The sequence below is a fragment of the Protopterus annectens genome, chromosome 11.part0 (genome assembly GCF_019279795.1).
Source record: "Protopterus annectens isolate FY-2018-M chromosome 11.part0, PAN1.0, whole genome shotgun sequence".
Taxonomy (NCBI): domain Eukaryota; kingdom Metazoa; phylum Chordata; order Ceratodontiformes; family Protopteridae; genus Protopterus; species Protopterus annectens.
This window is the reverse complement of record NC_056745.1, coordinates 375817537-375961715: the sequence shown is the minus strand read 5'-3', so window position 1 is coordinate 375961715 and position 144179 is coordinate 375817537.

Sequence of the window (144179 nt, the reverse complement as noted above, 5' to 3'; positions counted from 1 at the left end):
CCTGTGTCCCCATAACACCTTCAGTGTTCTGTGGGCTCCCATTGATGTGGTAATTAGTGAGAATTGAGTTTTTCCCAAAGGGGATGATGATGCATGTTTTGGCATTAAGCTTAAGGCCATGGTTTCAACACCAGTCATTGCTCTCAGTGAGGCCTTTGTGTAGGATGTCTACATCACTTGGGGAGTTAATAATGGCTCCCAGCTTGCAGTTGTCTGCGAACTTGGTCAGCCAGAGTCCCTCCATGTTGGCTTGGACTTCTGAGAAGTAGATGCTAAACAGAAGAGGACTCAGGACTGATCCCTGTGGGATTCCACTTGTGAATGGTCGGCAGGCTGACTTGGAGTCCGTTACTTTCACACTGTGGGTTCTATCTGTGAGCCAATTTGCAACCCACCTAGTGATATAGGGGTTGATGCCTAGTTTGGTGAGTTTATTAATAATTCCAGAGTGGGGAATGGTATCAAAGGCCTTGGCCAGATTGAGGTAGGCTGTATGAACTGCCTTGCCCTCTTCCACAGCTCTGGTGACTGACTCAAAGAAGTCAACCAGATTGAGCAGGCATGAGCTACCTTTCACAAAACCAAATTGCGTGGGATCTAAAGTTTGGAGATTCCCTATATCCTTGTTAATTAGGTCCCTGATGATGATGCGCTCCATAGCCTTACATATCAGACTCATCAGGCTAATGGGGTGATAATTCCCAGGGTCTGTAGTTGCTCTCCCTTTATGGAGAGGGATAACTGTAGCAGTGCACCATTCAGTAGGGACAAAGTCTGAGGTGAGCTTGTGATTGAATAGGGCACACAGATGTGGTGCCAGTTCACTTTGTAGTTCATGTAGAACACATCTAGGGATATTGTTGGGTCCCATGGAAGCTGTATTTTTGGCCTTGGACAATGCAGCTTTAACCTGTGCTGCAGTAATGTTGGGTACCTGGCTTTCCTCCGGTATTGTGATTGGTCCTTTATGGGGGAGAGAGGGGTAAAGTTGGCACTCAATCTGTCAGCCAGTATTTTGGCAATAACTGTTGGCTCAGTATAGGATGTACCATTGTGCAGTAACTCAGAGCAAACCTGGGTATTGCCATGGAGATTCTTGATATAACTATAGAAGGCTTTGTGGTTGTTTTTAGTGTCTGCTGCAATTCTGCCTTCATATCTGGCTTTAGAGGTTTTGATGAGGGATCTCAACTTTTTGTTGAGGGTAATAAGGGAGTTTTTCTAGTCTTGGGACTTCTCCTTTTTCAGCAACAGTTTCTACTTTCTGTTGTAGAGTTTATTCATGGCAAGGGACCACCAGATTGGCTTCCTTTTTTTGGAGGAGAGCATCTTGGTTCTGTTCGGTATGGCTAGTTCCATGCATTTATGTATGTGTTCATACAGTGCATTGGTGTATGATTCAGCAGTCATGCATCTATTTTCAATTGACATGGGTGCCATGAAGTTAGCCACCTCTGTTTTTAGGAGCCCAAAATCAACTTTGGAGAAGTTTTCAATTATGGTTACCTTTGCGGGGGATGTGGGTGAGATGTGGATTTCCATGGTGATTAGTTTGTGGTCAGCTCTAACCAGGGAGGAATTGACTATTGGTGTAGCACAACACTTGCCCATGTTAGTAATAACTATGTCAAGGATGTTGCTTCTTCTAGTGGGGGTAAGAATGAGCTGGTCCAGGGCATTGGAACTGATGAATTCCAGGAAGTGTTGGGCCAGTGTACGTAGTTTTCCCAGTTGATGGAGGGGTAGTTGAAGTCACCTAGTATGAGAGTGTTGGGTTGGACCCTAATAGTTTCCAGGGTACTTAGGAATGTGGAGTGAAAGCCTTGAGACATGGTTGGGGACCTACAGCAGGCTACAGCCTGAATCACTGTCTTACCCAATGTTAGTTGTACCTGAAGTATCTTAGATGCGTTATGCTGGGCTACTAGTCTGGAGGTGGGCATATCATTTATGAATATGGAGACACCACTGCCTTTGGAGCTTTGGTCCATGCTCTGGGACCGAAAGATGTGGAATGAGTTATAGCCTGGTAGTGTAGGGATGCTTTTTGCTGATTGAAACCAGGTCTCCATTACAGCACAAATGTCGATGTTCTCCATTTTGAGGAGTACTTTGAGCAAGTGCATCTTGAGATTTAGACTTCTAGTTTTGAGCAGCATAACCCTCAGATTGCATTTATTTATAGCTGTTACAGTGGTAATTTAGTCTTTGGAATATCACCTAAAAAGGGCACTATAGGGGTGGCTACAGCCTTAGCCATTACCCAAAAACACAGTGGTGACAGATACAGGCCATCTCTGGCAAAGCATCAAGGTCTGTCAATCATGTCATCCCAAGCAGACAGATACTGGATCCCCTTAGAATGACAACAGAAACTTAGCCAGTTGTTGAAGTCAATCATTTTCTGCTTGTACTGTGGTATTATTCTGGGTGATGGTAGGATGCTGCTCAGTTATATGTGAAGCATTAATTATTTATGCTTAATAGAAAAGGTTAGTTATGCAAGCATTACTGATACATTGCTTGCAAGAAACATGTTTATCATTTTCATTTGTCTTTAATTTTACATTCCTAATCAAAATGTGAGAAATTGGATTCTGACATCCTTTGTAAAAGAATCTGTTAGTTGGATTTGAACCATTAATCTCTGTGTTCTTTATCTAAATCTACTACACTTATACCATGTGCCATAGACATAGGTAACTGTCAGGTGGAATTTTTCCACTCATTACTATCCAGAATGCAAACAGAAGCACACCATTGCCAGCTTGTTTGCACTGCATGAGGCAGCCTAAACTAAAATTTTCACTTTTTTCCTTAGACAGTAAACCATGTTTGTGTGCTGCCAAATGGAGATTGAATGCAAAAGGCATTAGAAAAAATATATGACCAGAACAAGAAGTGCACTACAGTGACACATTTAACTTCCTCATGTCTCCTTGCAACATTAGAAATGTATTTATATGTAGTTCATAACAAATAATATGAAAGTGGACAGACAACAGCTAATATGCTATTAAAAATAATAATAGTTGAGTTTTACACAACAACACAGTGATAAAAATATATGTGTATAAATTTGTATTCATACCTTCCTCAGTAAAATTAATAATTAACTGTGTTCGAACCCTGCATCACCTGCCTTATTTCTCTCAGTTCACTTAATTACATATTGTGCCACAGGGATAATTATCTGGGATGTGGAATTCACTCACTAAGTACTATCTAGACTGCTCACATCTGTACACCATTGTCAGATGTATTTGAGCTACATAAGTCAGCCTAAACTAATTTTTTCACTTTTTTCCTTCATTAGTGAGCTCTGTTTGCATGCTGCTGAGTAACATGCAAATGAAGATTACAATATGTATTAAGAATAATTGAAATATGATCTTTAAATAGGATTCAAATACTCCATCGTCTGTCTTATTTCTCTCAATTTACTTCATTTACACCTTGAGCTACAGAGTTGGACATCTGTCATATGTATGCTCTGCAGCCATTACTGTCCAGTTTTCTGATGGCCAAGCACCAATGCCAGACTTTTTGTGCTCTACTGAATGCAAATCAAATGAAAATTGTCACTTTTTCCTTAAGCTGCGAAAGTTGATTGCACCTCTAAACATCATGCAAATGCAGAATACAGTATTAACTAAAATACTTAGAAAAAGTGTTTTGGATAACAGTTTAAAGGAACATGAAATGGATCAAAGTGTATATCTAGCTATGAGCAGAACATCTAATACCTTATACTGACACATTCAGCCTTCTCACATCTCCTTACCACATCACTAGTCTCACAGTATCAGGACTTTTGGTAAAACTATGGGAATGGAAAAGGGGACAGGCAACAGAAGAATTGCTTTCATTTTTCACACAGCACACACAATTAGTAGTGACATATTTTCAAATGACATATCTGGCCATCAGGTTTATTCAATACTGACATTACTTGAGTTTCCCACCTCAGCACAGTCATACACCAAAATGAGTGTCAGTATTTATTATGACCTCCCTCAGTGAAATCATCTGTAAACAGGTTTCAGATACTGCATTACCTGTATGGTTTCTCTGAGCTCACTACATTTACACCTTATGCCACAATAGATAGGTATGTGTTAGCTTGCATTTCTTCAGTTAGCACTGTCCAGTGCTGAGGAAAGTGCACCAATTCCAGTCTCATCTGTGCTATTGATGGCATTTCAAATTAAATGTGTCTGTTTTTACCATGTGAAGTGAAATGCTGTTCACTGCTACTGACCACAGCCAGTTAATGGAGTGCAATATCAAATGGGATGCAAATGATAAAAGAAAAAAAAAGACACATTTTGAAACAAGTACTTTAAATGTACTTTTCTGATTTTTCCTCAAATTTGTTATCCTGCAAAAGGAACCTGTAGAGATTTGAACAATCAAACCAGGGTATTATGAACAATTATTTAAGATTACTTCCCAAAAAGTAGATTAGCAAGGACAAACATTTAGGTGTACTCAAAATTTAGCATTGTCACACTGAAAGTGTACATTGAAAGTGCAGCAAAAACAAGTTATAAAAGTTGTCATTTCTCATTTGAAAGGAAATGTCTGGATGATTGGGATACTGGCAACAGCTGAGATGCCCATGTACTCACAGAATATTAAACAAAGAACGCAAACACTGCAGCTGTATTCCTGTCATTCTTTATGGTGCCTTGTTCCCTTATTTATGTTTTCCTAACAGCAATGCTATCTCATTTTATTGCATATATATCAGTGATTAATGTACTCTCCTGAATATGTACAATATTTATTAGTAAGAGAAAGTAACTGGGGTCGTTGCCATCACTGACTGACACACAGAAGTTTCTGCGCACTGTCAGAGATCCAGATAGCTGGGCAGAAGGTTCACACTGAATCAATCCTTGATGTCAGTGCTGATGTGGACAAGCAGAACTTTCATGTATGTAAAATAAAAATAATGTGTCATTATATATAGCTTTATATGCATATATCATATATATTTGATATATCTACAGCCAGCAATAATTGTAGTTAGACAACACAGTATTGGAGAGGAGGATGTTGGGGGGGGGGGGTGATTCAACTGGTCAGTGGATTTAAGTATAATATGAGTCTTAATCTGCATATGTAAAGGGGATTGTTCTGTCTTTCTTCTTTCATTTGCATTGTGGTACTTATCATCCTTTTTTCTCCCTTACTTATATATAGGGACATCTGGATTGGAATCTGCAAGACCAGCTGCACACGGTAAGCACACATTTTTTACTGTTTTTAGTGTACATAAAGTAGACTCAGGTCTAAATCACACTAATATTTACATTGCTTTAGCATCTACTATAGTTTAACATATCTTCCGTATAACAATGTTTTGATCATTTTTCACTCCCTGTTTCTCTCTTCATTGCATTTATTTCTTGTTATAATTGGTGATCCTGGCAGTGTCACTGTGAAATTCCTACCACCTGATGTCAGAGTATGGTGATGGTGGTGGTGATGAGGAGGCACAGTATGTGGGGTGCAGAGGGTCAGTCTGACACTAAGGTTGTGACTGTTACATCCCTTGCCCATCTTTCAGATGCCATCAGTATGCCTACGCATACCCATGATACAGAGCCGGTTAATATAGGACAGGCTGAGGATGGCACAGTTGATAAGGGCAATGCGGTTAGTCTAGTTGCAGAGCTGATTGATTCTCCCTATAGCCATCATAAGGGCGAGGTGCCACACAGGAGTGTTGGTAGAGGTGCTCGATCAAGGCCTGCTGTCCTCCCTCCTTCTGATGCTGGTGCTTCATTAGGTGCCACAAGATGTATTTGTAGGTCTGTAGTGAAGGCGCAGGCATGTTCCTCCAGGGCTTCAGAAGAGATAGTGTGAGTACTACATTTTGTGCATTTGGATGTGTGTGACTCCCTGAACCACATGGGTAACTCCTTCGACAGGATGAATGACACACTGGATTGGGTAGTGCCTGTGGTGAAATGTCTGCTGGGGGAGGGTGGGCATCCATGTGGCTAGAGAACCACTACATCTTCTGGTGTTATGGCTGTGTCAGATCATGCTCCCATAGTGACACTACTTCCACTGCTCCATCAATGATTGCAGTGCCACATCCTGATGTAGTAGGCCACTGAATCATGCTCCTGGATGTAGTTGTGAGGTGATCTCATCCAGCAGACACCACTCACTTTTAGGTAGCACCCTGACTTCCAGCCAGAGTTATGGTAGTAGCAGTGCAATTCCTGGCAGTGGTAGTTTTCATAGTTGAGGGTGACTATGCTGAACTGATTACTCTACCATGCACGGCTCACACCTGTCTGAGATGACAGAACATAGTGCTAATACAGCGTTTGATTGTGTTCATGTAGACACACAAACACAATGAAAAGAAAAACACTTGCCCATATGACATCACGCTCGTGCAAGCTATCTACACAATACCATTGAGTGTTATACATCTCGTTACTGGCCCTGACCACTGTATACTTTATTAAACACGTGTTTCTTACTCACACACTTACTTCTATGATGTCAGCCTTGCCCTGCTGCCCCTCCCCCAACCACCCTGTGCAAATGATGATGACTGTGAAATGCCCTTTACACGTGTATTTGTAGCTTAGAATTGCATGTATGCCTGATGCATACAGTTGATAGCTACTGCTTGCTTACTCACAAGCTTGCATTTATCAATATGTGTTGCAGAAGAAATGTTTTGATTTCTTATTCCGAATCAGATATGAATGATTTGTGATATAATTGTTGATCATCATTGTACTTCAGTTAGTACTGTAAGTAATGCAGTTGAAGCAGTAGGTACTTCAGTCTTGCTTCTTGGTATAGTTGTGCAAATGAGGGTATAATTGACCTGTTCCATGATTTATAGACAGTGGTCAAGTGAACTGCTTGCTGCACAGTATTGGGTATTATACATAGCTGCATATTGCAAACATCAGTCATATAAGCTGTTACTGACATAAATGCACACCTCAGACAAATGCTCTGCTTAGGGGCATCTACATATTTCCATATGACAGTACTCGGTTATGTAACATTTTTCTTTTCCTTACAGGTTCAACACTTACATTGTCATTACTGCAGGTACAAATTGTGTCCTTGGGGGTTGCCCTGCCAAATGCTATCAGGACACAGCCATTACAATGTTGTGGTTTGCCAAGCAGCAGTTTTCATATTTTATGTGAATGGGATCTTTGTATTTGACCTAGGCAGTGAGTGTGTGTGTTATCCTTTGGCTCTTGGCCATAGCCAGGGCATACTGTGCATGCCTCCATCTAAAAGCACCATCTGTAGCTGGTGGTTTTCCCTCAGAGTGCTCATCTGTATCTTATGCTGATGCTGCTGGCCCTGCCTGTGGTCCTTGAAACTGGGGTCCTGCCCCTTGCTGTCTTTGTTGAAGCTGTTTCCTGAGATTTATATTGTATAACATGGTACAGGCTGTGATTATTTGTACAGAGGTGCCTGGGTCATACTGCAGGGCACCTTCTGATGTATCTAGAGACCTGAACCTTGATTTCAGCAAACCAAACACATGTTCTATGACATTTCTAGTTTGAGCATGGGCCTCATTGTATTCTTGCTCAGTGGGGTTGTGTGAGTATCTCATGGGTGTCATGACCCATGTCTCTAGTGCATAACCTGCATCCCCTACTAGGTGCCCTTTTGGAAAGTCAGCCTGAGCAAATCTAGTGTAAAGTTTGCAGGTGTACCATATGTGTAAGTTATGAAAACTGCCTGGGTTACCTGCATATACATTGCAGATGATCCTTTGGGCATTACAGACAGCCTGGAATTTTATGGAGTGGTATCATTTTCTGTCGATGTACCTCCTTCCCTGTTCACTGGGTGGGACTTTTATTTCTATGCATGTGCAATCTATGGCCCCCAAAACTTCAGGGAAGTGTGTTATTGCATACAATGTCTGCATGGTTCTTGCTGTCTCCTGTGGAGTGCATGGGAGACAGATGTGATCCCTTGCATGTTGTAGCACTGCTTTAAAAATATTTTTTATTCTAGAGGCTGATGCCTGTGACACCCCTAATATATCCCATGTGGGTGTCTGAAAAGTACTAGTAGCTAGTATAGGTAATGCTACACAACCCTTTTTCTTTCTACTGGGATGGGTTCTCCACAATTTCCCTGGTGCTTGAGGTAGAGCGACAGAGGTTGTATAGTTCCTGTAGTGTTTCCCTGTCTACACATGTATATCTCTGCAATGTCTGTGTCATGCAGTCCATGATAAGTGAAATGGGGACTAAACCCCCCTTTTCTTGCCAGAGGTCTATCAGCAGCAGCAGCACCTTTATTTAAAGCCTGTTGCACATACAGCATAATGATAGCAGCAGCAACTCCTAACATTTCGTTTTCCTAAGTGTAATCATTCCTGTATTCGTTGCACATACAGCATAATGATAGCAGCAGCAACTCCTAACATTTCGTTTTCCTAAGTGTAATCATTCCTGTATTCGTTGCACATACAGCATAATGCTAGCAGCAGCAACTCCTAACATTTCGTTTTCCTAAGTGTAATCATTCCTGTATTCGTTGCACATACAGCATAATGTAAGTGTAATCATTCCTGTATACATACAGCATAATGCTAGCAGCAGCAACTCCTAACATTTCGTTTTCCTAAGTGTAATCATTCCTGTATTCGTTGCACATACAGCATAATGATAGCAGCAGCAACTCCTAACATTTCATTTTTCTAAGTGTAGTCATTCCTGTATTCCAAAGGGTTTTGGAGTTCAAGGCAAAAATGAGCTCTGGCTGTACAAGATTGCTTTATAGCTGCCTGAATAGCTCCACCATTTTGGATTGGTTAGTTATGTAATTTGGCTCTTTATGCTGTCATTAGCATATTCTGCCATTTCCCTTTGTTCTGAGGCTCCACGTGAATCATGATATAAAGAGCCATTTAATGTATACCAAATTGCATGCTATTGTGTTGAAGCATGGCACACCACCAACACAATAGCAGCAGTGTGTAGCTGTTAATGAATCTGGCCCAACATCTTCTCAAAGATGAGGACATTAAAAAATTCTGATCTGAAAAAGTAGCAAATCACTTGCTACAACTGTAACAAGTACCTTGTTTCGGTTAAAAAAAAACAAAACAACTCATTAAGCATTTTGATGCTCAGGGGCTTCAGCAGTAACTGCAAAAGCAGTATTCCCTTTCAGACTGCACTACTGTAACATCGGCGTCTGCTGATTGCACCCCATAATACCTTTAGCATCAGCCTGGGACATGCCTCTCAACTTCTTCACTCAATAATTCTGGACAATAAATAAACACAGTGAGGCAAAAGTCCAAAGTTTGGGAAAGCTTGTGAATAATACTACCAGTAAAGTTAGCCAAGCAACAAGTTTTGCATTAATGTGCATTTTCTGAACAATATGAAGAATGAAACTCTATCTGGCATAAGTTATTGATGCTAATATGCAGTAATTTATTACAACAAACAAACTTTTCTAAAGAAATGGGCAAACCTATGAGACAAAATCAGGGACAGCTGAGAGGTATATGTGCTATGGGTGTTTGAATATTAATGTAAACCAACAGCATGAATTTGCAAAATTTAGTGCTTGACACAGCAAATGACATAGCTTTCAAATATTTATTTCCAGACTCTGGCACAAAGACAAAAGTAATCAAGAGCAATTTAGTTAAATCAGTGACTCATTTAAAATATCTTTATCGTTAACTTAGACAGCTGAGAGACTGAGAAACTATGAATTAACATGTATTTTCTAAAGTAAAGAGCAAAACATACACCTGTCACTGCAGCAAAAACAGTTAAAAACAAGGGCTGGCTTTTACAGAACATCGAAGAAAAAGCTGAAATGCAAGTACCACAATAAAAAGAAACATATGTATTTTAATCTGAGAAATTAAGTACTTACACTTCTGCAGTCACTACAAAACTCTCCCCGTGATCCACATGAAGTTATGTCCTCCACATAAATAGAGATGTTTAGGAACTACACTCAGAAAAGTGGTTCCTAAACTGTTAAAGCTACTTATGCATGTTGAATGATTTAGGTCAGGGGTTGGGCCACATACTGCGTAGTAAATTAGAAGGAGTGTTCCATGGGAGAACAAGTGCAAAAAATAATGAGCATTATGATCAGCCGCAAAGAGCGCCTCAGTTGACTGAAAAGCGTTGCGAGGACATACGTACGTTAAAAATGGCTTGCAGTGCTACAACAGTCCAAAGGAGAAATGGTAAACGCAGTGAAAATAAAACTGGTTGCTTATTTTTATTGCTAATGGCAAAAAGGGAACATTAGGAATGAAATAACATACCAATAAACAGACATTAATGCTTATATCCTGTAGCTGTCCTTTAAGTTGACATAAAGATGTGACTACTGGAGCCCCCCTGAAGTGCCTAATAGTCCCATTTTGTTTTCAGTTGGGATGTTTTATATATGTATTGATTTTTAGAGCAATGGGATATTGCTGTGAAAATAAATAAATAAACAGGGAGAGAGTGCTCCTAGAAGAACAGCGCCCTAAGTGATTGCCTAGTTCACCTATGCATAAAGCCAGCCCTGACTCCATGTGAAAAAGGGGAGATGATGATGATGATGTCTGTGCATGTATGCAATGTTTTTAGCTACAAAGAAGTCATTGGTATAATGTACAACATTTTTGTGACATAAGTGCATCCACCAATGTCAATTAATTGTTTTGATTTTAATACCTTCTTCTTCCTTGCTAAAGAACTCTACAGTGCTAAGCAAAGTTTTCTTACTCTCTCAGATACTATACATAATTTCACAGTGCAGCATTTTATGGATTTGGCACATTATATGTCTTTTGCTTTGCAAGATTTAATAAATACAGTTTATTTTTGCATTCTAATTTTGCATAAAATGTTTATCATTGCATTACATGTGCTGCTAGCAGAAGGAGACAATAAGCTCATCTGATCTGCATTTTTAGTCTTTTTGTCCTCCCATGCCTGCAGTAATATTTACAACCATGAATTCTGCTCATTCAGTCCCCATCACTTAGACAAGAGCATTCTTAGTGCAGCCTTCATCCCTGTAGCCTTACGGAGTGTTCCTTTATCTGTCTGCATGCTCATGGATGCAAGGGTCTTTTATGGCTTCCTCTGTAGACTGCTTATTCCTGCACATACCCCATAAATGCTGCCACAAGGCCACGACTTGGCAGGACCAAGTGCACATCCCTACAACATATGCAGCATACTATGCATATCTCTGTATCTAGTAGGTGCCGACGTTCCAGTAGGAAGGACCACCTCCCTCCATCAGGATGGACAAGTACATATTAGAAATTCACTCTTTTCCTCCCTCACCAGGTCTTCCACCCTTCTGGATTGCTACTTGATTCTAAGTTGGCTAGGTCACAGTCAAAACTTTATACCTCTGCACTGTGGAGTCTAGTCTCCCCTTTGAGTGCATTTAACATGCTATTTACCCTCTTTTTCTGCCTTGATATGTCTAAGCCTGATGACTGATTTCTCCATTGTCTAGTCTAATGTCTCTGTTTACCTTGTGAAGACTGTTAATCCCATTGGTAAATGATCTTCCAATCATAAAAACCTATTCTTTATCTCTATACATTGGGTCTGCCTTCTTGACTTCCTGCTTCTTGCCCCTTTTTCTCTTGTTTGCAACCTCTCACATTCCAGTTTCACTACCCTCAATTTCCTTACTGTCTGTTTTGGTCACCTTTCTCTCAGTGATGTATGTATTTATTCCTTTCTGATTTCTTTTGCTCTCTTCATACAAGCTTCTTCCACTATTCTGCTCCACTTCACTCTCTTTTTTGTCTCTCCTATCTGGCTGAATGCCTTTCCCCACCTGCTTTCCTGCCAATGTCCCCATTGCATTTTTTGTTTATTTTATGTATTTATTTATTTTTTGTTGAACAGGTTAGTGCCACTAGGCCAGTGGCCTCTTTTCAGGGAAGGCCAAAGGTGGTTTACATATTGATTAGGGGAAATTTAATCAGGCAGCTAGACACTTCCTGTCTTCTTTTAAATAACTACAGGATGGAATCTGTTATGCCACTCAAGATACCATCAACTCAGTTAGGTGCAACCATGGTTTCGTGTCTCATCCGAAGGATGGATTGTTTCCTGCACGCACAGGCACCTCTGGTTGTGTCTACTCTATATCAGTGTTTTTTTATATGTTCTTTCATCTCGGATTTCTTGCCTATATCCTCCTCTTCATAGCTGCATCTCCCATTTTCTCCTTTCACCATACCCTGCGCCACAACACTTGCCTTTGAAGATATTTGCCTGTATTTTCTTGTCTTCTACCTTTCTGCACCCTACCTTTTCACACTATATCCTGTCTGCTGCTCCCTTTTTCCTGTAATCTATCTTGCTCTATTCAGTTTTGTCTTTCCAACCCATTAACTACCTTTCTCTGCCTCCTAGATTCTTTCATGAAGATCTCCAATGCTCCTGCAGAGTCTGCAACTTCTGTTACTGTATTTATTTATTTTATTTAGCATTTGTTTACCAGGAAAGTCTGACTGGTCAGGAACCCATTTTCAGTGGAGGCCCAGGGAGAAAAGCTCCATAAGATACATGAAGTTAAGACAGTTTACATGAACAAGCTAATAGCAAGTATTAAAGCACACATTAATAAGAAATGCATACTAATATAAGCACAGAGAGTTCGATACAGCAATGACTACAAAATATATACAGTGAGGTAGATGCAATAATACGAGTACTTGATAGGCGATACTGAATTGCAACAATTTTAAATGTTTATATATATAATTTGGCAATTTGGCAATTTTATTGTAGCAGGACTGGAGCTTGTTTTAAGAGTAGCTTGTAAATGGGTGAATACTGGGGCTGCATATAAGAGAGAGGGACACAAATATGTGTTGGTGAGGGTTTTTCTGGTGGAGCTATCCAAGAAAGTTTTTTACCTATATAGTGTTCCTAATTTGATGTGTGTTTTTTAATGCTATTGCAGATGTAGTGTTCAAAAGTTAGTTTGTTGTCAATGATTATGCCTAGTACTTTTGCTGTGGGTACTGTCTCAATTTCTGTGTTATCCTGCTAGAATATTTTAAAGTCAGGTGAGACTGTTTTTTTTTTTGAGAAGAGCAGGAGTTTTGTTTTTTTAGGATTTAGAAGTAGCTGGGCTTCTCTCAGCCATGTCTCTACTGAGGTGAAGGTGGCTTGGGTGAGTTGTTGGAGATGTTGTATGTTGTTAGAGGAGGAAATTATGGTAGTGTGATATGAGTATTGGATAACAGAGCTGAGGGGACATGAGGTGTGGAGGTTGTTGGTGAAAACACTGAAGAGCAAGGATCCAAGTATGGACCCTTGTGGTACCTCTGTTTAGTTGATTTGATAATGGGATAATTCATTTTGCCATTTGACATATTGCTGGTGATTGGATAGTTAGCTTGCAAACCATTGGAGGGATGGTGGGGTGCAGCCTATAATGGATAGCTGATGAAGTTTGTTGTGGGACACTGTGTCAAATGCTTTTGATAAGGTTAATAGTAAGGCAGCGGTGATATTACCAGAGTCAATGGATTTGGACACAGTGTCTATGAAGGAAATTAGGGCAGTGGTGGAGCTGTGTGATGGGTGAAAACCATGTTGGGTATGCATTATTAGCTTGTTTTGGATGAGATGGTACAACAGTTGCTTATGTATATATTTTTCCAGGAGTTTGGAAAGTGGAGAGAGTATGGTTATAGGTTGATAAATGGATAGTTCAATGGAGCCGCCTCCTTTATATAACAGGGATATCATAGATTTTTTCCAGAGGTTAGGGACAGTGGAATCTGCTATGGAGTAATTTCAACTCCCGGTGATTCCTGACCCAGATGGCAGTTTGCATTTACTCTCTGGTAGACCCCTACATAATTTTATGAAACAGAATCTTCTGCCAGAAGGAGTTATCCTGAAACATTCCCCACAAGCAACCCACCTGGAAGTCCATCTAGCAATTGGCTAAGGTAGACCCCTACATAATTTTATCAAACAGAATCTTCTGCCAGAAGGAGTTATCCTGAAACATTCCCCACAAGCAACCTACCTGGATGTCCATCTAGCAACTGGCTAAGGTAGACCCCTACATAATTTTATCGAACAGAATCTTCTGCCAGAAGGAGTTATCCTGAAACATTCCCCATAAGCAACCTACCTGGAAGTCCATCTAGCAATTGGCCAAGGGTAATACCTTACTACTGTACTGTAACCTATTTATTGCACAGTGCTGACCTGGGTCAAAAAAGCACATTAGTCTGCCCCCATAAACCATATTAGTGTAAAAAAAGGGGGGAAAAATACAGCAAAAAACTCTGTCTAAACAGTGTCCTATCAGTTGCACTAAACTCTCTCCCATAGCTACCAAAACCTAACTATATCCCTAAATACATACCTGTAGACGGTGTTAGCCCCTTAACTCCTCCCTATTTCATTACGTATGAGAGTTTACAAATACCACTACAGAAACCTCCATTTTTAAACTCCCGGTGATTCCTGACCCAGTCGGCAGCTTGCATTTACTCTCTGGTATGTTATCTTCTTGCAATTATGCATTAAAATAGTTCTTATCTCTGTATTAGGTCAAGGAAAGCATATTTTTCTCAACTAGTTTGAATACACACCATTGCATATACGTAAGAGCTTATGTATGTAGCATTTATAGCCATTTGTTTTTAGCAACTGAATTAGTTAATCAACTTCCCATGTGCTGTTCACATATAGCAACTTCTTAAAATGTATTGCATCCTGTAAATTAGACTGCAGTCAGGGACCGTTTTTTCATTCTGAGTGATTATTTAAGCATTATTGTTGTTTTAGAAGCTCGTCATACTTTATTACTTATAAAGAGCATTTTTGAATACAGACTAAGAATGCTTGCCTGTGCTGATTGTACTGCCGTATGAGGAACGGCAACTAGATTAAACACATAGTTGTTGTATTAATGCAAATCAGCCTACTAACTAGAGTAAAAGTCAAGGTCTAATGCTTGCATACTTTGTTTTTGACTTGTAATGTGAAAATGGAGCTTAAATTTAGCCTGTTGATAAACATAGTTACTGTTTACCGCTAATTCTGTGGTTGAAGTGCATGCTAAATTGCCTGCTTGTTTAGTGGCTGGTTTAATAGCCAGAAAGCTTCTCACTTCTGATTTGCTTTAATTTTAGGTAGACCCCTACATAATTTTATCAAACAGAATCTTCTGCCAGAAGGAGTTATCCTGAAACATTCCCCACAAGCAACCTACCTGGAAGTCCATCTAGCAATTGGCTAAGGTTAATACCTTAATACTGTACTGTAACCTATTTATTGCACAGCGCTGACCGAGGTCAAAAAAGCACCTTAGTCTGCCCCCATAAACCATATTAGTGTAAAAAAGGGGGGGGGAATACAGCAAAAAACTCTGTCGAAACAGTGTCCTATCAGTTACACTAAACTCTCTCCCATAGCTACCAAAACCTAACTATATCCCTAAGTACATACCTGTAGACGGTATTAGCCCCACTCCGCTCACCCTCGCTCTGCTCGGGCTTGCTCTGCTCCCCTCCCTGCCCTCAAATTCCACCCGCTCCTAGTACCTCTACTTTTATAGGTACACAACCACTCCTCTATTACTACATCCTATCCGCAGCACCAATTAGCTCCACCCACCCTGCTCCAATCCTCCCATTAGCTCCTCTCCTAATTATACTATCTATATCTTACTGTACTATCTCTATACTTGCCTTCTGATCTCTGATATTCTGTCTTGAAAATCTTGATCCTAAAAACCATACACCTTCTCTCACAATGTTATACTATTCCTTACTACATTTTCTGCTGATCACTTATGTACTTACCTTCTACGAAAATCAATCACATACTGATTATCAGTACCAAAAAGGTCATACTATAACTCCAACTATACAGCATTCCTCCTATAGTCATGCTAATAACATAAGGTTGAACTCAACAATGTGTTCTCTTTTCCAGCATACTAAACTGTGGCACATTAGCTCTAGATCTAAGCAATATCATAAACTTTTAAATAAACTCCTGAAGCTTATCATTAAGTACAGTCCCAGCCTTATTCTCAGTGGGGACATCTACCCCAACCCAGGCCCTTCCACATCTAATAGTAATACGCCTATTACCTGCAACCTCAACCATACAACTTTAAACAGTAGACTATCTAACTCTCTCCTGGCCTGTCATCTCAATATTAGGAGTATTAATAGCAAAATACATAAACTGCATGTACTATTGGAGGTCCACTCCCCTGAGAATCTCTGTTTATCTGAGACCTGGCTAAAAGCCAGCACTACTGATAATAAAGTGTTACCACCTGGGTATAACATACATAGGTTGGATCGAGCTTCCAGGAAGGGGGGGGGGTAGCAATACTATATAAATCTGAATTGAACATTGTCATAAATGCTAATCAACCACCTCAGATTAACAATTCAGAAATTCTTGCTACCAGACTGCAACTTAACAAAAGTAAATGCATAAACATCATCTGTATTTATATCCCCCTGGGTAATAATATAACCACACTTGAAGACACCCTACACTGGCTTTCATGTTACTACCCCCAAGAAACCTTGCTGTTCAGAGACTTTAACATAGACTGGGGCACCTACTCCTTAGTGTCACCTACTACCCACATTAACCTGTACGCATTCTCACAAATCATAACTACCCCTACCAGACTGAGTAAACCAAATAAAAAAGATAGTATACTCAATTGGGTACTCATAAATAGTAACCCCCAACTGTACACTGCTGGAACCCTCCCCGATGATCTAAGTGACCACCTTCTCACTTACATAGTTAAACAAAAAGCCATTAATCCACAAACACCATTACTCAGAAAAGTCAGAAACAAAAATGACTTTGACCCTGCCAAATTTCAGCAGGAACTTAACTCCTGTAATTGGTCGATGCTAATACATCTCCCTCTGGATGATGCAGTTGCATATTTTAACAACAAATTTCTTGAAAACCTTGACTGGCACGCACCTGCCCGCTTTAAGAAAACTAAAGCTAAAACTGTACCTTGGCTTTCTAAAATGTCTCTACTAAAAATCAACAACAGAAATAAACTTAGGGCCAGATGGCAGTCTACTAGACTCCCCAATGATCATGTTAAATACCGTCAAGCTAGGAATGAAACTAAAAGATCCATCTTAAATGACAAAAAAACAGTACTACTGTAATCTGCAGATAGCCAACCAGAACAACCCTCAGAAATTCTGGGTTGGTCTGAATAATCTGCTTCACCCCGGTAAACCATCTACCGCTACCCCAGCTGCTACTTGTAACAAATCCCCTGAGGATGTCTCAAACAGTTTTAACCACTTCTTTACTGAGACAATTCAAGCTCTAGCCAGCCATTTACCTCTTAGCTCTTCCAACCCTGATAGTGCCAACTATTCAAACTTACTCTCTTTCAGTTTCCAGCCAGTGCCCACTTCTTGTATTTGTAACCTAATCAAAAAACTAAAGCCCACCACACTCTCCGCTGACCAGCTCCCTGCCAAATACCTTCAAAAATCAGCTGATGCTATTGCCTATCCAGTTTGTATACTAATCAATCGTACCATAGCTGAGGCTAAAATTCCCATCATTTGGAAAACATCCCATGTAATCCCACTACATAAAGGAGGTTCCTCCACTGAATTCTCCAACTATAGACCAATAGCCATACTTTCTCCACTTGCAAAGATCATGGAAAAATGTATACAAAAACAACTCATGCACCACCTAATCCAGAATCACCTCCTAGCCGATACCCAACATGGCTTCCGTCCACATCACAGCACGACCTCCGCCCTACTAGCCTTTACCAATACTATAAACAACAACCGTAACAATAATCAAATATCCTCGGCCCTCTTTTTGGATCTTTCCAAGGCATTTAACATGGTGGATCATCAACTGTTGATATACACCCTGCAGACTTAAAATCATACCTCAGTGGGAGGCAGCAGGCTGTTATTTGGCAGAACAAGCTCTCCATCCTATTACCTTCCACTCTAGGAGTCCCACAAGGCTCCATACTTGGGCCCCTTCTCTTTTCCATCTTTATGAACAACCTACATACTGTCATTCCTAATGTTAATTGCATCCAATACGCTGATGACTCCACCCTGATTTGTTCGGCTACATCTCCTGCAGACCTGAGGTTTGCTACCCAGTCCACATTTAATATCATAGAAAATTGGCTCTCTGAATGTCGATTGCTACTAAATCCCAAAAAAGCTAAAATGCTGCTATTTTCACCCACACAAAGGTCTACAACCTTTACCTTCACAATAAAAGCAAAAGATGGAACAATTATCTCCCGTGACCCTTCGACAAAACTACTAGGTGTCATTATTGATAACAACCTAAAATTTGACCTACACGTTAATCAAGTGATTAAGACTATCAATAAAAAACTTCGGTCATTATACAGAATAAAAGCCTTCTTAACCCCTCCCGCTAAGAATGCCATTGCCCGCTCACACTTACTCTCAACCCTACTATATGCTTCCCCCCTTCTCTCTAATCTAAATAAATCTGTACTTAACAGACTATCTACATGTTGCAATCACATTGCCAGATTTGCCACTGGCCTGCCTTTTAGAACACACCACTGCATAAACCTTAAATAACTTGAGTGGCTAGAACTTCCAAGTCTTATCCAGTTCAACCTTCTGGATGTGGCCAAGAAAATCCTCCTAAATCCTGATAATACACCTGCCCTTAAAAATATTATTACCCCCTATAGCAATTCAAGACTACTTCAATCCTCAAACAAACTACAAATTCAAACTATCAAAACTAGCAATGTAGCTGGTGTCTTCCTCTTTGCAAACACTGTTGACAGAGTCTGGAACCTACTGCCAGCTGACATTACTTTGCTCTCCTTTCTAACTCAATTTAAAACCAAACAACATCTGGCTCTAAACTGGCTTTGCCACTGTAACAAGCCTGGCTAACTCAAACCTCATATATAACTATTTTCTTATTCAAGTTGCTGTTATCTTTCTTTCTCTCCTGACTATTTCCAGGGGTGAACCCTTACCGTTGAATTTGTTATTCTGTCTTTGTAAGTGTCAAATCTGTAAAGTGTCTTCATTAGTATTTAAATTTGTTGCTGTTTGTCTTGGAGCTTTTCTCCCCGGGCCTCCGCTGAAAATGGACATTGATTCCAGTCGGACTATACCCTTTGCCAAATTATTGTATTTTGTTTTGATTTCATTTACTGGATTTGTCTGACTGGGTTTAGTCAAAAACTCCTTTTCAGCGGATGCCAGGGGAATTAAGCTCCAGCATATTGCAAACATTTTAAACATACAATCAGTAATATGCACAAACAGACATTAAATAATGTTTATTAACAATTACAGATCCATTTGCTAATTAGATTACATTCATGTGAAAGCAGAGGCAGCTATTACACTATAAAAGATACTTATGCAGTAGTAGATGTTGAACACTGAGCATTTGAAGAGGTGTATTTGTGGGTTTGTCAGATAGATAATAGATCATGCAATTAGTGCTTAGAAATTCAGAGAAAATTAGGTGAGGTGAGAAAAGGAACTAGGTAGGACAGAAAATGTTTCTATTGCAGTTAAGAGGTTGGGTATAAAGCAGTTTAGAGATGATCACACACACATATATATATATATATATATATATATATATATATATCTGTAATAAGTTAATATTGGAAGTATAGAGGTGGATAAGCAGTGTCAGAAAATAATGTATGTAGCTGTCATATGCTATTAAAACAGTTCAGGCATAGGTGAAGACTGGTTATGGTTTGTAGGCTTCTGAAAGAAGAGACGTGGTTTGATGATATGACAAGCTGAAGATAACAGTGTCTTTTATACCAGAGAGGTACAGAAGATCCATTGATTTGATCGATTAAGTTTTAATTGTGTATAAATGAATTTGTATTCTGAATGGATTTTAGTGGTAGTGGGATGTGGTTTCATAGTTTAGTTACACCATTTGAATACAGTGAAACATCAGCATTATTGAATGATTTGATTATAGTGTTTTTTTTCAGAGAACAAAATTCTACTGTGGAGTAATGTTGTATTAAATGTTTAAGGGTAGGCAATTTTTTTTACTTTTGGAGAAGTCCCTGTATTATAGTTAGCAAAGAAAGAGCTAGGTGAAATGATAGTTCTAACTAGTTTAATTCTTTGAGGACTAGGCAGTGGTGTGTTCTCTTGTTATAGTTTACTGCAAATTTGTCTATTTTATTATAATATTGCTCATGTATGCACAGTTGTAAGTCTTGAAGTTTAACAAAGTTTGGGGCTTCATAGATGAGAGATGCCAATAAGAAATAGAGGTTACATGTCTTCTGACTATGTTAGTGAGACAGGTTTTTACTCTGTATAACGTATCTAGTTTTTGATGATTTTTTAACCATGTGTGATACATGGTGGTTAAATTTCAACTGGTCATCTATGATGATACCTAGTAATTTTGTGTGGTTTACTTGTTCTATAATCTTGTTGTTGTTGGCAGAGGTATTAGTGAATAATGATTTGTTAGAGATGTGTTTTGGGGTGAACAGCAGTAATTTAGTATTTCTAGGGTTTAGAAGTAGTTGTGAATCATTTAGCCATGTTTCAATCAGTAAGGATTGTTGTGTAAGATCTTGCAGTTTAGAAAAAGATTTAGCAGAGCAGATTAGTGTCAAGTCATCAGAGTACTGAATTATGGTAGCATTTTTATAGCAGTGTATAGGTTACTGATGAAGACGTTGAAAAGTATGGGGCCTAGTATAGATCCTCGTGGAACATCAATACTTACTGTCAAGAAGGTGAAGAAATCATTTTGTTTTTTCATTTTGTTGCTTGTAATCTGTTTGAGAGGTAGTTATGGAAGTATTGCAGTGAAGAGTTGGTGAGCTCTAAGGATGAGAAGTGATGTAGTAATTTCTGGTGGAAAACAGTATCTAAATATTTTGATAAGTGGAGGAAGATGGTGGAGACTAGGCTTTGGGCATTTTTCTGGATGTTGACAGAGTTAACAAAATTCAGTAAATCAGTAGTTGTGCTGTGATGAGGACAGAAACCGTGTAGGGTTGAAGACATAAGCTGGTTATCTATTAGATAGTCTAATATTTTTGATGGGGGAAATAAAATGGAAATTGACCTATAGTTTGAAAGATCTGTATTAATTCCAACTTTGTGATGCCCACACAGTTTCAGGAACTATTTTAAGGCTACACAGAAACCCTGTACAAGCATGTTAATAGCTGCAAAGAGGCTGCTGTACCCACCAGGAAGAAGTACAGAACTAACTCAAAAAACAAGCCACCCTGGTGGAATCACAAAATCAATCAGATGTATAACAGGAGGAAGAAAATCATGGCAAATATTAGGAGGTACAGCAGTCAGCAGGATAAAAGCACTCTCGTCAAACTAAACAAGCAACTCAGAGGACAAATAAAGTCCACCAAATCCAAATTTGAGGAAAGTTTGGCCTCCCAGGCCATGGACGACCGCAAAGTATTCTTTAGCAATATCCGCAACTTCAAAGGCAATACACAATTTTGTGCAGAGTTCAGTGTAAATGGAGCCACCTATACTGAGCCAGAAGATATAGCAAACCTCCTGGCTGATAAATTCAGCTCCAACTTTACTCCTGTCAGGGGCTCAACTTTCCCTCAAGAAATATAATCAGATATAACTCCTCCTACTTTCACTAGGGAACAGGTCCTTAATGCTCTCTCAAAGACCAAGAACACTGCATCAATGGGCCCAGACAATATCCCAGGATGCCTTCTAAGTAACATGAAACATGACCTATCAGGCCTCTGGAATTACTATCTAACTGAAGCCTCCAAACAGGCTTCGTGCTTCATGAATGGAGAAAAGCAACAGTCATCCCTCTGCACAAAGGTGGGCCATCTACAGACCCTGGAAACTACAGACCCATAACTCTTACTCATCTTATATGTAAAGCAAATGAAATAATTATCATGGAGATGATCAGTAGAGATATAGTAAACCTCCAGATGCTAGACCCAACCCAGTTTGGTTTTGTAAAGGGCAGATCATGCTTATTCAACCTGGTGGACCTCTTTGAGAAGGTCACAAAAGCAATGGATGAGGGCAAAACTGTTCACACTGCCTACCTTGCCCTGGCCAAGACATTTGAGATAATACCTCACTTGGGCATTGCTGACAAACTCAAGAGGTTAGGTACAAACCCATATGCCATCCAGTGGATAGCTAACTGACTCACAGACAGGACCCAGGAAGTTAGAACTGGGGAGTCCACCTCTACAAAGAGGCCAGTCACAAGTGGGGAATCAGTACTTGGACTACTTCTTTTTGGCATTTACTTCTCAGAAGTCAAGACCAATATCAGTGGTCTCTGGCTGACTAAATTTGCAGATGATTGCAAATTAGGAGCTGTCATTGAATCTCACACTGACACAAATGTTCTCCAGGAGGGGCTGACACAGACAAACAACTGGTGTCAGAGTCATGGACTACAACTAAATGCCAAGAAATGCATAATAGCATCCTTTGGGAAGTCATCCATCCTTGGTAACTATTATATTGACAACACACCGCTTAGAGCTGACCTAATAGTCAGGGACTTAGGGACACACACAGATGGTAATCTAGCCTTTGATCATCATGTGTCTACAGTGGTGAGGAAATCATTCTATCTTGCGCAACTTATAAACAAAGTTATGGCATCTAAGTCCAAGGAAGTCATTGTTCCACTGTATTTGACATTCATCAGACCTATCATTGAGTACAAAGCCCCCTTTGGTATGTACCTAACCAGGCATATCCAACAACTGGAATGTCCACAGAGGTTCCTCACTAAAAGAATACAGAGCATAAGTACTATGTCCTATGCAGACCGCCTCAAGATCCTATCCCTGTATTCTGTCACCTACAGGCTTTTGAGGGGAGATCTATGCCTGGCATACAGGGCATTGTCAGACTCCACTCTGATGGACCTCCTGCATATCCACAAAACAAACAGTACCATAATTACCCATTCTAAAGACTTAAACCTTGCCTGTGATATAAATAGGACCTGCTGGAGAGATAGGTATGTATCCCAGAGACTACCCCATCTATGGAACAGGATCCCCATCCATGTAAAGCAGAGTTCCTCCCTAATCCAATTCAAGTGCAACTTGGACAATTGTATAGGAAATCGGAAATTCATCCCTGGCTTGGCACCTATGTCTCTTATGCAGACAGGTAACCTGTGAATGGTTCATCTCCCAGGCCCATGCTTACACTTATCAAGGGTATCAGAACTTATCAGAGATTTGGGATGCATGGCTAGGCTTACAAAGGCCCTTGTGGTCATTAGCCTAGTAAACACCTATGAACCTATGAATCTGAGCTCATCACCATCTCTTTCCTACTTCTTGTCCAGCCTGGCAGCCTCTCAGCTTGTCCTGTTTCTTTCATGTGGTTCCATTATTTTCCTCACATTTTCTTTTTTTTTTCTTTTTCTTTAATTTTAAATACACCTGTAGCAGCAGATTGTATGTGGTTTTAAGCAAGGTGTCCATGTGTGTCCCAGCAAAGAAACCCTGACTATTAAATCGGTGGACCTGGAGATGGCATAAATGATGGTACATTACTTAAAAAAGTTTAGCACAGCTTCACTGACATATGTAGTAGATTTCTTGAGAGCTTGTGGGACTGGACTGGATACAACATAAATATGTGGTGCTTTCTTCAGTCATGTTGACAAATAATACCTACATGACATATTTAACAGAGATCTATTCACTGTACTGGATGAGCAATATTCCGACACTCATAGACATGTCTATTCAAAAATCCATGCAGGAATCTACTAATGCATCTTGAAATTTTTTTTCCTTTCCTTTTTAGGGGGTTATTGTAGGTGAGCTAAAGTGTTTTGGGGTGCCAGTGCCTCATTATTTCTTTAGTGGGCAAACTTCTATTTCAGGTTTTAAGGAGTACTGTAATATGGAAGGTTTGGGGGGATTTTAGTAGCTTTGATAATGTATCTTGATGGCACATCAAGAGTGTAAATTCTTGTTGACATGCCAAGAGTGCAGGTAAATAACCTTTATTTACGCTATGTACCAGATATATGTTTTTCTACATTCTTTATCTGGGGTCATCTGTTAGGATAAAATTGTACAAAATCTGTCAAGCCTTCAAAGAATCAACTTTTTGTACATTGCTTTCATGTGACCTGGAATTGGAAATATTGATAACATTTTGTCTTAGGTGACACATAAAGAAATGCAGTCATTTCAAGAATAACTTTTTTTTGCAACTTCCTGGAACCTTATGGATATAAGAAATTACATCCAGGTAACATCTCTGTGCAACTCTTAATTGCTGGCTCATTATTAAGATTAAAGTCATAGTCATCAACATTTCTTATCAACACTGGTGATATGTGACAGTTTCAGAAAAGAACAGTACCTGATAATATAGTTACAGTTTATCAATAATAATCATTGACTAATTCATTTTAGTTATTTGGTAGGACTCTGTGATAAATTAAGAGCAATGTTGGGATTGCTTTTCAGTTTTTTATCAATGCAGTTTGCCTTATGTAAAAATAATGTTCTTTACCTCAACTGTTATTGCATAGTTTCTCATTCTACCCTTCTCCCTCTGGTGTCGTATCCCATATTTCCATTAGTTCTGCCCATGGGCCTAGTTAACAAAGTCTATTATTCATGAAGTTGGACAATTCAAGGGGATATGTTCTTCCAGATGCTACCAGAATGTGAAAAGCTCTAATGCCATTTGCACTAAGTAATTATCACATCGAATGCTGTTTCAAGTCTTCTATAATTGCTACTGTACTATCAGTTCATATTTTGAAATATTCCACTATGTTCCTTACCTTATGAACAAGCATTACATACAATCTTCTATTATGTCTGTGTATCTTACATGCGTATGGATTTGACTGTATACTATATATTTACATGTACAGCTGCTCCATTGTACATTGTATACCAGTTGTTACTTTTTTGAAGCTTTTCTCCCTTGGAGTCTGCTGAAAAAATGGCTTCTAACCTAATCAGACTATTTATTATTTATTTTATTTATTTATTTGAAGTTTGTTTGCCAGGATGGTCCATTGGGCCAAGTGAACCCATTTTCAATGGAGTCCTGGGGAGAAAAGCTCCATAGGTACAATATCAAGTAACAATATATAAAAGTAATACAATAGCATAATGTCAGGAAAAGAATAAAATTAAAATAAAATAAAATAAAGTAAAAAGAAAATACAATACAATAATGCAATAAAATTAAAGTAAAATACAAAACAATATTGTAATAGTATGTAAGATTGAACATAAGAGTACATATAAGCATGTGAGAATGTTAATACAGCAGGAATGTGAAGCTTAGTGACAATTCATGTCAATTTATACATTTTTTTTTTTTTTTTTTTTTTAGGAATGTTAAGGAAGGAAATAGTTAGAAGTAAATGCAGAAGAATATAGACTTAAGAGATTATTTACAATGTGACTGGGGAGGTAAGGTAGTAGCTGGGGATGTTATGTAGGATGGTACATGAGCATTCCCAGTGAGATGATAAGTATGGGTGATAAGGAAGTAGCTGGGATGTTATGTAGGATGGGAACATGAGCATTCCCAGAGAGATGATAAATGTGTGTGTAGGAGAGTTTTGAAGATGGGGAGGTTGCTGGTGCTGCGGATATGAGGTGGGAGTGAGTTCCAGAGACGGGCAAGGGAAAATGAGAGTAAGAGTTTGCCTGCTGGACGGGCAGGTTTGTGGAGTTCAGTTAGGTTCTGAGTGTTGGTTCTAAGGGGTCTGTTAGGTTGGTGCATGGTGAAGGTTGAGGTGAGTGAGGGACAGAGTGAGGGCTTGAAAAGGAGCTTATAAGCATGAGTTAGTTGAGTGTAGGTAAGGTAGTTAGGGAGCTCTAGCCAGTTTAGTTTATGTAGGGCAGTACAGTGATGGGAGGAGGATCTGTGGCCAGTGGTGAATTTAGCGACTTTGTTGTAACAGGAGGAGAGTTTAGTTTTGGTAGAGGATTTTAGGTTGGTTAGAAGTGGGGCCCCATATAGGAGGGAAGGGATTAGATATGTGGTAGAGAGGAGGAGTCTAGTGGATGGAGAGAGGAAGCGAATATGGCGATAGAACATACCAAGTTTTTGGTGTGTTTTTTTAATGTTTGTTTGTATGTGGGAATCAAAACTAAACTGATTGTCAATGAGAGCTCCTAACAGTTTAGCAGAGGAAATGACTTCTATGGATGTGTTGTTGTGACTGGTTATAAGGAAAGAGTTTATGTCGATAGCTATGTTTTTGGATGGGGTGAATATCATGAGTTTGGTTTTTGATGGATTTAGAGCTAGGTGGTTTTCATGCATCCATTTTTCAGTAGTTGAGAAGGTATCTTGAGTTAGATTTAAAAGGGAGGAAATGGAGTTAGCAGCACAGATAATTGTAGAGTCGTCTGCATATTGGACTATTTTAGCATTTGGGATATTGTGGTGGAAGTCGTTAATGAAGATGTTGAACAGTAGGGTCCCTAATATGGAACCTTGGGGTACACCAGTGACTGCGTTGAGGAATGAGGAGGTGGTTTTCTTCCATTTAACTGATTGTTGCCTATTGGCAAGTTAACTTGTAAACCAGTTGATACAGAAGGATGAAAGATGTAGGTTGGAGAGTTTGGTCAGGAGTAGGGAGTGGGAGATGGTATCAAATGGCTTAGATAGGTCTAGGAGGAGGGTGGAGACAATTTGGTTAGAATCTCTAGCTTTATTTACAGTTTTGAGGAAGGAGAGTAGTGCAGTATCCCAGTCTATCCCAATAATGAAAAGCTTTCAAGTAAATACATATGAAGTTATACTTAAAGAGTAGGCTGACTGGAATGATTCCAACAATATGTTGAGTGTATGCTCTTCCCACTCTTAACATGCTGTTTAGACATTTCTACCTGGAATCTCTCATGGATGTTGAAATTTTAACAATTTCTTTGCACTCATGATCTTTCTCTGTCTAATTTGCTGATATTCTTGACCCTGTTTAAATGGACGATAATGGACCATTATGATTTCTCAACATCTCTGCTACTTCAAAACTGACCAAGAAGAAACTTCACAGTGTGGAGGGTATGAAAGTTCACTCCTTGAATTATGTTATACACCAAGTTCACTAATAAAAATCGAACTGTAAAATACGTACTACAAAATAATAAAATAGAAAATAGTAGGTAATCCACAGCTGAGTTGAAATGGAATATCCTTTATTGAAACAGGATTTTCAATAAAGGATATTCCATTTTTAACTCAACTGCGGACTACCTACTATTTTCTATTTTATTATTTCATAGTATGTATTTTACAGTTCAATTTTTATTAGCGAACTAGGTGTATAACATATTTTAAGGAGAGAACTTCACACCCTTCACACTGTAAAGTTAGTTATTGGTTTGTTTTTGACCGAGTATAGGTTGCATACTGGGTTTTCTGAGACTTTGAAGGATACCATGGATTTTGCTTTTTACTTTAAAACTGAAAAAATATTTCATCAAGACCTGGAACTACTGCATGTAAGAATTTACAAAGCACTGAGTCTGTCACTCGGAGCCTTAAGTAGTCTACAATAAATACTAATAGGTATCTTTGCTGTACAGTAGTCAGTAGAAATCAATGTACTGATCAGTCCATGCTTCTCCTGGATATTCCAGTATTTGTACATGAACTGCCTTGTTTTACTTTGCTTGGTGGTGGAATGAAGAAGTACAGGAGAGTATACAGAGGAAGAGGTTGGCGAAGAAGAAGTGGGATTGTCAAAGAGATGAAGAATGTAGACGAGTATAAGGAGATGAGGTGCATGGAAAAGAGAGAGGTGTTGAAGGCTAAGGATAAGGCGTATGAAGAGTTGTATAAAAGGTTGGACACTAAGGAGGGAGAAAAGGACCTGTACTGATTGGTTGGACAGAGGGACCGAGCTAGTAAAGATGTGCAGCAGGTAAGGGTGATAAAGGATAATGAGGGAAACGTGCTCACAAGAAAGGAGAGTATGTTGAGCAGATGGAAAGAGTACTTTGAGGGGTTCATGAATGAAGAGAATGAGAGGGAGAGAAGGTTTGATGATGTGCGGATAGTGAATCATAAAGTGCAGTGGATTAGCAAGGAGGAAGTAAGGATAGCAATGAAGAGGATGAAGAACGCAAAGGCTGTTGGTCCCAATGACATACCTCTGGAAGCATGGAGGTGTGTAAGTGAAATGGCAGTGGAGTTTTTAACTAGATTGTTTGATGAAATCTTGGAAAGTGAGAGGATGCCTGAGGAATGGAGAAAAAGTGTTTTGGTACCAATTTTTAAGAATAAGGGTGATGTGCAGAGCTGTAGTAACTACAGAGGGATTAAACTGATCAGTCACAGCATGAAGTTATGGGAAAGAGTAGTGGAAGCTAGGTTAAGAAGGGAGGTGATGATTAGTGATCAGCAGTATGGTTTCATGCCAGGAAAGAGCACTACAGATGCGATGTTTGCTCTGAGAGTGTTGATGGAGAAGTACAGAGAAGGTCAGAAGGAGTTGCATTGTGTCTTTGTGGATTTAGAGAAAGCATATGACAGGGTGCCTAGAGAGGAGTTGTGGTATTGTATGAGGAAGTCGGGAGTGTCAGAGAAGTATGCAATAGTGGTACAGGATATGTACGAGGGTAGTGTGACAGCAGTGAAGTCTGCGGTGGGAGTGACAGATGCATTTAAGGTGGAGGTGGGATTACATCAAGGATCAGCTCTGAGCCCTTTCTTATTTGCAATGGTGATGGACAGGTTGACAGACGAGATCAGACAGGAGTCCCAGTGGACTATGTTGTTTGCAGATGACATTGTGATCTGTAGTGAGAGTAGAGAACAGATGGAGGAGACCCTGGGGAGGTGGAGATATGCTCTAGAGAGAAGAGGAATGAAGGTCAGCAGGACTAAGACAGAATATATGTGTGTGAATGAGAGGGAGGATAGAGGAATGGTGAGGATGCAGGGAGTAGAGGTGGCGAAGGTGAATGAGTTTAAGTACTTGGGATCAACAGTTCAGTGTAATGGTGAATGTGGAAGAGAGGTGAAGAAGAGGGTACAGGCAGGATGGAGTGGGTGGAGAAGAGTGTCAGGAGTGATTTGTGACAGATGAGTACCAGTAAGAGTGAAAGGGAAGGTCTACAAGAGGGTAGTGAGACCAGCTATGTTATATGGGTTGGAGACAGTGCCATTGACAAAAAGGCAGGAGTCAGAGCTTGACGTGGCAGAGGTGAAGATGTTAAGATTTGCAGTGGGTGTGATGAGGATGGATAGGATTAGGAATAAGTATATTAGAGGGTCAGCCCAGGTTGGAAGGTCTGGAGACAAAGCCAGAGAGGCAAGATTACATTGGTTTGGACATGTGCTGAGGAGGGATGCTGAGTATATTGGGAAAAAGATGCTAAGGATGAAGCTGCCAGGTAACAGGAAAAGAGGAAGGCCTAAGATAAGGTTTATGGATGTGGTGAGAGAGGACATGCAGGTGGTTTGTGTGACAGAGTAAGATGCAGAGGACAGGAAGAAATGGAAACAGTTGATCTGCTGTGGCGACCCCTAACGGGAGCAGCCGAAAGAAGAAGAAGTTTTGACACAGCAGATACTCTATGTATATGTTAGATTCATGCACAGGCTCTCCATTTTGCATTTTGCATTCTTCTGTTATGCTTATGATCTCATTGCTACCTTATATCGTTACTCTTTTTGACTATATATACAAATATCTTTATCTGTCCAAAATTGTTTGCTACGTCAAAGTTCGACAGGTAGGATTCATTTTCTTCTAGTACATGAAAGATTGCTTTCACTGTTCTGCCCTTTACTTTGACTTCCTTTTCAAAATACACATCAATGGGTGGCGCTGCATTTGAATTTAGCATGTAAGCCTATTTTTGGCGCTCTGTAGTTTTAGTTTGGCCTTAGTATGCTGGTATCTTGTTTGTTAATATCTTTATTATAATCTTGCGTCTAGCACTACCTTTACCTCTACTTAATATGTACACTAATATTTTGGCCATTCTTCATTGCCATTTGCATTTATGCTGAATAAACTTTTTGAACTCTTCATCTTTATTTTCTCCCTTCCATCTCATCAATCTGTGTCATATATCACTTATATGCTTAATGCCTACCCATAGTTTTAAAATGTTATTTCAGCATGTATGCTTATATTCAATGTCTCACAGCTTATTTCAGATATTAGTAGATTAGAAAGCTTTACAACCATCATTGTCATTTTAGTGATATTGAAAATCTAAACTTTTGTTGTTTATGTTATTACATTATATGCATTTTTCCTGTGTGCCTCCTCTTCATGACAGTTTTTATATGAAATTTTATAAAATACAACTTGGCTTTACAATATTCTCTTCACTGGTCTTGTTTTCCAAACTTTCTTCTTTTGCACTGGCAAACATGCACTTTTGGTGATATCAGACAACACAATGGTGGTAATCCGGTTGTTGCACTTCATGCTAGTGAATTAAATAAATGACCTTGACACACTGTTTCTGTGCCACTGTGCCTGTACTCTGGGAGTGGCACAATCCATTGCAGTTCAATAAAAGTACTATCGCATAGCAGGTTCATAGACACAAAGCAGTAGATGCAATGGAAGTCTATGGTGCACAGACTAGATTTGCTGCTCTAATAGGCTGTAAATTTTAGAGCCATAAAAATAAATACACAGAGCAGGATAGATTCAACAGTGCAGCATCCACTATAGTGCATGACAAACACTCTGGTACTCACAAATACATCTGCTTTGAAATCCATACTGAAATCAGCTGACTAAAAGTTTCTGTAACACTTTTCCTTTCATACTGAAGTTTCCATCCCCACAGAAAATAATAGAATCCATTAAGAGCCAATGGGTGGCAGACATATAATTTGGTACATGCGTTATTCATGAATATTAACTTCTGAATTTTCTTTCACCAGTGGCCATCTTGAATTCATGCTCTGAACTAGTCATGAGCCACCATTTTATTCTTTGGAAAGAATATAGTTCTAGAAGTTCTGAAATTATTCTCTAGCTCTACAGGTGTGTGCATGACCACTTGGCTTTGTCTTAGGAAAGCTCCAATCATATATTAAAATTGCTAAATGACTATTTAATCTGTTTCTGTTACTTGAAACAAACTGTTGAAGTCAGATCTGTTTTGTAGAAATGACAGGAGAGTAATGAGGCACAAAACAGAGTACTTTATTATACTGTATGGTCTTCCTTCTGCTCAAATAGAAGAAAATCTAGGGAGCTTTCCTCAACTGTTCAAGATGAAAAAAAAACTCTTACAGGTTCACATGATCTTTATTATTACTATTTTATTAAAGTGAAACAGCCAATTCAAATTATAATGGATAGTTGCTGATGGACCTAATTAATAAATAATGATTTTAAATGTATTAACAGGGATCAAAAAATAAAATTATCATTCTTTGCAAATAGAGGGGGCAGAAGTAGAAACAGTCAGAGAGTTTATTTTCTTGAGCTCAAAGATCTCTCCAGATGCTGACTGCAGCTATAAAATTAAAATACATTTCTTATTGGAAGGAAAGCTATGGCAAATCTAAATAACATTTTAAAGAGCAATCATCACATTGCTAATAAAGGTCTGTAAAGTAAAATCTATAGTTTTACCAGTAATAATGTATGACTGTGAGATCTGGACTAAAATTGTGCACCTGAATATTAATGCTTTTGAACTGTGATGTAGTAAACTTTTGAGGATTCTGGCTTGATGGTCTGGTTGTAAAAATAAAACTGAAACACTTGGGCCCCGTATTTCAAGGATAGGATTCACTAGGGAAACCAATGATGATGGAAATTATTAAAGTTAAATGAAGAAGGGCAGAGGGTATGGTAGATAGATGGCGTTAATGAAGTAATGAGTATGTGTTTGCAAGAACTCTCTGTCTCACTTATCATGCCATTACAGACCAATTGTCCTGGAGTTTATATTTTTCTGCAGAGCTAATATTTCCTTCAATACTAGAACCAGGGACCTAACTCTTCACTGAAACATAAATAAACCACAAGGGAAGGATAGGTTTATAACCCAGTACTTCCCAAACCTCTGGAAGAAACTTCTGTGTGTTAAGTAGTTCAACTTGCTATCTTCCTTTAATCATAAACTAGATGACTGGATGGTTATTCACAGATTTACTCCTTGTCTGACCAGCATGGCCCTCCTTGAGAAAGGAGGTGCTACTTGAGAGAGGGTAGAGGCACGACAAGAATAGTTATGAGACTCGGTGGTCTTGGAATATCTATGGAAATGTTTGAACTGTTTGTATATGTGTTAATTTAGTCATGCTTGTATACAATATTAATCCAGGTTTAGGGCCATGAAGAATGTCTCCCTGTCTTTTGAATATCATGTCCCACTGTTGTTAAAAATTCATCTGTCCTTCTGTATTACCAAATTAATAATTAAAGGTATTTTTACAGAGTTAAGGGTGTATAAAGACTATAGACTCAAAATCCAAAAAATGCTGTAGTATTGACTACCTTTGTAAAACAAACATGTTCTCATCATGTCACATAGATGACATAACTGTGAAAACAAATGCTGTCATCAGAGATATAGGTACGCTTGTGGATAACTTCCTGACATTTGACCATCATGTTTCACTCTTGTCGAGTGATCCTTCTGTCTCTTCCATTGAATAAACAAAGACAGCTCTTCCAGAGCTAAGGCGGTCCTGTATCTATTTTATTTATCTGTCTTCCACCCCCATCATTAAATGCAATGTTTCCTTTTGTATGTACCTATTAAAACTTAACAAGCAAAATGAAAAACTGTAGAGATTCCTTACAAAAAAAAAAAATACTACTACTACTACTACTACTACTACTAATAATAATAATAATAATAATAATAATAATAATAATAATAATAATAATAATAGCTAACCAAAATGATGAGCTAACCTTTCCCTATTTTCCATCTTCTGTAGACTCCTCTATTGGGCACAACATTAAACTTTTTGCATAATGAAAACTCAGCTTCCATTTATCTTCTATTTCTTGGGTCCCAAGATACCCATACTAAAGATCTTAATCTTTGCTAGCAAATTATTAGAATTTATTTGTGTGATATGTTCTACTAGGACATCCTTCCCCCAGAATAAACTACTTTTATACATTAACTTGTCCTACATCTGTGGCATGACACTTGATTTTTATGTTAATATTTTATATTATGCCTGTGTATCTTGGAACTAACATGGCCTACTCAGCTGGTAGCAACTCTCCCTTAACCTATGCACCTAACTTGAGCTGTCTCCATATATTGTCAACAGAAACCTCACATTTTGTGGAAATGCAAAGCAAATGACACCATTACTACTCTAATACTTTTGGTTGTCTTCCTTGCACACTGTGATAATTTCTACTTTTAATATGTCTTTTTCCAGTCACCATTAGCATTAACAGCACCCTTCTCTGTTATATTCACCTTTTTCACTTATTGTTTATGGTTGCATACATATATCTGGGTTGGGAGGGATGAGAACCAATTAACTCATCCACACTATGCTCATGATAACTCGGCTCCCCTGACAAACCTACATTTCCCACCCACCCCCTCCTACTTAACATTTATAACTCTACCCTCCCCTATCTATCTCTGCTTATCACCACATATCATATACAAGAAATTAGCACCACATGCAGCCATGTCAAACTTCTCTTGAAACTCACACTCCACATTAAAGAACCTCACCTAGTCACTATTAATATTAATAGTATACACAATAAAATAACTGAACTCCATGCCTGGATCTGTCATAATGCCCCAGACACCCTAGCCATCAGTGACACACAACTTAAACCCAACATAAAGGACATAGAACTATTACCACCAGGCTGTAATATCTTCAGAGTACACAGAAAACATACAAAAGCAGGAGGCATAGCCACTTTATACACAAATTCATATGAACTCTCACATTAATCAAACCCTGCACCAAACTTCCAAAATGCTGACTTCTTATATCCGTCCTTAAACTTAGACACCATAAACGTTTGTGCATAATAGTTTTATACATACTCCCAGGAAAAATCTGACTTTCATAGAAGATATCCTCTCCTGGCTACCTAATACTATCTCAAATAAGAACATAATACTAGGAGACGTCAATACTGATTGGCCAAGTTTTAGCACAGATGTTCCCTCCACAAACATGAATCTCTGTGGTTTCACGCAACTCATAATTATTCCCATTAAACATAACAAAGCTAATGATAATGGCCCATTACTAGACTGAATAATGGTACCTGATTTTGGTAAATGTATTTCTTCAGCTATTCTTACTAATACGTTCAGTGACTACTTTCCAGCTTATACTAATAGACTTATTATTTCCCAACCTAGACAACATTTAAAAAAGGAATTCACAGACCTTCACAAATCCCTGGAACAGGTTATTAGATCTGTCAGAGTTTACTGAATTTTCTTTTTGCCTCTTCCTCCATAAAAGTACCTCACAAAAAGGATCCTATGCCTTAAACACATGTCCTACATGGACAGACTCAAGAAACTTCAGCTGTTCTTAGTCTCTTATCGTCTATTTAGAGGTGATCTCTGCTTGACTTACAAAGCCATGTCTGACCCAGCTCTACTTGAAATGCTACACCTAAAGCAATCCCAATCCTCCTGTGCCACACGCTCCAGGGATCGCAACCTCATTGCCACAATTAACAGAACATGCTGTAGGGACAGGTTCATGTCCCAAAGACTGCCCATACTCTGGAATAAGCTTCCCATTCATGTCAAGCAGAGCACCTCGCTGCCCTCTTCAAAAGAAATCTTGACGAGTGGATGGGTAACAGAAAGATCACTCCAGGGATCTCATCAGTTGCCCTACTGGGTAGGGGCACTGCGAACTGACACCTGGGCAATTTTTTTGGGCTAGGCTTGTAAAGGCTCCAGGGCCATTAGCCTAGTACACACCTATGAACCTAGGAACCTATTACTAAAATAAAAGCTCTGCTTATAGTGAATATTTAATGCTCATCAAGTAAAATATAACATAGCTGCTATTTTTATTTTTTAACAAAGGAGCACATGGTTATAAATGTGATAATAGCAATAGCTGGGAAAGGGGCAGAAAGTGTTATTTTAGCAGGTTGAGAAAGCCATTGCATTGTTGCATTACATGTACAGGGTAATGGCGTGAAATGAATGCTGCTTCCAACAATGCTATTTGTACTTGATGCCATTAATCAAGTATGAAGTTCATCATTCTCAATTCAGTAGTAGCAGATAGTATAACAGAAGTAAATATGTTCTCCCTAGACCAGGGTATACTGATTATGGAATTATGTAAGATGCCTGTCTGTATCAAGCAGCAGACTCCATTTATATCCTGTTGCAAATTATACAAATCACATGCAGTGCTATTTAAAATTAAGAACACAACCTGATATTGATGTTAAATCTGATGTGGTGGTGTGTGGCTTCCTCAGAAATATACAAATCATTTGTGTTCAACTCACAAAGGTGCAAATGCAAATGACCAAACCCTCCTAAATGTGAACAGCCTTAGAGTGAAAAAACCCAGAAAAAAGCAATGGGGGTAACCAAGCCCCCAATGTACCTCCATTACATATATATATATATATATATATATATATATATATATATATATATATATATAAAATCACCAGTGTACCGGCAATTCATCTTTATGGTGAAAGGTCAGACAGTTGCATACTAGTCATTGCAAAAATGAGGGATGATAGTGTTTTATGGGCAAGCCCAGCTCTCATCTGGAAGTTCTGAGTAGGAATTCCTGAAAATACAATGTCTGTAAATCCCCATATCATTTTGACTTTCACTAACTTTACACATTCTGACAATGACTGCCTTGAAACTATACTTGCTGTAGTTAATGCCTAGAATCATGCAGAAAACTGCAGAAGTGATTTCAAGAATTAAAACTACAGATGTGATCTCAAAAAAATCATTAAGAGAAATGCATAAGTGGTCTCAAAATCACTCTCTCTCTTTATATATATATACACACACATCAGCCGTAGGGGTGATGGCGGCTGAGTGTGGTGAATACTGAACTGCTTCAAGAGCATGCATTCATGTATAGCGAAAACACTGGAGGTGTAGTCTCCGAATTAACTCTGTATTTCTATTAACTCTGTATTGCATTCTCTGCCACATCATGCTGTTATTCATGTTATATTAGCAATTACCTGCACAGAAGTGACATAATCCAGGAGAAATAAACATAAGTGAGAATCCCAATCTGTAGGCAGACACTGGTGAAGACTTCAGTAGAGCAGAGTTTTTATTCTTTTGTAACACTGGATGACATTGACTTTTATGGCTTCTTTATATTCACCTGCTATATCACTCACAAACCTGTGCTGAACATATCATAAAGGGAAGGACTACCTTAATGGCCACTAATTCAGATTTTAAAAGAAATTCTAGTTTTATATCTATCCCAAATAATTAATTTGGGGTAGTACATTTGAATTTAATAATAAATGTGCTATGTCTGGAAGTTTAAACTAAATATTCACTAGTTTCTTGAAAAGCTGTAGAGGTCTGCATTACTGTGCAAGTGTCAATATGAAGATAAAATAAAAAGGAGCTTGGGAAATTCTAGTAAAACAAGAAACTGTTGCCTTTACTTTGATGTGGTCAGATCTATTTCATTGTGATGCTTAAATATCGTCAATGCATGTTTGCTCTTTCTTATCTTTTGTTGACAGTGTTTACTGTACCTTTTTATATTCTCACTTTGTACACCCACACTTCAGTATATTTTGCTTCTGAGGACATTGTGCTATTCCTATGTAGGCTTAGAAGTCTGTTGAAAGGACAGATGTAGTTTTCTTTTGAAATAAAAGGTTTGCATTTCATGTTGGTTGTTTTGGGTAAAGAGACTGTCAAACCTGAATTATTAGACTTTTTTTCTACCTTTTGTGTTCAGAAACTACTGATGAACTTGAAAACAAATTAATAAATAGTGCGACTGACTACAGCATTTTGGCTCTCACTAAACAAAAATAGGGTGAAATACAGGCCAGAATAAAATAAGTATGAAGAAGGTTTCATTTTCAGTAAATCAACTTTCTTGTATATACATTAGGAGAGAGAAGTTTTATGCAAAAATAGGATTTTACACATCTATTTGGAAAGCATTTCTGCTGCACAAGAAAATAAATTGTACAAACTGGATGTATGTCAGGTCATACTCTACATGGAGAAGAGACCAAAATAAAATCATGGAGTCTTGGCAGAGTAGAGAAAACCTTCTAATAGCAAGGTATCTTTGAATTCAGACACAGATGAGTCAATCATTGGTTAGTACAATGATTTTCTCAAAGGTTGGATTTAATACCCAGTGTTTAAACAGCAAGAGAAGTATGCACCTCTATTTTAAAATATAACATACAGTTATAAACAACCAGCCATGAAGCTTCATACTGCATGTTGGTATACCTTTTTCATTTTCTAAATAAATACATACATTTGACACGTGGAAAGGCTGAACTACTGGAGGTGTAAATATATCCAAAGATGTGCTGCTACAAGGAACATAAAAATAGTATTAGGGCTGGTCACTCATTGGAACTACATTAATTGTTTAAAGCTACAGATTTTCACAATAAGTACCACCACAAGGAGGTGGTGATGGGCAACAGAGGAAAATAATATTATAGCACAGTGTAAGAGAACGTACACTGTTCAGCATGCAAGTATAAATGATGCTGAAGTAATACAAAGTACTGCTTAATATGACATATTCAAATGCAAGAATTTACACACACATACGCACATGCATGTGCACACCACACACACATGCACACACACACACACACACACACACACACACACACACACACACACACACACACACACACACATCTACCTATATATATATATATATATATATATATATATATATATATATATATATATATATATATATATATATATATATATATATCTTTTCACCTTTGACCCAGCCATTGCTCTTTAGTGGAGCTTCAAATTGCTAGGGTGTTCGCATCTATCTTTAACATTTAAGAAAGGGGTTTAAGGGGGTGTTAGCAATGTTTATTATGATGGGTAACATATGTGTCTATTTTAACTTGCTAAATACTTTGTCATCATTTGAGCTGGAACCAAATTGTGGCTTAAAATTGCTCTGAGTTTTGTGGGCAGATAAAAAAACAAAAAAAAAAACAAAGTGGTTTAGATCTATAAGAGATGGCACATTTTTCCAAATAAGAATGCAGAGCTAAGTATAATATTTAGGAGTGACATATGGTTAGAATAACTGTTTGAATTACATTAGTAAAGGTCTTCATTTGGTTTAAAATAAATGAGGTGGTGACTTGCTTCCAGGCAGAGGGTGTGGGGTTGTATATTTATTACAACATTTGAGGGCAGGTACAGTAATATAATTTAAGAAGGATCACTTGTTTGCAAAGAATGCCATCAATTATATGGCTTTGTTTTGGTTTTACACAAGCTCTGTTATTGTTGGCAACTAACAAAGTAAATGGAGGTGTAATGTATTTTTGATTATTAAGAGCAAATAAAGGAAAGGTAAGAAGTAGTGGAAAGAAAGGAGACAGTTATAAATTTGTTCCTGAAAAGAAGGGTAGACTATAGATGATATTTACATACAAAAGTTGAATGCTATTAAAAAGACAATATATTGTTTACCTTGTCATGACATTATATACAATCCAAACCTGCCTGCAGTACAAGTAGTTATTTTTAATTTTCATTTGTTTTCTGACCTTGAATACATTTATAGGGGCCAACATCCAGACATATTCTTGTTTTCTTGAAAAGCTGCTTTTTGCCAGTAATGTACTGGAGGACATAGTTGATTAAATTACTTCATCCTAGTTTATCCAGTCAGATTGTAATTTCATTCACCTAGACTGGAAGAAGTTAAAAATACTCAATTTGAAAATGAGAATTCACTGTAAAAGTGACAATATCCATGGTGGTGGTGCTGTGGTAGCGTTGTCGCCTCACAGTAAGACACTGTCCGGTTTGATTCTCATCTAGAGCGTCTTCTGCATGGAGACATGCGTGAATGGGCATTCCTTCATTGAAGGTTGTGCGTCAGGGCTGGTAACTCGTCACGTAGTGGACCGGAGTTCCACTGTGGTGATCCCTAACTGGGAAAAGCCGAAAGACACAACAACTTTAAAAGTGACAATGATGGTCTTACCACTGTATTTGTATTATTATTATTATTATTATTATTATGTATTGCAACCTGTAAAAAGTGCTTAGAGGAATATAACAAATAATTGAGATAACGGTGTTTTAAAAGTAACATTCTGTAACTTTCAGGTCCTGACTTCTTCCCACATTCCTTTCCTAAGTCAGCTAGAGTAACATATTTTCTGCTTGCACAGCTCAGCTAATCAATAAAGTTGATCTCGGTTTTTAATGAGGTTTCTTTACCTTCAGTTTACAAAGGACTTAATAGGCTTATGGCTGAAAGGAAGGAAAAGAATGTAGTTACAAATAACAATACACAATAAACAAACCGTGAATAGCTGTATGACTCACATGGACATGACAGCTACAAAATAGTCTATGGGTAACTTAGTTTTCTTTGGCAAGAAACATGCAAATGTGATAGAGAACTTTATGTAAAACCAAGAAAAACAACTTTCTAAATGAAGTATCATGAGATTTCATTCAGTACCAACATGGCATGCAAATGGCACAGTAGAAAAAAACTGCTAATTCATTCTTTTCAATATGTAGAACTATGGAAATCATTATACAGTGAGGAAAATAAACTCAGGGGAAAGGCAATATTGTGTTTAGGGCATAGTTGTCCTTTAAACAGTTTGATTAAGGAGTATTCAACTGACTGTGCTTAAAGACTACATATAGCAATTGTAGTCTTACTAAAAGGAATTGTGTTGAGTCTTAGTAAAAGGAAATGTGTTGAGCCTTAGTGACTTATAAGTTTACTATCCAGCTTTTTATAGCCTGGGAAGTAGTTGAGGAGTACTGGTTTGTGCTGATACTTCATTTTTAACTTGTCGTAGGGCATTGGTATAATATGATCACTTATACAACAAATGGTCATTATTATTCAAAGGTAAGTATGCTGATTACATAACCCAGTCAGTGAGCCCATTGTACATTAACCACATCCTAACAGAAATAAGATTGTCTCTGAAGGCTTGTTGAGCAGACAGGCTTTTTTATTGAGATATTCTTATTTCCTCCAGTGATAACATATTTTATTACTGACAGGGAAAAATATGGAAAATGTCATGGACATTCTGCAAACTTCTGGACAATACAGAGGTAGGGTTATTAGCAGAATGACTGACCAATCTGTGAGAAGCTTCTTCTGCTTCTTCTGAGTATACTATAATTTTACTAGTGCTTAACCTAAACAATACTGTCCAATTTTACTAGAATTAGTGTTTCTTCATAATTACTTTGATAGTTCAATATTTTTGATTAACCTTTACCATTTTCAGGTTGGGAATCTTACTTTTATTCATCTCAGCTTTATAAAAATGCCAGCTTAAGATTGTTGCTTTTTTTTTTTTTGGAGGAGATCAAGATGGCTGCCATCCTATAGACAGTGTTAGGCCATAGCTCAGCATCATACAATCAAATATTAATCTTATTATATGTGAAAGAATTAACTTCTCTGATTAATCACCTTACCTTGAACTGGAGGAACTTACTTGAAACCAAATACTGAATCTCGAACCAGAAGCTGGAGTAACTACTTGGTGGATTGCTATAGATTTTTCCTTACCTTACTTGTGTCTGCTGCCCATGAGGTCTGGGGCTCTCCAGCCTACTTTCTCCTAAACAAGTGAAAAAAGGAAATTCAACTCTGTTATAGGAATCTGACTCTATGGAGGCACAAACTACAAAAGCGAAATACTCCTTAATCTCATCTCCGGAGAAAGAAATAATATCTAAAAGGGCAAGAACTGGCAAACAACAGGAATCTACAAAACCTCCTTCCAAAGTGAAGTCTGACCCAACCGACATGGAAGATTTAAAAATGGCATTGCAGCCTATCCAAACTGCAATACAAAGCTTTTCCACTCAACTAAAAAACCTTTGGAGACTCTATTGACAGAATACTTACAAGAATTGACAAAACTGAAGCAAAGGTTTTTGATAATGAGATCAAAATAGAGCAGTTACAAAAAAAACAAAAATCAAATGCCACAACTATTCTGGATATGTAACAGAAACCTTTGGACCTTGAGGCAAGATCCAGGTGCAACAATATTATTTTAAGAGGTATTCCAGAACATATAGACCATATCACTTTACCTGAAACCATATCTACAATATTTGCTCTATTCCTAGACAATGCACCCGTGACAGACCAAATAATTGAACAAGCCCATAGAGTCCTCAGACCATCCTCTGACCAAAAAAATCTGAGAATTGTCTATGCAAAAATAATAAATTTTCAACATGCAAACAAACTTTTACTTGCAGCTAGAAACAAAAAATATATTCTTTGGAACGGATCCAAAATATACCTATCATCTGATCTTCCTGCACAGATAAAACTGAAATTATCTGCAGAATATAACCATGTAGTTAAAGCTGAAGTAAATGACAATGTAAGTCTGGCATTTGCCTATTAAACAATGTCAGCCTCAGTTCACATCCACAGGACAGGGACAGGGACAAACTAGGACACATGCAATGCCTGTCTCTCTTTTTTTTATATTTAACTACATGAGTAGAGTTAGGCAGAATAAGTTGAACTGAATGCTGATTTAATGTCAGAGTAGCATGATTAAAAAGGTACAAGCACCCATTTCTGCTATTATTCCCTGTGGTCACTTTTATATACTATACAGGGGCTTCAAATTTAAAATAGATAGCATGTGTACAGATTTGGTGCTCAATAGACTACAGACTGTTTTTACCTTACACTGTTATGCATTGCATGAGGTGCGGAGGCATTTTCACTCAATAGGCTACAGGCTATTTGTACCTTACACTGTTATGCATTGCATGGAATTTTTATTAGTATTTTATTAGTATTATAAGCCTGATGCTTTGATGTTATCTGTTAGGATGTCACTCTCTAGGTCAGGAGTAATATATGACTATCTGTTGTTGTAGAATGGTTACCTACCTTCTCTATAAGAAATGAAAGCTAGAACTCCAGTATAGATATTCTATACTACAGGAAAGATCTCAATATAAACAGTTCTGATTTGTTATTTACTTCCTGAAGATGGCATTTTACATTATATCTGGAGTCCTCCGAGTATTACTCTAATTCTAGTTCCTCTGCTATGATTTTTTATCTTTGGGGCGAAAGAGCCTTACCACTACATGTTCTGGTTAATTAGATTCATTAAACCTACTCACAAGAATATACCTGAATACTACCCTTTATTACCAATAATACTAATTTTGTTTTTTTTTTTTTGGAAAGGGATTTGGTGTTAGCTGTAAAGGAAAATGTATATACACATTCTGTAACACTAACATGCTTACAAAATTTTGGTGTTAAATATCATGTATAGATACAGCTAACTCTTAGATACACAAATGACTAAGCTCTCAGTTTAAGTTTTAGTTAGCTGAGTTATGAGTCTGTTTATCTAACCTGTTTAGAATTGTTATACATTTTAGATTCTGTAGTTATAGTTGGGTCACTCTGGGATATGTTAGTCTCACTTTTTGGGTGGGGTCACAGGGTTTTTGTAAAATGTTTTCCTATGCCACATAAATTCCTAATATCCCAGCCCCTTCCAGGCTAGTTGGGTGGTGGTTAGACACGGGTTTAAAGCAGGAAGGGTTTTTTATCCTTGCCCAAACATCCTCGTTTAAATTGTTTTTATTCCTAATCAGTTTTACATTCTCCATATCTCACATTTTACTTACTTTTATAACTTAGTGCACAAACGCTGAATATAGAGTCTTGGAACATTAAAGGGTTACAAGCAACTAATTAAAAAAAAGTTCACCTATTTAATCACCAGTGGGAACAGGACAGAGGGAGACCTTGGGTTAAAACTATAATAGCATTTGGAGCTAAAACCAATAGCGCAGGGGTTGCTTTAATAATTAAAAATAAATTCTAACAAGATATAATTAGTTTTGACTCAGACAAAGAGGGAAGGTGGTGTTACTTTACTACAACATACATTCATCTAGATAAACCTGTCTTATTTATTAATCTTTATACCCCCTGCTCCAGGCAGCAAAATTTTATTATGACAATTTACAAATTACTTTCATCGTTTCCAAACCATTATTACATTGTGGGTGGGGACTGGAACTCTATCCAGGATCCAAAGATTGACAGGACTAATATTAATGCTAATTATAATAAATATGCAACCTTAACCATATCCAAATTGAAAGAAGATTATAACTTATTCCATCCGTATATCTTTCAAAACGGCCCCTCAAAAAATAACAAATTCACCTTTTTCTCCAACTGTTATAAAAGTTGGTCTAGGCTGGACATCTTCCTAATCTCCTCAATATTTAGTAACTTTGACATCTCATTTCTCACTGATCCTAGATGCCTATCCAACCACTCCAAGATCTCCTTTTCTATTCAATGGCCCTCATCAAGATCCTTAAATAACAAAGCCATTTGGTGGTGGCTAAACCCCAACCTTTTAAAGAAGGAAGAAATAATCTCACATGTGAAGTCCTATCTGGATCAATTTCTTCAATCTTGCAATTCCCACTCATCCTCTTTAGACTTTTCCTGGGAAGCCACCAAGGCAATGATTAGAGGATTTTTTATAAACAAAGCATCATACTACAAGAAACTTTACAATAAAAATGAATCAACTATAACAAATAAAATATATAAGCTTGAAGCCGAATTGCAGTTAAACTATTCACTTGAATCTGAGAATGAAATACCTCAACTACAAAAGAAACTTATATCTTTACAAGCTGGGAATCTTTCCTTTCATGAGATAAAAACCTTAGCTAACTATTCGGAATGGGCCCAATTCCCCTCTAAATTTTTAGCCAGAGTTATAAACCAAAATAGAACATCCCCTTTATGTCGGAAATATCATATCAGGGGAAAAGATATCAGACTACGCATAATATTCTTAAACTATTTGAATCCCTATACTTTCAACTTTACAGCCCTCCAGAAGGCCCAATCGACAAAGCAGAGCTACAACATTTCTTAAACAACTTATCAAAAAGATTCCCTTGAAGGGAAATTACACAACAAGAAATTATATTAGCAATTAATAACTTAAAATCTAAAAAATCCCCTGGACCACATGTCTTCACGGCCAAATTCTATAAAGATTTCACACCTAAAATTTCCAAAGTTCTGCTTCAGCTGTTTAATCATATTAGCCAAGTCGGAATTAAAGACATCCACCTTAATGCATCTAGAACTTTTCTTATCCCCAAACATAACGCTGATTCGAAAACCCCCTGGGAATATAGACCCATCTCTATTGTTAACATTGATATGAAGATCTTGGCCACAATTCTTGCCAATAGACTTAAAGCAGTCATTTCCAGTACTGTTTCACCTGAACAATCTGGCTTCATTATGCACAGACAAACAATAGACCACACCCTTACATTAGACGCTATGATTTCGCTCTCTTCCCTAGCCAAACGTCCTCTATACACTTTAGCTATTGATGCATCCAAAGCCTTCGACCGAATCAGTAGAGAATTTCTGTTTGATATTTTTCCACATTTTAACATACCAAATATACTCATTAACAAGATTAAAACTCTGTACTCTAATGGATACACTATATTACAAATAAATAACCAGATATCATCTAGAATTGAAATTGAAAATGGTGCTAGGCAAGGATGTTCTCTCGCTCAGTTATTATTCAACCTATTCATTAAACCCTTATTCTTATTAATCAAACAGAAAACCTACCATCACATTCCTGTCCTATATAGCACTAAACTTCCCCTATCAGCTTATGCTGATCATTTAAACATCTACTTTACTTTACCTAGTTCTGATCTTGAGAAAATTATGCCCTCCATTAACACCTTCTCCAAATTTGCAAACTACAAACTCAATAGAGATAAATCATTAATATTCCCGATAAATATATCTTCTCCATTCCCAAACATGTTCTCTCCCAAAGGTATAAACATTAAACAACACTTTCACTATCTAGGAATATCTTTTTTCCAAGAACATACAGCTCAATATCAGGGTAATATTTATAAATTATGGTTGAGTGTACAAAACAACTTAAACAGATGGGCCAAACTTAAACTTCCATTCCTAGCTAGAACAGCAATCATAAAAATGAACATACTTTCTAGTTTTTTTATATATTTTCAATGGAACAAATATTACCCTGCACAACAAATTCTTTAAAAATATTCTCTCATTCATTTCAAAATTTATATGGTCCCCTAAATCTGTTAGGATTAGTTACACTAAACGTACATTCCCTAAGGAGCAAGGAGGTCTTGGATTGCCAGATTTTAAACTATATTATGAAATTATCAATGGTAGTAGGATCATTAACATAGCTTCCTACAATAAGGATTACACTACATGGTGTCCAGCCTGGGTTATACTCTATAATAACTATGTCAAATCTCTAAACCTCAATCCTTCTGCTCTCTCTTTCTTAAATAAAGAAAACTTGGGTAAAATTAAGTTGTATAATGGCATTAAATCTAATATAAAGACACTGCAATATATTTTTCAGTCTCTAAACTTGAACCCTGCCTTTAACACTCTACAACCACTACATCTCAACCCTACTCTAAAGATGAATAGCCATATGTTAAACTTAGACCAATACCCCATTCTCAAGAATACAAGCATTTCCGACCTCTTCCCTTTCAAGCAACAGACCGTCTCTGATATAGGAGTTAACATGAACTTATCAAAAAAATATACAATCATATTAAGTCAAATCAGGGAGTTAGTTAATATGATCCTAGATCACCCAGGGTAACAGATAAAGATATTTCAACTTGCAAGGTACTGTGGAAACTACTTCTCCTTAAAAAGAAGATGATTTAAATACCTACAAAGTTATCATGTTCTCCAAAACACATAATGAGCCCATTTTCTCTAACTACTGGCTAAAGCAGGATCCCTCTATCACCCACAATCAGATCTCAAATGCCATAAAGATTAGTTCTAGCCTCATACCCCTAAAAAAACTTAAATATACCCAGCTCATGGTAATGAACAATGCATACCTTACCCCTGACATAATTAACAAAATATACCATAACTCTTCCCCTCATTGTCAAGTCTGTCAAAATCAAACATATATTTTGGAGCTGCAAATGCTCATATTGACTATGGTGTGCCCTAAGAGTCCAAATGGAAAAAATAGGCTATGAAAAATCAACCCTTTCATGGAAATTTACTCTCTTACACATTCCTCCCCCAGGTTTATCAAACGGGCAACACAGAATTCTGATTTCCATTTTTATGTTAGTAAAGTATTATATCTCACTTAATTTGAAAAATAGGCACTTACTATCCTGGGAGGGGTTCAAAACATTTGCTATTAAACACCTTAAGGCTCATAGATACTTGTTCCACAATATTAACCAGAAACCTTATCTAGAATATTGGAGAATGTTATTTGAATATATTGAACTGAATATTTGATTAGTTTCATCCTTTGTGTTATTTTGGGCATTGTATAAGTGTATATAGTTTTGTTTGTAGTTAGTTCTTGTATGTTTAGTCTGTTGTCATTAACTGTTAATGTCTGTATAAAACAATAAAGAGAATTAAAAAAAAAAGATTGTTGCTGTTTTTTCCTATTATAGATAATAATGGAAATTACAAAATGGACTCCCAGACTACAAAAATGTTCTGAGAAGGAATTAAGAACTAAAATGTGTAAACCTCTAGAGAAAGATGACAAAATATCCAAGTCCAAATCTGAAATAATAGTCCAACCTGAGTGAAATGAGGAATGTAATCAGCAATACATAAAATATCTATTGAGATTTCTAACAAACAAATTCTTCTGGTGGCATTAGTTAAACTGAAGAATGAAAGCAAATAATCGCAACCTGTGAAAGCAGAATTTAATTTAGCGTAACTAACATTTCCTCACACTCTCAAGTTAAAACATCTTACAACTCAAAGAAAAAAGTATTAGATCTGAAAGCCAGAAATTGCAGAAGCAATATTTTACTCTGCAATTAACTGAGAAATATGATTCCATTAATTTAATAGAAACTGTAAAATCTTGTTCTGTTTGATTGATGAACCAAAACTGAAAGGTTTTATACTAATAGAGAAAGCACAGTGTTCTTTGAGTAATTCATTTACAGATGCCCCATTACTAATTTCTGTTCAAACTTTAAAAAACCAGAACACTAAAAGAACATTACAGACTGCTAAAAACGAAACCAGACTTTGCTTGGAATGGATATAAAATAAAGTTTTTTGCCAGACATTAAACTAGAAATCAAATTATCCTCTCAAAAGTTTTATCATTTCTGTCATTTCTTGATTATAAATGCATTTGCTTTTAGATCATCTTTTCTGCAGGCCACAGCTGTATACCAAGCAATTGCATGTGCCAATTATCTACTATAAAGAGGCATCACTGCCTTTGGAAAACTGTTTTCATTTAAACCTTACTGACTTTATTACATAAACTGATTTGCTTGTAAACTTTCTAGCTAAGAAGCTACTTGTTTTGTTTCCTTGGATCTTCTGTTTATGCAACTTCTGCATCATACATATATTTTTGTCCAAGACAATTTGCTTTCTCTGTAACTAATAATTTCAGCTTCTTATTTCTATTTACTTTATCACTGAACTAATGTAGACTTTGGTTGCCATTTTAGTTATGTAGTTGTCAACACAATATTTCAGTTTATTAAATACACTGTTACTTATTGCTGCCTTAAGTAATTGCTATGTTAAATTGTTAATCTCTATGTAATCCAATGTAACTACTGTCTGTTTATTTTAACTGTGGAGCTTTTCTCCCCGGGCCTCTGCTGAAAATGGACCTACATCCAGTCGGGCACTCCCGGTCAACAAATGTAAATAATCATTATTTCACAGAATTACTCATAGTTCAGATACCATCAAGCACATAACTGAATTGTCAACTTGTGCATTGTTTTATGGCTTCCCACAAAAGAGAGTATAACAATTGATGGGTCATAACCTTCTCCATGTTTAAATGTTAGCACAACGTCAATTGCACACATAACATCTGTTGGCTAAGGTGGTCTTGCCTTTCATCATTTGTTTGTCTGTACCATACTACTTACAATGTGTAGGATGCGAGCACATGCCTACCCAAGTCTACAGTGTTCACACTAGTCAGTAACTGCTGACAACACAGAACAATTCCTATCACAGTGGTTAGAAAGAAAACATTACAATGGCTATCTTGAGCAAAATGTTTTACTACATATAGTTTGATTTCCAAGAAATAAAAGTAATGGGCAATTAAAACAATGATGTTCTCCCAAAGATAAAAGAGACATAATACATCTATTGAGAAACATAGATATGCAAGTCCATGTTTGATAGAACTGTATATTGCATTTCTGATGCAATGCTGGTGAACCGTAGGCTTTTACTGGTGTGCCTGGTCATTTAAAGTGCATCGAATATATAAAATAAATGCTACTATTACAACTTAACTTGCTTGTTGCCAATAATGCAGATAGGCATAGCTTCTTTTCAGATGCAATACTGGTAAATTATATGTTAATTGTGTTATATGGAATTTTTGTTTGTACTGGACTAAATATATAAAATAAGCATTATTTCTTCCTACTTAATTTGAAAGACTTCATTAATTTGTCCATATGGAAATTACACCCCTGGATAGCCACTGCATTAAGCTGAGAAGTTTTTAGTGTCTCCCCTAGCCCTCTTTATATACTAAAACCTAAAATTACTACTGTTGTCAACCTGCATACTGACTTTGCTTATTGGTTTTATACTGTCATAGAAATACTCTCTGTGAGTATTTCAGAAAACAGACTGTACAGTTCCATATGTCTAAATGTGAGACAGTAATTGCTGCCTATAATTGATGGTTGTGCCGTGGCAGAAGTGTTTAGTAGCCTACAAACTCTGGGTTAAATTACTTGACTAAACTGCTGTACATTCTAAAAGGTACTTACTCATTTAGCTACTAGCAAATTTGTTTACTGTCCTGGAATTTCCACACACCCCAAAGTCCTTAACAAAGGTGATTCTTAATAATTTGCCAAAAGACCTCAGGGAACAATGGTGATGGTAGGGGTACATTTGTGTACATTTTCTTAACATTTACACCTCTGTCAGATATTAAGTACAGTTTGCATTTAATTTTTCTCCCTTCCTCTGCTAACTTTGTCTTACAGTCCCTATACACTGCATATTTTGTTCTCTTTTAGCTGTAGACAGTAGAACTAAATATTTACATGCTGCATCAACATCTACCTGCCTGAAGACTTTGCCAATATACTAGGTGAAACCAGTCACCTACAACCAAGAATGTCCCCAAGCAGAAAAGAACATTTAAAGTATGATTAATGTTCAATAAGCTACTGATATACTCTCTATTTAATGTACCTAGCTATCTTACAGCATGCACACTACTAAAGGGCTCCAACCCCTCCACTAAAACTAAATCAATATAAATTTTCTTGCAGCCAATAGTTATTTAGATAACAATTGCATATCCTACAAAGAAACATTAGTAAAACATATTGCTTAAGCACCCTATTCTAACAGTAACAATTTATACTACATGGTAAGTCTTAAAAATACACTTGTGTTACTGTCCATATTACAGTCTCCCGAAAAGAGACTTTGTCTGTAAAAGTCAGTCTCATAATTAATAATCAAGCTTAGTAAGACAGTTTGTAGCAATATACTGGCTAACGTAACACAGTCTGTTGCTAATTTCTTTACCATCAGAAACATTGGCACAAAATACAGTTTGATTGTAGTAGCTTAATCTCTGTGAAATTTATTTAATAAGCCCAACTTATTTATAAATGCAGCTCCACTTATTGTTTCTGTTGAGAATACAATACTCTGTGTGTGTGTCACACTACATTGCATCCATGCTCTGCTCAGGGTCCACTACTCTCCCCTACTCTACCCACAATTCCCACCCACTCTCACTACAACAACATTTAAACAATACTAACTCTACCCACACTTCCTCCACATTCATTGTAAGGATACAACCCCCTAACAACTCCACCCATACTTTCCTTTATTTGCACTCTGTCTCCTATCTTGCTACCTTATAGACCTTTCTCTAAACAAAACAAAAATATAACTTCTAGTTACTTTCACCCATCAGTCATTCACATCTCACTGGTATTTCACAAAAACCCCAACAAACCTACACACAATATACCACACAACAATGATATACCGATACCTAATCTCTCTGCTACTGCTCACCACGCTTGTATACATGACTAACTATCATACTCGTATCTCCCTTAAGAGTAAATCACTCATCAAGCCACACCTCCATATTATACTCAGAATAGCATTCTCCCTTTTATATTTCATTGCAAATATACTTACCAAACCTCTCCAATGCCTCTAGCTATAAATATGAAAAAATTAACATGAAAACAATACCCCACCTCCCTATAAACAAATCTAAATCTAAATAGTATTTTCATCTCTATCACTCAGCTGCTCATCTGAAACAGAGCAGATACATCCATCCAAACCCAGGTTCTACTACTTCTATGTCACAAACTGCATCAATAGCTTCCCACAGTTCAACACCTCTAGCTACAAACAAATCTGACATGATACTATTTAATATTAATTTCAAAAGCATTTACAATAAATGCCAAGAATTACAAGCATGCCTATTATTTTATAACCCTGATATAACTGTATTCACAGAAACCTGGCTAAAAGTTAAATAAAAGAAAATGAAATACTATGCCCAGCTTATAACAATTTTCAGACTAGATAGAACAAATAAATGAGGTGGAGGTGAAGCAATTATATACAAACATTTGGAACTTACCCTTTATGCGCACCTTTTGCCTACATTTAAGAATGCAGAATACATCATAGTGCATCTCAAACTTAACAAAAAAGCCAGCTGCATCACCGGGCTTTACATCCTACCAGGACAAAACAGTAAGACAGAAGAATAAGTTCCGCACTTGTTATAGAACAATATACCCCATGAAACCATTATAATGCGTGACCTTAACATAACCTGGGGCCCTAAAGACACAAGCAACCCATCAATGAATCTATTTGGTTTCTCACAAATAGTAAAAGATACAACCAGGATACATAAACACACAAATAAGGAATTCATCTTAGACTGGATTCTTACAAACAAACCAAATATCATAAACTGCTCTTGTTGCTTTGCAGAAGGTATCAGTGACCATCTACCAACCTATGCAGTCAGAAACTATCCATCATATGCAAACAGGTAGCCTACTAACAGGTGTGCAATATAACATTCTTTAATTCAAGCAACTTCATCTTTACAATCAAACTCTACAACTGAAATATCACCAGACCATGCCACTAGATAATGCCGCAACCAGTTTCAATAATACTTTCCCAGACATCCTCAATGGTCACATACCACTCAGAACTAATAGAGTAAGGTCAAATCCTGCTGCTTGGTTAGCAAAAGACACTATGAAAATATTTTTTAAACAGACAAAGCACTGGAAATATGGTCTAAAAACAAAACCCAATCCAACTACCAACTCTAGATTCTTAACAAATTTTGCAAAAACAACAAAACAAATTAATAAACAATAACAAAACATCCTATTTCTCTAACCTTCAGTTAATATACCAAAACAATCCCAAGATATTTTGGTCCTCCATAAACAAACTACTATGCCCCAGCCAAACAACTACTCCTACACAAAGAGTAATAACCCAGAAAATATAGCCACCCAGTTTAACTCTCACTTTATAAACTCAGTACTCTCTCTCTTACCAAAGCTCTCCCACCACCCTCACTACTCCAACCTTATTTAATAACAATACTATATCCTTCTCTTTCCAACCAGAAAAACTAGTATCAAACAAATACCTAAAAAACTCAAAACAACAACCTTAGCAGCAGACAACCTACCAACAGAGCACCTAAAACTCACTTCTGAAGCTCTAACCTTCTCTGTTTCTATACAAGTTAACTGATTCATAACAAAAAACCATATCCCAGACATCTGGAAGTTGTCTTTCATAATTCCACTCCACAAGACCTATTTAGCTATAGACCGAGAGCTACTACCACTGTCAAAATATTAGAAAAATGTATCCATTCCCAGCTCCTCAAATATCTTACCTGAAATAATCTTCTCTCTGTGATCCAACATGGCTTCTGTCCCAATCATAGCACCATCACTACTCTTATTAATTTTACCAATGCTGTCAAACCCATTAGAAATGATGGCAACCTAGTATCAGCATTCTTCTTGGATCTGTCAAAGGCCTTTGACACACTTTCCCACCAAAAATGTCTCAGTGAACTGTCCTCCCCAGGTCTAAATAAATCATCTTACACCTGATTTCATAGCTAATTCACAAGTAGACAACAATCAGTAAAATGGAACTAAGAATTCTTCTCTTTCCTTCCAGTCACAGTTGGAGCCACAAAAGGATAAGCATTAGGTCCAGTCCTATTCAATACATTTGTAAACAAACTCCATATCACCAAAAGAAGGAAATATAGTTCAGTATGCAGATAATGAAACCCTCATCTGTTCTGTCCCAACACTACAAATCCTTGAGGAAATCAGTCAACAGTCTTTCTCATCTGTTGAATTTTGACTAGGCACTGCAGATCTACCCCTAAATGCAAAAAATGACAAAGGTAATGTTCTTTATACCAAAACAATTTAATACTCAAAAACACAGTTTCCATATTGTCTCGTCTGGTAATACAAACCTTGAAACCATGATAGAAGATGACAGAAGCCAAATTACTTGGAGTAATCATAAATTACAAACTCAGATATGGCCAACATATTCTCCAAACTATCAAAAGTATAACAAAAAGCTAGGCTCCCTATATAGAGCAAATCAATATCTTACAGTATCCACAAGTAAAATCCTCATCTGCAACCTTCCTACTCCTGTCTCTATTGCATGCATCCCCTATCTTTACTAATCTCAACAATACCTTCACATCTAAACTTGATTTATTTTATAATAAAATAGCAAGATCTCATAAAACCTATCACTGCACAGCCTTAAAGGACATAAATTGTCTAGAACTCCCAAATCAACTAACTTATGCTCACCTCACTACTGTCCACAAACAATCTACAAGCCAGATAGTTGCCCCTCTCTAAAAGGCATATTACCACAGTACAGCAACAACAGAGCACTACGCACTACGCTCCAATAATAAATCTCGTAACATGCACTACGCTCCAATAACAAATCTTGTAACTCAAAGCACTCTGCCAGAAACTCACTCTCCTCTCACTGTGTCTGCAAACTGTGGAACTCCGTCCCACTACAGTTAAAGTTTACAGAAGACAACAGGTGCTTTAAACGTCTGCTAAAACAGCATTTGCAAGGCACTTGGCTCTGCTCTTGCTCTACACTCAGATAATTTTCAATCCAGAAGAAAATACAAGCTGCAATACCTCTGACAAAATGATAGCTACTCTGCATTAGATTCCCATATGATAATTTTTTCACTTTACCTTCTATCTACTACTGTAAATATTTAAATTGTTCTATTTATTAATTACTGACTCCTAATTAATCCTCTTTCTTCCTCATCAAAATTTCAACCCAAAGGTCAGTCTTAGTCTTCTCTTGTTTTTCTTTGTATTTTTGTCTATTTACAACCTTCTGCAAATGCACAGGTTCTTTTTTTCTTCTTCTTCCTATAGTCAAAAAGTTTATGGTGCAAAGTTAGTATTAACAAACTGTTACAGCTAATGATGTATGCAAAATATATATATAGCCAAGAAGAAAGTATTATATACAATATGGAAAATGAAAATATACTGTATATTGTTTATGTATATGAATACTGGAGCTTTTCTCCATGGGCCTCTGCTGAAAAAGTGTATCTTACCCTGTCGGACTTTCCCAGCCAACAAAGATAAATAAATACATAGATAAATAAATAATTAGATAAACTGTTGATTCCATAGAAGAAGTCATATCAGAGTTGTCAGAAAGCACACACTTTAAGGGATGATTTTGACAGTCTTTTTGAATGGATATTTATTCCCCAAACGTGGGTTTGAGAGACCAAAATCCTGCAGCCATGCACATTCTTCAGAGGAGTGTATTAATGACTAACACCACAGGAGAAGTTTTGACACGTGTCAGGCAGCACACATTTGAAAGGTCTACCTGAAGAGTGTGCTGCAATGCATATGTTTTACCTAAAAGGGATAACAAAAATTGGGGGATCCCTCTCCCTGTGTAAATGCTAGAACTAAGTGGAACTGTACACAACAGATCTGTTGGACAAACCACTCCTTTTAGTCACTATTTTCAGATGCAGTCATACTAGGTACATATGGCTGGATTAGAGCACCTGCCTATCTATCTCCATATTCTATAGACGTGTGCATTAATTGCTGATACCACAGGAAAAGTCATATTACATGTGTCAGAGAGCACATAAGTGTGGTTTATATGATATATGTTTTTGAGAATGGGCAATGTGGTCTGACAAACAGACAACATCAACATGTTGATCACAGCTTACAACATACTGTAGCAATAAAATTAAACACAGCACTCTGGAACTGTCTGAGTCAACAAACCAAACTACATGAAACATAATATATTAAGTGCTTTCATTGTTTTAATATTAAAAAACTTCAGCTGATGAAGTTCTTAACATTAAAAGGTGGATTCTGGATTGTGACTGGAGAATTTACCATTTTCCTCGTTGTAGTGCGATCTCGGAGTTGGCATATATAATTTGCAGAGAGTGTGGATGGGTGCAGCCCCCCTGCAAAACAGTAAAAACCTGTGCTGTCAGAGTGAAATTCTCATGGCATGCTTAAGTGAATATCCTGGGTGTCTGATATCACCTTCCGCTATGTCAAACGTCAACTGCGGACATAGGAGAAAGGATATTCAACATGTTGATGAAAAAACTATTCTTGTTTTTTACATTTTTGCTCATCATATCAAATAAACAATTAATGCATTATATATATTTATTCATATCTGTGTGTGTGTGTGTGTGTGTGTGTGTGTGTGTGTGTGTCATATTAGCAGGTGTTGAACAGATATATGATAGATGATTGTGACAGATGTAAGCCTGTGCAATTCTATCCATGCATTCTTGACTGTTCATCCCTAGATCATTGCGTGTAAGTCTTATATTTATGTGTTGATCATTGACAAGTCTCTGAGATGTGTGTGAAGTGTGCAAGGTAATTGCAAACCATACAGGCAAAATATATACACTGCTCTCATTAATTATGTTTGTAATTCTACCAGTTCAATGGAACACCCTTGCAAAGGTAATGTGAGTCTCTGCTACACGCATTCACATGCGGAAGTAGATAGACTGTATTAGAATGGACTCCTTGTATATGTCAAGCTTACTTGCATGACCACTGGCAAAGTATTAGTGTATAGGTTAAGTAATTTCTTTTTGATTTTTTTTAATATAGGATGGGACTTAGCAATAAGCTTTGCTGCTTGTTGACAACTGCTGCATAAATGATGAGTACAGAAATAGACATTTCTGTTTTTAAGTCATTTCTGACCTTGTGCGGTGTGTCAGTTTAAGGTATGATGTGATTAAAACTGTGAAATGAGGCTTTCAGAACAGGGAGCAAGCAGCATGAAGATACTGGTAGAGTAATTAGGTAATAAGTAGGATGGTAGTGTGAGAGAAGGGGTCTGTATTATGTCATCAAAAAACATGTTCATCGAACACGTTTTCATTGACACATATACAACGAAAACACTAATCACCAAATGGCCACTTCAGCGAAAATCACTTGGCCAAATAAAAACAAAACAAACATTCAAACCCTATAAAGTTTTCAGACCCTACAAATGTTGGAGAAACTTGAATTGAGGTGGCAGCTTCGTATAGACGCCTGCCATTTTCCAGGACTGAATGAAGTGTATTCTATCTTGTGTATTCTTAAATTGAAAAACCTAGAGAGGTAGGCTCATGAAAGGTGGAAGTGTGTTCATACCCCCTGATTGTAAGGTTCTGTTATGCAGATAGAATGGGTCAAGATAAATTATCTTAACATTTTAATATTCTAATTATTATTAGAATGAAGTCATTAAAAATAAAAATATACATGGAATAAGTAAGAATGTTGATTATGAATTTTAAGCTAAATATTTTATCAAGAGTATATTTAAGGTATTATTCGTAAATTATTGAAATAAATGTCACAGTTAACAATATGTGGATGTCATAGGGAAGGGTGTTTTTAAATGGAGGTGTGTAAGTGTCATATGACTGATGACTCTTTTTATTTAAACTTTGCATTTGTACATGTCTGTTATCTGAAGAAGTCTCCCTATAAGGAGAGATGAAAAGCGCTTAATAAAACGGACCTTTTATATTTTATTTGTGGGTGACCAGTGGAGAGATTTCCTAGCTTTTTATCCAGTTTGTTTTTTTGGCTTTTCTGGTGTTTACATGTGTGCAGCAGCAATGGAAATCACACAGGGTACACCTTTATTAAACTCGCAAAATGACAGCATAGGAGACCTGACTTTACTCATAGAAGCACTGTCCCAGTGAGTGGACAACCACTCTATGAGGTTAGATGCATCAAACAGAACTCAGAATGGAGGGACAACAAATCACAATTTGGTTTCAGCATCAGCATCTCTGAGGGCAGAAATGCAGGTTACACAGGAAACTGCTCACCCAAGCAGTTTTACGAATGTAATGTGTTCCTCTGAAGCTGCCCAACCTTCCTATTCAGCAGCAGCAATGAACAACAACTTGAATCAACTAGGGCGAGGTACAAGCCCTACCAACGAAGCGAGGACCAACAGTGGATTAATAGATATCGGCGGAACACCCTCGGGGCTTATTGGAGCTCCTAATTTGGAATTTTGGTTATCCACATCATTGGGATTTAATAATGAGAGTGAGGACCAACAGGAGCAACCAGCTGGAGGGGTAGCCGATATTTCTTCATTATTGCAGCAATTTGATAACAGGTTAGTAAAGTACAAAAAGCTACAGTTAGAAATAAACTACTTTAAAGAGTGTATCAGTGAGGGTATTGTACCTAAAGGGCTGAGGTGTTGGCAATACCCTACGGGACTGATAGAGGGGTCTGATTTTCATAAGGACCTGTTAAAATTATTCAACAAACATGGCTTAGAGTTATTGGACTTGATTTGCACCCATTATAAAAAGAATTCTGAAGTCCTAGTCAAGGAGGCTACATAATTAGATAGTTCAATAAAGGCTGATGCAGCTTTTCAGTGATACAGGTTTGATTATGAGAAGACATATTCAAGCATAGACCAGTACATGGTCAAACTTAAGGCTATGAAAGTTAAGAAGCTGCAGAGGGACAGGCAAACTTACTCTACAGGCACAGCATACCCTAAACCACCTTCTTCACAAACTAATTCCTTGTAAAATAGGAATGGGACTGTTGAACTTGCACATATGACAGGCGACTATGTAGAAAGTAATAATGAATCTAACCATACACATAATATACCAGAACCAAGGAGAAGCACATGTTTAGCAAACAGTAGAACAATACAAAACAATGAGGCAAATGAAACAATGGAGGAAGGAAATTTTCAGAACAGAGCACTGAACCACCACCCTTATCCAGTACCCCGGAAAGGGAGGGGGGACAGGCCACAATGCCAGAACAGCACTACCAACACGAAAAAGAGGAACAGGTGGAACAGGCACAGATAATTTATGGAGTGGAGCAATCTGAGCACATTTGTGAGATTGTATATAACTCTGAACATGACTTTAAAATATATAACTATACAATGATGAAGATTGAACAGAGCTTTGTGGACCTTTTAGCCAAGAGGCAGAGTTTTGTTCCTTCATGCAAATTGGACATTGCAAATACACTCATAGACCTGAACCTTTTCATAAGAAAACTAAATTTTTGAGTGTTATTTGGTCAGGACAATAATGTCATGAATGAGTATAAATTGGCTAGTACATTTTATCCTCCTTTACTCCCACCTTTGCATCTCTTTGAACATATTTGTGAGTTGGACTTACAAAACATAATAGAACAAGGTAACAGGCAGAATATTTTTGTCCAGAACATTAGTAAGAAAGAAAAATTGCTGTTAGAAGGGCTACGACAGGGAGTGATACGTGTAATGCAACCCAATAAAGGGGGTGGGTTGGCAATCATGTTTACTGATGATTAGATCAACAGGACGGAAAATGTGTTGAACAGTGAAACTTATGAGGAGGTCTCTAGATCAGAGGTCAATAGAGCTTATTCAAGAATTAAATCTTGGTTAAATGAACTGTTCATTGAGGATAGGATTAATATAGACCTCTTCAGCTATTTAGTGATGCCAGCCCCAAGAATCCCAATATTTTTTGGAATACCAAAGGTCCATAAAAGTACAATAAATCCCCCCATGAGATCGTTGGTGGATGCAAGGCACAGTATTACGTACTCCCTGTCAAAGATCATAGATCAAAAGTTGAAGAGATATGTGACCCAGGAGAGTCAAATTTGCAAAGACTCCTGGGCCTTACTCTCAAATATTAATGCATTAGAGTTTAACTCCATTTATAATTTTATTACAGTTGATGTAGAAGATCTATACTCTTCTCTTCCTCATATAGAAGGAGTAGAATGGGTAAGCTATATGATGCGCAGTAAAGGAGCACCTGAGGATGAAGTTTACCATGTATGTGAATTCATAGACATAGTGCTAACACAAAATTTCATAACTTTCAACAACAAGTATTACTTGCAGAAAGTTGGGGTAGCCATGGGTTTATCATGTGGTGCCAGCCTAGCGAACTTAGTAATGACATACTGGGAGTGGCATTTTGTGAGAAACAATGAGGAGATTGCCAACCGGATTATCCATTACACTAGGTTCTTGGATGACATTTTTATGATTTTTTAATGGGGACGAGAAACAAGCTACAGATATGGTTACTTATTTTAACAATACAACCCAGTTTTTTATATTCACATTTACTTTCAGTACTGAATCAATAGCATACTTGGATGTAAACCTTAGGAAAGACAGCATTACCAACAGTTATTGTGCACAAATTTTCCAGAAGGAAACATATTCCAACACATTTCTTCACTTTACTAGTTGTCATCCATTACATCAAAAACGTTCAGTACTCAAGGGGCAATTAGTAAGAGTTGCCCGGATGGTGACCAGTGATGACGAATTTGTGTTGGACTGCAATAACCTGAGGAACATGTTTAGGGTAAGATGTTATCCAGAACAATTAATCAACGAATTGATCAGAGAAGTTCACGACAAGAGGACTGGTGGTTTTTACAAACCAGTTTTGAGTATTAAGGGTACGATAGGAGGTGACAATGTGGGTGACATCAGTATGGTACCAAGGACAAGGGAATACAATACTACAGCCCTCATTACTAGATATAGTGTCAGTGCTCCAGCTTTATACTCCCTTATTAACAAAAATTGGTCATTAATTATGAATGACAATGTTCTCAGGCATAAATTCTGTGACGCACTAAGAATAGTGTTCCAACGTGAGCAAAACCTGAAAAACATATTACAATACAAGGCAAAAGATGTAAGTACATGAATAGGTATGGGTAAATGTTATATGTGCATCTTTTGCAAACACATGAAGGTTGGCCAATGCTTCACGTTGAGGGAACAGAAATATGTGACCAAATATAAGTTCAACTGTCAGTGTAGAGTGGTAGTGTACATGGCTCAGTGCCAACACTGTCCGGCTTTCTATATTGGAAAAATGGACTGCAGGTTAAGGGAAAAAGTATATGACCATTTGTATTACATTTCAAGAATGAAAAAAGAAAGTGCCCTAGCTGGACATGTTGAAGCATTCCCAGATCATACTTTTAAATTTAGGGCTATTGACTGTGTGAATTTAAATGGAAGAGGTGGTCCCGATTCATTAATGTTGGAGAAACTTGAATTGAGGTGGCAGCTTCGTACAGATGCCTGCCATTTTCCAGGACCGAATGAAGTGTATTCTATCCTGTGTATTCTTAAATTGAAAAACCTAGAGAGGTAGGCCCATGAAAGGTGGAAGAGTGTTCATACTCTCTAGTTGTAAGGTTCTGTTATGCAGATAGAATGGGTCAGGATAAATTATCTTAACATTTTAATATTCTAATTTTTATTAGAATTAAGTCATTAAAAATAAAAATATACATGGAATAAGTAAGAATGTTGATTATGAATTTTAAGCTAAATATTTTTAAGAGTATATTTAGGGTATTATTCGTAAATTATTGAAATAAATGTCACAGTTAACAATATGTGGATGTCATAGGGAAGGGTGTTTTTAAATGGAGGTGTGTGTTAAGTGTCACATAACTGATGACTCTTTTATTTGAACTTTGCATTTGAACATGTCTGTTATTTGAAGAAGTCTCCCTATAAGGAGAGATGAAAAGCACTAAATAAAACGGACCGTTTATATTTTATTTGTGGGTGACCAGTAGAGTGATTTCCTAGCTTTTTTATCCAGTTTGTGTTTTTTTGGCTTTTCTGGTGTTTACATGTTTGTAATTCTATCAGTTCAATGGAGTACACTTGCAAAGGTAATGTGAATTTCTGCTACACGCATTGACATGTGGAATAGATAGACTGTATTAGAATGGACTCCTTGTATATGCCAAGCTTACTTGCATGACCGCTGGCAAAGTATTAGTGTATAAGTAAGTAATTTCTTTTTGATTTTTTTTAATATAGGATGGGATTTAGCAATGAGCTTTGCTACTTTTTGACAACTGCATAAATCATGAGTACAGAAATAGACATTTCTGTTTTTAAGTAATTTCTGACCTTGTACGGTGTGTCAGTTTAAGGTATGATGTGATTAAAACTGTGAAATGAGGCTTTCAGAACAGGGAGCAAGCAGCATGAAGATACTGGTAGAGTAATTAGGTAATAAGTAGGATGGTAGTGTGAGAGAAGGGGTCTGTATTACGTCATCGAAAAACATGTTCATCGAACACGTTTTCATCGACACATATACAGCGAAAACACTAATCACCAAACGGCCACTTTAGCAAAAATCACTTGGCCAAACAAAAACGAAACGAACTTTCAAACCCTACAAAGTGGGAGGCTTCATCCCCCCACTCCCAATATGGGGGGCTGTGCCCCCCACCCCCCAACTAAATATACCAACTCTGAGATTGCACTGCAGTGAGGAAAAGGGCAAATCCCTGATGACAGCCAAGGGTTTTTTCCCCTGGGAATAAATTTGCTAATGTGGCCATTCAGAGATTAATATTTTTGCTGTATATGTGTTGATGAAAACATGTTCGATGAACACATTTTTCGATGACATAATATAGACACTGAGAGTAGCATATCTATCCAATTCTTCACAAGGTAAAATTCTTTAAGAAAGAAAACTGCTGTGAAACCTGTATACAGTGTTGGATTCAAACACATGCCAATTTACTCAACATTCTTTAGACCTGTTCATTACCTGAGCATGCCACAGAAGAAGTCACATTTCAGCTAGCAGAAAACACACAGTTGAAGGGCCATGACATATGCATGAAGGAAGGACTATGTGTGGATCAGACTTCACAACAGTAATGATAATTGAAACATCCTATCAGGAATACATTAAACCATCAAACATGTTATGCATACAATAATGACAGTCTCCTCATAGTGCTATCAGTATTTCTGCTGCAGAGAGGGAATACGCAGAGTAGTACAAAGAGCAGCATATGAATGTTGTCAAAGGCAAAATCTGATCAGTTTTTGCCAAAGGATGGGAAGCAGATGAGTAGAGGTACTGCTCATTGCCAAGTGTCTTGCAGATGCTGCAGACAGAAGTAGAGATTTTTGTTTATGGACTATTTCTGGCCATGCATGCAGTGTGTGAATCTATTTTTTGACCAGATTGAAGATGTGAAATAGGGCTCACAGGACAGAGGTGAAAAGAGGGAGCAAGCAGAGAGTAGGACACTGGGGAAGTAATTAAGGAATGTGCCGGATGATGCTGGTGGGAGGTTGGTAATGGAAACAACAGGTTGGGGGACACCATAACTGAGGATAGGTTTGGGACTTCAGAGGTACATCCACATTTGTTGTGAATACAGTGAGAATCTAGTCCTCTCCTTCAGAACTGTCATGACTCCTGTGCCAGACACCTTGAACAGTGCCAGATGGGGCAATGATTTGGTTACCAGCTCCAGGATTCTTTCTATCCAGCTGATGTAGGCACCAAGACTCCTCTCCATCATCTCTACCAACCCTGTCAGTCTTTGTCAAGTGACATAGTCACCACCTCAACACTGGTGCTACTCTAAGTAGATACCACTGCATCAGCCCATGGGCAGAGCTGCCTGTCATAGGTGGTGCAGGTCATACACGGATTGTGAAAGCAATGTTGCCAGGCTGAGACCCAGCCTATGCTGCCTATGGTGTTACTGCCACAGTCAGCTGAGTAGTGAAAGCAGTCCAAGCCTCTGTGGCCCATCTGGTGCCTCACGCTGGTGATCATGTTGCAGCAGGAATGATAGCACAAATATAATAATAAAAACTAGGTAGATGGTGGGGGTGGGACAGCAGACAAAATATTATAAACGCCATATAGCTGTAATATATCCTTGTCTCAGAATATTCCACATTCATTTTTAAATTTGCCAACTCCACATATGACTATAAGGCCATACATTTCTGATAAAACAAAGGAGACTTGCAGTCACCAGAAGTAAAACCTGATATTGTTTTAATTAGCTAATTAAATTAGTTTTAATTAACTTTCATCCCCTTCATTACAGCCCTACTTTGGTATTTAGAATGGGGGTTAACCTTAAGAAGGGATTTGAGAACTTTGAAAAGAGAAAATGGGAAGACCATATGGCTGTAAAGGGTATGCACAATTGTGATGTGTGCAGTCAGTGTAGATATATTTTGGAGGGTTCCAGTTTTACTTTAGGCAGCTTTCCATGATTGGTCTACCCAAATGATAAATTTAATTGTAACACTAATGGCATGATTTATTTAGCACAATGTAGTTCATGCCCTGCATTTTATGATGGTAAAACGGTAAAGGGTTTGAAGGTTAGAATTTACCAACATAATTATGCTATTAAGAAGAAAGATTGCAATAATGTGTTATACAAACATTCAGTAATTTATGCACATTTAAAGAAATATTTGTTTCTTTTTACTGAAAAAAGTGCCCACACATGTTAAGAAGCATGAATTATACTGGAAAATGTTGCTAGATGCCACCAGTTTCCTGGGTATCAATGACAGAATATCTATAAGTAGTTTATTAGTAATTAAAAGGGCATAGGTCTAATTATGACATAGAAATTTAATTGAAGTTCACCATTTAACATGGTGGTTAGTTTAAATATGTGAACAGTGAGTGAATAATGTTCATGATTATGTCAAATTTATTTTTTCAGAGTGAAGTATGATTGATTGGTTATTGAATAAGATCTTGCTGTTTCACAGTAGTTTTATTTTTAAGTAGAATGGTATGTATAAGTAGAGGTACTGCTCATTGCCAAGTGTCTTGCAGATGCTGCAGACAGAAGTAGAGATTTTTGTTTATGGACTATTTCTGGCCATGCATGCAGTGTGTGAATCTATTTTTTGACCAGATTAAAGATGCGAAATAGGGCTCACAGGACAGAGGTGAAAAGAGGGAGCAAGCAGTTTAAGCAATAGAGTTGAGGGAGCCTTTTAATCTGAGGAAGTTCAAATATGGAATAAAGTGGATGAAAGTGCTAATTAAAACAATATTAAGTTGTACTTCTGGCGACTGCAAGTGTGTTTTTCATTTGTACTTCAATCTTGTGGACAGATTTTCTTGGTTATGACGCAATAAAATTTAATGTCCTCAATATTATAATCATTATCCAACAAGTGTGACTATAGGACAGTATATATGAACTGAGTAAATGCTATTCTAACTTATGGATTGCAGAATAATAAATATTAAATCATAGAGAGTAATTTCTGTTGACTTTGAACCCATAGACATCTATGTTTACTTAAACAGTGACTAATACAATGTTACAAGAGCTACTTGTACAAGTATGTATAATTTGCTTATACAGACATACACAGTCATGTATTATTCTATCAAATTATGGACTCATGTTCAGAGAATTGATAACTTATTTGTACAATCAATACTGCTATGGAATGGCAATCAATCATACCTCAATAAATACATACCCTGTACCTCTCTGAGACATTGTAGGCTCTCCTGATGCACTTCCCAGTTTTCTTCAATCTCTGCACAACAGAAACGTAACAGAAAATCAAATAAAAAGTAATGCAGATTTGTCTGAAGTGACACATAGGTATGGAAATATTCCTCCCATCAGCTAAGGAGGTCCCGCTTTCACCTTTTTAAATCAGTATAATGGTGGCAGCATTGTTCTTCCATGTGTGGGATGCCAGTTTTCATGAGTGAAGCATTGGCTAAGCTATTCCAAACCTCAGCCTTGTACTGTGACCAAGCATAGTCATCCTGCAGAAACCTCCAGCTGTAATGTTTAACATGGAGTCCTAGAAAAATCTTTGACTCCTTCTGACACCACTTCTGTGCTCTAAATGGAGAACTACCCTCATCATTGCCTGCCATGTCTTCTCAAAGATCTCAGGACAAATGTCAGGAAACTGGCACTCAATACACATCTCAATTGCACAGCCTGTGAACAGTGACACACAAGCTAGATAACCACATTTGTCAATAGAATGAAGAAAAATGGGCTAGAATTGACTGTATGTATTAATTTTTAATGTCCAGTTGAGGTAAGAGACACAGCAGTAAGACTTGGCTATGTGTGCTAATTAGTACATATACATGCTCCACAGTGACTCCAGCAAATGCTGGTAAATATTAATATCTCAGTTACATTTCAAATGATAGATTACCAGCTCTGGGCATTCACTCTAGAATGGTTAATATCATTCCTCAAAGCTGTATATGGTATATCTAGCACTACGTGCCAGTCCCTAATGTAACACCCCCCAGCTCTTCAACTGAAAAAGACAACAAGGACTTTATTGTAGTAAGCTGAGCTTATAAGGTTATTCGAAGCCTCGCCTTTGTACTGAGAGCTGGTATAGACAGTATGCAGAAGCCTTTGGCTGTAACATTTAAGAAGGAGTCCTACAAAAATCTTTGACTCCTCCTGACACCACTTCTCTGCACCAGTTGGTGCACCATCCTAACCACTGCCTGCCATGTCTTCTCAAAGATCTCATGAAAAATGGCAGGGAACTGATGCCCAATTCCGATCTCGCATGCACCAGCCTGTGTGCAACAATGTGCAAGCTAGATAAATGCATTTGTGCAACAGAAAACACAGAAATGGGTTATAATTGAATACATGTATTAATTCTTTAATTTCCAGTTGAGGTGAGAAACATGGCAGTAAGAGCTGGTCACATGTGCTGAGTTTATATACATGGTCCATAGCAACTCCAGCAAAAGCAGGTTAATGTTGATATTCAGTTACATTTCAAATGAAATATTACCACCTCTGGGCATGTACTCTGGGATGGTTTGTATCATTTATTAGAGCTGTAGTGCCCAGTGCCAGTCTCTGATGTAGGACCCCCCCTCCTTAGCTGTTCAACTGAAAAGCAAAAATAAGGACTTTATTGTAGGAATCTGAGTGGTATATTTGCAGCAAACAGCTTGCTACAGAAAAGTAGAGTTGTGTACACTTACCATATATGTAGATGTTCGAGTGTATTCACTGTTGCAGTCATTACATTTGGGGGTAATCTGCTGGCAGGTTGCCCTCAGTTGGCTTGAATAACAAAGTCTTGGGTCCTGCGTCAGTTGCTGTCTCCTCTTCCATGACGTCAGGTTGTCAGGGGTATAAAACATGCAGCCGACGCCATTTTTTCTTGCCCCAAATGTCAGGTGCCCCCCCAAATGGGGAGCAAAAAAAAAAAAAAATATATATATAATGTATATATATATAAATAAACAGAAGTATATATATAAATGCACTTTTAGCAACATAAACTTTACCTTCATCTAAAAGCAAATACACCACAAAGACTTTAGTGTATAGTGAAGGAAAGAAAAGGTATAGGAAGGGGGATGGCAGGTGGGTAACCCAGACTGCAACAGTGAATACACTCGAACATCTACATTTATGGTAAGTGTACACAACTGTACTATGTTCTTCATGTTTCATTGTTGCAGTCATTACATTTGGGTAGAATCCCAAAACTATGGATGAGAGGATGGAACTAAAAAGCATTAGGAGTGGCTATAAGGCCCTGCAGAACTGCAGTGGCAAAGCCTGCCCTGGATTTGGAGAAGAGAGGCAATTGATAATGCTTTGTGAAGGCATGAACAAAGCTCCAAGTAGCAGCTTCTAGAATGTCTTTGGTTGGAACCCCTCTGAGAAAAGCTGCTGAAGTAGAGGCAGCCCTGGTGGAATGTGATCTGATCCCCTTGGGCACAGGTTTACCATGGTGCAAGTAGCAGAAATGAATGCAGTGGCTTATCCACTTAGAAATAGTCTGCTTTGATATAGCCTTCCACTCTGACACTGCAGCAAATGCTACCAGTAGTTGCTCAGACTTTCTTAGAGATTTGGTCCGGTTTAAGTAAAATCTTAGTTGTCTGTGTACGTCCAATGAATGCAGAATCCGCTCCCCCTTGTTCTGCGGATTTGGGTAAAATGTTGGCAGGTGAATGGTCTGGTTAAGAGCCACACTGGATACCACCTTAGGCATAAAAGCAGGATTGGTCCTGAGGGACACCCTGTCTGGGTAAAATATAATAAAAGGCACCACTGCCATGAGGGCCTGTGGTTCTGAAACCCTTCTTGCTGAAGTGACTGCCAAGAGAAAAGCTGTTTTCCAAGATAGAAATTTTATATCCGCAGTAGCTGCTGGTTCAAAAGGAGGCAGAGTGAATTTTTCCAGCACAAAATTGAGGTCCCATGCAGGAGTTGATGATCTTCTGGGAAGCCTTACATTTTTGGCCCCTCTAAGATACTGTTTAAGCAGAGGATGAGAAAAAAAGGGGAGGCTCTGTGTTGTAATGAGCTGAGATGGCAGAGGGATGGATTTTTATTGAAGAAAAAGATAGGCCCTTGTCAAGCATCTCAGTCAAATATTGTAAAATTTGAGGAATATTGGGCTTTGCAGTCATAGTCTGATGCATCTGTAGTTAGGGTTTGGGTGGCAGGGGGTAGAGTGAATGACACTCCCTTGTTTTGGTGGCATGTCTCTGCCCACCAAAGAAACTCCTGTGCCTTGCGCTTGGTTACAAGCACAAAATCTCTTCCATTTATCAGCATAAGATTTTCTAGTACTAGGCCTTCTGGCTTCCAAAATGACATCCATCACAGATTTACTGAGAGGTGTTGTTTGAATAATTAATTGATCAGCCATGCTGCAAGATTCAGAGTTTGGAGCTGAGTGTGCAGAATTTGATTGTTCTGATGAGACAGTAGATGAGGTATTTGAGGCAAGTACCATGGAGGAAGATGAGACATATTCCTTAGAAGTGGGTACCAGTGCTGACGAGGCCAGTCCGGAGCAACTAGGATCATTTTTGTTTTTTCTTGTCTGACTTTTAGTAAGACATTGGAGAGTAGAGGCAGAGGGGGAAAGGCATAGACTGACCCACTTTCCATGCTTTTTTGTGATGAGTTCTTGTGCAGAATTTATCCAACTGATAATTTTGGGAAGAGGCAAATAGATCTATGTCTGGGCTCCCCCATTTCTGTGTTAACATGCTGAAGATTTGTGGATCCAGTTTCCATTCGTGCGGGTCCATAAGATTTCTGCTTAGGTCATCTGCCAGAGTATTTTGTTTTCCTGGCAGGAATTGAGCTTGAAGGTATAATTGGTAAGTCAAGGCTGTGTTCCACAAGGCCATGGCTAGTCTGCAAAGGGAGTAGGAATGTGTATTCCCCTGCTTGTTTATGCACCACATAACTGTGGTGTTGTCCGTCTTTATCAGTAGTTGCCCTGGATGAAGTAAGTCCTTGAAGGCTGTCAGAGCATTCTGAACAGCTAGCATCTCTTTCTGGTTGATATGCAGATGCATTTGGTTTGGGCTCCATTTGCCCTGAATGCATCTCCTTGCCAGGTGGGCCCCCCAAGCATAGTCTGATGCGTCTGTAGTTAGGGTTTGGGTGGCAGGGGGTAGAGTGAATGACAGTCCCTTGTTCTGGTGACATGTTTCTGCCCACCAAAGAAACTCCTGTTGTAGGCAGGGAATGAGAGGAATCGTTGTTCCCAGACTGTGACAATGTTGACTCCATAAACTTTTTAGGTACCATTGAAGTTTCCTCATATGCAGTCTCGTATATGGAATTAGTAGAATGCAGAATGCCATGAACCCCAAAGCCTGCAGAATTTGTCTTGCAGATAATTGGGGTTTTGTTGCCATTTGTTTGAAGTATGTTGTCAGTTGCCTTTGTTTGTCTGGTGTAAGGTAAGCCATCTGGGCAGTTGTATTCAAGCTTGCACCCAGGAATGTAATTATTTGAGAGGGTACCAGTTGTGATTTCTTTTCGTTTATGGTGTACCCTAGGCATGCTAGATGCCTTTTCACAAATGCCAGATGTTGAAGAAGAGTGTCTGTGTCCTCTGCTTGAATGAGACAGTCATCCAGATAAGGATAAATTTGTATGCTTCTTTGTCTGCAGAATGCAATTACTGGTGCCAGGCACTTTGTAAAGACCCTGGGTGCAGTAGATAAGCCAAAGGGCAGTGCAGAGAATTGGTAATGCAAAAAACCTGCTTTGAAGCGGAGGTATCTTCTGCATGATTCCCTTATTGGGATATACAGGTATGCCTCTTTTAAGTCTAGAGTTACTAACCAAGCATTCCTACCTAGCATAGGCAGTAGCTGTTTTAAAGTCAGCATTTTGAATTTTGGAATGTCCAGGAATGTGTTCAAAATCGATAAGTCCAGAATTGGACACCATGAATTGTCTTTTCTTGGTACCAGGAAAAGTCTTGAATAAAATCCTTGTCCTTTTTCCTTTTCTGGTACCAGTTGAATAGCCCCCATATCCATGAGGGACATGATTTGTTTCTGGGCCTCTGCCCACTGGTTTTGTGGCAGATCCGGCCATCCGTTTGGAATTGGCAAAGTATGGGAATTAAATCTGTACCCCTGGGATACTATGTTTAATACCCACTTGTCCTGGGTAATTAACTGCCAATTTTGAGCATGAAGTGCTAGTTTTCCCCCCAAGGGGGCTGCCAAAATGTAAGTGCTTGGTGATGGTAGAGGAAAGTCATTGAGACTGCTTACTGTAGGGTTGTGCTTTATTCCCTCCAGTTTTGGAGGTGGAGGCACCCCATTGCTTTGACCTGTAAGAACCCTGTGATTGGTATCTGGAGCCTTTTGAGCACCTGGATTTGCCTTGAGTGGCTCTGTTGGACACAGGAAAGGGCCAATTTTTAGTAGGCCAGTGTCTACTGAACCTGGGTGGCTGCACTTGCAAGAAATCTTTTGCAGTTTGCATAGATTTAGCTTTGTCTTCCATTTTTTTTAAAACCTCTTCTGCCTTGTTACCAAACAGAGTATCATGCTGCAAAGGGGCATCCAACAATTTAGCTTTAACATGATCAGGCAGATTTTGCTCTTGAGCCAGGCATGCCTTCTAATCACAGATCCAGAAATAGCGGCCCTACAAGAGGCCGCCAAAGAATCAAAACCACATTGCAAAGTATGCTTTCCAGCCTGTTCTGCTGAATGCAATAATTCCTGTAACTCTCTATTTTCCATACAATCAGAAATCAACATAATTTTCTGTTTCAGTAAGCCCATAACATGCTGTTGATATTTAAGCATATGAAACTGGCAGTTTAAAGCCCTGATTGCCAAGGTTGCAGACGTATAAACCTTCTTTCCCCATCTATCCAGCGCCCTGGAATCTCTGTCAGAGGGGTTAGGATTTTTGGCTGTAGAGGCCTTTACACCCTTGGGACCCTGAGAAATAGTCTCAGGATCAGCAACAGGATTTTTGAATAGAAATTTGTGGGAGTCAGGAAACCTGTAATATCTGTCTGGCTTACTAGGAGCCAGAGGCAGGGAATCAGGAGCCATGCTTGATTCTGAAAACACATCATCAACAATGTCTAATACAGAAGGTATTGCCAAGGGCCTATGCTGAGGAAGAAGAAGGAAATCCCTAAGCCTCTTTTTTGATTCAGAGAAGTCCTGACTCTCCCAGTGAAAATGTTCCCTTAAAGTATGCAAAGTCTCTCCAAAAGAGTAATCCTCAGGAGGAGATACAGATGGGATGGATTCCTCTGCATCAGAATCCTCATAGGGTGGAATAGAAAATTTCTGATCAGAAAATCAGTGCCTTGCCTAGGCCTCTTAGCGGGGGGGGGGGGGGGGTTGGGAACCCCTGATCAAGGTAATTAAATCCCTCAGCCATTTTGATCATCTGTCTTTTAGGCATAGGGGCCTGAGCACGTGGCTCATGCATTGATTTTGTAGACATAGAAGATGTTTTTGACCTTGTTTTTGAGGCTGGCATCGGTTTAATATAAAAATGTTGAGGCCTGAAAACACCCTCAGAAGCCAGTGCCTGCTCAGTGGCTCTGAACCCATCCAAGGGAGAGACATCCGCGGGTTCAATACTCTGAGAATCTTGCGGCATACCGGACTCCGAATGGGTCTCGGTAGAGGCCTGTGACTCAAAAGTAGCAGGTATCAGGGGCTGCGAAATCGCCTCACTGAGTACCAGCGACTGGTTTAGGAGAAGCTTTGTCGTCGGTTTTGGACCTGGACAGTCTGTCTCTGTCTTTTTCTTTGCATTTTTTTGTGAACTCCAGTAGTCGGATTGCTAACCGATGACATTTCAGGATAATTAAATCTTGAACCAAAATAGTTAGAAGCAAAAATATACCGACGCTTAATAGTACGTTGGTTAAATCTAGCACAAAACCGGCAGCAAGGCATGTTGTGATCTGGGCCTAGGCAAGGAATACAATACAAATGAAAATCCTGATGAGGTATTTGCTTCCCACAAGTAATGCAATTATTAACTTTTACTGACATTGGTAAGGAGCAAGAAAAAGTTTCCCCAACGGGGTACTTAGCTTTAGTTTGAAGACTTCAGTTCTGAAACTCGAATGCGAACATTTCTGGAATTGACCGACTGGCACTTGCGAACTGCTTCTGCTTCGGGCACCGCGCGGCAAGAAAGACTGAATAAAATGGTGTTGGCTTCATGTTTTATACCCCTGACGACCTGACGTCATGGAAGAGGAGACAGCAACCGACGCAGGACCCAAGACTTTGATATTCAGGCCGACTGAGGGCAACTTGCCAGCAGATTACCCCCAAATGTAATGACTGCAACAGTGAAACACGAAGAACATGATCCAGATCCCCAGCGCTTCTATTGAAGGGTGAAAAGCAAAATAAACAAATAAATAATTAAATAAATAAAATAAAATAAAAATAAAAATAAAAAAAGAGTAAAACAAAACCAAATTAAAAAAAACATTTACTGTACCTAGCTGATTTCTACATTGTAGTAATCCGCTTAATACAAAAAGATCTATGCCCCCACAGCTCCTCTATTAAAAAGAGAGGAAAAAAAAGCAAGTTGATTGCTACATTTTAGCATGCATTAAAAGGCCATCATAGGCACACAGGCAAGTTCCACCAGGACCTTAGAAGAGATAGTCAGACTAGTGTATATCATGCATTCTGAATGACCCAAATATGTAAATCCTTGGACAGGGTGAATGACACACTGGACTGTGCAGTGTCTGTTCTAGACTGTCTGTTTACACCCAGAAGTGATCACCCTCATGGTTGTGGATACAGTCATGATAACAGCTCATCCAGCAGACATCATTCATGTTTATATAGCAGTCTGACTTTTAGTCAGGGTCATGGCACTGGCAGTCCAACTCCTGACATAGGCAGTTCATGTGGTCGGGGGCATCCATGATGACCTTGATGCTTTACTCCGCATGGCTCACACCTATCCACAATGTCAGGGCATAGTGCCAGCACAAATATTGCAGTTATGAGTCTGCAGACCCACACACTGTAGACTTCACACTGACCATGGCACCTAACACACACACACACACACACACACACACACACACACACACACACACACACACACACACAGACACACACACACACACACACACACACACACACACACACACACACACACACACACACACACACACACACACACACACACACATACACACAGACTGGACTTTATTACATCTAGAGATACTGACACACTGAGAGTACAAAATTGCACCAACATTATCTCGCACTCACACACACTTACATCCTCAGTGTCTTGCTTGCCATCCTATAACCCCCCCATGCACACACACACTATGCAAATGGTGATGGCTGTGCCTTGCCCTTTACAAAATCTGTGATTTAGTGTTGTGTATGTCTGATGCACAGAGTGGCCAACTAATGCTTGTTTAATCAAAGATCATATTATTAGGATGTGTAATCATTTTCAGTTTTGTTTCAACACTGTTATTGTTAGTAGTAGTAGTAGCAGTAGTATTAGCATTAATATTAGGTAGTAGTAGGTCTGTAGTACAGCTTGCTCAGCCCCTGGTGCAGATGATGCTGAGATTCCTTGACCCCTGCTGTGGTGTCTGACTTGGGCTACTTACGTCCGATGCATATAGTGACATGTCAATGCATGTTTTAGGCAAATAAGTTTTCTTTGTACTGTAGGACTACAATTTGTCATTCAAGTCTTATTTGCTTTTGCTCTGTACTCAAGGTTGTATAGATATCCTGATCATCTACCTGTACAGATGATGCTGACATTGTCATACCCCCTGTAGGGTTGTTTGATATGGCTCTGCTTCTGCCTGATGCAAAGGAAGGCAACAAAATGTGTATGAACATAGGAATTGTGGTACATTCAAATGCATCATAATTGCTGTCTGTATTTGCTGCACACATCATTAATTGTTATGACATTCCTGAATATATTACCATTGATTTTTACTTAATGCGCAATTTCTATTTATGTACTGTAGTACCTGTTCTTTACTGGTTCATCACTTACCTTTGTTAATGCTGTTGAGAACATCCTTGCCTGGGGTTTGCCTATGTCTGATGCTCATAGGCACCAGCCATTGCTTGGATAAGCAAAGCCTGGTTTGGCTGTATGCATCAACATTACTGTCTGTATCTGCTTAGCTCTTAATATAATTAAGTGGTGAGTGCATGTGCAATTGATTGCCTCTTAGCTAGTGCCATGGTGTATTAAGCACACCTGAGTCTGCCATGATCATCTCCAGCTGCTGAATCCTTATCTAAGAGCGTATCTGTGTTGGCTGGCCATGCCTGTGGCACTGGGAACTGCTGTCCCTGTCCTGGGCCACCATGATGCAGCTGTTTTATAAGTTTAATATTATGTAAGATAGCACAGACAGTTAGTATTTTGGCAGAAGTTGTGGGGTCATACTACAGGGCACCTCCAGATGCAAGCAGATAGTGGAACAATGATTTAAACAGGCCAGTATTTCTACTCTGTGGATATGCAGTGCTGCAACCCTGCTCATTCTGGCTGTGTGGGTTTCTCATAGGAGTCATGAGCCAAGATTCTAATGCATATCCTATGTTCACCACTAAATGTATTACTTGGAAGCTGCCCCTTGGAATCATTAAGCACAGGTCACAGGTGTGCCATATGTGAGAATTATGGAAACTGCCAGAATGGCTTGTACACATATTATATATGATAACTTGTGCGTTACAGACCACCTGAAAGTTGATGGAGTGGTACCCTTCTGTTCATATACCTCCTTCCCAGTTTGCCAGGTGAAACTTTTATTTCAATTTGGATACATTCTCTGTCCTACAGTACTTCAGGGAAATGGGCTATGGCATAGAAATGTTTCATGATGGCAGCTTTCTCTTCTGGAATACATGAAAACCAGATATGCTCCCCCACATGTTACAACATTGCACTGGATTGCAAAACTGATGGAGTATTTTTGAGACAGTGACCTGTGAAATCTGCACTGTTTCCCCTGTAGTTTTCTGAAAAATCACTGTAGCTAATATACATAAAGCTACACTTCCTTAGTGTGTACTGTGATGGGATCTCCTCGATTCACACAGGACCTCAGATGGGCCAGGAGAGTTCAACAGTTTCCTGTATAGTATCAATGTCAACCCTGAAGTGCTTTAGTATTTCAATTTCATGTAGTCCATGGCAGCAGCAGTGCCTTATATGACAGCCTGTCACAGATACAGGTTTATAATGGCTGTGGCAACCCATAACATTTTTAAAGTTTTGCTGTGGCTGTATTCTTTCATGTATTGGTATTCAGAGCTAAAGTGGGCCTGCCTCTGAATCTGTCTGGCTGTTACTTCATCCCATTTCATATCCTGTACCTTTAAACTTCTTATTCTTTCTTTTACTTCTTCTATCCATTTAGCATCTTTGTTATCCTCCACGTGATCTTCATAAATGCTTCTTCAAAATGTATCTATTGCTTCTTTTTGGTGGTCTTTCAATTCCTTTTACCTTGTTTCCCAATTCTGTATAAAACTTTTTGGGTTTCAATAAATTGCTCATTTTGCACCTTTCCTTTTTATTTATCTTCTAAATATTTTTGCCTGTGCTGAGATTTTTAGTATATTTGCTACAGTGCATGATAGATCCTGATCTGTTCTAATACTGCACATTGCTTTTATCTTTCTAAGTATTTTTGTTGATCTGTTCCCTCTTCTATACTCTTGTAACAGTGACACTTTTTGTCTTAATTGCTTTATACTTTTCTCTATTTGATACTTCCATGATGGTATTTGATTTTGCCCCTTCCTTTCCCTCACTACTCTGTGTTCTTGTGGAAGAATGTTATCAGTTGTTAATTTAGCTGCACAGTAATATATCCTGTCTACTGTTATATCACATGGAGCTCTATAGACAGTCCTAATTACTTTGTTCATTTGTTTTATCAAACGTATGACTTTTTTGATTTTATTGACCTGCTGCAGTCCATTTCTTTCATTGATCTTAATATGTCTGTCTATCTCTATTAAATCAAGCAACTCTTCTAAACTGAGGACACATTTTTTGTTTTCCATTTCCTGTGGGCATTCTATATAAAGTTCTATAGCATCTTCTTGTGGCACATTCTTTTCAATTTCATCCAGTGCCATCCGTTGCTCTGTTATATGGGAACTAACTGGTCTATCACACCTCAACATGACTGTCAGAGTTTCCACAGTTTTCTGTTCCTTCCCTTGCTGTCCGACTTCAAGTGAACATTTATACTGGTTTCCTTTGGAAGGCTCCAAAATATTTTAACGTGGCACCTGACCAATTACTTCCCATTCCACTGATTTCCCCTTAATTCGGATGTCCATCGTTCTGTCCAGTTGTGGTGCTTTCTGAATTAGATTTTTTACACTGAATCCTTCACTTTGCAGGCACTCCATAACCTCAGTTTCTATTTCTTTAACTTCTCCATTGCTAATCTCCTTTTCTACTTTTCCTCTTTGTCTTCTTATTTTTTGTGTTGTAAAGTTTTCCATGTCTGGATTCCTTTGCCTGTATTTCTCTTCAAATATTTTTGGTGTTGCTCTTTTTTTATTGATTAGTTTTGTATTCTCCTTTGCATAGCTATTGCACCACATTAAATCTCTTTTTCTTTCCCATGTCCATATTTCTTTTTAAAGATGTCTCCTGACCTTCCTGTTTCTCCTTACTTTGGGGACTCATTCCATCATGCTCTGATATAACTTGTGTTAGACCTTCTACACCAAATCCTTCCCTTCTCAGGCACTCCATAACTTAAATTTCTATTTTTTTAACTTCTGCTTTCCTAATATTCTTTACTACATTCCCTATTTGTGATATTATTTTTATTGTGAAATTTTCCATATCTAGATGGCTTTGCCTGTATTTCTGTTAGAATATGTTTGGGGGGGGGGGTGCCTTCTTTATACTGATTAATTTCGCTTTCACCTTTGCATAGCATAACAAATCTCTCTTTCTTCCCCATGTCCACATTTCTTTTTTATACTTTTCAAAAATCTCTAGGTTTTGTTGTTTATATTTTTACACTTCCCTAGATGCTTCTTTTTCCAAACAGATCAAAGCTTCTTGGTCTATATATGTTTTTCACGAATCTGTTGTATTAATGAAGACACATTTTCATTTGAAGTTTCTGACAGTTTTTCTTGTGGAAGTATTTTTCTTTTCTCTAAATTTTCTCTTAATCGTTTTGTATATCTTGTGTCTGGAAATTCTGGGCTTCTTGCATAATAATAACAATACATAATTTCTTTCTTATCCTTGTCGTCTTTATGGCTCTTCTTTGGCCTATCACTTTTTGTGATTTTTGTGGACTGCTACTTCCTTTTACAACATGGGGGTATTCTCTCCCTGGGCCTAGCCTGGCCCCATTGTAGGAATGTTTCCATATTTTGAGGATTCTACACTGACATATTTTCTAGCCCTGGCACCAGTGTACCTACCATATCCTGTGTGACATGATTGCCGGTGTTTAAGGTAAGATGTTGTATGTATGACACAAGTTGGAATCATGGTAGATAACACATCACTGTAATATATTTTTCTAAGCTGATTGATAACTCAGCAGCCTACATGATAAGGAAATAGCGGATTAGATATTAGCACGTAGAAAAAAATGCAGTTGAATTATGTGCTTAACATAATTAATGAGGTAAAAATAAATGATTGATACATTTATTAAAGTAATGCCTATTTGCATAATGAGGGGGGTTAGGTGTTTACAAGGTATTTGGAACTGGTAGTGCCTGTGCATATGCATAGCTGATAAGTTAGCTCTCCTGCAGTAAACAAACCAAGCTTTACAGACTGATCACAGGTGATATTCAGTTGGCAGCACTATATAGGACAAAAATAGTGATCTTCTTATTAAATGCTAAATTATGCATACAAAGGTGAATTAAAATTTTCTCTATAGGAATGACAATTTTTACGGAATAATGCTTCCATGTGTTATCTTTAGTAAATCTGTGAAAAAGAATATTGAACAGCATGTAAAAAGATTCTTGAAAAGTGGACATGGTCTGCAGAGTAAACAGTAACAGTGGTGGGAATCAAACATGAGGAGAAAAACACTCTTTCCATTTGCTCTTTTTAAATAGGTGAAGCATATAATGAAATTAATGTAATGTATTGGTAACTGTAGACAATGGAAAAGTATACTAATAAGATCCTGTGTCTGCTCTCTTAGTTGTTAAAAAAGAATTGGGACTTTAATCTTTCTTAAGTATTTGGAGTTGGTTAAAGAAAAAAAAAGACTGAGAACAGAAACATTGTTCAATGGGGGGTCTATATTATATCCTCGAATGCTTAAAAAAGCGAACGCTGATTGATCAAACTTATTTTCGTGAAACTGCAAAATATCGAAGCAGCAGAAACTCGAATTTTTTCCTAGGGAAAGAATTCGGTTGTCTGTTTCTGTTGCTTTGGTATTTTCAGTGTTATGGTGGAAAGTTACTGGTCGGATTACAGATGTTTGTGTCTTTCGGCTTTTCCCGGTTAGGGGTCGCCACAGTGGAACTCCGTTCCGCTAATGATTGGCAGTAGATTTTTATGTACTGGCTTGCCGGGCCTAACGTACAACCTTCAACGAAGGAATGCCCATTCACGCATGTCACTACACAGAAGATGCTCTAACTGAGAATCGAACAGGCAACGTCTAACTGTAAGGCGACAATGCTACCGCAGCACCACCACTGCAGTCAGGCAAGAGATTACAGATGATGTGTATAATGTGGTCATGTGCTGTTTAGACAGCATTAATATTATAACTTATAAAAATAACATATAAAAAAAATATGGTTTTACAAGATACTACAAAATTAGTCTGCTTTCATGTTCTTTTCTTGCATCTCCCCTGACTACAATATTTTCATTTCATAAAAACTTTCTCACAATCAATCATGTTAGCAAAGGCACTTTGAAATACTTCTGGTACTGCTGAAAACACAAAAGGTAGTCTCAAAAATCTATTTCCCCAAGGGCATATTAGACATATGCAGCTTTCATCTCTTATCATCTATCTTGAATGATTAGCTGTAGTTCTATTCCTAGACCAAGTGATTAGACCAATACTGATACTGAAGAACATAATAAAGGGGATGCTGTACTCCTGAGTATGCCATCTGCCTGAGTCAGTGGTAGCTTAGATGGATGTAAACGATCCTGTGACATTTAGTGAAAAATGTCTGGGTGCTTTATTTGCAATTAGTTATTTGCAGATCTGGTTTACAAATATATGCACAATATATATAATAATGAACATATACAAAGGCAGATTTCATAGGTGCCCTGGACAAATTTTGCCTGCTTAGTATGAATATCACATTGATTCTTGCCTGAAAATAAGCCATAAGCCTAGTGGGACCTACCCAGTCTACAAAACATGAGTAAAGAAATAAAAAAATAAAGTAAATTAGTTTGACATAATCCTTGGTCTGCATAAACTGCTGAGAAGAGCTTGGCATCAGGCACAGTGGCAACTACTTCAACAGTCTGTGAAGATAATTTTTTCCTGTAGATCCATTTGTCCTTGTAAATTATGGATTTTATCTTCATTAACTACAATCACCATGCTGTTGACCCATTCAATAGGTTATGACAGTCAATTACGTGTAGTGGTTCCATGAATATGAGTTCCAGTTTAGTGTCCTCAAGAGTAAGAGACATTCTGCATGGGTCATGAAGTACTCATGCTGCTTCTAGTGACATTGTGATAAAAAATAAGCTGTCTTTAAGCATTGTCGACTGTCAGATAAATCAGAATAGCTATCTAGAACATCATTGCTAGACTGCCTTTGTTTCAGCACTCTGTATTTTAACCTTTCATATTTGCACATTCTAAAAACTTCACTATTTGTTGAAATTCATAGCTTATGATAGTATCTGACAGTCTCTGCACTGGTTTGGCTTAACACTTTTCAAACATTCTTAATGAACATCTCAGAGAGTGCATATCATTTAGTTTTATAATATTTCACTGAATCACAAATCATTAAAAAAAGAATAATCGAAAACATGTATCACTGAATCATATTTCACAGAAAATTTCATATGCAGCAAGTATACTTCCAAACCTTTTTGCAGGAGGAGTTGACTCCCCCTGCACCAACATATAGGGGGATTTGCACCCCCAAGTATTCTTACTTAAATATACTAACCTCTGTGGTTGCACAATTGCAATGAATGGAGAAAACACAACACATACAGTGAATCAATGATAGCAGACAAACACAAATTGAGAGATGGAGGTACAACATGAGGGTGGGCAGCTGCAAGTTACTGATGGTGTTCTACAATAATTTGCCTTATAATTCCTGTGATCCGTAGATCCTAAAGCAGTCAAGTACTAACTGCCTATAGCTTTCTACAGTTTTCTGTGAGTTTTGATTCAACCAAATGTGCTTGCAGGAAAATGTGTATTCATTGAAATTGTTTCAATTATTTGTTATTCAGTAAAAAGGCAATTCAGTGAAATGACTTCTAATTTTCAGAGAACATCCAAGCTGCCCACTGTCATCTTCTCACATAATTCTATCATAGAATCTTTTTGTACTTCCCCAGTAGCCATGCATTCCACATTTAGCTATAGACTGCATTTCAGACATGCACAACTGCCACCATTTTAAAGCCAAATAGCCGGCCACGGTGGTGCAGCAGTTAGCATTGTCACCTCACAGCAAGAGGTTCTCCTGTTCGAATCTCAGCTGGAGCACCTTCTGTGTGGAGTCTGCATGTCCATGTCCTCCCCATGGTTGACATATAAGGACATGCAGGTAGGTGCGTGCGTGAATGTGTGTGCCTTCTTTGAAGGTTGGTCATCGGGCTGGTAACTTGGCACAGTAAATATCTACTGCCAGTCATTAGCAGAGCGGATTTCTGCTGTGGTGACCTCTAACTGGGAAAAGCCAAAAGACATTACTAGCCTATCTACTTTTAATCATGCCCATAAGCAAGCATCTTCTTCTAATGTGTTTAATTGCCTTAACTGTGCCTGCAAAGCTATGATCTGAAATAGCAGTTCATATACTTTACTCCTGAAACAGTTAAACCAGATCTGTTCCAATGAGTTTTGCTTGTACCTAAAATATGATAGTAGTATCCATGCAGACTTACATAGCTTGCAGTTTCAATGTTTTGACTAGAGACTCAGCCCTTATATTAAATTTTGCTCTAGGGTCTAGTTTAAATATAACTTGTCATATACCCATTGCTCCTTTGTCCAAATTTCCCAGAAGCTGTTCTTGCACTAACTCATAGCTTTATTGGTAGGTAATGTGTCACAGAGCCCCTGTTTGAATCCTCAGTTTCTGCAATTAGATTGCACAGTACTCACAAACCTCACTAATACTATACTTGCAATCATTTCTGACCTAACCTGTTTGCTTGATTTCATCAAATTAATATTTTGCTGTTGCACCATTTTACATTTTAAACACATTATAGCAAACAGTTGTTTAGAGTTACTGTTTCATTTTATTCTGTCTTTTACTTGATGTTAATGTGTTTTTGTGATATTTGAAACATTCAATAAAATAATATTTAAAAAAGTGATTGCTGTCTTGAACATAGTTCTGATTTCATTTTTAGCTTTGGATTGTGCTTTATTATGCCTGTAGCCACTGAGTATACTACGATATGTGGTTTGTAGCAACTAATTTTTCCCAGATACCATCTTGAATACAACACATTTTTACATTTAATTTTATTATTTTTATAGTTTTTATGCTTTGTTTTCACTTTTTCATATACATTTTCAATCTTGCATAATTCTAACTCATCTATTATAGTTTTTGACTGCACAGTTGACAATTCACCTGTATATAAAGTACACCTATGGCTTTTTCCAGTGTTAATTCAGATTTTTTAACATCATTCCTTTTATATAATCATGTCTTATGATAAATTATTCTATCTCGGATTAAAGAGTTACACAACTGCCCAAATTCCCAGTCATGTACTTTGTCTCTTGATTCAGTGACATAAACATTAGTAATTTTCTTGTACCCCTTTATTTAATGTAAAAATAAACATCTCATACAAGGCAAGTTTTTTGTTGTTTTCCATTATGTCTGGAATTTACTTTTTAGTATTACCAATTTGTCTTTTTCCTCTTTTTTGTAGTAACAAAATATGTTAAATACCTTAATGGCTTTGACACATATGACATAAGGAAACATGGCACACCAGGCATTCTGTGGCTTGTCCCTGAGACCACTTGCAGATACATCCCAAAACTTTGAATACAGCATTTTCAGGAATAAGTAAGGAGGTGCAAAATCTGAGATTGACAAGATAACTCATAGGCCATGACTGTAAACCTGTGCGGGGTAGACTTAACAGGATTATCATTCACTGTAGATATACTGAGCTATCAGCCGCCAATACTAACAATAAAGTTTGCTTTATGGGACACAAAAGATGTAAGGTATGACAAGGATTTATATATAGGATTTTGATAAGTATGATGCATAACTTAAAGCAGGTTTTGACAACTGGGAACAATTAAAAGCTAGTAGAGCTAAGTGTCACTCTGCAAAGTCTGACATGTCATGTTCCTATTTTTAGAAACTCTTCATTATTCAGCACAGTAAAAAGTGGTCAGTTTTTTTTTTTGTTTCTCCATTACTGCTTGACTTTAATCCTTAAAAAACATGTCAAGCTGCTTCCTCACATTTTTTCCCCTTAATAATAGTATAACAGAAGGAAAATGTTTTGGTTGATGTAGCCTGCAAGCACGTGAATTTTTGAAATATTGCAGTAATTTGCCATGGATTACCTGACTCTAATAGAAGGTAATTATCATTTAGGTGCTAAGGAAAATAAACCCTGACTTAATTGTCTTTTTATCCAGGAAGAGTTTCTGTTGGAAGATTTGCCATTGCACTAGGTGAAATCACTATATCATTGCCAGAAAGGTAGGTTTGTGCGCTTGTTGCAAAACACTGTAAACAGTACCAACATATATATATATATATATATATATATATATATATATATATATATATATATAATATCTGTTGTTGCTTTTCTGTAAGATAACTTGTGAAACATCTGCACAATAAAATAATTTGGCCACTTCAGTACATTGGGAATAAACAAGCCCAGTCATCCATTAAGCTCTGTGTAGGCTTTGTGCTAAACCTACATGGAGTTTACGTGTTTGCAAGATAAGGAGCAGTGCTAATTGCATATGTATGTCACTCATTGTGCTTACATTAATACAAGCAAGGTTTCATGGACAGCAAAAGTGTTACCGACCAGGAAACCATGTAAAGCAGCACAAACACATTCAGACATGCAAACAGGTTTACTTAAGAGCAAACCTGTTCTGTGAGATTGCGAGGCCAGTCACAAAGACTACTAGGGTTGAATTCAAGGCAATGACTACTGTACTAATACATTATAGGAAACTGTACTCAGTGTAAAGTACAGCACACATATGATTTTGCCATACTGAAATAAAGATTTTATTGGTGAACATCAAGGGTACATAGATTGCATTATAAATACAGTAGTCTGGGGAAGTGCATGTATGGAAAGGACCACAAACATGAATGTCAGGAATGAAGAAAGGCCACAGGACAACTGAAACATGGTAATGTACACCATTGTATTCAGCTGGTCAAGAGGAGAAGGTCAACACCTGCACCATACCACATGGACCACATAGCCCTCCAGAACACCCACTATCACAGCTCTCGCATAAAAACACAAACCACACACCCACCTTTATGGAGGCTTTCAATAGAAATGTACCCAAACAGCATAGACCTCAAAGACAGAAATACACTCGACCACCACATCAGAGCACAAACCACAGGACACATAGTTCAACCTCCACAGTGTGCCCCTCAACCTAAGCCCCTAAGGCTAAACACTTTGCAGAATACACTAATCATAGGTGACTCAAAAGTGAGACACACAGATGTCCCACTCACTAGGCAGAATAAGGAGAAGGTAACAGTCAGCTGTCTGTCAGGTGCCAGAATCCAACACAAAACACAGGCGTTCAGGTCACTCCACAACAAGTACAAGTATGACTCTGCCATTGTCCATGTGGGTGTGAATGACCTGAGATGCACCTCTCTGGACTACATGAAAAGAGACATGGTGGAGCCGTCGGATTATGTGGCCCAGGCAGTTATGACCCTAGCCCTGAGCAGTATCCTGTCACCCAGAATGATACTGCAGTACAAACAAAAAATGATTGACTTCAACAACTGGCTAAGTTTCTGGTGTCATTCTAAGGGGATCCAGTATCTGTCTGCTTGGGATGACATAATTGACAGACCTCAATGCTTTGCCAGAGATAGCCTGCATCTGTCACCCCTGGGTTTCCGGGTACTGGCTAAGACTCTTGCCACCCCTATAGTGCCATTTTTTAGGTGGTGTTACAAAGACCAAATTACCATCATAACAGCTATAAATAAATGCAATCTCAGGGTCATGCTTCTGACTGCTAGAAGTCTAAATCTCAAGATGCACTTGCGTAAAGCACTCCTCAAAATGGAGAACACTGACATTTGTGCTGTAACAAAGACCTGGTTTAAAGTATAAGAAATCACCCCTGCACTATGAGGCTATAACTCATTCCACACCTTTTGGCCCCCAAACATTGACTGAAGCTCCAAAGGTGATAGTGTCTCCATATTCATAAAGGATATGCACATCTCCAGACTTGTAGCCCAGAATAATGCATCTGAGATACTTCAAGTACAACTAACATTGGGTAAGATGACGATCCAGGTCATAGTCTGCTATAGGTCCCCAACCATGTCCCTAAAATTTCACTCTACATTCCTAAGCACCCTGGAATCTATCAAGGTAAAACCCAACACTCTCTTACTAAGACACTTCAACTACCCCTCCATCAACTGGGAAAACTACTCAAGCACCAATACACTGGCCCAACACTTCCTGGAATTCATCAATTATAATGCCCTGGACCAGCTCATTCTGACCCACACTACAGTAAGCAACATCCTTGACCTGGTTATTACTAACGTGGGTGACCACTGCTCTACTCCAATAGTCAATACCTCTCTGATCAGATCCAACCATAAACTAATCACCATGGAAATCCACATCTCACCCACATCCCCCACAAAGGTAACCACCTTGAAAAACTTTTCCAAAGTTGACTTTGGACTCCTAAAAACAGAGGTGGCTAACTTCACAGCATCCATGCCAATGGAAAACAGCTGCATAACTGCCAAATCATACACCAATGCACTGCATGAACATGTATACAAATGCATGGAACTAGCCATACCCAACAGAACCAAGACACTCTACTCCAAAAAAGGGAAGCCAATCTGGTGGTCCCTTGCTATTAATAAACTCTACAACAGAAGGAAAAAACAGTTGCAGAAAAAGGTGAAGTCCCAAGACTGGAAAATCCCCTTATTAGCCTCAACAAAAAGTTGATCCCTCATCAAATCCTCTAAAGCCAGCTATGAAGGCAGAATTGTGGCAGGCACTAAAAACAATTACAAAGCCTTCTATAGCTATATCAAGATCCTTGACGGCAATACCCAGATTTGCTCTGAGATACTACATAATGGTACCTCCTATACTCATACAACAGATGTTGCCAACATACTGGCTGACAGATTCAGTGCCAACTTTACCCAAAGGACCAATCACAATACTGGAAGAATGCCAGGCACCCAGCATTACTGCAGCACAGGTTAAAGCTGCATTGTCCAAGACCAAGAAAACAGCTTCCATTGGACTCGATAATATCCCTGGCTGTGTTCTACATGAACTACAAAGAGAACTGGCACCACATCTGTGTGCCCTGTTCAGTCACAGCCTTGCCTCAAGCTTTGTCTCTACCGAATGGCTCACTGCTACAGTCTTCTCTCTCCATAAAGGGGGGAGCGACTACAGACTCTGGGAATTATTGCCCCATTAGCCTGATGAGTCTGATATGTAAAGCTATGGAGCACATCATCATGGACCTTATTAACAAAGATATAGCAAATCTCCAAACTCTAGATACCATGCAGTTTGGCTTTGTGAAAGAGATCATGCCTGTTCAACCTGGTTGACTTCTTTGAGTCAGTCACTAGGGCTGTGGGTGAAGGTAGGGCAGTACATACAGCCTACCTCGATCTGGCCAAGGCCTTTGATACTATTCCTCACTTGGAAATTATTGATAAACTCACCAAACTACGCATCGACCCCTATATCACTAGGTGGGTTGCAAATTGTATCACAGATAGAACACACAGTGTGAAAGTAGCAGACTCCAAGTAAGACTGCCGACCAGTCATGAGTGGAGTCCCACAGGGATCGGTCCTAGGTCCTTTCCTGTTTGGCATCTAATTCTCAGAAGTCCAGGCCAACACAAAGGGACTCTGGCTGACCAAGTTTGGAGATGACTGCAAGCTGGAAACCATTATTAACTCCCCAGGTCATGCAGACATCCTACAGAAAGGCCTCACTAATACCAATGACTGGTGTTGAAACCATGGCCTTAAGCTTAATGCCAAAAAGTGCATCATTATCCCCTTTGGTAAAAACTCAGTTCCCACTAATTACCACATCGATGGGAGCCCAATGAACACTGAAGACATTATAAGAGATCTGGGGATGCAGGTTGACAGCGACCTCCCCTTTGACCACCACATTGCCACTGTGGTCAAAAAGTCCTTCTATGTGGCACATCTCATTACCAAGGGTTTTGCATCCAGGAAGAAAGAGGTCATCCTCTCTCTCTCTACTTTTCCCTCATTAGACCAGTCATTGAGTATTATGCCCATTTGGCATGTACCTCACTAGACACCTGCAACAGCTGGAAAGGCCACAGAAGTACCTCACCAAGAGGATCATATGCATTAAACACATGTCCTACATGGATAGACTCAAAAGACTCCAGCTATTCTCTGTCTCATATTGCCTACTTAGAGGTGACCTCTACTTGACTTACAAAGCCATGTCTAACCCAGCTCTGTTAGAAATGCTATATCTAAAGAAATCCCAATCCCTTCACATCACAAGCTCCAGAGACCTCAACCTCATTACCACAATCAACAGAACATGCTGGAGGGACAGGTTCCTCACCCACAGACTGCCCATGCTATGGAACAGACTTCCCATGCATGTCAAGCAGAGCATCTCAATGACCCTCTTCAAGAGAAATCTTGATGAGTGGATGGGTAATAGAAAGTTCACCCCAGGGATCACTCCAGTGGCTCTACTTGATAGAGGCACTGGGAGCTAACGTTGGATGGCATGATGCCAGGGGACATCTATGGGCTAGGCTTGTAAAGGCTCCAGGGCCATTTGCCTAGTATACACCTATGACCCTATTAACCTATATAAGGGCATGTCAATATATGCACACCCTCAAAAACAAGACATTTGTAGCATGAACAGTAATCATGTATGTGCACAATAGAGTACGTACTGCTGATTACACCTCCTTGTGTGGGTATATTCATACCATAACACAGTTATTGTATAGTATGTGACTGTCACACAAGGTCACTGGTTGTGATATAAGTACCCTGACTTGATCACTGAAAAGGACATTTATCAAGGACAGTATATACAGTAGAGGGTATGTGCATATTGAGATGATGTACAAAATGTGTTGCTTGAATATGAATGTAATGTCAGCATAGGTCTCAACCAACCAGGACACACATCAACAGGTTCATGGAAAACAGTAGACAGAAGCATGCACAATCATAGACAATATCAGAATAATACCACCATTAATTTATGTCACTGACATGAAATATATGATTTTCAGTTATTTAGCTCTTTGGCATGAACCCACTTGTTCCACTATAAAGATTTGTCAGTTATCTATAAAGGGAATCAAGCACACCTTCCTTAAAAATTACCATGTTTGGAGGTGTTGAGAGGGACATTGTTAGACCTGTAGTTGCACTATGAGCAATCTTGGCTTGTGGAGAGGTTTCCATGACATATATATGCCACAACCACACTTGCAAGTATGTAATTCATGCCATCAATTTTGTCAATGAGCTGTGTATTTACTAGGTGCATCACAGAAAGACGTATCACACATGCATCTTGTATAACACTTTGAAGGGAAGTCTGCACTGTCGGCTCCTAAAGGTTATGCACCACAAAGAATACTTATGTATGACCAAAAATATGTGTGAAACCTCACTTTGGATAAAGTGATACAACTAAATAAGTCATCCCTGGAAGATGTGTGGTGAGGTAAATGCAAAAGTGTGCATTGTACTCAATTATTGGTGTGATGAGGGCTGAGAACAATGGGACTATGATGTCCTTTGATGTAGATGGCCTGGCCATATTCAGGATTTGTGCTACATACAAAGGTTTTGTCACCACTGTGGTCACATCCTGGTGGAAGGTCCACTTACTATCTACCTGAGTAAACAGGTCACATACCCGTTGATCTCCTAATAGGGGTGTGCTGTCTATATTGTAATTAGCTTGTGTATCTGCTTTCAAAAAGGAAATAATCATGCTCTTTGTTCATCTATTGCATCTCCATGGCTGTGGCAACAATCATTTGTGTGTGTTAATATTTTCTGCAGTATATCTGTAATGTTCTCGGATTCAATGATTGTCCACAATTTCTAGTCATCCACAAAGCTGATAGACAAAGGATTTTTAAGTTTGTCTTGACTTATGAGACTTAAATAATGAACAGGAAAGGGCGTAGTACAAAACCCTGTGGTACAGTCCTGGTCAATGGACTCTAGCTAGAGGCAATTTCATACACTTCAACAGTATGTGTCCTGTCTGTGATCCATTTGTTTACCAACTTGGTGATGCAGATGTTTATGCCCACTTGAGACAGTTTATCTGTAATACCTCACTGTGGATTTTTGTTAGATGCCTTGGCCACGTCCAGTTATGCAGGGTGACAGTCTTTTCTCATGCATGGCCTTGGTGACCTTCTTGAAGACGTCAACCAGATTTAGCAGACATGATATAGGGCCGGATTCACGAAGGCTTACACGGAGTTTAAGAGTAGTGTAAGCCTCCGTGTAAGCCTCCCGATCCAGGAACAGCCCAAACCCCAGTGTAAGAGACAGCTAAAACATCTCTACACAGACTGGGCGTGGAAATGCTCAATACCTCATTTGCAGCTCAAAGATATGCAAATGAGGTATTTGAGCGATCCAGGAAGCCCAAACCAGTCTGTGTAACGGACGTTTAAGCTGCAGAAATGTACTCAGCTGACAACTGAGTACATTTCTGCAAAATTTACAACGGAGCTATGTCAGCTCCAAATAAAGGTTGCATATGTGTCATCTAGTATGCCAATGGCAAAATATGTGGCCATTGGCATTAAGAAGTGTTGCAAAATTATTTAAAATAATTTTTTTTTTCCGGGGGATTTTGATGTTTAACTGCAGCGCACACCCGTGCAAACAGGGTGCGCTGCCTAAAAGTGAAAACCGAAGCTTATAAGCTCACAATTGTGGGTTTTATGTAGTACATGGAATGATAATGCAGGGACTAGCAGACCAAAAACAATATGGCCACCGTGTAGTGGTTGCCAAGGGGGGGAAGCTCAGTGTAAGAGATGTAACTAAACATTACTAGGCAATCCTATGTAAATGAGGGTTACAATACTGAATCACACTGCCACATAGCTAATGAGCACTGTTCGAGTAGTGTAAGAGTTACAGAAGGGGGAGGAATAGAGTAAGAGGTAGGTGACATCACGGGGGGGAATGATAGAAATAAATGTATCACATTGGAGAGCAGTGTAACGTGACAGATGACAGACAGACATCAGGGAGAGAGGTGTGTCCCAACAGAACACTAGGAAAGTCAAGAAATAGAGGGTGTACACTATCCCTGCACTCAAACTTTCTTGATATACGTGCATGCACGCGTGTGCACACGTGTAAGGCAGACTCACCATGTGGGAGCGTGTTGCAAACCGTTTAAAACGGTTTGTGCGGGCGTGCACGTGTGTAAGGCAATGTAAACATCAGGAAGCCTGTTGCCTGATGTATAAGGCTGTGTGCACACGTTTTACCATAAATCAGCCAAGTACAAACCGTGTAAGTATGTGTGCGCGGGTCTAAGCCACTGTGAGCGTGCTTAAGCTGGTGTGCACATTGCTCCCCCTGAGGAAACAGAGAGGAAAAAGGAAACAACCAGATTACAAGGAAGCTGTCAGAGAATACTGCTGGAGTTAATTGGTGATAACAATTGGAAGCAGGCAATTACACAGGCAGACTAGAATCCCAACCCAGCACTTAAAACACTTCAAACAGCAGTGCAGGGTGTTTCTCTCAAGAGATACTGCAAGAAAGGAGTAAGCTATCAGAATTGAAAACTGAAAAAGCTGAACTCAGAGCAGAAATGCTAGGGGCTGCCATAGCTGTTATAATCAGGCATAGGCGAATTGCTGAGGGTGGTGACAATGCAGATGCTGACAGACAACCCAGAGTGAGGAGAAGGAGAAGAGTATACAGGCCCAGGGTCACCTACCATGGGTTACATGAGCTGGAGATAGTAGAGCGCTACAGAGTGGACAGAGACCTTCTGCAGCAAATTGTTGAGCTGTGCAGGCCATGTTTCACACACAGAACCAACAGAGGGGAACCCATCCCAGTGGAAACCAAGGTATGTGTTGGCCTAAGAATACTAGCAACAGATACCTTCCAGAGACCAACTGGTGATATGATGGGGATATCACAGGCATCAGCCTCCAGGGTACTGCACCAGTTCCTGGATGCCATGTCAGCACATGTCGGTGATCATGTATATTTCCCTAATGCCCGTGAGGTAGTGGCCAGCAATATGCATCTCTTCCAGCAAATAGCGGGATATCCTGAGGTACTGGGTGCAATAGACTGCATGCACATACGCATCAAAGCACCAGCCGGTGAGCGGGGTAGAGCCTATATTAACCGCAAGGGATTCCCCTCCATCAACTGCCAGGTCATGTGTGATGCCCAGGGCATAATAATGAATGTGTGTGCTGGCTGCCCTGGGAGCTACCACGATTCCCACATCTGGCATCTGACGCAGCTGTACCAATCATTTGCCAGTGGGGACTTCCCACACGGACACCTAGTGGGGGATGCAGGTTATGCACTTGAGACGTGGCTGATGACACCCATCAGAAATGCACACACACCTGAACAGGAACGCCATAATGAGGCACACGCACAAACACGTAATGTCATAGAGCGTGTGTTTGGGCTGCTCAAGTCACGGTTCTGGTGTCTGGACACATCTGGTGGAGCCTTGCAGTACACACCAACTACATGTACCCAAATGATCATGATATGTGCTATGCTACATAATATGATCCTGCGGAAACAGCTGCAGCAGGACCAGCATAGGGCTGGGCCAAACATACCCCCACCATTGCCAAGGCCACCACAGGCAGAGGGTGACTCGGAGGAGGAACAACCTGACCTTTCCCCAGTAGGCAGAAGGAGGTGTGCCCAGTATGCCCTGGCCTTGGCAAAGAGGCAACGCATAGCACATACACTGGCTCAGTAGGAACACTGGGACTGATACCCCCTCCGACTCACGCATATAGTAACAGGGACGCCTGACATGACACAACCTGCTTCCAAACATGTACAGGGAGTGTAGTATGTGCATCTGACAGAGGCAGCCCTGCAGCACCACCTGAGGCATGAATGCCATGTGTTAAGTAATGTAACACCATGTACCATATGCACACCTGAGGACCCTGACTAACATCCACCCTCACCAATCATGAACCACAAAAACACAAACCCACCTTCATAGGTACCAGAAGGGATAGGAACCTAGATGTAATGCTACCCAATGCCAGAAGTATAAACAGCAAGATGCGTGCAGTGTAAATGCACACAGTATAGAGAATGTAGATATCTGTGCTGTAATAGAAAACTGGGTCAAAGCCCACATCAGCACCCTAACACGACCAGGTCACACCTCATACAGTGATGTGCAGCTACAAAACATGGAACAAGCTACAAAACGAGGCTGACTAGCAATAAATGTCATGGATAACCACACCCCCATGTTGGTACCACAACAAGAAGCAGCATGGATTAGCCATGGTCAAATACCAATAGCTAAAACTGCCTACCACTATATACCTTGCTGCAGACCACTGTCCTAGTAGCAGGAACTGCACCAGGTCTATGTTGGAATACATGAAGATATCAAGCCCCCCAAACCACATTATATCGCTTGACTGAAAATACCTACACATACACCATAGTTTCATAGTTTCATAGTTTCATAGTTTACTACTAGGCTATCTGCCCTAGTGCATTTATAAGCCTAGCCATAGTGATGTGGCTATTGCCACCCCTTATAGTGGTAATAAGTGTACAGAATAGATTCCGAATATTGTGCCTCTGACTTAGTAGTGACACATTATGACCCCTTTACTTAATCGAATTAATTGACTGTGCCTCTGTCTAGTAGTGACACAGGGAGGACCCCTGGGGTAAACCTACGATCTCACATCCACTTGTCCAGATTTCTCTTGAAGAGAGTCAATGAGGGACTCTGTGTAACATGAACTGGGATTCTGTGCTAGAGTGTGAGAAGCCTCTGAGTTATGAATCTGTCCCTCCAGCTTGTCCATACATGTATGTGCTGAGGTTCAAATCTTTAGCTCTCATGGTTCTGGTGGATTTGGATTGCTTGCAGTGGAGCATGTCCATCAAATCCTGATTGGACATGGTCTTGTATGTCAGGCATAGGTCACCTGTAAGTAGGCAGTATGCTACTGAATAGAGCTGGATTTACTTTAGTCTGGAAGCATATGACATGTGTTGTAGACCCTTAATCCTCTTGGTAAGGTACTTTTGGGGTCTCCCCAGCTGTTGCAAGTGCTGGGTGAGGTACATATCAAATGGGGCTTTGTATTCATTCATGGGCCTGATAAGGGAGAAGTATAGGGGTACAATGACCTCCTTTGATCTGGATGGAAAACACTTCATGATAAGGTGGGCAAGATAGAAAAAGTATTTCTACCACTTTGGCAACATGGGTGTCAAACGAGAGGTCACTATCTACATGGGTCCTCAGGTGTCTGATTTTTTTTTCTGTGCTCAGTGGGTTGCTGTCTATGTGTTAATTTGCGGGGACTTTGTTCCTCCCAAAGGGGATGACTACACATCAGTTGCATTCAGTTTCAGGCCATGATTCCGGCACCAGCTATCTGTTTTTGTGAGGGCATTCTGTAGGATGTGTGTGCCAGCTGATGTATTCACTATGGTGCCTAGGTTGCAGTCATCTGCAAACTGTGTCAGCTACAACCCTCCTATGTTTGCTTTCACATCTGAAAAGTAAATGCCAAATAAGAGGGGTCCCAGGACAGATCCCTGTGGGACACCACTTGTGACTGGCTTTGAATCTGACAAGGCACCTGCAATGTCGACTTTATGGGTTCTGTTTTTTAGCCATTTTGCAACCTATGCTGTGACATATGGATTTATATTTCAGCTGTTGAGCTTGTCTATGATGCCTGAGTGGGGTATTGTGTCAAAGGCTTTAGCCAAATGCAGGTAGGCTGTGTGGACCGCTTAGCCCTCATCAATGGCCCTACTGACAGTTTCAAAATTGTCAACTAGGTTCAAAAGGCAGGATCTGCCCTTTACAAAGCTGAACTGGGTGGGATCAAGAGTCTGTAGGTCACCAATGTCTCTGTTTAAGAGCTCCATAATGACTCTTTCCATAGCTTTGCAGACAAGGCTGGTTAAGCTTGTGTGGTGGTAGTTCCCAGGGTCTGTGGAGGCATCTCCTTTGTGGAGTGGGACCACTGTTGCTGTACGCCAGTGTTCAGGTACATATCCTGTAGCAAGGCTAAGGTTAAATAGCAATTTTATATACGGGTTTAGCTCCTCTTGGAGTTCACGTAGCACGCAACTGGGGATACCATCAGGTCCCATTGATGCTGTGTTTTTGTCTTTGCTGATTGCGGCTCTCACATGGACATCTGAGATGACAGTGAGGTTACATTCAGCTGTGATAACTATCTTCTTTTGGGGGTGAGGGAGGGAGAAAATTGCACTGAACCTGTCTGCCAGAATGTTGCCAATATCTGTCGGGTCACTGAAATTTATGTTGTTGTGTACCAACTCTGAGCATATCTGAGGGTTCCCACCCAGGTTTCTGACATAACTGAAGAAGGCATTGTGAATACCTTTATTGTCTTTGGTGATTTATGTCTCAAAGTTGACCTTGGATGTCTTTATGAGAGAATGTAGCTTTTTACTAGTGCTGATCACAGCTGCCTTCCCTTTAGGAGATTTAGCTCTGTCTTGCATCAGTATCCTTCTTTTGTTATACAGTTCGTTTATGGCTGGGGTCTACCAGACAGGCCACTTTCCCTTGGTGGAGAGGGTCTTGGTTTTATTTGTGATTGCATGGTCCATGCTTTCTTGGAGATGTCCGTAGAAAGCATTTGTGAAGGAGTCACCATTGTGTGTTGTGGTTTCCACTGGCCCAGTGGGCTTAAAGGATACCATCTCAGTCTGAAGAAGTGTGAAGTCAGCTTTTGAGAAGTTTGTCACTATACTCTTTGTATTATACTAGCACCGACACATTTGTCGAAAATTTCCCAGAATCCATCAAACAAAATGGACATGCAAAATGTAACACTTCCACAAGAGGGGTAAGTATACTGGATGTGATAATCAGAAATATGTGTACTGGATGTCAAGATGAGAAGTGTATCCCTCACTGGTAAGACCAGACCATAGAGTAATCACACTGTAGTTACACATCCCGACCCCAGTCCTTGGCCAGAATACCACAGTGAAACACATGTATAAAGCATAGCTTGCACCCCTACAAACCAATGTGGAATCCAGGAAAGGCCCTGTGCAAGTCCAGAATATGGGACACACTGCAGAACATGTTATACAGGCATTCCATGAACACAGCCAAGAGTGCTTGGAGTCTGCAATCACAAATAACAACAAGACACAATGCCATACACCCAGGCATCTGGCATGCTGGACTCCAGCAATTACTAAACCATTGAAGAGAATGAGGAAGCTACCACATGATAGATCAAACATAAAAAGTGAAGTAATCAGTGATCACTAGTATGGCAATAAAATGTGTCCACACATACAATCCACTAAGGCCAGGCAAAACAAGTAGAATCTGTGAATCCAGAGGCAATGCGACACCTGTCCCAAGTACACACACAGCAACAACTCACCCCAATAAATACAAATATATGTGATAGACGCAACCAGGTAGCCAAACCGGAGCCTGAGCATCCCCAAATCAGTACTGTCAAAACTAGTCAGGAGGACAAGGTAACCACATACACCACAAACCCAGTCCCACATAGACCTACAACGACTGTAAACCAAACACATAAACACAAAAACATTCCCAGAGGCCCTAATTAGAAACACACAACACCAACACAAGCCTCCAAAGCAGACACCCAATAAAACAACCTCCAGACATAGCACATGTAACACATAGTACACAAAGCTGGTGTGCCAAACAGTCACAGGACAGAAGGAGAAACAACATGCCTGATACAGTTGTAATAGGTGACTCCATAGTGAGACATGCTGCTGTTCCAGGGATGGCTTGCACCTGTTACCCATGGGTGTCTGGATATTGCCTAAGGCTTTGCAACCTACAGAGATCCTTTTGTAGGCAAGGCCGAAAAGACTAACCCACCACCATAGAAAACAAAACTGGAAAGAAACAGAAGGGTAATGCTGATCAATGTCAGACGTGTAAACCTCAATATGCATGCTCCTGAGGCCCTCCCCAGTATGGAGAACATCGATGTCTGTCCAGTGATAGAAACCTGCTGCAAGCCTCATGACAGCACACCAGCACTACCAGGTAATACCACATATCATGTGTTATGGCCACAAAACCTGGAACAAAACATAAAAGGAGGGTGAGTATCCATATTCAGCACAGACACCTATATGTCCAGTTAACTGACAATGCTTACATCATTGCAGTCCACCCATGTGCAACTAACCATAGGCAAGACTGCTGTACAGTCTGTAGCATGCTACAGACCACACTCTCACACACAGAAACCCCACCCCGCTGTCCTGAAGACAGTGGATAGTATGAATGTACCACCAAATACAAAACAAGGTACACACAAATTACCACATAGGTGGTAAACCATTATGTATGGAAGGAGTAATCAGGGACCTAGTGACACAAGTGGACAGTAACCTGTTATGTGACAGTCACATTGCCAATTTGGCTAGGAAGACTGTCTATATTGGACACTGTATCATGAAAGGATTCACATCTACATCAACAAAGGTCATTGTGCCCCTATACTGTTCCCTTATCAGACCCATAATGTAGTACAATGCCTCATTTGGGATGTACATTACCTGGCACCTGCAGCAGTTAGAAAGACCTCAAAGGTACCTCACCAAGAGTTAGAAAGGGTCTCAAATATATGTCATATGCTGCCTGGCTGTAGACACCACAGCTGAATGCAGTCACATACTGCCTACACAGAGGCATTGTATGTCTGTTGTACAAGTCCATGTCCAACACAGAAGTAACGGACATGCTCCACCCCAGAAAACTCAAAGCCATCGGAGCTGTGTGAGTCAGAGATGTCAACCTCAACACATAATCAAATAGGATGTGCTGGAGGGACAGATACCTAACCCTGAGGCTCTCCACACCCTAGAACAGAATACCACTACATGTTAGGCAGAGCCCCTCACTGACACTCTTCAACAGGAAGTTGGCAAAATGGATGGATAATTGTAGATGTACACTGGGGGTCTTTACTGTGTCATGTCCAGAGGCACAGCTAAGTAAATCATAAATGGCCATAATATTCACATAGCAAGGGGTGGCAAAAGCCACACACACTGTGGCTAGGCTTACAAATGCCCTAGGGTGGATAGCCTAGTATGAACCTATGAGCCTATTATGATACAAATTGTACAGGACACTAAGGATAATCCCAAGGCTGCTGCAACTGATGGTAGGAAGCGTGTTGTGAATTCCCAGATATGCTCTGGATCACACAAATATTACAAACAACATACCAAACACACACACGTATTGCCAACATACATCCTGACAGGTGCAGTGCAACCCCCCATAATGCAAAATATCTTTCCCAGCAGACTGCTGCCACCCTGACATTATGTCAGCCTTACCACAGGATATGTACCCAAAGAGCAGTGTACAACAACAGCGGTCATTCTCAAGAAAGGTGTCGCCTGAATGGATACTAAAAACAACCACCACAGAATCCTGAGAAGCTTGGTCTGCACAGCTATGGAAAGGATCAGCATGTACCGCAGACATAAAGATATTGGGAATCTATTGACACCTGACCCTACCCAGTGTGGGTTTATTAAGTGCAAACCCTGCCCCTAAACATGTGTGACTCAGTTGAAACAGTAATTGAGGTCACTGATGAGGGCAATGTGGTCCACACAGCGTAGCTGGACCTTGCAAAGCCTTCCATACAATACCCTACGTGTTCAATATAGATATGCTCACCAGCTTATATATACACCCCTATGTCACTAGAGGGGTTGCAAACCAGACCAACGACAGAACTGACATGGTCAGACATGCTGCAGCCATGTCAGACTACAAACCACATATAACAGGTATCCCACAAAGCTTGGTCCTGGGACCTTCCCCGTCTGGTATATATGCCCCATAGGTACAGGCCAACATGTAAGGACTGTGCCTGAACATGTTTGCAGAGGACTACAAACTGCCCAACATATCTGACACTCCAGCTGACACAAGCATCCCACAAAAGGGCCACATAGAAACAGACAACTGGTGCCATAGCCATGTCAGCAAGTTAAATGGAGTAAACTGTATAGTCAACCTCTGTGGATATACAGTAAGTGACCACCAATTACCACATAGGTGCTTACCCATTACATACTTAACATGTAATGACAGACCTGGGTACACAAGGTGATAGATATCCTGCATTGGACAAACATGTGGCTGTAGTGCTAACAGAAACAATCCATATACCAACCTAATCATGAAGGTTATGACATCTAGATAAGGGGATGTCATTGTGGTTCTGCAGTTATCCTTCATCAGCGTTACAATTGACTACAACAGTCCCTGTGGGGTGTACCTCAGCAGACACCTCCATCAACTGTAAAGTCCACAACAGTACCTCACCAGGAGTATCAAAGAGCTTGAACAGATGTAATGTGTTGCCTGATTAAACAGAGTGCAACTCCACACACTGCCATGCTGGCCACCCAGACGCAAGCTGTGCCTGATGTAGAAAGCCATGTCCAAGCTGGAATCAATGAACATGCTGCACCTTGTACAATCTGAATGGCAGTGAGCTATGCACATGAGAGACCTGAACTCCAGCACTGACATACATAGGACAAGCTGTACTGCATTATCCATAACACAGAAGCCACCCCCACGCATGAGTAAACTACCAGTACAGGTTATCCATAGAGTCACTCGTTGATTCTCCTCAACAGGAATCTTAATGAGTGGATGGGAGATGGTAGGTTTACCCTGGGTATCACTGTTATGTCACGGGTAGACAGAGGCACAGTATACTAAACATGACATATGTCATGGCAAACTACACTTACAATGTGTTGAAGGACAAACACACTCTCTGACTAGCATTAGAAATGGCCTAGGGCACATCGGTAGTGTTTGCCAATGTACACCTATGTTGTGGAATATACTACTGATGTTGGACGAGGCTGTTGTAAGTAGTTAATATCTGAACATAATGCAACATGGTCAGATGTGCACAACTGGACCCTAACCAGGCTGTTGTGCTCACTATGGAAATGTAAAGCAGTGATAGGACTAAAGCCCAGGATACTGTCCACCACAGTGAAAGTACTGAACCACTACACTATACAGTACTACAGTGTTAGGTCAGTATGAACGGATGTTGACAATTGTATGCAAAGTATCCCATGCAAACCCTGCAGGCACAGTATAATCCCTGTTGTGTTCACACAAAAAGCATTTGGACAGTAACTACACAACATGACACAGAACACACAACCATAAACAGGAGATATTTGTTGAAGTTCACACTCATCCACAAATGTGATGGGCTGCAGAGTTCAACATATGGAAAGCTCACACTGGGCATGCTCACACACTTTGATAAATGAGACATCTTTCACACAACATGCCATGGGAAGGCTGAACTGGGCATGCTTACACACTTAGTCCAAATATCAGTTTAGCATTTTGCCACATATATCTGGTATATGTACGTGTTATTCCAGTAACCAACAACATTATAGCAATCTGACCAGTGCTCACACTTAAATGACTACAGAGACATACATGATATAGTGGATTTCCCCCATATGCAAACATCTTCCACAGATACACAAGTTGTTCATACAAACAGGAAATGTTATGGCAATAAAGACCTGCAAACACTGCTATCAGCACCAAATAATGTGCATCTGAAAGTTAAACATATGGGTGTAGAGGTCAACACTAGGCTGTTTGCCCTAGGGAATGACAGCTTATCCAGAGTGTGTGTGTGTGATTGTGGTTGGTCTGTGTGCAAGTCTGTGTGAGGGAAATGTTCCTTTTAGCAACTGGGAAAACACACCACAGGATGCTCATTCCCCTTTCTAAACACTGATGATGTCAGCACCCTATAAGTATACCAGGAGAAAAGAAATCTCCCAGTAATGCAAATAGCGCGCTCCGCTAATGCGTCCGTCTCTAGTGTCATAACATAGTTAGGTAGGGGTTTGAATCCGGCAAGTGTGTGTGAAGGGGGGTTAGTGTGTGTGTAAGTGTGTATGAAAGAAGCATCCCTTTTGGCAACTGTGAAAACACACCACAGGATGCCCATTCCCCTTTCTAAACACTGATGATGTCAGCACCCTATAAGTATACCAGGAGAAAAGAAATCTCCCAGTAATGCGAATAGCGCGCTCCGCTAATGCGTCCGTCTCTAGTGTCATAACATAGTTAGGTAGGGGTTTGATTCCAGCAAGTGTGAAGGGGGGTTAGTGTGTATGAAAGGGACATCCCTTTTGGCAACTGTGAAAACACACCACAGGATGCCTATTCCCCTTTCTAAACACTGATGATGTCAGCACCCTATAAGTATACCAGGAGAAATGAAATCTCCCAGTAATGCAAATAGCGCGCTCTGCTAATGTGTCCGTCTCTAGTGTCATAACATAGTTAGGTAGGGATTTGAATCCGGCAAGTGTGTGTGAAGGGGTGTTAGTGTGTGTGTGTAAGCTTGTATGAAAGAAACATCCCTTTTGGCAACTGGGAAAACACACTACAGGATGCACATACCCCTTTCTAAACAATAGCACAATTATGTATGGCTTTTGATTTCAGACATGCCACATGTGTTTTGCTCACACAGAATGCCCATGTGTGCGGGTTGTTTCTCACAATAATGCATGACATCGATTAAACCAGTTATGGCAATGCACACATGATGTATGTGTGTGCCAAATACACATATGTACCTGTGACCTTCAATAGTTACCATGTGTGATGCCTGCCACATGTGAATACATGGTATTTGCACTGGGTAACATTATGACTGTGGTCTTCTGTGCAGGTGCTGCATGTGGGATGTGTATATACAGTGTGAGATGTAGATGCTATCAACCTAGTAGTGAGGGATACACACCTGGTCTGGGGCATATAGTCTGCATGTTGTTGATGAACAGGTGCTGCATGTTTTCACCTGTTGTTGGAGTGGTAAGAAGTTGTTCCATAGCAATGCAGTGACTGCATGATAAGAACCTTTCAGCTAGGGTGTTGCAGCTACAGTAATTCATTAGCATTCAGTAATATGTCAGCATTCCTGGTGAGGGTATGATGCCAACCGAGGTCAGAGTTCTACCAGCCTGTGCCACTTGCTTAGTGAGCCCTTCCATGTTCCCTATCATGTATTCCAGTGAGGGACATCACACGTCAGCTGTAGTGGCATGGACAATGACTGAGTCATATGTGTCCATGCATCTGACTGACCTGTATGCTTGTGTTATGTGGTGGACCATAGTGCCCCATGAGCATATCACTGTGACCTTCACCTTGTCCAGCCTGGTGAGCATGACCTCACTGTACCGGACAATAAAAGTACCTAACACAACTGCAGCAGGAGTGTTGTATAGCTGTACAGACTGTGCTTGTTTGGCACACAGGATTTGTGTGCTATGTGTTATGCGTGCTGTGTTCAGGCCTAACGTATGCCTGTGTGCCAGCTGCAGAGGTGTCTGCCACTCAGGCAGGATGCCATTCTTAGGCTCCATGAATGGCCCGGTGTGTTCCTGTGCTTGGATTGCTGTCAGTGTAGGTCTACATCAGACTGGTATTGCAGTCACTGTAGTATTTCATGCCACCTGACAGGTTATGCCAGTACTGGGTTCAGAGTGCTTAGTCCACAGTTTGGCTATGTGTTTCCATCTCATACATGTGTTGTACATCCATGGGTAGGGGATAGGGTTGACTGTGTACATGTGGCAGCTGTGACATTACTACATGACTCACATATTCCACAACTGTACCATATAGGTGACTGACAACTGACCTTTGCACATGCTATCATAGTATTGAGATTGCATTGGTGATTAACAGCACATAGGGCCAATGGTGAACAAGATACATAGGTTCATAGGTTCATACTAGGCTATCTGCCCTAGGGCATTTATAAACCTAGCCAGAATGTGTGTGGCTTTCACCATGCATTGTAAATCTATCTTGCTATGCCCTTTTCCAAGGTTAGTATACTGTGCCTCTGTCTAACAGTGACACATAAGTGATACCCAGGGTAAACCTACAATGTCCCATCCAGTCATTAATATTCCTCTTGAAGACAGTCACTGAGTGACTCTGCCTAACCTGTATTGGGATAATATTCCAGAGTGAAGGGAGCCTCTGAGTTATGAATGTGTCCCTCCAGCATGTCCTATGTATATCACTCCTGAGGTTCAAGTCTTTCCAGCGTGTAGCTTGATGGGATTTGGATATTCTGAGGTGCAGCATGACCATTAAGTCAGGGTTTGACATGGCTTTATATGTCAGGCACAGATTGCCTATGAAGAGGCAGTATGCCACTGAGTAGAGCTGCTGTTTCTTTAACCAGTCAGTATGTGGCATCTGTTTGAGCCCTTTGATCCTCTTGTTGAGGTACTTTTGTGGTCTTTCCAGTTGCTGCAGGTGTCTGGTAAGGTGCATGCCGACAGGGGCATTGTAGTCAATTATGGGCATGATGAGGGATGAGTAAAGAGGCACAATGTCCTCCCCTGATCTACATGTGAATCCCTTCATGATGAGGTGGCCTATATAAAATGTTTTTCTAACCACTTTGGCCATGTGGTTGTCAAATGAGAGAATGCTATCAACTTGTGTACCCCAAGGTCCATAATTCCTTCTTCTGTACTTAATTGATTAACACATGTGGTACTTTGTGGTCACTTTGTTTTTGCCAAAGGGGATGACTATACACTTTTTGGCATTCAACTTGAGGCCATGGCTGTGGCACAAGTCGTCTGTTTCTAAGAGGCCCTTTTGGAGGATGCGTGTGTTGGCTGGAGAGTTGATTATGGCGTCCAGTTTGCAGTCATCTGCGACTTGCTCAGCCACAGTCCTTCCATGTTGGCCTGTACCTCTGATAAATATATACTGAACAAGACAGATCCCAGGGCTGAGCCTTGTGGGATACCACTTGTAACTGGTTTTGAGGCTGACATGGCTCCAGCAATTCTAACCATGTGTGTTCTGCCCTTGAGCCACTGTGCAATATATGTAATGACATAGGGGTTAATATGTACACTGGTGAGCCTCCCTAGAATGCACAAGTGGGGTATTGTATCAAAAGCTTATGCAAGGTCCAGGAAGGCTGTGTCGACCACCTTCCCCTTGACAGTGGCCTTGGTGACTGTTTCAAAGAAATCAAACATGTTTGAGAGGTAGGATCTGACATTAACAAAGCCAAACTGTGTATGATGCAGTGTCTGTAGGTCCCCAATATCTATATTTATGAGGTTCATGATGATCCTTGCCATAGCTTTGCAGACCAAGCTATTCAGACTTATGGGGCGATAGTGTCCAGGATCCGTTAAGGCACCACCTAAATGTAGAGGGACCACTGTTGCTGTACGCCACTCTTTGGCCACATATCATGTAGTAAGGCTGGGATTGAACAGTAGTGCTATGTCTGGGTGTAGCTCTTCTTGGAGTTCATGTAGGACACAGCCTGGGACACTGTCTGGTCCCATTGATGCAGTGTTTGTTGCTTTGGAGAGGGCAGCTCTTACCTGAGCATCTGAGATGTCAGGGGGACAGCACTCTGCTGGGAGAAATATTTGCCCTTTTGGTGTGGAGGGGGGGAGAAGTTAGCAGTGAACCTGTCCACTAGGATGTTGGCAATGTCTGTGTGTTTGGTATTTCTTTTGACATTTTGGACTACCTCTGAGCATATCTGGGAATTACCACCCAGGTTCCTAACATAACTAAAGAAAGCCTTGTGATTATCCTCAGTGTCTTGTGGAACTTTCTCTCAAAGATGGCCTTAGACAATCTTATGAGTACCTGTAGTTTTTGTCTAATACTCATCAGTGATGCCTTCACATTTTGGGAGTTTGTTGTATCATTTAGTAGATTCATCCTTCTATTGTATAGTTTGTTTATGGCTGGTGTCCACCACACAGGACGTCTGCCTTTGGAGGTTTGGGTCTTGCTTTTATTTGGGATTGCATGATCCATGCATTTCTGAAGGTGTCCATAGAATGCCTTTATGCAGGTATCTGCAGTCTGGTCCATATTTTCAACAGGCCTGGGGGCTTTGAAGGTTTCCACATCATTTATGAGGAGTGTGAACATGCTTTACATGAGTTGTTGACTGTATTCTTCTGTGCAGGGGGTGGCCTTGGGATGTGAATATCCAGTGAGATTAGTTTATGGTCTGATCTTACCAGTGAGGGATACACTTCTGGTCTGGAGCATAGAGTCCCCATGTTGGTGATGATCAGGTTCAGTATATTTTCCCCTCTTGTGTGAGTGGCAACAAGTTGTTCCATAGCATTTTGGTATATAAATTCTAGTAATCTTTGGGCTAGGGTGTTGGAGCTACAGTCATGCTCCCAGTCTATGTTTGGGTAGTTTAACTCACCCAATATAATGGTGTATGGACAGACCTACATATTTCCAACTGTTTTCAGGAAAGCCAAGTGCGGTTCTTGTGTTTGTGAGGGTGGTCTGTAGCAGGCTATAACCTGGAAGGCAGTTTTACCCATTGTTACTTGCATATGGATAGTCTCTGATGTTTGGTGCTTTGCCACCAACCTGGAGGTGTGGGTATCTTGGATGAATATCAGTACACCCCCTCCTTTTGTGGTTTTGTGCAAGTTTTGGGCCTGAAAAGCATGGTATAAGGTATAACTTGGTAGTGCTGGGGTGCTGTTGGTAGCTCTGAATCCGGTATCTGTTACTGCACAGATAGCGATGTTCTCCATGCTGAGGAATGTTTTGAGTGTGTGCATCATCAGGTTTAGAGTCCTGCAGTGGCATATATGACTGCTCACGGGGACAGATGCCAGGTAAGTCATATTGAAAGTGTCACAGGCAACATACATGTGAACAGGAGAAACAGTGACATTCTGTCAAGTGAGACATGGACATACATATAGTAAGCTATGCAGATGTCACTAGGAGTCCACAGAAGCTGTGTAACTCTGCATGGCAGGTCGGATCAGTATTCCAGGGTAACTGCAAGGAAACATGCATGCAAACATAGCTACTGTAAGCAGGGCTGCATGTAGTCCATTGTACAACAAACAAGCTGTACCACTTTCAGTAGGTAACACTGCAAATGCTCACCAGCTGACATATGAATACCTATGTCACCAAAGGTGATACTTACCAGACCACTGACAGAAATGACATGGCCAGACACGCTGCATCCCACATGAACACATATCACAAGCAACACAGACCTCACAAAGTCAGTGTTCTTAACAGGCACAGCCCATAAGGCCAAACACAATGTGTGACACACCTATAATAGGTGATTCCATAGTCAGACACACTGATGTCCCACTCTCCAGACTGAGCAAGGTGAGGGTCACATTTAGCTACCTGTCGGGTGATAGAATGTGCCACATAACACAAGCACTCAGGTCACTCCACAGCAAGTACAAGTATGAGGCAGTCATTGTTCATGCTGGTGTGAACAACCTGAGATGTACCTCCCTGGACCACATGGAAAGAGACACAGAGGAGCTCTTACATCACCCTCTCAAACTCAGGAATCCCACACAGCCTTCATGACGACACAGGAGAGTATAGATTCCTCTGCAAACACCATCATACTGGGTGACTTCAACTACCCAAACATAGACTGTGAACATTACTCAAGCCACAATACCCAAGCTCTAGGGTTCCCATAGTTCAGAAACTCTTTAGCTATGGAACATGTAGTGAACATTCCCACAAGAGGGGAAAATATACTAGACCTGATCATCACAAACATGAGTACAAAATGCTCACCACTTGAAGTATATCCCTCATTGTTGCAATCGAACCATATACTAATCACACTGGAGTACTGGATCCTCCACATATGCAAACCTCAAACACATCTATGTGTGTGCGGGAAATGCCCCTATTAGCAACTGTGAAAGTACACTACATGATGCAGATTCCCCTCTTGAAACACTGATGATGTCAGCACTCTATAACTATATTACCTGAATTAAAGCTCCCCAGTAATTTGTATAGCGCGCTCTGCTAATGCATCTGTCTCTAGTGTCATAACATAGTTAGGTAGGGGTTTGAATCCTGCAAAGGGAATATATGTGAGTTAGTGTGAGTGGGGTTTGTGTGTGTGCATAATGCTGTGAGGGAAAAGTGCCTTTTGCCAACTGGGAGAACACACTACAGGGTGCACATCCCTCTTCCTAAACACAGATGATGTCAGCACCCTCTAAGTACAGCATTAGAAAAGATTTCTCCCACTAATGCAAATAGCGCACTCTGCTAATGTGTCTGTCTCTAGTGTCATAACACAGTTAGGTAGGGGTTTGAATCTTGCAAATGGAAAGTATGTGTTTTAGTGTGAGTGGGGTTAGTGTGTGTGCACAATGCTGGGGGTGGGATGTGGCTTTTGCCAAATGGGGCTACGCACTGCAGGGTGCACATTTCCCTTAACAGTGATGTTGACAGCACCCTATACAAACAACATGACAACAGACAACTTCCATAGGTTCATAGGTTCATAGGTTCATACTAGGCTATCTGCCCAAGGGCATTTATAAGCCTAGCCCATAGTTATGTGGCTTTCGCCACCCCTTTAGTTTGAATAAAAACTATGCCTATCATTTTGCTGTGCCTCTGTCAAGCAGTGATACTGAAGTAATCCCTGGGGTATATCTGCAATCTCCCATCCATTGGTCAAGATTCCTCTTGAACAAGGCCAGAGAGGTGCTCTGCCTCACATGTACCGGGATTTTGTTCCACAGCATAGGGAGTCTCTGGGTGATGAATCTGTCCCTCCAGCACGTTCTATTTATAACCGTGTCAAGGTTTAAGTCTCCGCCCTTGTGGTTCTGAGGGATCTAGATTTTTTTGAGGTGAAGCATATTCATCAAATCTGGGTTTGACATGGCCTTATATGTCAGGCACAGGTCACCTCTGAGCAAGCGGTATGAGACTGAATAGAGCTGGAGTTCTTTCAGTCGGGCAGCATAAGACATATTTTGAGACCCTTTATCCTTTTGGTAAGGAACTTTTGGGGCCTTTCAAGCTGCAGCAGGTGTCTGGTCAGATACATTCCGAACGGGGCATTGTACTCAATCATAGGTCTAATAAGTGATGAGTACAGGGGGACGATGACCTCCCTTGATCTAGATGTGAATCCCTTCATGATCAGGTGGGTGATATAGAAGGTTTTCCTAACTACTTTAGCAACATGAGTGTCAAACGAAAGGCTACTGTCAACCTGGGTCCCCAGATCTCTGATGACTTTTTCTGTGCTCAGTGGATTGCCACCTATATGGTAGCTATGCCACCTATATGGTAGCTATACTCAGTATAGTGCTACATGCTACTGTAACACACACATGTACCAGAACATACCTAGATAGTGTTTTGAAACCTGAATGTGGCAAGTGTGTGGATGTGGGATGTTTCTGTGTGTGCACTTCCATATGGAAAATATGTTGGATGTGGCAATCAGGGAACCCCAGTACCTGATGCACATTACACTTTTAAACTAATGAGGTTGCCTGCACCCTGTGAGTACAGGTAGAGAAGAGGAAATCGGTAGTAATCCAAATAGTGCATTTTTCAAATGTGTACCTGTCATGTGTCGACAGCTACTCATGTAGGGTAATAAATAATGGAAATGGCAGGTGAGCGTGTGCATGTGTGGGGGTAGCAGGGTGTGTGTAAATGCATGTGTGGCAGAACAGATACATATAGCTGAATCTACAATACAGCACATGATGCACATTCCCATAGTCAATGGTAGCATGTGATGGTGTGCAGCTCGTACACTTTGGTAAGTAGTATGGGTGCAGATAACAATTCAGGACATTCATACAGTTACTGCAGCAGGAATGCTGGGATATACACACAATCATAGTGGAACAGTGAACAGTTACCAACATGTTACTACTTATACACATCTATGTAGTCACCCTGTGCATCAGCAATGTGTTTACCTTTTCCTGCACTGATGTTGTAGTATGCAGGAGGTGGCACAGTGTCATCATATGCACAGGGTGTGGGTTAGGTATGCCCAAGCCAGCCACTGGTACCACCAATTGACATGTGTGTGTATCTGTGTTTGTGAGGGGCAGCAGTACAGGGTGGACCAGTGTTGGTGCAGTGTGTGTGTGTATGTGTTTGCCCTAGGTGTTAAATTTCTGCATGTGTGTAAGCACGCACACAGTCCCACACAATGGCTGCCATGTACAGGGTTTTGTGGACAGCCACAGACTGCACCTGTCAGGTCATCCAGATCAGTGTCTGTGGGCATGGACACGGTACCTGTGCCTGGCAGGGGTGCTACGGACCATATCCGGTACTAATCCAGACTGGGTACTGTCATCGGAAGTGGGTGTGTGTTGACTGGACACACTTCCCTGTTGGGACTGTCCAGAGCCACGTGCACGTGGTCTCCTGGGGCATCCTGATGACAGCACTAACCCAGCATTGCTGGGGCTGCTGCTGGCACTTGAGGTGCGTGAGTGGGCCTGTTGTCGTCCGCGGTGACTGCCAGCTGGTGCTGTTGCCGGCATACGGCCATGTCGATGCCGCAAACGCACACCATCACCCTGGCCCATGGACATCTGGTTGTGGAGCAGCTGTTGTATGTCCCCACAACGTCTGTCAATGACATCTGTGAAATTACGAATAGCATTCGCAATGTCACGCATGCCATCTGTCATGGCTGTGCGACATGCTGTCAGCTCCCTCAGACCCTGTCTGGTGTACCTTTCCATACGTGCCTGTGCCTGCATAACATTCCGAAACATAGTGGAGGTTGACATACCTCCTTGGGCACGTCGGCCAGAGGCAGCACGGCCACGGATGCCCCCATGAGAACCCATGGGCGACTGTCTGCGTGGTACCATTAGAGGACCCTGCTCATGGCTGCTTTGTGGGGATGCATGTACCACAGGTACCACATTACCCTGATCTATGCCCAATGCATACTGTCCATCACCTAGGGACAATGGTGACAAAGGATGTAACGGTGGGATGACTGTGCGTATTGAAGGGGTTGACAGCTGTGTACTGTCAATTGGCTGACCAATGGCGGACCCAGACACACCTTCCTGCACCATTATAGACATTTCCTCATCATCAGTACCTGGGGCACAAGATTCAGGTTCCTATTTGTTAGCTTGTTATTTCACTGGTACGCTAATTCCACATAATACACAGCTTCTCAGCACTTCTGTGAATCACTACTGATATCTGCATTGCTTACTGTACTTATTTCCTTGTTACACTTGAAAGAAAGTGACAGCTTGTTGTTTTTGCATTTAGTTAATTGTAACACATTGCACTTAAGTTACCTGGCACTTGCTCACTGAAGCTATTATATCAGTCAGCAGTAGAAATTAATATCAGTACACCCTCACTCCCCACTGGACCTTGTTTTCAATTATTACGTAATTCACAATAGTATTCTAGCATGTCCAAAGGTCAGTTGTCAATCTCCTCTCCAATCCAGCTGGTGAGTGTGGTAATCCAGAGGCAATGTTATAACAACCTCATGTACACAGACAACCCCCTCCTCCTAACAACAAATTCAAACACATGTGAGTGATGCAACCATATACCAAACTGGAGGCTAGGCTCTCTCTACTCAATACTGCCATAACCAGTCAGGAGGAGAAGGAAACCACACTCACTACAATTCCAGTCTCACATAGACCTACCACGACAGCAAAACAAACACATAATCACACAAAAACATACTCAGAGGCTCAAAATAGAGATCTGCCTAAGCAGCAGAGACCTCCAAAGCAGACACCCAAGCAACTGCTACCCCAAAACAAAACACGTGCAACACATATCTCACAAAGCCAATGTATTGAACACTCACAGCCCTTAACAGTAAACAACACACCTCATACACTTGTAATAGGTGACTCTATCATCAGGCCCACTGACGTCATGTTCACCAGGCTGAACGAGGAGAGGGTCACAGTGGGCAGCCTGTCGGGCACTACGACCCACCACATAACACAAGCACTCAAGTCACTCCAAGGCAAGTACAAATATGACTCACTCATTGTCCATGCTAGTGTGAATGACCTGACACATACCTCCCTGGACTACATGAAAAGAGACAGAAAGGAGCTCTCTGAGCATGTAGCCCAAGACAGTATGGCCCTGACCTTGAGTAGCATCTTACCCTCACCAAGAATGATGCGACAATATCAAGGCAAGATGATCACTTTCAACAATTGACTGAAGTACTGGTGTCATTCAAAGGTGATCCAATGCCTGTCAGCTTGGGATGATATGCTGTACAAGCCACGATGCTTTGCTAGGGACAGCTTGCACCTGTCACCCCTGGGCTTTTGGATTTTGGCAAAGGCACTTGCTACACCCATAGTGCCTTTATTAGGCAAGGCTCATAAGACAAACCCACATCCATAGGTATCACAAAGGATGAGGAACTAAGAGTAATGCTACTCAATGCCAGATGTCTAAACCTCAAGATACACGCACTCAAAACTCTACTTAGCATTATGGACATTGATATCTGTGCAGCAACAGAAACCTGGTTCAGGTTTCCCAAGAGCACACCAGCACTACCAGGTTATACCTGTTACCATTCTTGTCGGCCCCAACACTTGGACCAAACAACAAAAGGAGGGGGAGTATCAATATTCATCAAAGATACCCACACCTCCACATTGGTGGCAAAGTGCCACATAGGTGTTAAGCCATTAAGTACAGAAGAAGTAATTGGGGACCTGGGGAACAAACTTGATAGCAATCTGTCATTTGACAACCACATGGCCAAAGTGGATTGAAAAACATGTTATATAGCCCAGCTAATCATGAAGGGATTCACATGTACATCAGGGGAGGTCATTGTGCCTCTTTACTCATCCATCACCAGGCCTATAATTGAGTACAATGCCCCTTTTGGGATGTACCTAACCAGACACCTACAGCAACTGGAAAACCCCCAACAGTACCTCATCAAGAGGATCAAAGGGCTCAAACAGATGCCATATGCTGCCCGGTTAAAGAAAATCCAGCTGGACTCAGTGGCATACTGCCTGTTCAGAGGCAATCTGTGCCTGACGTATACAGCCATGTCCAACCCAGAAGTAATGGACATGCTGCACCTCAGGAAATCACAATCCCATACAGCCATACGCTCAAGAGACCTGAACCTTAGCACTGAAATGAATAGGACATGCTGGAGGGACAGATTCATAACCCAGAGGCTTCACTCTGTAATGAACTCACAGTACAGGTTAGGCAGAGTCCCTCATTGACTCTCTTCCATAGGAATCTGGATGAGTGGATGGGAGATCATAGTTGTACCCCGGGTATCACTTCTATGTCACTGTTAGACAGAGGCACAGTATACTAACCTCGGAAAAGGGCATAGCAAAATAAATTTTAATTGGGTGGCAAAATACAAACACATTCTGGCTAGGCTTATCAATGCCCTAGGGCAAATAGCCTAGTATGAACCTATGAACCTATGTGTACTGCTATACTACTTCTGCCATATGTTGCATGTGTGTGTGTTGTGGGGGATGCGCAGGTAATGGCGAGATATTTCTGCACAGGCAACACTTCTGAAACACTCTGGGTGTTCATCCCAACATACTGTATGTGTGTTGCCATCCAACACTGTGATGTGGACACACATTACTCAGCCTGGATATACATATCCCAACAACACCACAAGCACAGTACACTACCTTGCTGTGTATGTATGTAATTACACAGTTATTCACTAGTTAGGACTGTATGCTTCACATTCACCAAATGCACAGATATTGGCAACATTGTTGCAGACAGTTTAGGTGCAGGTATCCCCCCCCCCATTCTCCTACACAAGTGGAATTAGTTATCACAGATGAATGTAACCTCCCTATCATCTCACATGTCCAGGTGAGGGCCACCCTCAACATTGCAGAACACATAGCATCACTGTTACAAAATGGTATCCCTGGATGTGTGATACGTTCACCCCTAGAGGACATAGCACCACATTACAGACTGATATTAAACCCTGGCCATATTACAGGATATGTACCTGAACAGTGCCATACATACACAGTGGTCCCACACCAATGAGGAGGAACCTCTACTGACCCTGGGAACTACTGCATCATATGCATAACTGGCCTTGTGTTCTAAGCTATGGAAGTTTTAAGTATGGAAGACATGTACAGCAATATTACATATGTATATATATCAGGACTATGTACAGACAACCTATCTCATGGACATACCTATAGATAGTGAACTATGATACATTTGGAGGTTTCACAGTAAACACAGTATTAACCTGCTACTTTGCATTACCTGTGTTTGTGTCAGCGGTTGCTGTGTCACTGGTGCTAATTGCTGTTTGCTGCTGCTGCTGCTGGTTTTGTTGCTGTGATGATGCAGTTTTTTTTTTTTATCACTGCCTTTATTGCTTTCTTTCTTTCTTTCTTTCTTTCTCTCTCTCTCTCTCTCTTTCTCCGTCGGTTTGGTGCAATGAATGTATTGCATGTGTGGAGTGTTAGTACTGGATGCTTTTGTAGGTATCTGCATAGGTCCATGTGATTGCCTCTGCACCAATTGTAAGGCAGCATTTGCTAATTGCATGCAGCCAGTTGTGTACTGATTGCATGTCTCACTGTGATTTCAGGACAGTGCTATAAAAGGGTATGTGAGATAGGCATTGCCCTTTCAGATTGTAAGGGCGTGGACCATGCTGGTATGCTGTCGACAGTGCTCTGTGAGTGTGAAGGTTAGTAAGTCTCTCATGATTCATGCTGTGTTGTAAATTCAGGTTGCTGCATTTCTCTCACCTGTTCCCTGTAGTGAGTGTGTATGCATACTGACACCTACAACAATATTTCCATATGTATTAATATATATATATATATATATATATATATATATATATATATATATATATATATATATATATGTGTGTACATATACATACTTTCATATATGTACATTAGCTTACATCATTAAGTACAAGCTAACAATTAGCAGGGCTGTTTCTGTTAACACTAAACTAGTATGGGAATCCAGTAATTAGGACAGAAAAGTCTACCTGACATGCTTTGGGTAGTACACATCCTATATTGCCTTTATCTTCATTCCTACTATTACATGTTATACTTATTTTAGCACTATATTCCTGTATGAGAGTCATGGCTTAGTGGTAGGTCATACAGACTAGTGTTACAATGGTCTTGTGGTAGGGCCTAATAGTATGCTTTTATTCTGCTTTCAAATTGAGTACAGGGCCTGTCAATCAAAGTGCTGAAGGCACCTTTAAGCAGTTAAAAGGGTTAGTAAGTCTCACAGGAGTCAGGCTGTGTTGTAGATTCTGTTTGCTGCATTTATCTTCACTGTTTCCTGTAGTGAGTGTGTATGAATACTGACACCTACAACTATATTTCATATGTATTAATATATATATATATATATATATATATATATATATATATATATATATATATATATGTGTACATATACATACTTTCATATATGTACATTACCTTACATTATTATGTACAAGCTAACAATTAGCAGGGCTGTTTCTGTTAACACTAAACTAGTATGGGAATCCAGTAATTCGGACATTAAAAATCTACCTGACATGCTTTGGGTAGTACACATCCTATATTGCCTTTATATTAATTCCTACTATTACGTTATATTTATTTCAGCACTATGTTCTTTCATGAGAGTTATGGCTTAGTGCTAGGTCATACAGACTAGTGTTACCAAGGTCCTGGGTTCGAGACTGACAGTGGGAATTTATTTTTCTTTCGAAATGAGTACAGGACCTGTCAATCAAAAGTGCCAAAGGCACTTTTAAGCACTTAAAACCAGGTCTGCGCTCATTTGCGTGGAGCTCACGCATGCTCACTGGCGGTGAGCTCCGCTAACACCCGCGCACACCCGCGCTATTTTCTTTGAAAGAAAAGAAAAAGGGGTGACAGGAAAGTGGTGAAAAAGGGGTCACAAAGAGGATAAGACAGTAGGGAGACAAGCTTGGGATTTGCAGGAGGGATGTAGGTGAGGCCCATAGCTGCCCATGTCTTTCTCAGCAAAAGCTGTGCATTTGTATGTAATTTGGTGTGACATTTGAAACCTTCCACCCCTGAAAGAGGTGTCAGGACAACATTAATACCTGTTGTACAGCCAATTGTAATTAACAGTTTCAATGTCCAGCGGTCATGTGTGCAACATGGACAGCTATGTATGGGGCGCAATTTTTTTGTGGGTACAGAGTGCCCTTTTTTTTTTTTCAGGTGAGAGTGGTATGTCAGGTGAAGGTAGTCGGTATAGCTGGTGAGGTAGGCTGGGTAGGTTAACAGACAAGACAGACAAGACGCATACAGGGGCGGTGTATGACACATGTGGGGGGGGGTTACACAATTGACGGGGATGGAGGTTGGGATATCCAGGGCACATGAGCCCACAGATGGCAACAGTGGAACTGATATCCCCACCCATAGGCAGTTGCCACTGTTCCTTCACAGCCCAGGACGGGGCTGTGCCGGGGGCTGTGCAGGATTGACAATGGGCATGCCCGTAAGCTGTGCCACCCGGGCCTCAAGCTGGCGTAGGGGCCCAAGAACAGAGTCTTGAATCTCCCTTCACACCACAGACCGGACACCTTGGAGGGTGAGTGGACGGGCTCCTCCGGCCACGCTTGCAGAGGGGGGACAGGCCCCATCCCCTGCAGCGCTTCCACCCGAAGGTGGCACAGGGCCACCGGAGGAGGGTCCGGCCTGGGCACTAGTGCCAGGTGCAATTGCCAGATGAGGTGGGAGAGGTGGGTCCGCTGGGACCCGCCTTCCTGAGCATTCTAGGTTTGTGAGTATGTTATGTTAGTTTGGGTTAGTAGCATATTATTCCATTCAAATTAGTTGTAACGGCATGCATTGGTATTCCCATTAAACAAACACCCAGATATTAACACCATTGAACAACAGGCATATCAATATCACATGCATTATTTGAACAGAAATACACAATCAAACAACATGCAGGGTTGATTAATGGCAACAGGCCATCAGGTTTGCAGGTATGAACAGGGCACATGCAACAACGGACATGCATATATTTTTGAAACAACAGGACAAATGTCCATGGTTAACGAAATTTTTACATACCAATATTTAGTGAGTTTTTTAATTTGCAATTATAGGGTGGGGTGGAGAAAGAAAATGTTGACACATTCATAAATTATACATTGATATACATTTGTAATAGAAACACAATTAACTTGTGGGTGATAATTTTCAAATGATTTTTAATTGACTGTCATGCTAGACCTGTTACAGATACATCACTATCCTAGTTATTTTGAATTTGATCAGATACATCATCCTGCTACATTTTGATGACAGGGCAGGGGACAACTATGGATGTTTAGTATGTCAGACAATCATTCATTCTATCTGAAAATTGTTGACTGTGATCACCATATACAGATTTTGGCTTAAACATTCAAGATTCAGACACACTGAAATCAGTTTGGGATGTTAATTTTTAATTCCCACATGCATTTAGTTCTGTAGAACCACACTGAGGCTTATATATTCAGGAGTTATAACTACTTTATTTATTGATACGTGACCCTTTCTGTCACTCTCACACATCCTGCTATTTCACAGTTCAGGTTGGTACTTCTAGGCTTTGTTCACATATTAGACCTGTGGTGATTCAAACACTTTCCAGCAGCCTCACTTCTGTCATGATTCAGCATTTCAACAGGGGATATATCTCACATGTGATTAACTTAGCTTCTGAAGCTGTACTCTTGAGACTACTGCAGGTTATACTACATTTAATTAATGGTGGGACATCTGTATTACAGAACTATTTATTTCTATCAATTATATTTCCAGTTTCACTTACATACTGATGAACTTGCCGCAGCCATACCTGCACACTTTCACTTGTTGCTTGCACATTCAATTACTTTTAATGAATACACTGCAGTGTTCTGCTAAGTGCTACACTATAATATTTATTTACAAGTACTAGGTGGGGTTACTAACCTGCATGGTGGTGCAGCCGCACCAGCCTGCTGTCATGTGCCCTGTGATTCACAGAGCGGACACCTGCAGCTGTAATACAAAACAAGTAATATTGGAATACACATCTCCATGGTATCAGCTAGTTGAATTCCTTACATACATAAGTAAAATGTAACTTACTCAGTAGTGGGGCATTGGGCATATCCTGGGCCTCCTGGATCCATTGGGTCAACTGGTCTTGCTTGCGTCGCTTCAGGTCCACATGGTGGTGACGGACCTGCTCACCAGTATGTGGAATCCCAGTAGCACTGGTGAGATCATGAGCCAACTGGTCCCATGCCTCCGCCCTGTATGCTCCCCATGAGACCTGGCCCTGCATGAGTTGGGCCTCATGATGATGAACTAGGAGCCAGAACATGTATCTGGACTCCTCAATGCCCCACTGCTGTGCTCGAAAGCAACGTCCCTCCCCTACTCCACTCATTCTGCCTGCAGGTCTATTCTACAATCATTTATGCTGTGTATTCCCGCCTATGGGGCTTATATATGACGATTTTCCCGCACAATTCTATGATTGGCCATTTTGGAATTGTATCAACTTCACAGAAACTGCTTTATCATGCTCCATTTTGGATTACATCCTATATATATATGCTATTTCTGCATTTCTAAGTACTGCTGTCATGGCTTAGTGGTTTAGTACCTTGACTCTAGTGCATGGTATCCTGGTTTCGAATCTGACTACTGATTTTTAATTTTTATGACTGTCTAGACAGGCTGAGGGGTGTGTCTGTGTAAAGGCACTTTTGATACAGCTTGCTTAACGTTGCCCAGCGGTTAGCTTGTGGGCGCGGCACGCACCTCCACGCAAACGGTGTGCGCTGGGTTAAACCTTAATTGGCTATTAACATGCATGTTAAGCTGAGCACAGCTAGTTGCACACAGTTTTAGCCTGTTAAACCAGTGCTTAGCTACGGGCAAGCAATTTGCAGCCTTTGAAACACTACTCAGCTACGGGCACTCTGTCTCACCTTGTTTTATAGCAGCTTAGCTATCAGTACATTTCTAAATATTTTTATTATTGTATTACTTGAAAATATATGATCCATTTCATTCCATTTTACAAAAGGAAATACTTTTACATTTGTACAATACTGTCAGGGGCCTTTTTAGTGCTTATTTACAAAAAAAAAGGATGCTGTGTGGGCTCGAACCTTGCCTGCCTGCTCTTAAGCCGAAAACTCTACTGCTATGCTATTACTTCTTGGCTTACTTTGCATATTTAGTTCTTATATCCTTTTCCACTGATTGCTAACTGCATTTGCGCTAGTAGCACACCCGCGCACACGAGCGCACACATTAGCAAACATTTACGGGGTTTTAAAAAAAAATAAAAAAGTTTACATTTTACATTTTATAACATCTGTTCACTTTTTACATTTTACATTGCTGGTCTGTGGGGGCATGTGTTGTGTAGTGTGTTTATTCACATTTCCATGGCCTCTCTCGTGGGTGTTTACTTTCTGGCATTCTAGACTTCCGGGGGCTTAGCCTACGGACATGCCCCCTACTGTCTTACATGGACTGTGTAAGAATTACAGTGTGATTCAGCATGCCTCATGCACCTCATGCATATGCATGACATGCTGACATCACACCGTTTAACTGCAGCCTCCGTGTAAGAGTTATAACTCTTACATGGAGGCTTCCTGAATCTGGCCCATAACCTTAACAAATCAAAAATGGGTCTGTTACACAGCTAGGAGTCCTTTTTGATAATGTCCATGATGAGTCATTCGTCTGACACATAGATGAGGGAAGTCAGGATTATGGGTCTATAATTCCTTGCATCAGGTGATGGTCTCCCTAGTTCAGACAGATGATGTACTGTACTTTCTTCTGCCAGAACATAGGCTGTCTGGAGGCTGTGTTTAAGTAAGGATATAACTGTGTCTGCTAGGTCAGGTTTTAAGTCATGATATAGGCAACCTGGGATGCTGACCTGTATTGTGTCATTTAACTTACAACTGCTGCCACAGAGAGAGGTAAGCAGTAGCTGTATATTTTCACACTCATTACTGAGTCTGAGTGCTGACCACCATGCAAGTCCACTTGGCATGTTTGCGAGATAGAAAACCACACATGTAACAATGTATCTTTTTAGAAACTGACAAATCTGCAGGTGTTGTGGAAGCTCGACACTCAATGCCAACTAAATTATGTTGCACAATGGAAGGCAAAAAATGTATCAGTGTATCTTTTATGAAACTGACAGTGTTTGCTTGCTCTCTGGGCCATTACACCATGTTTGTGCAGAGGTGAGCAACATGCAAATGAGACAGGTAAAGCTCAACATGCGTTATTATTGTAACAAGTGATTATTAGGTTTTATCATTAAAAGATAAATATGGGACTTGAACCATGATCTACAATTACTATATATCATGTGCTTCATCATGTTTAACAGACATGCTACACACACAATTGATCTACAGCTGTAATTTATGCTGTCTTTATCATAGAAGCAACTTGCATTAACTTTAATTCATTTATGAATTTCACCGTATTTGTGCTAAGCCGCACACAGCACAAATATTAATATTTAAAAAAAAATAAACAAAATTACAGAACACATTTTAACACACATTACAAATTTTTACACAACTCTAGATGTGAACTGTCATACTAATGAACCTACAGAACACACTAGGTTTGTTTTATCTCTCTCTTTGCCACAAAAATAACTTTGCAGCAGGAATGCAAATCGTTGTGAATATAAGCAAGTCACAATTCCTCCACAGTGTTAACATGATATATACATTTACACACTCTCGGTTGTTTGTACATGTGTTGCTTACATATTTATTGCTATGAGTGATCACACAATCATTTATGAGTATTGTTTGCTCCAATGCAGCTCTGTCTTCTCTTTGTATTGTGTTCATTCTTCTCTTATCTGTGCTGTACTCTCAGACATGCAGTCTATCAGGCATTTTATAACATTGTCCTTTAAATGTATAATAAAATTACATGAGAGTAAAAAACAGTTTTCAGCAAAGGCAGGAGAGTTTGGCTATTGCTGAACAAAACTGATAAATCTGTGCTGTTCACTTTATTTAAAAGCTTGCTACAGTTGCTTCTATACTTTGTAATTGTATGCTGGCTGACACACCCAATACAGGTAATGGTCTGAATTGCGTTTGTGTCTTCCTTCTCCCTCCCACTAATTATTCACAGTTGCAATCCATTAGCAACTAACAGTGAGGTGGTACCTATACTATACTTATACCTGCTACATGATGTCAAAAGTTTGGGATTTAGCAATTCTAATGAGTTACACCTCACTTGCATATTCACCATGCTCAGGGGCCCAAATCAGCAGTATAAAACGGTAACAATGTAGCTAGGGAACTTGAAGGTGAGCAAACTTGTGTATTTGGAGAACACAGAAGATTTTTCATCCTTTTGATTTATCTGCAGAGAAGGCTTCTGATTTTGCTAAGGTTTGATTGTATTTTTCAAGTACATTCTATATTTGTTAACATGTTACAAACAAAATATTTATATATCTATATGTGTGTGTGTGTGTGTATGCATTAGAAAATTGAACTTTTAACTGTATGCACTTATAGTTCACTGTTGGCATAGGCATTTTTGGCAGACATTTAGTTTCTCAGATAGATCTTATTAACTTTCATCACAAGTGTTTTTGTTAAAGCTGGTTATCTTACAATCTTCTATATTATTTCAGGAAACTGCAATGTACTATATTGTTGATGACACAGGGGGTTATGCTTCTGAGATGGCTCATAGATGCTTCTGGAGCAGCGCTGGTCACAGTGAGACGTGACTGGCAATCATATAAAATTGACATTTCATTTGTAAATGTGTACACATTTGGTGAGAATTGTGTTGAAAGCATTTATAACAACAGAATTATATGGTATTTATTGGTTTGTATTGTCATTTGCCTGTAGTTTTGGGGGTAGGGGAACCACGTACCAGTAGTCATTTGATACTTTATCAAAATTTCTGCCTGCCTGTCTTTCTCACTACTACATGTACTCATTACCTATTGTGTCAGTCTTGCCCCCCCCACACACACACAATACCATGTGCAAACGATGATAACTGTGCCATATCCTATATTCTTGATTTTCTATTTTTTGGATTCAGGAATATGTATGTCTTTTTTCTGATGCCCAGGGTACATAGTTGACTGACTGCTTAGTATATATCTGTTTGTGATGCTCTTTTGAAAATTGTACTGCTTTCTTACAGGTTTTTGTAGTGTGTATATCTTTGATGCATGAGGCCTATTAGTTGATAGAGAACACATCAATTGACATAAGTCAGTGCTGTCACATATTTATGTCATTGCTGTAAAAATCACCCACCTTCTACTTAGTTACATTAGCAAGTAAGAGTATGCAAGGATCTGCCATTCATTTGTGTTCTTAGCCATTTATTTTCCTATTCCATTTTCAGCACTTACCTTGATAGTCCAGCAGTTACAAGTGTTTTTATTCAGGGCTGACCCTGTGTGATGCTAGCAGTACACAGCCATTACATGGGTAAGGAAATTTTGTGAGCATTGCCTTATTGTACATATGTGCATGAGATGAAAGGTGTACCTCTTAGGTGGTCAATATGTGTGCTGTCCATTGCCTCTTGGCAAGGGCGAGGGCATATTATGCATGCCTATGTCTACCTGTACCCACAGTAGCTGGTGGTCCCTCCTCTGACTCCTCACATGTGTGACTGAGGTAACCTTGCCAGTGGTGGTGGGATATGTGCTTCTTCCCCTTGGTGTTCCTATTCCTACTAAAGCTGTTTTCTCAGAATGATATTATTATAGCTCAGGTAGTGAAAATTTCAGCACAAGTGCAGGGATTTTACTGCAGGGTTCCCCCTGATATATCTAGGCACTGGAACTGTGATTTCAGCAGCCCAAACACATGCTCTGTGGTATTTCTTGTTCGAGCATGTGCCTCATTATAGCATTCTTCAGAGAGTGTGCATACACTTCTGATGGGCATCATCACCCATGGCTTGAGTGCACACCCTACTTCCCCCCGTAAATGACTTTGTTGGATATCCCCCCTAGAAAACTTCTGATACAGTTGAGAGTTGTATCAGATATGGGAGTCATGGTAACTGCCTGGGTTGTTAGCACACACACATTCAGAATGATTCCCTTAGTGTTACACACAACCTGGCAATTAATGGAGTGGAAACCCTTTCTGTTTATGTACACCATTCCCTGTTCCCCAGGTGGTGATGTGCAATCTATGGCACCCAAGACTTCAGGCTAGTGTGATACAGGCTAGAAATCCTGCATAGGTGCAGCTCTGTTCTTAGATGTATGGGGGAAAAGGTATGTAGTCACTGGCATGTTGTAGCATAGCATTCAGAAATTGATGTAGGATCCTGGATGCTGATGCCTGTAGCATTCCATAGCATATCCGCTGTTTGTCTTTGGATTGTTTCTGTAGCTAATATCATAAGTGCTACATATACCTTAGTCTTCATAGGTATTGGTTCCCCTTGGTTTGCCTTTGAACTCAGTTGAGGACAACAGAGGTTGCAGAGTTGTTGTAGTGTGTCTCTATCCACCTTGTAGTTCTCTACAATTTCCACCTCTTGCAGACCAAGAAAAGTTAAACAGGGTCTAAACATCCTTTTTTTTCTTGGCTGAGGTTTATTAACAGCAGCAGCAGTAGCATAGACTTGGACCAGTTGCACATACAAATGTATAAGAGCAACTGCAGCCCCTAACATTCCATGTTGAGTGGTTTATGTGGAAGTATTCCAATAGATTTTGGAATTCTCAGGCAAAATCTGCACTGAGTGTACACAATTGCTATATAGCTTGTTGAATAGCTCCTCCATCTTGGATTGGTAGATTAGCATACAGTTCAGGTGCTTATGCTGTAATTAGTATGCCACAATGTTTACCAAGTTTGTGCAGCTCTACACAGCATGTAGAGCCCACTTACTGAATACAAATGGTGTGTTACTGTATGCGCTTCATGGAGCCACGTACACATGGCCTTAGTGGACCATGTAGATTTTATTGAATGCATCCCAAGAATCAGTTCATGTTCTGTTGAAGCAAATCTTTTAGATAAGTGCAAACAAAAAGCACTGACTAGGCCCTCTGGGTTTATGGAACCCTGTCTTTTTAATTCTCATTTTTGAAGCACTGAAGATATAGTCTAAACCTACATTTTAATTGGTTATATTCAGCAGCAATAATTCTTTCAAGGTATTTACTGTGCTACCAATTCACCATATTTTCCTCAAAATTGGATACAATGATAAAAGGATTAACAGGACACATAGAGGGTCATAATGATGTGGTGTGGTGCTGTTATGGGAGTCAGACATAGGTTAAAGACATATCATAGCAATGTTAAAACATCATGTGGAAGTCTCTAAGATACTACATCTAACACTCCTTGTGATGTACAGATATAGAGAACTACCATCTTCACCTGAGGTAGTTAGAGGAAAGCACAGCTCCAGATGTATGACTGGAAATGATGCTTCCCATGAGTTCAGCTCCTAGCTGATGGCACTGACATGAAAAACAAAGGACAGACATCACACAAGCATCAAAAAGTATTTGTTTACTGGCACTTTGTATGCATTACCACATTTTTCAATGATTTCAATACTGCACCCCAGATCTTATCTGTGCTCACTGGGGGTGCAGTACTACTCCATACTGAAATTATTAATCCTGCTGTGTCTTACCAGCCTAGTAAAATTAAATTCTAGCATTTCCATATGTGCTATGGTCTACAGAGTTTTGTTCTTTGTAATTTCTTCAAACTCAGTATCAATGCAGGAATCTCTTTATGTGTATTGTGCACAATAGGTATAACTTTTCCTTAGAGTCCTTTTTAATCAGTGCTCCATTCATATCTGGTTCTTGCACAATAATCTGAATAATTTCATATGCTATGAACACTGACCTTATAAAGTGTAAGCCATAACATCTCAATGAGTGATGCAGTTCATATGAAATGTGTCACATTTCAAGTAATTTCACTTTATTTTTGCTCATATATAGGACAGGTAGGCACATTGACAACAAAGCTTGCACATGCTTTATTTCAATGACCACTAAAAACACAGAAAAAAATGAGAGAGAGAGAGAGAGAGAGAGAGAGAGAGAGAGGCATTTTGATACAAGTAAAGTATGTGTTTGTTTATATAAGTTAGGATGTGTTGCTTACTGACTGAGTTGTTAAAAGTCTAAATGAATACAAAACTTTGACAAGAACATACACAGACAGTGTAAATTAAGCACCCATAGCACTGTAACCTCTGGCTACAAGTATGACAGGAAATTACATGGTCTAATATGTAAGGAAAATACAACATACTAGGATGAAATAAATGGTCTAATATGCAGGGTAACTGTAACACACTAGAGTGCAGAATAAAAATGAAGAGCACAGAGTGCCTTCCAATGTAATTTCTTCTATTTCCTTGGGTCTAGAGTTGAATTAGTTTACCTTTACAAAGCCGAATCACAGTGGTGCGATTGCTCATATGAGCGAATCATAACCACGAAAGTGAAAACAACGACAGTTTGTAATGTTCGAAAATCAGCAAATCGAAAAAAGTCGAAAAAAATGCAAGCACCCCCCCATACCCCCCTACTTAATATTCTAACTCCAAGATCGTACTACAGTGGGGAAAGGGACCATTTCCTGATCCTCACTATAGGGCAATCCACCCCAAAATGCCGAATGTGCAATGAGCGAATGTCAATACGCATTCGCTCATTGCACATTCAAACCTTTTTTCCGTTTGGCGCTTGCAAACTTCGCAAACTGCCATTTGGACAATTGCTAATCTCCCTTGTGCAATATGCACAAATGAAGGTAAACCGTTGAATTACTGACAGTGAAAGTATCCTTAAAATCAAAATCAACTCTTTGTCATAGATATACTCAACTAATTTTGAACAAGAAATACAATAATCAGTTTAAAAGAAGTAGTACATTACTGAACTCAGATTTTGTAACCTCAAACTACATCTGGTATAGTGAGGGTCAATCACACTTCTTACTAATTCCATGATTTTGAGAACATGCAGGGATATGCATTGTAACCAATCATTTAACATTGATTATTTCATGCTGAAATGGCTGAATAACAATCAGGATTGAACTCAGATAGCCTAGATCATCAGACAGCCTAGAGCATGTGTTTATTTATTTTACATTTGTTTACTGGGGAAGTTCGACTGGACACAGGGACTTTTTCACTGGAGGCCTAGGGAGAAAAGCTCCGACATGAAAAATGACAAACGTTGACAAGGATACATGATTTACAAAATACAATAGAACTTTAAAAAATTGGTAATACATATATGATTGACAGAAATCAGAAGAGTTACAACATACAATTATCAAATAATGATTCATGTAAAATTTCTGTGGGAATGCACATGTTAAAGTTAAACAGCTATATACAGTGTCAGTACAGACACTATATTCCATACACGATCAGATGAGAGTAGTAGGACACCAATAAGGTGTAGGCTTTGGAGATCTTATGAGTACTAGTACTAACCAGGGCAGGTGTAGGAACAGAGCCAAGTGTCAGTTAAGTGAGACTTTAGACGTTTTTTGAATTGTACTAAAGAGCAGTTGGAGGTTATTGGGGCTAGTAGTTTATTCCATATTTTTGGGAATGAAGTTTGAGAAGAGTGAGTCCCTGGCTGAGTTGTTTGTTTTGGAGATATCAAGAAGTAACTTGTTGCTGGAACAGGCAGTACGATTGCTGGTATGTGGTTGTATAAAATTTTGGAGAGCAGGTTTTTTTTTCTGGTTGATGCAGGATTTTATGGGCAACGGTTAATTGATCAAAGACTAGTAGTTGAGGTAGTTCTAACCTGATTAGTAGTTTTAGGGGTGTACAATGATGTGTCCTATATGTGGAGTCTGTGGCGAACCTGGCAATTTTATTATAACAGGATTCTAGTTTAGTTAGATCAGGTTTTTTTGAAGTTGGTTATAACTGGAGAGGCATATAGGAGTGTTGCTAAGAGGTGTGTGTGAACAACGGTAGCTTTTGTGTTTAAGGTTAGAAATTGTTTATTTCTGTAGAGAACATCTAATTTCTTGTAATCTTTCTTAATGGTTTGAGGGATGTGAATATCAAATTTCAAATTGTTGTTGAATTCTTCACCTAAAAGTTTTGTATGGGTTACTGGCACAATAGTGGTTTTGTTTCTGGATGTGATAATGAATGACAGGCATGATGGGGGAGATCTTGTGGGTAGAAGAGAAGAGCTTGGTTTTGTTGGGATTTAGAATGAGTTAGGTGTTAGTCAGCCATATTTCGTCAGATAGAAAAGAATTCTGAGTTATGGTCTGGAGGTCTTGCAGGGAGGAGGCTGTGCATATTAGTGTAGAGTCATCTGCGTATTGTATAACTGTAGTGTGAGGAATAGAAGTGTGGAGTTTGTTGGTGAAAAGAGACAACAGTAGAGGTCCAAGGATGAAGTTTGGGGAACTCCTAAAGTAACTGGAAGAAGGGGGAGAGTTCATGTTGCCACTGAACAGCCTGCTGACATCCTGAAAGGTAGTTTTTTAACCAGGTAAACAGAGGCAGTACTGCGGTTTAGGGTAGTAAGAACTTTCATACGTTTGTTGTGATTTATTATATCAAAGGCTTTAAAAGGTCCAAAAAGATAGCAAGATACAAATTTTCCATCATTTCTATACTTGTTTACTGTGTTAGTAAAGGACATTAGGGCAGTGGTAGTACTGTGATAGGGCCAAAAGCCATGTTGGGTGCCTGACAGTAATTCTGTGTACATAGGTAAACCACCAATTGTGTATGAACGATTCTCTCTAGGATTTTAGATAGGGGTGACAGCATGGCAATTGGATGATAATTGGTCAGTTCGGTGGAATTACCTCCTTTGTGTAAAGGTAGAATGTGGGAGATTTTCCATATGTCAGGTACCAGACTTTCTGAGATTGATCTGTTAATTAGTATGGCTACTGGGTAAGCTATTGCTTCTGCTGCAATTTGCAATAAGTCTGCAGGGAGTTTGTCTGCTGCTGGTGTGGTTGGCTTTAGTTTTTTAAGTAGTTATTTATGGTATCAACAGAGACTGGCTGTAGTGTAAAGGAGTCAGAGTTATTCTGAGCTATAGAAGGCTCAGAGGTGGTGGGGATGTTCTGGGAATTGGAGAGGGCTAGGATAGTTTCTGTGAAGTATTTGTTGAATTGAGTTGCTATGTTATCAGAGTTACTGGTTGTTGTTGGAGTGGGTGTAGTCAGTTTACCTGGCAGTAAAATATTATTGATGGCTGTCCAGAACTTTTGAGGGTTATTATGGTGTTTTATTTTTGAATATTGTGGATTTAAGTTTGACTAATTTCTTTGCTTCTCAATTGCAGGAATTATAGTTTTGAGGCTTGGGATTTGTTTTTATGAAACTGCTCCCATGCTTTATCTCTAGCTTTAAGCAGGGATCTGCATTCCTTACTTAGCCAAGGTGCATGGTTGACTTTTACTCTAATAGTTCTGGGGGGTGCATGATAGTTTAGTATTTCTAGAACAGTGGTGTAGAAAATTTAACAGCCTCTTCCAGGGGGTGTTGTCTAAGAGGTTCCCAGTTGCAGCTCTTTAGTGTGGAAATAAAGTTGTTAGGGTTGAATTTTTTTTGTTTTTGAATATGCAATAGGTGGTCAGAGTGATTTGATGGGTATGGGTCTTAAGACAAAAGGTTGGTTGATGGTCACTAAGGCCATCAGGCAGACAACAAGACTGAAAGCATAATGTGGGGGTGTTAATCAGAATCCAGTCAAGGATGGACAGTCATTTGGATCCTTGTAGGAGATGTGATAATTTGGGTGAACCCATGAAGGTTAATGTGGGTTACTAGATTCTGAGAGGAGTAGTAGTAGTGCTATGATACATTTGTAGCAGATAGCCAAGGGGAACTTGGCATGTAGAAGAATGCTCCAGAATGGCTGCTAAAAGGGAGAAGACTACCTCCAAGAGGGGAGGATAGATAATCCCCCTGGACCAGTAAGCTGACCTGCTTTCTACTGCTTGACTCACACTGAGGAATGGAGAATTGATCATTCCAGTACAGGAGTCAATGGACCATAGGGCTCTCACCTAGCCTAGGAATGCCCAGAGCTGAATGTATCAGCTGGATACTAGTAGCCATTAAACAAAAATGTCTACAGCATAATAAAAATAATTGTATTCAAATGGTTGAGTGAGGATCAAGCATGTCATTTCAAAATGTCCAGAGAAAATATAAAATAGTTTCTTGGTAGCCTCAGGAAATAATCTGTATTACCTTTGGTTATCCTTCTTGGGGTCTGCTGTGGATTAGAGGCTATGCTACCCGAAGTAGTTACTAAGAGTACTTAGAATACATATCTCAATTAAAGAGAAGCAGGAGATGCTGGGAATAGTATTAATGGAGGTTCTAATACAGGCATGAAGATTGTTGAGATACACGACTCCAGTGGCTGCAGGTGTCTGAGATAGTCTTATATAGTAATACATCTGACCTTGCAAAATACAGAGACAATCAAAAAGTAATGTGAAAAAAGGAGCAAGTATGACTAATACCTGTTGCATTAAGAAATTGCATTATCATTAATGTAGTGCAGATGTCAGCTATCGGCAAGAATATAAGTGCAAAGAAAGAAGTATGACAGGCTCTATACTGCCAGGGATTCTGCCTTGTAACTGCATCCTATAACTATAAAACTAGTCACAATAAATGTGCATGCTGGGGCAGAGTGGTTTATCTGCTACTGGCACAACAATGACAGAAATACTTAATAAAATGTGACGAGGTGAATCGATGAGTTTTTAAAAGTCTCTAACCTGGAAAATAAAATGAAACTGAACTGAGACTCATTGCTAGGCCCAAAAATAAATCTGATCTAAGTAGAGGAGTATTGACAAAAAGCTATATAACTAAGTCTCACATCAGGGGTTTAAATGTGGATGGACCACAGTAGAGAGTTCCTATGTACAAATCAAATACAACCTGGTCTAAACACAGCTATATGAAACTTGCAAAACATATCTCATTATATACAGTTTTCAATTCAGTGAATTCTAAAACAGAACATTTTCAAAACATCAGCAAGCCATTCTAACAAATTATGCACCAGAAACTTGAACTGGATTGTATAATTTGTTGAAGATTGCCACAGACTCACATTTTAAAGTCAGGATTCAATGAGCACTTTTGGTAAAACATAATGATTGTCTCTCTGCCCATGCAGAGGTTATGTTAGGGCTATGTTTCATGGGTCTTTTTTTTATTTCCAGATATTCCACTTAAAATTCATAATTTGTTATCTCTTAGATGATACTCAGTTTTGTTCTTTCACTTGTTTCTATCACTTTAAGTTTTACAAATCCTAACTAGAGTGTTTCTCCCTGGGCCTCCGCTGAAAATTGGCTTCATTCCAGGTTGGACTTTTCTGGTTAACAAATGTTAAATAAATAAATAAATATTTATGAAAACAGTTCTCCTACCAGTAATTGAGTTCTTACATTTATTTCACATTTGGTGCCATTCTATGTGTTTTGTAATTAATTATCATGATACTTGCACAGCTCAGTTTGAGTTAGTATCACCTATTTCTTTTTATATTTAACTGGGTTTATAAATCATGATACTTCAATATGTAAACTATGCTGTTTGTGCATATATTCTTTTCACTGTATACACCTGTTGTGGATTAATGCGTTTTTTGCAGATCACAAAGTTTAGATAAAGCAAAATATTTGTTATCGTTCCTTGAATACTTGCCATGTATACTAGTAGGACAATACCTAGGCAACATGTATATTAAATAAAGGTACATATTGCTGCAAACTTTTCATAAGAAAAGAAAAATGCAGTCACCTGTTTGGTACTATGCAAGTGCTCTGACGAGTGCACAAATAAACACTGTGATAGAATGATTATGTTGCGGCTTTGCAAACCAGAAAATAGTTCTGCAAGTATCCCAGCAAGCAAGTACCTGCTTATTTTTGGAAGTGATATTGAAGTTCAGACTGGCGTTTGATGTATCACTTTCATGGTATATGAATATTTAAAGTGCTGCACAGATTGATGGTTCTGTAATAAGTCAAGCATGGGCCACACTTGTTTGTTGAGAGCAAAAGTCTTTTTCTCACATTCAGATTTGGCAATTCCTAACTTCTATTTCTACATTTGGCCTAGTGGAGTAGCAATTATTTTTCTGTAAGTTCTTTTTATTTTGAAATTATTCTCTGTACTGCAAGCACTTTATATGGAACACAAGGTAAAACAGTTTGAAACAAAACTTTTTCTGTTGACATTTGTGCAAGCAATTCATTAAACAGCATTTTTGGACTGCAATTGGGCTTTAAGGGGATAGATGCAAATGGACCAAGTATAAGGTTTATACATGTTTCTCAAATGAAGTGTTTCATAGACCTGGTCTGTGGTTATTTGTCTATTGTGGCCCATAAACATGAGTACTGAATATTGTTAGGGTGTCCCAAATGTAAAACTATTCACTGAACAGTCAATTAATGAATCTGAAAACAGTACCCTAGATGCAGTGGAATCAGCATATGCTGAATGAACTGTGATACAGACACATTCAGAAGTAACTTCCTTATTTAAAGACATCTACAGTGAAAACTGAATAAGTGTACAGAGAGCAGTTAAACTCTATTATACAATGACTGGCCAGTAATATTCAAAAATGAGCAAGCTGATTGGTCAGCCCAACCAGTGTGCCTGTTGTAAATATGAGAATATACCAATGGAAAAAGGTCTGGTCGCCCAGACTTTTTTCCCATTAGTATATCTCATAAATGTTTACTTTTCTTTCTTTTATTTTTTTTTAATATATTTACAAAACTGAAGACCTCAGATGAATGAGGGAGATGGCACAGAGAAAAATAAGAGGATATTCAGGTACGTTCTGCAAAACTAAGGAAACGCACCTGATTATCCTTTTATTTTCTCTGTCCTGGCTCTGCCAATCATAAAAAGTCTCTCAGTTTCTTTTTTATTTTAAATAAATAAATAAGTAAATAAATAAAGCAACTGAGAGCTACCTTTCTCCATTGCTTCCTTTGCGTAGCATTGTGGGAGCACAAGTCCCATACATACATGAGAAAACCTCCAGGATATCGGAAAAAAAGTGGAAGGGCATCACGGAGACATTATGCAAGGACATTATTTAAGAAAAGTAAGCATTATTTCTTAAATAATGTAATTGTATAATAGCAATAACTGACTCTGTGGTGTGGTATATTATAGCAATAACCACGCCTGGGTGTGGGTAATGCAGGATTTACCCACTGTTGGCATGGTTTGGTCATGAGGGCTTCACCCTCGGGACCAAACAAAGACAACCGTGGGTAAATCCCGCATTACCCACACCCAGAAGTGGGTTATTGCTATTATACTATGACATTATTTAAGAAAAGAAACAATTACTTTTCTTAAATAATGGCATTGTATAATGCCTCTTTGCTGCCCTTCCGCAGCTGTCTGGCATCTGCGGCAGTTCTGATGTACTGCGCATGCCTATGCAGTACATCAGAGCTGTGGCCAAAAGCAATGGAGAAAGCAAGATCTCCGTTGCTTTTTTACTGTTTTGCTATGTTAAATGGGTTTAACATAGCGAGACAGCTTTAAAATAAGCAACGGAGATCGTTGCTTATTTTAAAGCTGTCTCGCTATGTTAAACCCATTTAACATAGCGAGACAGGTTTAAAAAAAAAAGCATTGGAGAAAGCAAGATCCCTGTTGCTTTTTACACAATGTGTCGCTATGTTAAAGGAGTTTAACATAGTGAGACAGTGTTTTAAAAAAAGACTTATACTAATGGAAAAAGTCCGGGCAACCGGACCTTTTTCCATTAGTATAAGTCGATTTACAACGTGCACGCTGGCCAATCAGCGTGCACGTTTTGGAATATTAATGGGGGGGTCATGGTATAATATAGCAATAACCCATGCCTGGGTGTGGGTAATGCTGGATTTACCCAGGGTTGGTGGGGTTTGGTCACAAGGGCGAAGTCCGAGTGGCCAAACAAAGCCAACCGTGGGTAAATCTAGCATTACCCACACCCAGAAGTGGGTTATTGCTATTATGCAATGACATTATTTAAGAAAAAAAATAATTACTTTTCTTAAATAATGGCATTGTATAATGCCTCCTTGCTGCCCTTCCACAGCTGTCTGGTATTCTGCGGCAGTTCTGATGTACTGCGCATGCATATGCTTATGCAGTACATCAGAGCTGTGGGCAAAAGCAATGGAGAATGCAAGATCTCCATTGCTTTTTACAAACTGTTTTGCTATGTTAAACTTGTTTAACATAGCGAGACAGCTTTAAAAAAAGCAACGGAGAATCTCCGTTGCTTTTTTTTTAAGCTGTCTCGCTATGTTAAACTCATTTAACATAGCGAGACAGTGTGAAGCAATGGAGATCTTGCGTTCTCCATTGCTGTAAAAAAAGAGTTATAGTAATGGAAAAAGTCCGGGCGACCGGACCTTTTTCCATTACTATAACTCTGATTTACAACGTGCACGCTGACCAATCAGCATGCATGTTTCTGAATATTAATTGGGGGTTGTTGTATAATAGAGATTTACCCAGGGTTGGCTTTATTTAATCACTTGTGATTAAACCACACCAACTGTGGGTAAATCTTCAATATACCGCACTGACGTTGTCAGTTATTGCTATATTAATAATGCAACCATTTCTTTGAGACATAGGATGGTGACATCATAGAATGTGAAAGTGAAGTCTGAACTACCACAAATGACACTTGGCAAACTTATAAATGTGCTACAGAAGCACATATCTTGTATCCATGTAAAATATGATATGTATGCTCTGCTCATTATTTTGACTAATAAATGTGCTTTAATTCTATTATAGCCAACAGTCTGTTTCCTTTATCACACTAAAAGTAGCCTGCAGTGGTTCTATGTATTTCTGAATTCAAGATAGATCTCTGGCTCAACAACTTGCTTGGAAAGACAATTTTATGTATCCCACTCTGGGAAAAATAATAGTTACACATAAGATGTCCCATCACCCCCCTGCCCCATTTCTAATGTTTGCTCCTCCATTGTTCATGTCATGATGTAAAAAATGCTTTTAGCACTATGATAATTTTATCCAATTACTGAACACATCTATTATGTCTCCTCACTCTGTTTGTTTTTGTCATACAAATAGTAAGTCCTTTAATCTGTGTTTATATGCTATCTGGTATATACTGTGCACTTTTTGATTCCCCTCCTCTGCACAGCTTTCCAACTGTCAGAGCCCTTCTAGGGATGTAACATTCAGAACAGAACACAGGCCTTTAGACTGTGATGTTAGCAGTGAAGAGGAAGAATAATGTCTATTTTCTACTCATTAAGGCTTTCTACATCCTGGATTACCACTACATTTCTGATTGCTCCTTACAGTGACTGCTCACATTTAGATCATCTGTTAAGTTATTCTTGTAGCCTTCCCATATTTATTCCCAGTTTCTTATTTCATTTGATGAAGGCTTACTTTGCATTTTGCTGCTCTAGTATGTTGTCTTGTACTTCTTTGCACAAAGTTGCACACATCTTGGTATTCCTCTGATTCTACAAACTTCTTTCTCACTTTATCTAACCCAACTTCCTTAATAACACTGATCTAGATATTTGATCAACTGAAAAGAAAAATACTTCAAATCAAATAAGGTCAAATAAAATGTTTTAGGAAAATACTTCAGTTCAAGGCTCTCCTTTCATATCTTGTACTGGATCTACTTCAGTAGATTGAAATAGCATAACACCAAAATTCAATATGCCAAGATGAAAAGATTGCAAATGAACATTAACAAATGTTAACAATGTGGAAAATATTAAAAATCAAAAATCTAATAAGCATATCCAGAAGCATCACATAGATCGACCTAAACTCAAGCAAGGAACCTACACATTAAAACACATCAATAAAAAATATACTTTTTTAAATGTTTTTTAGGGGGGGGCAATCCCCACTGCTGCCCCCACATCCCCTGCAAATTATATATTCCAACTCCAAGATTGCACTACAGTGGGGAAAAGGGTACATTTTGCATTCCTAAATGTACCGTAGTCTCCATTCAAAACCTTTGTGGTACTTCCAGACGTGTATTAGGTTTTTGATTTTTACCTTTTTCGGCATTGTTAACATTAGTTAAAGTTCATTTGCGATCTTTTCATCTTGGCATTCTAAATTCTGGTATTATGCTATGTCAATCTACTGAAGTAGATCCCTTGTACCTTAGCATAGGAATTGTTCAAATTTGACTTGAAAATCTCTAGACTACCACTAGTTCTTACATAATCGGTTACCAGTTCTGTTGTATCACCACTGCTTCTGAATACCATGATAATGATTATCAACTTTTGCTTAATATTTGTCTAAGTTTTAAAATTACATTTCTAAACTCTGCATTCAGTCCTACATTTGTACATGAATTTATCAAATGCTGATTTGTAGACATTCATAAATTCTTTTTTAACCCTTTTATATTTCAGAGAAAAGAAAGATCTCACCTTTTAAGCCTGTCAAAATACTTTAAATCATCATCATGTTTTTCCAACTTTTTGTTGAATAGCTTTGAACACTTCTTATTTTTAATATTTTGTTCCTTTTCATGGTAACCCAATGACCAAGTGTAGTGCCATATTTTAACCTAGATTTAATGAGCTGATGAAGAGCTATGAAACAAATGTGTGCAGTATATGTCTAACGGAAGCAAAATAAACCACATGGGAATTTAACTTATACTGACCGTTCAATAATCAGTTTTGTTCATACTGATAAAAGTAACTTTTTCAGATATCACTTGAGCTGTATAATGCCACTCCTTATTAATACACTTAAAACTGCATGACACAAACAATTACAATGTATTAGTTGACCATAGCAGTTAAAACCATTGTGTGTTGAAAGAAATTTAGTTAATTTTATTGACATATTTAATTATATCATAAAAAAAACTAAAGATGAGCACCCTCAATCTCATATACAATCTTCTTTTAAACTTCTTTATATCAGATCAAATTTAAAATTCAAATCATTAGTCAGCCTTGGGTATTTCTGAGCATTGAACCAAATCTGCCATTGGGCTTTGTACAAGTTCAGTTTAGTAGCAAAATATATACCTTTATTATCCTTGTAAACCATCTCTAATATATGCAAATTAAGCTTATTCAACTTTGTGTACATTTTGCTGCTTGTAAATGGTATATTTCAATGTGCATAAGCAGTTAATTGTTTTTTGTTTTTTTTTATAGATGGCCATGAAGTATTTGGAGAGGTTTCCTTTTAACTTAACATGAACTAGACTTCCTGAATTGGTTAATACAGATAACAAGCATGTGCATACAAACGTAAAAATTACTTGCCGATTATAACATTCTAGAAATAAGCCTACAATATAAGCAGTTGTTATGACCAAATGCTCCTTCTCCTTATACGTTTCCTTTAGACCCTGCATGATGGAATACATCTTACTGGCATCAATATAATATTTCAGTTTTTAGATGTTTTATATGCCAAATATGGACAAGTACCCAGTACCTTGCTAAGATAATCATTTTCCAAAAATAATAGTATTTTTTTCTGGATGAGCTTTTAATGGAACTGGAATCTGTATGAATATATCTATTTTAACGCAAATTATTTTAAACAAGAATGTGGGGAAGCTATGGACATAATAGTTGCCTTGATTTATAAAAATTTTATTTTAATTGTTTGAGAGAAACAATACATATTCAGTAATAATAATAATCTATACTATAAGAACATTTTAATGTTTATATATTTTGTTGTTTTTCTTTATTTTATGGAGAGGTAGTATAGCAGAAATGGAATTGTTTGTCAATTACCTCAATAACAATACATTTTTAGTTTGCTAATAGCTGCGCTAACGAGCCAATTTAATTATGTGTTGTTCACTGTAATTTGATAAAAATACATTTTTGCAATCAGTACATACAATGCATAGAAGAAACAAATTAAAATAGCTTGTTTCTTCATAGAACTATATTTTAGAGGAAATGTTAAACCTTGGTTTATTAGGGTATCCAAATTAACTGAAGAAAAATAATGTTTTCATAAATTAACCTAATTCATTAACATTTAACTTTTTGCAGTGCATTTATTTTGAAGAATTCATGAATGAGGTATATGACTTGGTGAAATGTAATCATGAAACTGATAGCTAATTTCTTTCTATTTTGGATAGGGTACTTACGTATTATCGCAACCACATTTTCGCTCTAATGCTGGATGCTTCTCCTTGTGTCAACTGGGACCAATGAAGTATGACAAAACCTCAGAGACATGTTTTCTTTAATGTGTTATTGGTTTTAGGATGGTTTCTCACTTCAACAGCTGAAAAACAAGGTTTGAAAAATAGGTTTCCCCATTTACTGCCAGCATCTCAAGATGTCAGTTAAGCAAGTCCCCAATTCCACTTAAAATGTGTTCCCCATTCCTTTTTCTCAGCCTTTGCCCTGAGAACAGAAAGCATCAGGAAAGAAAAGCAAAGCAAAGTAGTACCCTAACTTCTTAAAAAAGTAATTGGGAAGGGTAGACTGTTAAAACACGATCTTGGTGGTGGGTTTGTAAAATGAGTAAGGGTTTGCACATGTTAGGATTTGTGGCTAGTGTGCCCGAAAGCAGCTAATCTGTTGGAAGTGTGAGAGTGTGTGTGTGTGTGTGTGTGTGTGTGTGTGTGTGTGTGTGTGTGTGTGTGTGTGTGTGTCTAGCATTGTACACTATGACTGCCCACACTCCTTTCAGGCCAACGTACGTATATACAGACAGCCACTATGACTGAATTCAGTGCTTGACGTCTTTCAAACACGCTAGCCACAAAGCCTCAACTTTGAACCCTTACCCATTTTACAAAGCCACCACCAACATCCCAGAAGAGTTTTTCACAGTCTACCCTTCCTGATTACACTCCCTTGATATTGTTTGAGTAAAAGACAAGAATGTCCAGCACGGTGGAAAATGTGGCTGCGATAATACGTAAGTACCTTGGATAGTTGTATGGACTCATGTGGCATGCTGACAAGTGTGGTGCCAATGGAGTATCAGGCTAAGGAAAACTAATTTGAAGATGTTATTTATTTTCCCTTTCTTATTTCCTACTAGTAACACATTTTGTTTTCAAATAGCATGTAACATTGTGCCTTTCCTCTTATAAATGTAGAGGGAGATGAAAGGAATGGAACTGCATGAATCTAGTATTTGAAATGTAAAACATGACCATTGCATTCCCTGTGCTGGCAGGGACCACAAATACAATTACAGTCTACTTTAAAGAACTAGCAACAACAGATCACACACAACCAGGAATCCACCAAGCAGTTTTCTTAATAATAGTATTTTATTCAGATAAAATCTCTTTTAGTGCTTTGGCTAAAAAGCCTTTTCAGAGTATAAAAAACACAACCAATTACTTTAATTATTTTATTGAATAATTAGGGAAAATTGTTTTGTATATAAAGGGTATGTGTTATTTGTGTTTTTTATACTCTGAAAAGAATTTTTAGCTGAAGAGCTAAGAGAGGTTTTAACTGAATAAAATGTTATTGTTAAGAAAACTGCTTAGTAGATTCCTGGTTGTGTATGATCTGTTGTTGCTGCATCTGAAATTTGGTTCTACTAGGGTTTCTAATGACTTTAAAGAAGTAGCTGACTAGAATTGTGAATAGAAAGTAGACATTAAAATGTAGAATATATTTTTGAACTGGAGTAGAATGGAAGCCTAAATGAGGAGGTCAAAACTAGAATCAGAGGGGATGCAGCTAACTGGCACAGAGTGTCAGGTGTAGTATATGACAGCAGAATGCCAAAGAAGCTGAAAAGTAAGGTGTACAAAACAGTGGTGTGACCAGTACTACTGTATGGCATAGAAACATGGACAGTAAAGGAAGAGCAGGTGAGAAAGCTAGAGGTGATGGAGATGAAGTGCCCAAGACTGGTGGTAGGATGCACACTGTGGGCTAGATGAGGAAGTGAGGACATAAGAGCAGAAGCCAAAGTAGCTCCAATTGCAGAAAAGATCAAAAGGAACAGATTACATTGCTTCGGGCACATGTACAGAAAAGCAGAAGACAATCTGGTGAAGAAGATTTGGGACAGACAGGAAGAAGGAAAGAGTAAGCAATGGCATTCAACAAAGAGGTGGATGGATTGTGTGACACAAGATCTGTGACAGTCGGGCATGAGTGTCGAGGAAGGCAGGTGAGTGGCATTGAATAGAGAGAGATGGCGACAGTTGACACGACAGTGGGAACCCATGTAGAAAATGGGAAGAAGGGTGTTGATGATGATGATGATGATGATAATGATGATGACTTGGTGAGTAGATGCCTTCATAGCAGCAGTCCTGGAGGAGAGAGCACATGACTAATTAGCATACGTCCCTCTCCTGGACTGCCTCATTAGCATCTAGCATGGCCATGGAGATAGTCCACCATGGTGATGCATATGCTTCTGCAAAAGCATATTGGTAGGGCTGTCTTTGAATTTGGTAACGTTTATGAATTGAGTCATAACACCTTTTTTATATGCTTCTAAGTGCACATGACGACCATCATGTCTACCTCTATGAAATCTGTCCGCTTCCTGGATACCCCCCAGTGAATGTAAGAGCAGGACAGTGAAATCCAACATCCAGGCAGCCTCAGAAGTGGTTTGTGTCCCCTCTGACATCCTAAATGGTGGCATACTTGGCATGGCACTCACCTCGCCACTGGATGTGGGACAAGCAACTTGTGTCACCAGAGGAGTTACTACAGCCTCTCCATATGAGTGCTGTGCACTCCCATGAACACAAATAAGTGGCACTACATTTATGGCTTAGTTACTAAAAACCTTACCCTGTGCCAGACCTTGTGTTACCTCTCCTTATACAAAGGACTGATGAATTGGAGGATTCTAATCCATTATCCTTCCCCTGAAGACAGCCATGCCCATCCTCCCCATACCAGTTTTAGTGTACACATGAGTCACTAGTCTAACTCATGTCACTTGTCAGGGTTTATCCCTCTTTGCCAGTGGAGCAAGCTGAAAACCTTATAGTTACCCATGCTTAGTTGTAGATGACGCTAGGCTACCTGGGCGGGGGGTTCTGCAAAATATTATATTTACACTTTTTGTATTTGTAAATTCTTGTTTTTAAGTTGGCTGTTTAAAGAAAAGTATTAATCTGATATTTATAAAATTTGGCAATGGGAGCAAACTGTGCATTTATTTTTTGTCAAGAGCAATGACTGTGACCAAAATAACTTTTGCCTTTAAGTTGCATTTTTTTTGTTTTTTACAAGACTGATGTAATTTTGAATACTGAGTTTTTTGGAGTTTGTTATCTCAAGCTGTGGGTATGCTTGTAACAAACATCTTTGATTCAGCTTTACACTGTATGTTTTGACAGCTGTAATTCATCCATTACATTTTTGAATGTGAAAGATGAACTACATTGCTTTTTTCAGATTATTGCATAATTTGTGAGACAGCATCAAAAATTCAGTATAATAATGTTATTTTATGCAGCATTTGTTGGTTTTGCTTTATGACAGTGTTACACATGATCTGAAAGCTTTATGTCACTAACATACTATAAATTACCTTGATTCATTTCAGTTTGTGGAGATGATGAAAAAAAGCCTTCTCTATATTTAGTTGGAGACACCTGTAGGAATGCGAACGGTAGCTATGAATGTAAAGTACCTGTAGTGTTTTGATATTTTGAAAATGCACAACATACTAATGCTCCTGTGGCATTTAGGTTTGTACAACAATGAAATGATTTTAGCAGAAACTGATGTGATTGTCTTTCTTATCAGCATTCTTCTCAGCTGCAGTCTTGTCTCCAACACAACCACTTGTGAGCTGAAGGCAAATCATGCATAGATCTGGGTCACACAGCTTCTCTATTTAAAAATTATATAAAAAACATTCTTTTTTCATTTAGTCATTAAATTTAACCTTTAAACTATTCTGAAGAATACCATTTTTTCGTATAGCCTTTTCTTGACCAAATAAAAGTTTTAATTTGAGAGATAAGAATCAGAGCAAGGTAGTTCGTTCATAGCCATGGACTTTCTGAATTCAGACTTGCCAGGCTGGCTATGGTTCTGGTTGGGTTGGGAGATTCTTTTCTCTCTCTCAGCTTAGTTTTCAAAGTTAATTAAGTAAGTTAACTAATTCCTGTCTTATCATGTGTTTTCTTTGGAAGGTCTTGAAGTTGCCGTTACTAATGTGACAGTTGGTAGCAGGGTACAGAGTAATATGTAATGTGTTATATAGTGTGATATTATGCATTCAGCTCTGGCTACATAAATGGACAAAGAAGGTTATAGTAAATGGAGTCTCCTGTTATAAAAAGATGGGGTTAGTAATTAGACTGATTATTATTATTTGTTTTAATTATTTTTTTATTTGTGATATTTGAGAAAGTCTAGAAGGAAACTATGTTTGTTTGCTAATCTGGTAGGTAGCCTGGTGTCTGATAGTCTGGTCTGTGGACACAGGTCAATGTAAGAACTATGTATCACACATTTCAGAATGAATATTTACACTGTGATCATTTACTTTACATAGATGCATTATAAGGGGGCATTTTCTATCATAGACTTTCAGAAGACATTCAGAATTATTCACAATGGACAATGTCATAGTGGACAGTTACAATGACAGCAGGATTTGTGTGTATTGTGTACACTTTACATGAGGTTCACACAGTTCACAGTAGTATTTTAGCATAAATCATGCAAGCACTTGTTAAGTTTTTAAATAATACTATATTATAAACCAAAAAGCTGATGAACTGAGATTTGTTTATCTGTTGTTAATGAAACTATTACTATTTAGCTGGCAATTCAAAGAGAGCATAGAAAAGTTGAAAAGGAACTTGATATGATGGGAGCATTGGTACAAAATCCTGTGAGGCTGCTCAGATAGGCCTGCTCTAAAATGAAAAGTATACGTTCTCTGATTGTCTAGCTATTAGTTCAGTATACCTGATCTTCTAGGAAGGGTAAATTAATGGTGTCTACCTTAACGACATTTGTAGTACATTTATTCTGTCTAGTTACCAGATAGTACAAAGGTTTGGCACCTATCCATTGCCTTCATTTATATGTTTTTCTATCAGATAAGCTCATAGCTAGTGGTTTACCTCATTGGCCATAGCAGATTCTTGCTTAAAATATAGTGGGGCAGTTCCTAACTAGGATATGTAGTATATCAAGTTTTACCTATGCTGGATTGTAGAATCTAATACATCAATGCTAGAATATTCCACATTTTGCAAAATTTACATACCTATTTTTTAGACTGCCAATTCTTGAAATAGCTAACAATATGAGAGAAATTCAAGGACTGAATACTATAGTTTATCAACAGACATATCAGACATTTTGCAAAAGCAGAACTTATTCTGCTGTTGGCAAAAATACACCAGTGAACTGGTGCTTTGTACACACATTCTGAAGCAGAATATTGATTTTTCCAATTAACTGAAATTGACATAGATAAAAAAACACACAATCTCCATAAATGAAAATTATAGCATTCTTAACTGGTACTCTAATCACCCAAAATAGTTTTAGATGTTTTATCCAAATCAGTTTATACATTACAACATACAAGGCATGAATGGCTGTAACTGAGCCAGCAGTGGTAACGTTTCTTAGTAAATGACAAACTTTATGCCACTGGAAGAGTTTCCTAGTAAATGATTTAAGCTTTATGCAAGTGGTAGCATTTCCTAGTAAATGTTTTAATCTTTATGTCCTTATATCAACTTTGATTCCTAGTAAACAATTTAATCTTCATGTCTTTACATCAACTTTGCATAGTCTTAAACAGTATACAAAAGAGACTTGGAGATATATCTGTATCTATACTTATATCTATAGCTCTCTCTCTCTCTCTCTATATATATATATATATATATATATATATATATATTTTTTTTTTTTTTACATACATATAAAAATAATATATGTTGGATTATTGCTTAATCTAACAAAAAGTTCCTAGAGTTCTTTTGTCAGGCTATTCTCTCTCTCAGTTTTGCCAAGTATGACTAATCCGATTAAACAACTGAAATGAATAAAAGAAAATGCTGTCATTATATCTTTGTGAAGATTATGTATTTGTCAATGAATAATAGGTAGCTTTTAGTCATATATGGTCTCTTGGAAGATCATCCAAATAAGATTTCATGCCATGTACTTTTGGCCAAGAAAGTAGTCAGAAGTGTATTTGATGAAATGTTGAAACTAACTGGTGCTTGTGTGTGTGTGTGTGTGTGTGTGTGTGTGTGTGTGTGTGTGTGTGTGTGTGTGTGTGTGTGTGTGTGTGTGTGTGTGTGTGTGTGTGTGTGTGTGTGTGTGTGTGTGTGTGTGTGTGTGTGTGTGTGTGTGTGTGTGTGTGTGTGTGTGTGTGTGTGTGTGTCCAGGCATGTGCCTGTGCATCTGTGTGGGTGGGTGCCTGTGCCTGTGCATCTGTGTAAGTGTGTGTGTGTGTGTGTGTGTGTGTGTGTGTGTGTGTGTGTGTGTGTGTGTGTGTGTGTGTGTGTATGTTTTATGTAAGTGCTGCACCTTCCCTTCGCCCTGTAACTTATGATCGGCTTTAGGGTCAATGCAGCTCAGGAGTAAATAAAAAATAAAACACTCTAATACAAGTGAGCTCTCTGTCCTGTTAATCACAAGCTCACATTGCTGTATCCACACAACTCATACATTTAGACATGTAAAAAGAGGAAAACAGAAATGGAGGCACAAAACTTATATTGTGTAATAGGAGTTACATATCACTTTGAGTCACTTAAGAAAGTCACTGTAGTAACAGGTTAGCTAATCATGCAGGTCAGGAAGGATATTATGTATAAATCTGAAATGAATACCATGATTTACTGAGTAAAATTCACAATGATTTCCATAAGCATAATGGTGATGGGACACATACAAGAAATATGTGGAACACATATGACTTTCTGTCAAATAATGGACAGCTGACAGGTATGCACCCAACATATCAAATATGCATTCACTATGCATGTATACTGGGCACAAATTTGAATGTAGAACACAGATATACATAATTGTGCCATGGCTCAGGTCATATACCCACGCAGAACAATTACATAGAGTTGGCAAGGTCAGCAAAGTCATGCACAGTCATGCTTCAATACCGAAGAGGTCAAGCAGCACTACTGACAGTACAGTATCATGAAGAGTACGCAAGATAGATATATCCTTTTCCCAAAGGAATTCTACAAAGTTGTCTACTGTTTTTCACCAGCCGGTCTCTAGCCATTAACAGATGACTGCGAATTTGCGTTTTTCCTTATGCTATGAATCCTTTAAATTAATCAGTTTAAATATGAAAGAATATGTATTACCTTAAATAAGCATTCCATTAATGATCTTCAGTCTTTCTCTGGGATCGTTTTGGGTGTTCCCTTTATTCTGACTTTCACTTGACAAGAGCGTTTTTCTAGATCATCTATTTTCTCTATTTGTCTTTTGCAATCCTTATCCAGTTCAGTTATTTGTGTTTGTGCTGTCTCTTGAGTGGAACTGAGCTTTTGCTGACTGCTTTTAAGCATTTCTATAGTACTTTCTATTTTGCTTATCATTTTTTTTGAGTCATTGCAATCCTGTGGTAGGCCTCCATTTCTGCTGCAACTACAGACTTTTTCAGAGAAGGTTTATAAGTGATTTATAATGTTTACAACTACAGTTGTTTCAATGGTTCATAGGTTCATAGGTAGGTACTAGGCTTTCGGCCCAAGGGCCTACGTAAGCCTAGCCAACATGGGTTCCCTGGCTTACACCACCCAAGAAAGTTATTTTCCTGTGCCACTGTCGAGCAGAGACACAGACGTGATCCCTAGGGTGTATTTCCTATTTCCCATCCACTCATCAAGATTTTTCTTGAAGAGTGCTAATGAAGAACTTTGCTTGACATAGATGGGTAGCCTGTTCCAGAGTATGGGAAGTCTCTGGGACAAGAATCTATCCCTCCAGCATGTCCTGTTTATTGTGGTGGCAAGGTTTAGGTCTCTAGAACGTGTAGCTCAGAGGGATTGGGATTTCTTTAGGTGTAGCATGTCCAGCAGCTCTGGGTTTGACATAGCTTTATATGTTAGGCAGAGATCACCTCGGAGTAGGTGATATGCTACAGAGTAAAGCTAGAGTTTTTTGAGGCGGTCAGTGTAGGGCATTTGTTTGAGGCCAGTAATCCTCTTTGTGAGGTACTTTTGTGGCCTTTCCAGCAGATGCAGATGTCTTGTGAGGTACATTCCAAAAGGGGCATTATACTCTATAATAGGTCTAATGAGTGTCGAGTAGAGGGGAACAATGACCTCTTTTTTCCTGGATGAGAACCCTTTTATGATGAGGTGTGCCACATAGATGGACTCCCTGATTACTGTGGCGATGTGACTATCAAAGGAGAGACTACTGTCCACCTGGGTTCCAAGGTCTCTTATCACACATTCGGTGTTAAGTAGATTGCTGCCTATGTGGCAGTTCATGGGTACAGAGTTTTTACCAAAGGGGATGACACTGCACTTTTTGGCATTGAGCTTGATGCCATGGCTCTGACACCAGGCATCTGTCTCAGCAAGGCCCTTCTGTAGGATGTCCACATCATTTGGGGACTTGACTATGGCTCCTAGTTTGCAGTTATCTGGGAACTTCATTAGCCAGAGGCCTTCTATGTTAGCCTGTACTTCAAAGAAGTAGATACCGAACAGGAGAGGACCCAGGGCGGAACCCTGTGGTACTACACTTGTCACTGCTTTGAGGTCAGATTTGGAGTCTGCAACTTTTACAGTGTGGGTTCTGTTAGTGAGCCTGTTGGCAACCCATCTTGTGACATAGGGATTAATACCTAGTTTCATGAGTTTAGCTATAATTCTAGAATGGGGGATGTTGTAGAAAGCCTTGGCGAGGTCAAGATAGGCTGTGTGAACCACCTTACCCTCATCTACGGCTTTGGTGACTACCTCAAAGAAGTCGATCAGGTTCAGGAGGCATGATCTGCCTTTCACAAACCCAAACTGGGTGGGATCCAGAGTTTGGAGGTTACCAATGTCTTTGTTTATGAGTTCCCTGATGATACGTTCCATGGCCTTGCAGTCCAGGCTCATCAGGCCAATAGGTTGATAGTTCCTGGGATCAATGGTGGCTCCCCCTTTGTGGAGTGGGATAACTGTCTGTGATGTAAACTGCTTGTAACTAAAATGGTATCATTTTGTATGTTTTTCATTTATATAAATTGCCTTTGTCATATGTGGAAATTTAATAAAGATGTTGGAAAAAAAAACAGAGAATAAGTATTGTTTCTTCTGTTGATCTCATTTTAATCCTTCATTGCATGTGTTCTGGATCCTCCTACCTCAATACCCACAATGACAACTAAACTAGAGCAATGCTATAATAAACTATCCAAATTTCCTTCCACTAAGCCATACTCCACACCTCACTGTATTGCCCTCATGCACCTGAATCTGCTTGAGCTATCGTATTTTCAACTTCAGTTTGCTCACAGGGTAGTCTTAAACCCTAAAAATATGTCCTGTCATAAGTGGTATAGTACAACTCAACTCCACCAACAAAGCTCTCTGCTCTCCTGACAAACATGTCCTCTCAGTTCACAAAGCTCACAACAAAACTGAAAATGCTCTTTACTCCAATGGTATCTCAAAAGAATGGAACTCAATTTTCCCCCCAGTCAGACTCCTCAACAATACTCATATATTCAAGGATAAATTAAAAATATTCCTGCTTGGTTATTCCCCAGGCAAAAATCATTCATAAACTATCTTTCCTATGTACACATACATATCAGTGACTATCTCTTTCCTCTTATTTTTTGTCTTCTTCTCTTCTTATGATAAAATGTATATAATTATATCTGACCTAGTATACTGCACCCAATGCTGACTATGTTGCTGCAAGAAAATACTTATTTCCTAATTATCTGCTTTATTTATCCTCACGTTGTATGCAATGCTGCTAATTTTTAACTATACATTCTGTATATTGTATAGTACTACTGTAAATAGCTATCGCAGATCTTTGTATGTAATGCTGTTAAATGTTACCTGAGTATTCTGTATGTTGTATAGTACTACTGTAAATAGCTATCGCAGACCTTTGTATG